The sequence below is a fragment of the Aphelocoma coerulescens genome, chromosome 1A (genome assembly GCF_041296385.1).
Source record: "Aphelocoma coerulescens isolate FSJ_1873_10779 chromosome 1A, UR_Acoe_1.0, whole genome shotgun sequence".
Lineage (NCBI taxonomy): Eukaryota > Metazoa > Chordata > Aves > Passeriformes > Corvidae > Aphelocoma > Aphelocoma coerulescens.
In genome coordinates, this window is record NC_091014.1 from 16,165,604 (window position 1) to 16,309,782 (window position 144,179).

The following is a 144,179-nucleotide window of genomic DNA, read 5'->3' on the forward strand; positions in this document are numbered from 1 at the left end:
CATCCCTAAACAGCAAATGTTTTCTCTGTGGTTTCTTCTTTTTCCCCTCTAGAAAATAGGAGGCTAATTTAGAGAGAGTACGAAATTTATATTCCCTGTAGTTGCTATTATAACTGACACAATTACAATGAGTTTCATGTGTTAGTTCCTATGCAACCAGTGCTTGCATACATTTAACAAGTCAAACCTATTACAGCTCCTTTTCTTAACGTTATTTGTTTTATACCATTTATGACTATAAATTGCTATGGGATTATTGCTACGTGCTCTGCTTTCTTTGGTCTTACTGAACACAGGAAATACAAGAGATGGAGTGAGATTCTTCCTGTTTAAACGTGGTGTCTGCAGCCCAGACTTGGACATGAGCAGGGGTGCCCCTTTCCACCAGTGCAGACAACGGCACCTCCAGAGTGTGTCACCCACACGGAAGCAGGCTCCTACTTCTGGCTGGGTCTATCCCAGCCTGGATTCCACTGCTAGCATTTGCTAGGTCTCCCTGATCACAGCAGGAGCCTACACACCTTTCCCCACATGCACACCTACTCTGTACACTTTAATATCAGATGAGATTATTTCCATCCAAGGAGTTTCAACGATTCTAAATTGCAGCTATTTAGGTCATCAGGCAGCAGATTGGAACTGGATAGAAAATCTCACTGTGAAATTTTTTCCCCTAGATGAATTGCCAAGAAAGTATATGAGGGAAGGCTCCTTCTTGAGATGGTCCTTTGGTTCCCAGGAACTGACACCCAGAAGTCCCCAGGCAAGCCAGTTAGTACAGCAGGTGAGAGGCCCACATTTTCCATATATTGTCCTCTATCATGAAAAGCATCGTGCTGCAGAAAAATAAGGTTAGCTAAAACACTGCAAAATGAATCACAAGGATGAAGTAGTTTATGCTACTCACACTATAACCTATACTCACACTATAACCTATTTTGTCAACAGATAGGAAGGGACACAATAATTGTGCATGAGGATGGACTTACAAGACATGAAAATGGGCTATGGTTTTCCTATTAGCACTGTTCAAAATAGCACAGCTGGTCACAAAGCAGTAGTTTTAGAGCTTTTCCCCTTCCCCATTCTAACTGTGGTTCTTTCAGCCTTGACTGGTTTGGGGAACTTGCCATATAATCCCTTCGACGAGTTTTAGAGCCATCTCTGGTTTTTCAAATCCCTTTGAAATGGAGTTTTTTAAATAAAATTGATCTGAAGAAGAAGTGAAGAACAAGACTAATAGTTTAAGCATTAAATTTGGGAAATATCTGCATCCTGTATGTATGACAGCAATGACCATCTAACTGGTCTGGCTCAGCTAAGTGATCTATAGTAGCACTGCAGGGTGCCATTAAATGTTAGCATGTGGGATAACTGGTTCCTTAATCTTGCTCTGACGACCAGCCAGAAATAGACAAGTGATCAGTCTTACTGATGTTGCCTAACAAGTTTGCTCTTTTCCTATTGCTTCAGTACTGCAGCAAATGCTACAGACAGAAAAAGTTGGATGTTCGAACTGTGTAGCTGAAGCTGTAGGAAAACCACGGAAAGAAAATTTTTTCTTGAAGAGAGAGAGTCTACCAAAAAAAAAAAAAAACAACCTCAAAACCCCACCACAATCTGAAGCATTATTTTACAAGGATGTTTTTGCTGTTTGTTCTGTTACATGCAAGTACAGGGACACATTCTAGGCTTTACTTTTGCTCAGGTAAGCTGCTCAGGGACCAGGAGGCCTTCCTTGCAAGCAGCAGGCTGTGGTGTGGGGTGCACCCACTCTGGGCACCTGTGGAACAGTGGGAACTACTGACTTCAACAGACAACATGTCAGGCTTAACATATTTACATTTCATAGGTATTTTGTAATATTGACAGCATTTCTGTTAAAATCAGCTAAGGTATAGGGATGGGGAAAGCCTGGAGAATCCGAGAAATCTACAGTAGATTGCTGGAGTAGGAAGAATTTACCAAAAAAAAAAAAAATCCCAAGCAGTGACTGAATTTATCTTTAAGTAATAGTATTTGGGGACTCTTCTATCTGTGGCAATGACTTTACCACATTCCTGCACATCACTGAACCTGCCTTAAGAGCTGAAACACTGCTACGTGAAATAATCCGGCAAAACATGGGAGCAGCCTGCAGCTGAGAGTGCCGAGCAGCCGCTCCGCCTGTAGAGGCACGGCGGAGCAGCCTGCCGGCAGCAAACACAGCTGGCGGGGACAGTGTCAGAGAGCACAGCTGGCAGGAGCAGCCCCGCGGCCGGGGGGTGCTGAGCAGCCGAGTGCAGTAGCGAACTTCGGCTCAGAGCGCAGCGGCCTCGCTGGCTTCTCCGTACCAGCACAGAGCGGTGACACGGTAAAGCGATGCAGCACCAGCCAAGCTCTGTCTTTTGGGACGGCAACTCGATTCCTGGCTAGGTGGGTTATATGATGAAAAGGGGGATGATTAAAGGGGAGCGGACTGCTGCCAGTATATTCCAAGGGAGGGTAGTTTTCCTTGCTGTAACATTGTCATGCAGCCAATCCCTTAAAGTTTTTATTATTTAAAAATTTTATTATTGAAACTTGTGTGTACAAAATATTGTTTGTCAATGGGCAAAAATTCTCCTGGCTTACACGCATTGATTTAATTCTCCTGAGACACTCAGACTCCTGTTCTGAATTTCCTAAGGCCCCTTGAAAACAGTATCTGCTGCTTGTGGCCAGTCTGTGCTTAGGGACAGGGCTACAACTCATCTCCTATTCTACAGCACTATGAACTGTTTAAAGCTGCTATCCATCTTGTCTTCAATTCTGTGCTGAATTGAAACATGCTGCTCTCTAAAACAGGGCTTTTTATATTAAGTGAATGATCCATATCTTTGCATTTTATAGGCGTGTGTTTGCATTGAACTACACTGAACCATTATTCCAGGGAACTCAGTTTACCATGAAATTCCAATCACTTGATCGACCTACTTCTTTTCCTTATAATGGTCTCCATTATGTTTTATCTGTGAAGTTTCCCAGTAAAGGATAAATACATTGAATAGAACTGATCCTGCAACATTATAGATGCTCTCTAGAATTATTTTCTGAGTCACATTCTTTTTAGCATGTGCTGTATTCATTTTGTATAGTGCTAATTTTTAATCAACACATCATTTGGTGAGAAATTATATCAAATCCTTTAGTAAAATCTGGATGTATTACATTGCATTGTCTCCATTCACAGATTTTATCAATAGAAGTAATTATCCGGCATTATTTGTTTTCTGTGTGCTCTCTGTTACCCATCCTCTGCTGTTATCTTTAAAATCCACATGTTGAACCTTGGCCTAATTTAATCTCTTTGAGGCAGGAACAATTCCAGTGTTAAGACAGTGCAGAACACAAAGGGAATTCAGAGAACTATTAATAATAACTGTGTGCAAACTATTCTTCAGCTCTCTGCTGTGATCTAGTTGTTTCACATTTATCACATTACTTTAGTCAGGACAGAATTTGAAGTACTGAGTCCAGAAATACCAAAGTCCCTACAAGTTACATCTTGAAGTGTCCAAGTTATCAGATTTTCCCTTTAAGCAGAATTTTAAAGCCTATGTTAGAAGTTCACACTTCTTAAATAGCACATATATACTCACAGACACCTGGAAAAGAGAGATAATTAGAATTTTTCTACAGATAGTAGTAGCCAGTAGTTATTCTGTGTATAATGATGTATTTGTAGCCCTCACAGAACGGTGTAGTGCAGAGGAGCACTGTCACAGTGTAATAGCAGAGACCTTCAAATGGGAGCACAGGGTGCCAAGTGTGAGAGCAGAGGGTGAAAAGAGGGTGCTTGGGATGTCCTCCTACTGGGGAACCCAGTACTTTAAAGAGGTCACCAGTGGTTGGTAAGGAAGTGGAGTTTGGGAGCTGGGCAAAACCAAAAGGGCTGAAAGAGCAACGCAGTGAGGCAGGAGCTCGCAGGACCAGGCTTGAAAGACTGCCCCAGGTGAGGGTTCTCATGGTAGGGAGGAAAAACCATCAACATCATACACCTCCTTCCAGCAAAGAAGGAACTCCATCATGATCACCACACTTGTCCTGGCAAAGGGCATGAGGAGCTGATGGCTTGCTGCAGCCTTCTTCTTCTCAAGCAGTACTGATGCCATCAAACACAGGACCAAACGCGAAAGCCCACAGGAACAAACAGCAGAGGCCAAGAGCAGAGCTAGATACTAGGAAGGTTTTGTACAACAGTTTTGACTCCATTATTAATGTCATTCTGCATTGATCAGATAATTTGTACTGTGGCAGGAAGTATTATTGTGACTAGACTAATCTTAATAACTGTCTGTTGTATTGTAATTAGTATTGAGATTTTCATTAGACTAACAATAAATTCTTGGCTTCCATATAGGGTGTTTTCTTTCCTGCCCATAACATGATTTTGAATGCAACACTGGTCTCAGAATTCACTTTTATGTAATAACTGTGGTATGGAGCAGTGGCAACATAAACAATCATTACATCATCATCTAAACCTATTAATATTTAACTTTATTTTATTCCAAGCAAATAGTTTTTAAAAGATAGAATTTTTTTCTGTAGTTGTAGTCCCATATATTTAGATAAATAAGTTTTGCAATTCTAAAATCTGCAGTAATAATGTTGCTTACACAATTGAAGCTGTCCCTTTTCATTTTAAGACCTTTTTTACATATCTGGTCTATTCCTCAATATGACAAACAGATTATGAAAGTATTTCTTTCTCTGTAACTGAAAATAAAGTATATGCATTCCACTGACATCAAAAATGAAAGAGGACATGAGTAGTTAAAATCTGAACAATTCTGTAGCTCTCAAATGAGATATTTATGTTTCAAAAGCCTTTCTCTGCAAAGAGGAAGGGGCATTTAGAAATGTTTTAAACATCAAAAAATGAGAGTTAAATAAAGCTGTGTATCATCTATTTGTTTGTATATCAACTATTTTTCATTTGCATTGCAGATGCAATTTCTCAGAAAGCATACTGGGAAAAAAGCCTTTGATGAAGAAGCGATATGTGTTAGTATTTGCATTTCTCACCCTATTTATCTCCCTTTACTACAAAAGAAGATTCAATTTAATTAATTGGATTTAGCTAGCAAATGTCTGTAAGAAGCTTATTTTGAAAAGCAACTATAAAAGGAACAGCATATTTTAAGAGAGCTTTACAAAGATAAACTAAAAGGGTAATATTAGAAATTCAGTTTCAGACAATATAATAAATGAGGTAAATGTAAAGTGCAAAGATTCACTGTGTAGTGAAATATATATCTAAGTTTTGGAGAGTAATGCAAAACAGACTCTTGTGCTGTATTTGCTTTTTACGAAAACCAAGGGCTGTGGGGAGGACATAAGTTGATGGTGCAGAAGGTGATTAGGGTTTGGCTTCTGCAACCTGAGAGACTCTTGGTATGTCAAGTTCACAGACTGTTTGAGAAGTTGTGCCAAGGCTGATATTAAGACCAACACTACATTCTACCTATGATTTGGACTTCTGAAAGAAACAAAAATTAATTGTTTATTTAAAAAACCCAAATTGAGCTATTTTTTTTGTAAACTGATATTTATTGTTTTACCACACTTCATTGTGCTGTGAAAAGCTATCATCAGACACAAACAACCCCTGATCAAGTTTGAGAGAATAAGCAATAAAGACTGTTATCACCTTGATTTGCTGTGTTGAGAGAGGCCCCCGTGTCAGGCCAACAGGAGCCTTGTGGGTTTCAATGCAGACCAATGCACAGCCCTGCATGTGGGGTGGGTGTGCCCAGACATGGGTAAAGGAGGGGGTCTGGACAGCAGCTCTGCAGGAAAGCCCTTGGCAGACAACAAACCGAACACGAACGAGCAGAGAGAGGGAGCCGTGAAGGTTAACAACACCTGGGGTTGTGGTAGCAGAGCCAGCAGGGATCTTTTCCCCCAGGTCACAGCTTTGAACTGCATTGGGACCCCTGCTAGTAAGACATTCAACTGCAGAGACATGTCAGTGCAAGATCATTAGGATGGTTAGGGAGCTGATGATTAGATCATAATGAGCAAGAAGAGCAGAGGGAACTCTCCTTGTGTAGCCTGGAGATGAGAAGGACGAGGAGTGTAACTGCTGCTACCTATTACCCGAGTGGAGCTCTCTGATGATACCTGTGAGTGTTGCCTCGAAGGTGCACAAAAAAAAAGAACAAAAGAAAGAAAAAAAGGCAACAGTCACAAGCTGCAGCAAAGGAGAGCTCAATTGGATATAGGGCAAATTTTTATAAGTGTTCTGATGTTGGAAAGGGCCACCTGGCAAAGCTGCAAAATCCCAGCCTTAGGGAGTTTTAAGCCTCAACTGAACAAGAGCCTGAGCAACTTGTCCTAGCTTTGACAATGGCCATGCTCAGAGCAGGAGGACTAGGTGAAACATGGAGATCACTTTCAGCTTCAATTATCCCACCATTCTTTGATAAAAACCAGCAGGTTTCCATGCTTTGGATAATGTGAAACGGTGCTTTCCCTGCTAAGTTAGCTGCCATGCTGAGATGGCCTCATGATGTATTGAGGTTCATGTTAGATTTATAGTTTGACAAACATCTACAGCAATAAGTAAAATTAAAGCTAGTGAGTTTAAAAAGCTGGATAAAAACTATTCTTTAGATAACTAGTTTTAATCATTAAGATTTTCTACCTGGAAGGACTGTTAAGTCTAAATAGAGATGTTAGAATCACAGAATACTAAGTAAAACATGTTTTTAATTTGAAAAGGGATGATAAAGTAGGTTTTGAAGCATAACTCCTAAACTTCCCTTGCCATACCGAGCTTCTGCAGTGTTAGTGGCTTCTAATCCAAGGCAAAGGCTAGTCTTGCAGAAGGTAAACTCAGGATTACTGATGAAGCTGCAAAAAGAAAGCTGAGTTCTCGCTATAGCTGAGAGTGGCCCTTTCGGACATACAGTGCATGATACAGTTCTTGGGATCTAAGTGGGACTGAGGAGAATGCCTGTGTTGGGAGGCTACTTCTACCAGGTGCCAGGTAGCAGAGGATTTGATTGTGTATTGAATTAGGGCTGGTTCTTGGATTTAGGAATGCTGCAAGACTAAAACTGGACTGTTATGATTAGTATTATGTGTAGCAATAATGTAGTGTAGTATTATGTAGAATCAGCAATTATCTACAGGGAATTTATCCTTGTGTTAGGAGCCCAAGTTTGTTCTTTATATAGATTAATACTGAAACATACATAGTATTTTCCCGAAAAGCTTTTAAGAAGTAGAAACTTTTAAAAGTACAAAATTTTTTAGTGCCGTTCCCTTTCAAAAGTTTGTTTATGGTTCTTGGGAAACACAAAAGCTGGACTAAAAATATATCTTGCAATCAAACTTCTTCTAAAATTACTACATATCCCCACATAGCTATGCTAATTATATCACTATGCAAAGATACACCAAAACTGTAAATAATTAAGGACCTGAAGTTAATATTTAAAGTGTAATATTAATTTGTACTGAATTATCTGTTAAATTCAAGAGGGTTAATTAGTTCCTTGATCATTTCAGTTCTGTTGAGTTCCTATAAGGAAGAATTTGGCGTAGGTTGTTTAAAATCCAATATGTTTAAGAATCATTCTAATCTTTCTCATAGTCATGCAAAGCAAGATTAATTTACCATTTTAAAAGCTACTGAAAAGCTACTGAATTTAATTTTTTGTGTGTGTTTATAGTTAAATGATAAATCAAATATATAAATATGAAATGGGGAATCACTATTCAAATAAAATATATTTTTCTTATTTAATGGAGTTTTGTGTTTATCTCTGAAGCACATTCAGAATAACAGTCCATGTGACAGTTTTAAAATCTGCTCTTTACTTTTTCTTTAAATTTATTTTAGAATTCTTTTCTTTTTTACTTTTTTTTTCCCACCAGAAAAAAAAAATGAAGTGTTTATGAAACTACTTTCTCAGCTGGGACAAATGCTGGTTGTGTGGGCAGCAAGCCAGCATCTTTTTTGCAGAATAACTTGAAGACAACTGTGCTATGGTTACCTAAATAGTAGAAAAATTTTCACAGAGTTCTTGCACTGTGGCTTTGGAAAGTATGCTGCTGGTATCTGGCAATTGCTCCAAACTAATTAGGTCTTTAGTTTTGAAGATTAATGTTTATTTCACAGTCAGATAAATAATGTGTATGAAGTCATTTTAGGAAAACAAATACTGTTTTTATCAGGATGCAAAACTTTTCTGAAAAGAAGAGGAAATGAAAGGTTCTCACTTAGCACTGATACAGAATGAGAAAGTCCTAGAAGCCATCAGCACAGCTCAGTCCATGGTGCTGATACAGTTTAATTTTTCATATTCTGTTAAGTAACAGAATCTAATTTACCTCCCATTTGAGAAATATTGGGCAATCCTTAGAGGTATTTAAAAACTGAAGTAATGGATCAGGTCTCATTTGAATAATTTGTGGATATGAGTAAGTACATTGAGAGAGCAGAATGTGACAGGTGAGAAAATGGCAATATTGTACTTGTACTTCACACACAGGCAAAGCAATGGTTCAATAAACCCTCCAAAACCAGCAAATGTTAAGTATGAGCTTTACACCTCAATTAAGAGGCAGACAGCTGCTGCCCAACAACAGAGTTATGAATTCAAGCATATGGTTAAACTCATTCCTGCATTAGTGCCACAGTTGTTCTGGAAGATAGTCAAACTCATTACATTATTTGGGCTGGAAATTTTCAGCCTCATTAAAGTCTTAATTGCTTGAATGTTGCCATGAAATGAGAAAAATCTGATGGACAGTGTTCCCAAAAGACAATCCACATGCTGTTAACTGTTTGTTTAAGGTATTTTAATGGAATGGAAAATGATATAAAATTAAAATTTATGAATGAGGGAATACATGAGGATGAAAAAAGAAGAAATATTCTTACAAAATTCACTTTTCTATCTGTTGTTCTTTCCTGTTTTCATGAAAGGAAAAGAAGCAACTCTCTGAAGTTCTTATTTCTTCTCTAGATATTTTAGTGACTTGCTAAATGTCATTACTATAAGTCACACTGCCTTTTTGATAGTTCATTAATAACGCAAAAATTAACCTATATCATAAATTACTGTTTGGTAACTAGGATGGAAACTGTCATTATAAAATGCAATCAAAATAAATGCTGTAAAGTTGGAAAATTCAATTCATAGTTATAAATGAGAGGTGCGTGATTAAAATCAGCTTCTCTGAGAGTTTGTGTAGTCACTTTGGAGCTTGGTAAATGGGAAGAAAAAGACGTTCATGTCCTGCAGTAATTGTATTCCTTCAAAATATGTTGTGCACAAGGACCTCCCTTTTGCTGCAGAGATATCCCAGCTGTGTAGGCAATAGCCAGGCCCACTGAGGGGCAGAGCAACCCAGGCCACTGCACAGTTCCTTCCCTGAGAGAAACCTCATGTCTGCACACTGGGAGAAAACTATGGGGTCTGCAGAACCCAACCATACTGAGGAGCTCAAAAAATTGCATTTTATCTAAAATGATAAAGTCTGCGTATCTGAACAAAAAGCCCCTACTGCTAGAGGCTTACCCTGGAGGTGAAAGTTAAAGTGATTTCATAGATTAATGTCTGCTTTGTCTTGACCTTGAAGCTCCTATCAAGGACTAATTATTGATAATTATGGGAGTAGAGGTGTTTAATGATATTCCTATTATTTCAGTTATTGCTGCTCGAGTCCTTGTAGGTGGAGGCATAAAATCAATTGTGGAAGTCAAATCAACATCACAGGCAGTACTGGTAAGATCTGTTACCCACTCAGAAAGTCTTTCAGGTGGGAAACAGAACGTTTATATCCTCGCACAATTTCACAAATATTCCCAGACACAATTCCTCCTCTTTCCAGAACCCAGACCATAAGAACCCATCGTGTGGGAGAGGCTTGTGTTTTCTGGTTCTGTGTCTAAGAGTGAGTTATCAAATATGACAGAGAGTCTTGAGACATGAAGTTTTTCATCTCTGAAAATAGAACCGTGTTCTCTTTTTGCCCAAAGGGCATTTGTTGATTTCTTCCACAAAACACGTATAATCTTGGGAAAAAAAAAAATCAAGACATGAATAAAGTAAATCACACGCAGCCTTCAAAATTAATTTGGGACAGAGTTTCACTGTAATCCTGACTGCATAAAAAATAGTACATGGAGGGACCTGGCAACATGCTGGGATTTCACTGATCTTTGAAGGAATACAGAAACACCCACCACTTTTTTTCAAAATGAGGAAGCTATAGAAATGGTATGGGCACATATGGTGACAAGTTTTTTGAAATTCCACTATCTTGTCTTACACTGAGAAATTTGTGAAAGAAACTGTTAAAAAGCAATTGACAGAATAAGTTTGGGTTTGCTTCTTGCTGGCTAATTAGAATATAAAGTGTTACCCTGACTCCACAGGGATCCTTCTGGGAAGATGAAATGATAAGTGAACCTGATATATCATCCAGACTATTTATTTATATGAGTTCAAGTGTGTGACTATTGGCAACCAGTGGATCCAATACTTACCCAGATTAGTCCAGGTCATCACCCTCACCATTTACACATTTGTCTGAATATTTACAGGTAGGTAATAGATCAGCAATTGGTGCTCCCTCATGAAATATGTGTTGGAGTCTACTCTCAAAGATTAAATCTGTCTCTATTCTGGCAGAGTTACTGATTTCTTTCATGCCTGAAGCAGTGTGACCCAATGCCTCCTTAACGTTAACAGGAAATACATGAAGTCGTGTGCATGAGTACCGAAGCCACAACCCGGGTGATGGAGGAGGATGTAGCAGTTTGGGTGTTGCTCCTGTTGGATTCAGAATTGCTGTAATGATTTTTTTCCTAAAAGAACTGAGTTTGACTTTAGTTACCATGAAGAAAATAACTGGATAACATACCTTTAAATTGTAGAAGCTGTGTGCTAATTTCTTCCACATTAGCCAAATTCACAAAGCACCTTTTACATATGAAGACTTGGCCTCCCAAGATGTACTGCTAATGGTGGCATTGATTTTATGAATATTCTGGAAGCACACAGAGGGAAAAGATACGTGTCGTGATTAGGCAGAGAAAGAAACTGTGAAATGTATTATTCCTGAAAAATTGGTAACAGACAAATATTTTCTGCGAATCAGCTGATATTTCTTAGAAATATGGAAGGCCTAGAAGTGAGTGGGCATGGAAGGGAAGAAAAAAAATAATTCAAATCATCAAGAGTAGTCCAAGAACATGGGAAGTAACTGAAGAGCAAGAAGTAGATTCTCCTCTCCCTCTTCTGAGACTAAAATACTTTCCTGAAGTGTTCAGCTGATCTTGTGACAAACATGTTGAGGCTTCATTTTGGGGCTGTCTAATCGTATGTTCACTGAACATTGTTATTTAGAATTTTTGAGATAAACTGTATGCAGACAATCTTCTCGTTACCATCCTTTCTGCCATACTAAACACTTAGTTCAGCAGAACTAAGTGTTTCAGCAGAACCTGGAATTATCTGCTGCCATGAGCCACTCATGAATGGTCTTTCCAGAAAAATTACTTTAAATGCATCCTCACATTTTTCTGGCAGCCTGTCCAGAAATGCAATCTGGATGGCCAATGCTCAGTTTAAGGTGCATGGATAAAACTTTTTCACCCAAAAAGATCTAATCAGTTTGTTTCCTTGTCCTATAAAATAAAACCTGAACTTTAATTTGACTTTGTTAACAGTTAAAAGCCTGTACTAAAAATACTCCCAAGTCACATTTTTAGAATTTGAATTCCACACTACTTGCTTCACTCTGAGAGCCAGAAAAAGTGCTCAGTAGATCTAAAATTCCTCTGTTCATAGATGTAGAGACCTTACTATGCAGTACTAGGTGTAAGATGTGAAATGGATCCCATGACACCTCCTGGATGACTCGAGAATGTTTCAGAGGTCTTTGCCAGTTTGAAGAGCTCTTGAACTAACTGAAAACTGTCTCAGGAACTGATACTACTTAACCTGATTCTATGGAAGAATGTTTGCCTTAGGATGTAGAAGGAAGGAAGGAACCTTATGGTTGTGCTGCTGATCTCTTTCTTCTGGCCTGGATCAAACTGGAAGAAAATTTCAAACAATACAGGAAACCTATCTAGTGCTAAAGGTACTTTGATAAATAAGAGTTCTAGTGTAGATAAATATAGTGAGACAAGAGTATTTGTTGGATAGCTGTCCTTTGTGTGTTTGAAGAGGGGAAGTCATTTTTACACTTTGTGATTTTATTCTGCATGGAAACAGTAGAGAGGTATACAAACAAATGCATTACTAATTTTGTCATGGTACAGAAAAGGTGAAGTTTTTATCTGTCTGTGCACTGACGACTCACTAACCTTCCTCATGCTTATGCCGTGGTGACAAGGAGCGAGGATAGGTTTCAAAGGCTTTTAAACCCAGAAGGCCTAGACACTTTTTACTGAAGAATGTATTCTTCTTGACACCTGTGTGACTGTAGACATTAGCCCTTGAAAAACTAGCGTTTAAAGTGAAAACCTTGAGGGAGTGGAGACTTTCTCTTTACATCTAACCTCTGCGTCTGACACCTCCTTTAGACTTCACTTTCACAAAACCAGAACTTCATCAGTATTTGTGTGTTTTGAAAGCAGATTGCAAAATCATGGAGTTATAGGAGATAATTAATCCTAGAAGAATAAAGGGACTAAATGTATCCATCAGCATGTTCTATTACAGATGGTTTTCAAAGCCTGTGGTCAGTATTCAGCCACAGTTCTTGCTGATGGTTCCAGTAATGATGGTGGCACTGGTGGTTTATCAGGAATTATGGTTTATTTATCAGGAATTTATACTAAATTCCTTGTCTTTGTTCAATGGGATGAAACAATCAGCACTAGCAAAGAAGGAGGAAATTAAGTATATTAATCAAAAGCAAGAAATAAAGATATAACAATTTTCAAACTGTAGTGTGCTTTAGGATACTGGAATTGTTTCAGTGCTATGTTCAGCTGTCAGAAAGGACCAAGTTATGGCTAAGTTCACTCCATTCTTCAGGTTCTTGAAAGAAACAGTTTGGTGGCCACCAGGATAAAAATATGACGTTTGATGGATGTTACTCAAGGGAACTATTGAACGGATACTTGAAGAAGAACAAGGGAATCTGGTATGTTCATCACAAATTCAGACTGAGTAGGAATGTCATTGTCATGAAAATGCTATTGTACTGTAGTCACATTGTTTTGTTCCAATAACGCTGAAGCTCACTTCTATAATCATCCACATATTCTATCTCATCTACAGTAGAATAGATGCCATTTCCAGTTCCTTAGCTTCTTACAGATTAGTCTGTGTTGTTTTTGTGTGTGTTTCATTTTTCCTAGGAGTGCAAAGATTTAATCATAAAACTTCTTTTCTTGAGATGTCTAATAATGAACTACAAGGCAGAAAGCTGAGGGGGTGGAGGGGAGTAATCAATGTTTGCATCCTGTGGCATTCGGCTTCAATTATACTGCAGAAACCTGGAAGCTGTGATGTTTTAAAGCAATCATCCAGTGTTACGCATTACAGCTATTCTGGAATCTCTAGTTTGTTCATAGTTTATGCTATAATTACTGCAACTATATCCCTCATTCCTTAAATTAGATTGCAGATATTGAAACAAGTGATGTAGGTATCTGATAATTAGCAACAGTTAGTAATAATAAAGTAATAATCACAAAAGAAAGCACGGAAAATATGTCCTGCTTTTCATTGCAAAATTTTCAGAGAGTCACTGATGTCATTCAAATGTCAGCTTACCATATACCACACACAGCTCTTATGTTTCTTTTTGCACTATAATCTGATAGGTATTTTGTACATAAATTTCAGATACTAAAACTGCCTCTGTCCTAATACTTGGGCATTGTTCCAGTTCCCACACCTCAGTGCCATTTAAGATTGAGAAAATACAAGGTGCCTCTCTGGAATGATAATAATGTATATTTAGCCCCATTGGTGGACATCTTTCAACTACTCCTTGGTTTCATTTTTAGTTTCTTTTTCCCATACAAATCACTCTCAGTGCATCAGAACTATGTATTTACTCTAAGCCGAAACATTAAAAGACAAAATATCTGTGCCTTTATAAATGTGATGAGGGAAGATGGATATCTCCCCAGCAACACTGAAGACTTGAATTTCCTTAACTCCTCCATTATTTTCATAGGATGCTCTATTTCTGGAATCAGCAATTGCTAACTATTCCCATTTTTCTAAGTAGAATAAAATATTAAGATCAGGTAATATAAAAAAGGATCAAAACAAACCCCCACGTAACCAAAAGTAAAGGGGACTAGTAGGGAATAATATAAGATCGTATCACACCTACATGATATACTTTTAAGTTACTCACACCTATAGCATTGTAACAGTTTTATCATTTATAGTGATGTACTATCCTTACTATAATAACTTCATACATTTCAGGTTATTCATGCCATGCCCTGTGGGATACACTGATCATGTTTAGATCCCTATAGCGGATTATAAAAGAGGGAGGAAATGTATAATAAAGCTGGAAAACAGTTTGTTTTTTTCTTAAAAACTGTTCTTTAGCTTTTAGTTATCTAGCAGCTTATTAGTTCTTGGCATTAGCCTCTCAAGACACCAGTGGTCCTTCACCCATCCCTTCCCACTACAGTATGGACAAAAACAGTAGTGAAGGAAATTTCTTTTTGATTTGTTGTTTGGGTTTTGTGGTTTGGCTTTTTTAAGCAATTTCAGCTGTAGGCTTACTGGTCTGGCTGCCTGCAGACACACCTAGAATACTTGTAAAAGTACGTGGTTTCTTGGCTGTACTGAGAACTTCAGACAGATTGGTTTAAGAGGAAGTACTTTAGAGATATCTGATGAGAAATTGCTCTGTGCTTAACAAATTGCTCTGGACAAGAGAATGAAAATAAAGAAATGAGACTTCAGGTGATAACCTCCTGAAAACAAAGAGCCAGAAGATTAGAACTAGGATGTGGTCAGAAGTTTCTGAATAAAGTATCAGTGATATCTTCCTTGAGTTTCTGCCACTGGAGTTATGTTTCAGATGTTTGCTGTGCACAGAGAGTATATCTCCTGTACATAAGAACATATTACTGTCTTCTGCATTCCCACCACTGTTCCTTCTGCTTGCTATGAGCTAAGCAGGTGTTGACATTCAGGTTCTCTTACCATTATTTTGATGTACTGATACACAGAAAAGACTCCACTACTGAAATAAATAGTAAAGTAGGTATGTTGAGCAAGCTATATGCATTGTTTTTAACAAACAGCTTCTTAGCAAATCATTTAACCTCTGCTCCCCCTCTCCCGCTGATTCAGTACTACCTGACATCATGCATTGAACTTGAATTACAGCAACAAGAATCTAGAAATTAAATTCAAAATGAATGTATTTTGATAATGTTTGTGGCTTTGGAGTTAATTCTTTTACAAATAAACACATTAAACTTCTTTATTGTTACACATAAAGCTATTACCAGACAGAGGAGTAAAGGACTTCAATATATGATTTCAGGTTGATATCTTCGACCTGTCCTACATATTGTGTGGCTACAGACAGGGCATTTAATTTACCTGTGCCTTAACTTCCCACCTGCGACGCAGGAATGGTAGCACTTCCATCTCTCTTCAAACTGCTATGATGAGAAATAAATATTGCGGACTACTTAAGATGCCATAAGAATGGGTACAAATTAAATACATGACACATAAAATGATGGAGCTGTTGTGATTGCTGTGAATTATTATGAACAGATTCAAGGCAACTGGATTGGTGGTCTTGAAAAAAGAAGGAAACGGTCTGTGCACCTGTAAGAGCGTGAAATCCTCCCTTTTCAGTGTGTCAATGCACACAGCAACCAAGGTAAATTCATCTCTTTTCCCTCGACTCTTTTACGATTGTAATGGCTGTTGGTTTTCCGAAGGCAATTACCACCCAGATGTCTCCATATCCCGGCGACGGCCCGGAGGAGCACCCACCGGCCCGTCCCGGAGGAGCACCCACCGGCCCGGCCCGGCCCTGCCTTGCCCTGCCCCGCCCTGCCCCGCCCGGCCGCTCCGCCGCGCCCCCTGGAGGCAACAGCCCAGCCCCGCGCCCCGGCCGTGTCTCGCAATCCCTCGCGCCTTCGCCGCCCGGGGCTTTTGTCGTGGGGCTCCAGAGAATCGCCCCGCGCCGGGCCTTGGAGTTTGGCCCCCGCGGGCTGTCCCCAGGCGACGCTGCGGCTGCTCGGGGCGCGGGGACCCGCTCCGGCACTGACGGGGAAGGAGGGGACTCCCCGGACAGCCTGCGGGACGGAACAGAACGGAGCGGAGTTTCCGTGCAAGAGCCAAGGGGGAAGGCACCGGGGAGGCTCCTCACTCACTAACGCGCAGGGAAGAGATTCCCCTGACAGCCTGCGGGACGGGACGGAGAGGGAATTTCTACGCAGGGGCCAGGAGCAAGAGACCGGGGAGGCGCAGGAGCGAAATCGCTCGGGACCGCACGGTGGGCACGCCCCCACCGGGGCACTTCCCCGCCCCGCACGCTTTGGGGTCGCGACGGCTCCGGTGCCGCTTTCCCCGGCGAGCTCCGGCGCGTCCCCTCGCTCGGGCCGTCGGGCTCCCCGCGCCCGGGGCGGGCACGCGCGGCTCCCGCTCGCGGTGACGTCACGCCCCGCTCCCGCCTCGCCGCTCCAGTCGGAGGGCGCATCCCGCGGGTGCGGAGCGGCGCGGGCCGGGGCTCCGCGTTCACCGCGCTCCGCGCCACGGCCGGCAGCGGCATCGCGAAGGGGAGGCCAATTGGCGCCGCCTCTTCCCTCTCTTCCTCCCGCCTTCCCCGCCCGCGCCGCTCTGTCCCATGTTCGGGCTGGAGAAGCCGGCGGGGCAGCAGAAGCCGGGCAGAAGCGGTGGGCTTCCGAAGATGGCGTCCGTGGGGGATTTTAACGTGCTCAGCTCCAGCATCCCGGCCACCAAGGTGGAGCTCTCCGTGTCCTGCAGGTACGGTGGCGACTCACGGCCGCATCGCCCGCTCGCCCCGCGGCGTCGGATGGGGCGGACGGGCGAGCGGGCAGGTGCCTCTCGCCTCGGGCTTGTCAGCGGAGCGGGGAGGAGAAGGGCAGCGCGGGACGCTCTCCGCATGCCGGGTGCTGTGCGAGGCGCTCTCACTCCTGCCCTCGGAGGGTGCCGAGCGCGGGGAGCTGCCAGTGCAGCCGCGGGCAGAGCCGGGCACAGCCCGGGGCCGGCTGCCAGCTTGCTGCAGCCCGCTGGCCGCGCACCGGGCGTGTCCGCCGCAGGGTGCTGCCGGCGGACCCCGGGGCCGAAGCGCCGGCTTCCGCGGCGGCTGCGGGTCCCGCCGAGACGGGCAGCGGCTGCCGCCGCCCCGCATCCTGCCCGCGCCGCTGCCGGGAGCGGGAGTCGCGTCGCTGAGCGCGCAGGGCGGGTTATCCGGCAGGTTTTTAACTTCTGGAGCTGTCCCAAGAGCCGTGGTGGGGACGGAGACCTCCCGTCCGGAGTAATCCTGTCGTGGGTTATTCAAGGCTCTCTTGCAAAACTTACGGGAACGGGCGTGTTGTGTCGCCTTGTAATGTTTTATCGTAACGCTGCTGCCGCGAAATTGAGGGAATGCCAACCCATAACACCAAATGTGGTGTCTGTGGTTTTGTTCTTTTGACGCTTGTTTATCGGCATTTCAAAAATCCTGAAAAATCCTGCTTTCTCCCGTGACGCAGAGATTTTCTCATGAGAGGTCTAAAAAATACTTCTGTTTGTGCGCTTTTCTATTCATGTCTTCGTTCACATTCCGCAACTTCTTTGAGCATTTCCTAGTAGTTGCAAAGAGGTCACGCCTTTCACCAGCAGAGTTGGCAGCTTCTCGAGGAAAATTTGAACTATCAGTGTGTTTCCTGATGGGAAATGAGCCAGTTCCTTCTACAGTCCGTTGCTTCATTTTATAATGTAGCTTCCCAGAGCTGTTGCCATTACCAGTCCTACTACCAGGACAGAACGGCAGTGCTCTAAACTTAAATTGTCAGACCACTCCCTCTCTTTCCTTAGTAAATAAAGTATGATTTGATGTTTTATCAAGTGTTGGTTTCAAAAGAAGGCTGAAGCAGTGAGGAATAGCGTAAGATTAAATTTGTAATACTGAAATAGTCACCAGGCTGACATACAAACACCCCGTTGTACTTGCTGGCTGTCTTTGCAAAGTTCACAAGCACCGACTGTTGTCCGAGGAAGGGTGTGCTGTAATGTGTAAAAGCAGTCCAGGATCCTTAGTATTACTTTTAAGTTCTTCAAATAGCCTGTCACAGTTACAGATGTCAGAACATTTATGCTGAATTTGACCTAATTCATGGAGTATGGGAGTTCCTTTAATTCCAGGTATCATTTGTATATACCTCCAGTGTTTCACAGTGGTTTAAGAATCTTTCAATAGTTACAAAGAAATGCAGGTATAGAACGTAGTCAGTCGATTCTGACCTTGAAACTAATTTCAGTATATTTCAGTATATAGTTTACAGCGGCAGTTTCTCTGTAGGTGTTGTTAAAAGCCATGTCAGTTTTGTTGAAACTCTTTCGTTTGTCTTGATGTCAAGTGCAGAAGGATGGGAATTTTCATGGAGATTCCTTTCTTCTGTATGTGCTGGATGACAATTCTTGATTACAAAATTATGCTTCAAAGTGGAGTATAAAATGAGTGACACTAGGGCAGAGATTAATGAGTAACACGTTTGTGATTCATCTGTAAACTCACTTATTGGCTAAAGCTTGTGAAATGTGGTGTTAAATGAAATTGTGAAAGACTCCAAGAGCAAACTGCAAAATTCAGAGAATGCTAAAAATTCTTTAATAATTAGCAGTTGTGTATTCTTTAACACCTGGAGAGGAATGCTTTTAACAGCAGTTTGGGTCACGACATTTGTTTTCCTTGATACCTGAAGAGTTGTAGGACCAATTTGATCACTAATTTGCATCAACAATTGTTAGTTGATAACTATTATTTATTCCTGGACTTTTTTCTTAGGTTTTTCTTTTTGCTTGGCTCTGGGTTTTTTTGTTATTGTGGTGGTGTTTTGAGGGGGTTTATTTGTTTGGGGGTTTTTTTTGTGTTTTTTTTTGCTTGTTTTTCTTACAGGAGATGAGGGCAGTTCTTCCAGTTGGTACAGGAGGTGTAACTTGGTGGTCAGTGAAGCAGTGCAAGCTGTTTGTAACACGTTTGTGATTCATCTGTAAACTCACTTATTGGCTAAAGCTTGTGAAATGTGGTGTTAAATGAAATTGTGAAAGACTCCAAGAGCAAACTGCAAAATTCAGAGAATGCTAAAAATTCTTTAATAATTAGCAGTTGTGTATTCTTTAACACCTGGAGAGGAATGCTTTTAACAGCAGTTTGGGTCACGACATTTGTTTTCCTTGATACCTGAAGAGTTGTAGGACCAATTTGATCACTAATTTGCATCAACAATTGTTAGTTGATAACTATTATTTATTCCTGGACTTTTTTCTTAGGTTTTTCTTTTTGCTTGGCTCTGGGTTTTTTTGTTATTGTGGTGGTGTTTTGAGGGGGTTTATTTGTTTGGGGGTTTTTTTTGTGTTTTTTTTTGCTTGTTTTTCTTACAGGAGATGAGGGCAGTTCTTCCAGTTGGTACAGGAGGTGTAACTTGGTGGTCAGTGAAGCAGTGCAAGCTGTTTGCACCACAAAGTAAATTTGTGACTCTGGGCAATATTCTGTCATCTGTTCTGTCTTTCTGTCTGTCTTATTCAATAAGGATACAGTTTCTATTCATTTAGCTTTCAATTCTGTGTGGTTTTTCTGTCAGCATTTGCCAATTTGCCTGCATGCTCATATGGCAAGTATTAATGACTTATCCAGCTTCAGCACTATGCAGATGGCATTGCACTACTTGATATTCTCCAAGCCACCCTGGTTTAGCTCCAGGGTCACATCAGGTAGTCTTTAGTAGAAGTGCATCTCATGAGATGAGAAATTCTGTGAAAATTGTAAAATCCAGGAATGTTTTGGTTATCATGCTCTTTCTGGGATTTCTTTATGGCTAAAAGCTTTTAATATCATTCCCATGGCTTTTGAATGCCAACATTAGTCGTTTTACAAATGCTAGACAAGCAAGAAATTAATTCTAGTTATTGCTACTCAGTGCCTATCGAATAAAAACTTCACAATTCTCTTCTGACTCTGTAAGATGTAGTTTGTCAGTATAAGATGTAGTTTATCAGAAAGCACTAGTCTTTGATCAAAAGCCAGATCTAATATGGCAGAAGAATTTACATGTATTATCCCAGAGGATCCTTTGGTGTTGGTAATTGTCCACTGTTGTCTGGATCAATTGTTCTAGTAGCTATCTCCCTCTGCACCCTGTCTCTCCCTTCATCACATGTCCTGAAGGGCATTCATGGTCTGATGAAAATGTTACTGTCACCTGCCATGCAATCTTTAGTTGTTGCTGCCTGGCATAACTTTGCACAGTTGTCATGTGGTGAAGGACCAAGACCTTGTCCCTGCAGTCAGTGTGAAAGAGTGGAAGTAGTCTGCACTCTATCTTTTTCTTCACTACTGTTTTCCAGCCCAAAGGTTCCTCTTCCTCTAAAGGGGTGTTGGCACTGCATGCTGGTTATAAGCCTGTGTCTAGACATGACTCTTCTCTTACCAGCTGTGTGGGTAGGCTTGTGGTCCTGCACACACAGGTAAGCTTCAGACCATGTACCTGTCATCCTGTTTTCCTTCCATTGATATTCTCTGCTGATTCTAATCTAGTTAAGTTTTGGAAAAACTTCATACTCTGTTCCCATCTTCCCTACTGTTAGTGCAGTTGCTGTGTGTTGACTGAACTAATTTATCTAATGCTGAGAATTGCAAGATTGTGGTTATTACGTATCTTGAAGTTTGTGCTCTGTGTGAACATAAAAAGTTCAGTGTAGTTTAATGGGTTCAAGTTTTTAACTATTTGGTGTGATCTGTATAATGATGATTTCTGTTCATCATGGTTACTGTGTGAACTGACCTAGGTTTTTTCCTGGAGTACCTGATAATTCTGCAGCCATTCTGCAATCTTACGTTAAAAAAAAAGTCGAGTTTTGTTATACCTTATGTTAATGTTTATTTATGGACTTACCAATCAGAATTATCTTCTTGAGAGTGTTTTTTTTAATATCTGTGGGAAAGTGAAGCTGTAGTTTCATCATTTTATGACTTCTAGTAGTGTATCAAAGATGACACGGTTATTGGAAATACAGTAGAATTGTTGTAAAATATTGACGCAGTACAGGGTCACTTTACTAATTCAGAACGTTTGTTATGCTAATACTGCTCTGAAAGGCTCTATGTTCAATCAGGCAGTGTGTCTTTATAGGTCTAGGTTTATGTTGGATAGGCTCTACACTGCCTGTGTTCCCACAACAGGCATAATGTGTGTAAAAGCACCATAAACGCCTTGTCACAGTTAATTCAACAGAAATACAACTGGTTGCCCATGTGTGTTTTGCATCAGTTCTGTGCTGCTTCACAGTTTGTACAGAAGTCTAACAATAAATGAGCTGAATGGAATTAAGCAACCCCTATTCTCAGTAATTAAGATAATTTAATTTCAAGTTTCTTGCACAGAGGAGCAAAACATACTAGTTCAGAATTTTTTCTTTTGTTTGGCAGTCTGAAAGTCTTAACCAGCCACTTCCTAGTGTTTGCAATACCTAAAAGTATCCTTAATTATATCTTTGATTGTCCTAGGCATTGATTTCTGGCAAGATCACATCTCTCCAGCCATCATACTTACCTTCTGGGGTTTTTTTAAATATTAATAATTTTTTAGAAATCCCTGTCACAGAAAGAGACAATGATAAAATACATATTCATAACAAATTATTTGAGCTTGTAACTCTGTATAGTACAAAATACAGAATATGAAATTATTTTGATTGTAAATCTGGTTTTTATTTTCCTGCTTTCTTTGTGTATGTGTTTCCAGGTTGGATTAAAGGTCCATGGAATGGTTATATGTGACTGGCAACAGAAGGTTGATCTTACATGATTTTTTTCTTTGAGATGAAACTACCTAGACAACCAGCTGACTTTGGATGAGAAAAAACATAAATGGGTGACAGTGTCCGACAAAATAGTCATGGAGATGAATTCCTGGTAGAATGCATGGTTTAGTTTTCACCTGTGTGTTTCTCAATTGTTTGAAATTTAAACATGCAGCCCTGTGACTTTTAGAATTTAAGGCAGATTGCATGGGTGAGTGTCTTCAGGAGAAATGAGCATTAATGTCTTTGAAATGAGCTCTACCAACGTCAAGGCACACAGGTTTGTTACAGAACCCAGACGGTTTGACTCCTGAACTTTGGGGTAATAGACAAATGGGTCAGCACAAAGTCTATTGCAGGACTGACATACCCTGAATTTCTAAACTCTGGAGGAGAATGACATGTTCAAGGGGGGAATAGGTGGTAGGCTGTTTGGGAAGGCTGTATGTTCTGAGTACCTCAGCCACTGGGGGAAGGAAGAGGGCATCATGTGGCCAGGAGTTTAGATTAAAGGAGGCTGCGCCCTGTGAAACCTCCAGAGAGAAACCCCACGCGCATATGGCCCAGTGGACTCCCTCCCTTTATTTGAATAAAGCTGTGGGACTGCTCTGCCTCTTTTGTGGACGCTGGCTTTTCATAGCATGATTTTCTGCACACTAGGGACAGGCTGTTACAACCCATCCCTGAGATGGAGTAACTAAAAGTTCTTACTAGATCCCTTGGGGTGGATTAGAGTGAAATGACACTGAATGACCAGTGTGTATACACATGGCAGGTTTATTTCAGAACAGTTTGGTTACAATGGAAAGGAGGTATGTATCTACTTTGGTTATTATCTATAGAAATAGAATTATATAAAAGTATACAAATATCACTTAAGAAAATATACAGGGAAAAGAAAGAAAGGGTAAAAGTACATAAAGGAGAGGAAGGATATCACTACCTGTGGATCCAGCACCGAGACTCGATTGTAGCAATTTCGATGTCCCTTGATCAAAGTGGTGGTCACGGTCTTTATCCATCGATGGTAGAGAAGTCCCCGAATAAAAGATTCAGTGTGTTAATATATGTTCAGGTGGGAAGGCCCAGGTACCTCCCCTGGGAGTGGAGTTTTACACTGATGAAATACTGTGAATCCTGCACAGTCTGGGGGTGCTTGGGGGATCTCTGATGATTTGTGGCCCTTTCTAAGACAGGACCACTGTTTCTCATGACTGCACGGTTGAGCCAGTTGTGACTTATCAGAAGGAATGAATACCTTCAGGTTTATGTGTGAATGTCCCAGTACCTCCCCCAGGGGGTGGTTTTACACCTGAGCCTTATCAGGAGAGGACATTGGCATGATAAAAAGCATTAGCCCACCTTGCAGGATCTGCTTCTTACTGGCCTTTTCCCTTATCTGGCTCACCAAAGAAGGTTGTTGATAAGCAAAGCTCAGTTTCTTGTGGTCATTCTCTGGTGGTGGGTGTGCACCTCCTCTGCACTGTGGCTGTTCTTATGAAGATCAGTGGTTTCACCACACATCCAAAAATTCTTCTCCTCCCCTTTGTTTAGGGGATGCAAATCTGGCCTCAAGAAAGCACCTGCTGCTTTTGCAAATCTGATTGTTTGAGTCATTAACCTTTAACATTTCACAAAGGCTTCAGATTTCATGCAACCTTGCAAGTCTCAGGACTTGTCAGGTTTTGTCTGAACTTGTCTTTGCTTACATGGAGCTTTGTTTGGTTTTACTTAGCTGCAAACCCAAACCCGGTACTGGGTGGCTGCTGCTTAGTTAGTTTCATTTTGGCTTGTCCTTGTATAATTATGTAGTATAACCATATTTCTTTTAGCAGATAGTAGTAGCAAGTGGTTATTATGTGTATAGTGAAGTATTTGTGACCCTCACAGAATGGTGTAGTGCAGAGGAGCACTGTCACCGTGTGATAGCAGAGGCTTTGCAAGTTGGGAGCACAGGATGGGAGTGTGGCAGCAGAGGGTGAAAAGAGGGTGCTCAGGATGTCCCCTTACTGGGGATCCCAGTGGTTTAGAGATCACCAGTGGCTGGTAAGGAAGTGGAGTTTGGGAGCTGGGCAAAACCAAAAGTGGTGAAAGAGTAGGTCTCAAGCAGATGTAATACAGGCTGTACACGGTGTACATAAATGTGGATGTAAAATGGAGTTGCAGATGAATGAAGTCAGAGCTGTTAACTCAGCTGGGGGTCCTCAGAGTGGGGAGGAAGAAGTCATCAACATCATACTCCTCCTCAGACCACCTCTTCAACCCCTGCCACCTCTGTAAACTTCACAGTTCTCCCCAGACAGGACATGGGACACTGATGGGTGGCTCACTGTAACACCCTCCCCCAGGTGAAGCCCACTGTCCTAGGCCTCAGAAAGGTGGCATACAGGGAAGCCTGGCAGCAGGAAAAGATCTAGGTGCTAGGAAATGTGCAATGACTTTGTGTATTTTTATGAAGACCTCCTATGGCAGTATTATTTTCCTCATTTTTTTCTCTGCCCCTCTGAGCAGTGGCTCACCCACTGACAGTGCTGCAATGAGAAAGGATGGATATTACACTGATGGTATATATTTGCTTTTTAAATTACTTCTTTGAGGCGTACCTTTTAAAGAGTTGTTTCAGAAAAACTGTGGGAAACTGATCTGTATGTTTTATATGTTGTTATACATTAATGAAACACTCTATTAACTGTATTATACGTTCCTAAAGAAATCAGATCTCAAGTAGGGCAGCCATATCCATGGATTTGGATGGTCTGGGTGAAAGTAACTGGAAAGGAGTGGTGAGTTGACACTAGACTGAAGATCTCTTTTGAGGCCACCAGCAGTGCCATCTCCCAGGATACATCACCAGGAGCTCAGAGCTAGAGACTGTTTACCTGTCCACCCTTAACAACATAAATGTGGATGGCTTATTCTGTTGGTTTCAAATAGTAATTGGGGTGGTACTGAAGCAGAGTTCCACCATGTTGTGATAGTACTAAATGGGCTTTTTTAAAATTTAAACTGGAATAGTCCAAGATTGTTTTCAGGTCTGTTTCATCTGTGGAAGTGTGTTTTTATAACCCAGTATTTCCTGTCTGTTTCAACAGAACTCCTGTAAAACTATTGCTGTGTTAGAGTAAATAAACTTGGCAATTCCTTTGGGTTTTTAACCCTCAGGAGTAGTCAGCAGTTTTAATAGAGGTTTCATCCTAAAATTGTTTGCATACATTTAGCCAGAGATGGCTTCCTGTGGGTTGTCGTAAAACTCATGGAAGCACTGCTGGTCTTACGCCTTTCATTGCTTCTCCCTTTCTTTTTTCCCTTATGGCTTCTGAATCAATATATTCTTAGCTTCACAATAAAAGTTACTGTGAGGCTGAAAATTATTTCTTTGTTTTCTGGTGAACAAGAAGAGTGAATTACTTCTCCAAAGGTTATGAAGAGATATTGGGAATGTTTTCTTAAGCTTGCACATCAGAGATACGTTTGCTTTCTGTCTGGTTCTTCTAGTGCCCCAGAGAATGGAGATGATTGGAACAGAAAGGAACAGGTCATCCTAATTGCCTGTTAGTCAGTGGAGCCACTGTTGTCTCACCTGTGAGCCTATTCTTAGAGAACCAGTTATTTTGACAAGAATGTAAAATTCTGAGAAATTGTCTGATCTGCACTTAGGTCCAGGGCATTTTGAATCTCGAGAGCTGGAGGCTAACAGCTGGCTTTGTTGTGCTCTGACAGAATACAGGAGAGAGTAAATAGTTGTGGAAGGGTGACTACTTAAACTGCCGCTACAGTTTGTGAAATTACTTTGCAGGTAGGTCAAGTGGGCTCGTCACTCGAGTGGACTCTTTGGATCATACGTCACCTTAGGACTGATCCTTGCAAGTTCAGTGATACCATTAAGGCTGAAGGGCAGTGACTACTAGGTTAACACAGTTATGTTACATTTAGTACTGTAGATGCTATTCTGGCACATTAGAAGGATGCTCCCTTCTTTATCAGCCTCGTCCTTGAAAAAGTGATGTAGGCCCATTGTTAAGTGAGGGAAACAGAAATGCATTTATTTAATGAACTAGGCACAATTCCTTTTTCCATGGATTGATACAAGTGTGACAGAAGTAGTGTATGCTTATAATGTATAATACGAATATGATACACTGAAAATGTACGTTTTCTAAAAATTAAAAGTTATTTGGAATGAGTAACTAACTTCTGTGTTTGCAAACTGCTGAATGCTTTATTTCACAACCAAAGAAGTTTTGCATGCATTTAAATGTAATCTAAAGAGGAAGAGAAACATAAAGCCATAGCACCCAGAGAAATTCTTACAAATTAATCTGAAGTAAACCCCATTTTTATCAGTAAGGATTTCAGAGCTGTTGAAAGCAATATATAAGTGAGTCTTTTTCCAGTCAATACAGATTTATTCCTTTAATTTTGAAACTAGAGAAGCAGATTTTAAACTGTTCAGTTCCGTAGTTACTGTGGTCTGTTCAGGGCCGGAATTCTGTAATTTCTGATGGAGGAATTGGATTTACTTCTGCTTAGCAGTTTTGAGTAACAAAGGGTTAAAAAAAAAATTACAGAGAAGGAAGTTCAGTGATTGATCACTAAAATAAAGTGAAATTTGAAGGAAAGTGTATGTGGACAAGGTGAGTAAATGCTACTATTTAGTGTACATCTGACAACACACATATAATGTATAGTGGACGAGAGATGTAGGAAGCAGCATAGGCTGTGATGGTTTCTGGTTAGCTGCCACTGCTAACCAGATCAGTGAATCTCAGAGCCTCTGATTTATACCTCTGAGTCGTTTTCGATTAAACAGTACCAGACACTCAGCATTAGGAGGAAGCATTTCTTTACTGAGAGGGTCGTCAAATGCTGGAACAGGCTTCCTAGAGAGGTGGCCAATGCCCTGAGCCTGTCAGTGTTCAAGAGGCATTTATTTGGACAATGCCCTTAATAACATGTTTTAACTTTTGGTCAGCCCTGTAGTGGTTGTGCTGTTGGGTGGGATGATCATTGTAGGCTCCTTCCAACTGAAACATTCTATTCTAAAAAACTTTTTGAGCGCTGCACCATTATTTTATAAAACTGTTGCTTTGGTAAGGTTTTATGGAGTTTATGAAACTGTGTGAACAAAGTGATTCTGTAAGGCATAGATAAATATATTTTAACTTTATCTTATTTAGTGATCGCTTTCTTCCTTGCCCTGGGGAAATTGCTCTCGTTATACAGAAAAAAAAAATTATCCCAGCATTTCCAGTGTTATGGATCCTATTAATTTCTTTTTCCTTAGACATCTACGCTGTTGCAACTGTTTTGGAAGGTCCACTCCAGAATGGGCAGGTGCAGAATGAAGTCCTTCAAGATCTGTGCTGGTAGAATAAAGCACAGATATTCTTTCTGCACAGATATTCCTAGACTTCCTTGCTGTAGATGTTTGATATGCATGTTTCTCAAGGAAAAAAGTTTTGGTTTTTTTTTCCCCTCCCTCATAATTGACAGAAATTTCTTTTCCTTTTGCATTCTTTATCTGAAATGCTTAATGGGCATAGAAAAAAAAGATACCATGTTCAGTTAAAATGTAAGTCTGTTTCTTTTGATACTTTGATTAGGAGAAAGAAAAATTTCAGATATTTCTGGTTTCTGAATTTGTGAGCTTTCCTGAGACAAAGCAGTTTACTACCAAAGAGAATGCTTTTCTCAGGAAAAAGGGAAAAAATGACACTCTGTATTGCTCAGTCTGTGCAGAAAGTGCTATTGAAAATTAAGAGTAGGAAGACTACTTAAATTTCTAGAAGGACATGTAGTCTGCTGTACATTTTGTGTTACTATTTCTTGTGGCTGTAGATTGTCGTATGCTTATGTACCATGCAGTTTTCTTATGTTTGAAGGAGCACTTTGTTATCCCCCTGAAATGAAAATGCACAAATGAAATTGAACAGTCTATTGAGTTGTTAGGTGATTTAGTGGTCAAATCAGACTTTTTTTTTCTTTTTTTTGTTTTCCTGTTGGCACTTTTTCTTTAAAGTTCCCATTGAAATTGGCTGCATTGCTTGAACAGCTTGCTAAGTTCTTATGTTACTGTTTTGGTTGGCTATTTATGATTTGGACAATCAGGCATGCTGCAAACTTTGCTGAAGACATTGTTTATTTGTAGGAAAATGTGTGAAGGGTTGAATTGACAGTGTTGTAAGTTGTACTAGTTCAAGAACACGAGTTGATTGCGTTAATGACCTAAATTACAATGTTAAACTTGGGTATCTCTACCCTTGCAATGCTTTCAGGAATACTGTTTATGTAGAAATGTTCTTAACTCTCCAAGTACCCCAGAGCAGCTGATAGCTGGTGAGAAGGAACATTCTTAAAAGAAGTATTATAGATTCTTACCTTCTTTTAATGCTGTTCCCATGGTGGCTGCTTTTGCAGCTGCTGGAATAAAAGTGTCAGGATAGACTGAGCTTACAGTATCAGGCCAGTCTTTATGCTAGTATGTATATAGGAAAATAGAGGGGAACAAGATTTAAAAAGGAACACAAGAAGAGTAGAAAATATCTAAAGAACTTGAAGCACATTAACTTAGTATAAACATGACTAAAATTGCTTAATCCTAGTCTGCAGGGACAAGCACTAACATACCAATTATAAGGTCACTGTATAGTCATCATGCAGAGGAATTAGAATTGCTTGGAATTCTAATGGTGAGTATGATTCAAAATCTAACGTGCTATTTCTTTCATATAACTCTAATTTTGAGGTTTTATTGCAATTCATTTTGGGATAATGCAATTCTAATTACCAGGAATTAATGGTGTATCTAGGTATATATAATTAAAGAGGAATAGGAAGCAATTTTCATTTTGGGTTGGCAATTCTGATATTGCAGAACTTGCTACACTGTCTTTTAAAGCAGTTTGTAGTAAGTGTTGTCAAATACTGACTTGGGTTTGCTGATTTTCCTAGGTTTCTTAATACTTCCAATTGATATTTGCATGATTTTTGTTAAGGTAGGCTACAGTTTCGCTGAGTGTAGTTGTATGCATAAGAATTACACTTCTGAATGGACTAGAGAAATTCTGAAGAATTAGTGTATGCAGAATTCAGGTTCATTCACAAGCACTAATATTAAAGCTAGTGCCTACTTTGGCTGGATTAAATAAAACAGATCTGTCCAATGTTCATTTAAAGCTATTTTTTTTTGTTCATATTGCTTGTTCTGAAAGGTGAACTTAGCAATACCTGAATTTGGAATATAGTATCTTTTCATTGTTGAAGTCTTAAGTGGACCACTTAGAACACCTGTATTGAACAAAATATTCATACACTTTTCAGCACTGTTCAGTAGCACGAAATTATGTGATTTAGATCTGAATGAGAGTAGTAATTGGTGACCCTTGAAGAGGCTCTACTAATTACTAAAAATAATAAGCTGTAAGGGATGTAAACTGGTTATTTAATCCTTTCTTTTGCTCTGGGGTAGGATCAAAGAACTTACTAGAACTTGTAGCTCTCTGACATATTCTTGAAGACAATGGAGATTTCACATCATGTCTGCCCACCTTTAACAGTGAAAGATGGTAAAACAATGGAATAAAGTTCAACTTCTGTGCCTGCAGTGCAGAAGATTCAATTTATAGTTAAACCTGTTCCTACTTGCTCTGTCTATATCAAGGTCAGCTTCAATTTGTAGCAGAGTTTCTTTCCCTCTAGATACAGTCTTTATACTTCCGATTATTTCTGTTTTCACTGAACTCCAGTGGCTCCGTGTCTGTCTTAGATTGCAAGAAATTGGAGTGTCCAAAACATTATTGCTTGAATTGAGTGTTTGCCAGTGTTATGAAGACCAGACAATTAGTCTAACGTGGCATTTTTTTGTTTGTGTATTCCAGTATGCCTTTTTCCCAAAGGTACAAGGCTCCTGACTTGCATTCAGTTTGTGGTCAACTGTGATGTCTAGGGCTATTTTTGACATAACTGCTGTATATCCAGCTATATGTAGCTATGCTGCATTTTTGCTGTTAGTACCTTCCAAAGTTTAATAGCTCTTTGTTGTCCCTGTTCAATGGCATCCTGTTTTCAGAACATTTTTCTAGTCTGTCAAGATAATTTAAAAAATTTATTTAATTTTTTTTTGAACGATGAAATGTTGGTAACTATTCTGAGAATGGTTTCTGGTCAGTCCTGATTCTTCAGAATTGTTAATTTAAGTCCATTCATCTGTGTATGATTCTCAGCTGGCTGAAGTGTGGTTAAGATATTGGGACTGCATTCCATAACAAAATTAGTATTTTTTCCTAGGTATTCCGTGAACAATTAGAAGAATCTTAGTTTTGATGCATGTCCTATGTGTGGATCATTTCTCTTTACCTTACTTGTCCATGACAGATTCTTAGAGATACTTCCTGATGGCTCTGAAATCTCACAGCCATTCTTTTAAGTAAAGTCTAAGGTTTTTGGGTTGAATTGGCAAGTTACTCTCTGGTAGATATTTGCGATTTAAAGGCATTTCTCTTCCCAATGCCTGTGTACTAGTTTGAAAACAAACTAGTGGGAGACACTAAGTCAGAATAACAATTTAATAGGGAAATAAAAAGGAAGGGGGGGGGGGGGGAAGGTGGATAACACTGGGTAAACTGACAGAGTCAGGATACAACCTGGCACCCTGTTAGGCAGGGTGGTGGTAGCAGTCCAGTAGAATGGTGGCTGCAGTCCTCCTGAAGCGGTGATCCTGTAGAAAAAGGGTCTGTTCTTCCTCTGAAGGTCCAGTGGTGGCTGTGTAGCTCCTGTCCTCTGGAAATCCAGTGGGAAGGTTGCCTCTGGTGTTCAGAGTCTCAGATTATATCCACGATGGGATGCTTGGTTCCTCCCTCTGGGTGGAGCATCTCATAATGGGGTAATGAGTCATGAGGCCAAGTGTTGATTAGGCTCATTAACAGAAGATAGTCTGGAGGGAGTTATCTCTGAGTCATGCAGCAGGACAATGATGGGCCATTAACAGGAAGATAGTCTGGGGGGAGGAGGCAAGGAAACACTGCCCCACCTGATTTCCACAGCTCATGAGGATGGTAATAGAATACACTGCAACCCAGGACAGCCCGTTGCATGTACATGTAATGTACATGTGGTTGCTTTTTGATTCATGGTATTGGAGTATATGAGCCACAGTTTGTTCAAATCCAGAAAATGAAATGTAAGCTGACTCCAGTGTTAGTGCTGATTAAGTCTTGTATATTAGGGCAGAAGACTAAGCTGGCTCTTGATTAAAAATGTTAAAAACATATATGCATTGGTATCTGATTTGAATCTTTCACAATTTTTTTATAGCTAAGATTATTTTTATCTTTTTTTTCTTTATAGAAATCTTTTGGACAGAGATACATTTTCTAAATCTGATCCAAGTGAGTATATAGTATTTCATTGTTTATTCTTCTTACCTTTTCTAAATGTGCAAACACTGGAATAAAATTAGGTGGGTGATTTTCTTCAGTGTCAGTTATGTTTACATTGTCTTTGTGACAGCTAATTAGAATAATTAAGTTACACTTGAATAAGTTACAGTTATAATTAATGCTACGTGAACTGGAATTTTAAAGACTGTTTTTAATACTGCTTTCCTGAGCTAAATATTCCCTTACTTAGCATGCAACCCATTCAAAGTTTCCTAAAATTAATAAATTCTGGAAAGTTGGGTTGCTATTTCTTTTTTAGTATATGTTGTTTTAGATCTTTTTCAAAGCTATGAGGCAAAATACTAAATAAACTAGAAACATTTGTTGCTGTTAGTACATACTGTCCACTAATCTTTGAGTCAAATGCTGAAAAATAAAATTGAGTTAATTTATCTCTGGGAAGCACTATCTTTCCTGATCAAAAATGGTATGATGATTTTGGAATTAATCTCTTCAGAATTGTAAGCCAGTGACACTTTTCTCATAAGCTGTATTATGACTGGATCCCCCAAAACTCTCATGTCTGTGAATTTATGATGGAACTTTTGATTTAAAGTTCATTGCTATCTTCTTGTATTGGATGCTTTATAGAAACTTTAATCAAGGAACCAAGATAACAAAAAATTTCCTTTCTTTTCTGATAATGTTTATCAAAGGAGTTCTGTAGTGTTAATAGACCAGTCCTTAGGTTGTGGTGTCATCTTGTCTCCCCTACAACTCTCCATTTGCTTTTATCTGTAAGTTCAATTTCTGTTTTTAAGCCTGGGCTTTTCTTCCTTAGGATACCACATATTGTGCTTACTGGCATTGGAAATAACCCAAGACACATATACTTGTATCATGTGTCTGAACATGCAACCATGTCCTGATATTTGAATACTGAGTCATGTAGCAGTATGAAACATTTGAGTACTTTTGGTAGAGTATATGTTTCCATTCTGCATCAAAAATTTCTTGAGAGAGATTCCAAAATACACTTTTGAAGGGAAAAGCTTCTACTTCCTGGGGAAAAACTAAGAAGTTAGGAGTACCTTTGAGATTTCTAACCTATAAAGCTTTTTTTTTAAAAAAAAAAAAAAACAACAAACTAGGAGACATAGGCAATACCTTGCCTCTGGTGTAGGGAGATCACACAGAAACAAAATGGAGTGTTTTGCATATTAATAAAAATTTTTAGTTGGCTAAAAAAACAGTAAAAATTAGTTGCGGGTTGGATTAGATGATCTTCAGATGTCCCTAACAATTCTGAGAAAGAAGACCCTCAGTTAAACTGTTTTGAAGAGTGCCCAGTGACCTATTGCCCTCTCTTGAATTCAGAGAGATCTCATACTGGCAAAAGTGATAAGGTGTCTACAGTTTTTAAGCTCAGATATTATTAAGGACAAGTGCTTGAAGTTTTTTATCAGCTAGGGAACTCTATTTGGCATAAATTGCAGGGTTTGAGTGTCGGGCCTGTGGTGTGACCTGTGTGGGAGGAAGGCCATGCACCACTCTGTGACAGTCACAGCTGGTTCCAGTCAGCTCTGAAAACCACATGAGTGGCGTTTGCCTGCCAGAACTTCTGCCAGCCAGGGGAGCACACAGTGCCCTGCTCAGATGTAGCCCAGTAAAAAACGTGTCAGCAGTTGCGAGCTAGAGACAGAGCTGCTGAAGTTACTGCCCGAGCTACACGTGTGGTGGAGATGCTTTCTTGGGAGGAGATGCTCCATCCAAAAGGCTCTGTAGCCTGTGCACAGCCCGAGAACGCACAGGTGGGCGAACCAAAGTCATCGTGGCTGGTGGGTGACCCCTTCTGGGGAAAACTTGGAAACAAAGTGGCAGGAAAACCAAAAGAAATCTTAGTATCTATTTTAAAATATTTCTGAGAAGTAAACTGGTGGTATTTTTTAATGGATTCAGAGTATATGGAAATATTTTTAAAGTATCGTGAACTTGCTAATCAATTTGCAACATACTGCTTTTTCAGTTATGGTAAATAGCTTATTTAAAGCACTCGAATTGGTGGTGTGCTTTAAAGATCTGTTCTCCAGCTATGAGTACTCAGTTATGATGCCAGTCAGGCCTGTCTGTCACAGGGTAGCAGTATAGAACCATGATGTACAGTAATACTGTCCTTGGTGAAGAGAGAAGAGGGAAACTGTTCGTTCTGGAAGTGCTCATACTGTATTTTCACTCAAGAAATTACTTGTCAGAGCAGCTTTGCTTTTGGGTACTCTCCAGTGTACATCCAGTTTTAGTACTCTTCAGGATTTTTTACTAGCCAGTTTAGTTTGTTTGCTTGTACTGTTCTTTAGTTGGGCACAGAGATACGGTCCTGCTGTAAAATGGGGGAGTAGTATAAAAGGTTCTTGTTCTTTTGTATCTGGAAGTCTAGCAGAACAGCTTTCCTTAATGTCTGTTCACTTGGACAAAGGCCATTCTTATGCTGGTCTGTATACAGTAACTTTATTCTGTAGCTAAAAAGGTGTCAAAACCAGCGTTCTTCCACGCTCACAAGATCCACTTTTACAGCCACTGAATTTGCAGCCATTAGGTCTCATACACGATAGAACCATGTAGAGTCATTCTGTATGTTGAGGTGTCATTGCATTTGCTTATGGCAGCTCTAATATGCTTTTTATACTCCCAATGCTTTTATCTAAGCATCATACTGATAGTGAAAATCCAATTTTATCTTCTTGGTCTTTCTCTCAGAGGGACACACATGAATGTAGCTGACTTCCATGTGAATATAAACAACCTTCTCCTGAAATTAAAAAGGCATTTGTGATTTCTCTGGTTCTCTTAGGAGATATGCTTGGCCTTTTTTTGATACTGTAATTGCTACTCAGTATTCCAGTTCTGACCGCTTCCCTGCAATCTAGAATATTCATGCCAAGAGGAATCTGTCACTTTGCCTCCCTAGAGGCAAGTGATAGAAATAACTGTAGAGATAGTAGATATAGATGGGACAGGCTTGGATAGCCCTTGTTCATGAAGTATTTTAAACCATACTGAAGCCTCTTACTGACAGTGCTTTTTGCTCAGTGGAATCAAAGCAAGTCATATATACTGATTTACTGTAGCATTTGGACCATTCTGCTCTCCCAGTTTAGAGACCATTTTTTCTAGGAATAATTTTTTTTAAATCTACAGGTTTTGTTGTATTTTTTTATTTTCTTTTAGACAGCTGAGCTAAAGTCATGCTTCCCTGATGAGGCAGGAATAAGCCCTACAGAGGAGATACAGATTAATGATTTTGGCATGTTTCTTCTGTCTAATGACGGGCAGAATTGTTTTCTTCCTGTGCTCTGACAACTCAAGCTGAGCCCTGCAGAGCGGTGCTGGCAGCAGCACAGTTGGGATGGAATGTCCTCTTGTGGAACCCTGTGGCTCCTGAGTATGGATCATCAAAAGAGTCCAGTATGAAAGACTGAAGACATAAAAACTCTTCCCTGGGGAATCTCCCCATGGAGGATAGTAGCAAGAAGAATCTCTTGGCAGTTGGGACAAAGGGACCTTAGGGTAGCTCTGCCTAGAAGGTATAAAAGCTAGTCAGTGAAGAGTATTAGGGAGCCTTGCTAGAACTGGTACCATGAAAAGGTTTAGGTAGCATGGGGAAAAGGTCAGCTTTATTGTGGGTAAGTCTTCCTTGAAATGGAATAGATGTGTTGTTATGTTTGGGAAAACTGGAATGGGCAATGTTGGTGTAAGAGTAGTTGCCAGGCTAAAGGATAAGCATATATGCATTGAAGGGGAAGGGACCAGAGCAGATAAGGGAGGCCCAATCTATCTGGGAAAAGAGGAAGATGCAGGCTGTAACAATCTATAATATTTTGGGAACTGTGTCTACAGTAGAGTAATAACTGTTGACTTTTCCACCCTTTTCTTCATTGCAAGATTTAATTAAATTTACCTTGAATGTGACATTGTGGTATCAGTGTCCAGAGTTAAAAATTACTAAATATTAATATTCCTGACTACAGATGTAGATGTATCTTCTCTTGGAAGAGCTCATATGGCAAAGCCTTCCAAAAGGGTTTCTCAGTTACCCTTTATCAGTGTGCTGCTCTGAACTTTCTCATTGCTCCCTCAGTTTTTGAGATGATGAGAGAAAAACTATTTTTTCAGCTCTACTTTAGGATGATATAATGGCTTTTGAAATATTATTTACCCCACTTTATTCCTTCTTCTCCCACATGACAATGCTGTTAACTGTTTTTACTTAAAAAATTGGTTGCTTCATAAAGCCCTTAATCTCTGGTTTGAGCATTTCAAGTGCTTTAGATCAACTTTACCATATTTATCTGCATTTCTCCATTGGATATGACTTTGACGAAGTTTTTGATCATTGCAATTAGCGTATGAGGATCTTTACAAAACTCTTTCCAAGAGCCTTTAGAGATAGTGAATCTTAACATTGATGGAGACCAGTATCATGGTTAGTTTCCTAAAATTTATGGGGTGAGTTTTAGAAGAAAGGTAGAAGAATTTGAAAAATTATTCTGAATTTACAAAATATTTATCAGACAGACTGGAATATATGTCTTTCCTATAGCTTTCATTAGGTCTGACTTTTTTTGAAATGTCAGTTTGAGATGGATATGTGTATGTGTCCCTGTCAGACAATAAAATATTGCATGAGATGATTGCTTATTAGGCTGTATTTTTGTTATATTTAAAATAGTGGCTACATCTGCAGCCTAGAGGGGAAAACCTTATTGCAGTCGACAGCTTCCTTTGATCTCTTCTCTGTGGTGACCAGTGACAGGACCTGAGGTAGTGGCCTGAAGTTGTGTCGGGGGAGGTTTATATTGGATATTAGAGAAAGGTTCTTCCCCCAGAGGGTGGTTGGGCACTGGAACAGCTCCCCAGGGCAGCGGTCACAGCACCAGCCTGACAGAGTTCAAGAAGGGTTTGGACAATGCTCTCAGGCACATGGGGTGACTCTTGGGGTGTCCTGTGCAGGGCCAGGAGCTGGACTTTGATGATCCTGATGGATCCCTTCTAGCAGGGTCCCTTCCAGCTCAGGATACTCTGTGATTCTGCAATTCTAGATGTAAAGGGTAGTCAGAAGTTCAGTAACCTACATAACTTTCTTTAGCTGATTTCATAGCTTCTATTTCATTCTGTTTTCTCACATTTTCCCATTTCACTTCATTCTTCACGTAATACACTTCAGCAGCCTACTCCAGAGAGTGTTGTAAAAATAGGCTTTTTGGTTTGGATTCAGTCTACTATAAACAGTAACCAAAGGTAGGCACATAATTGCCAAGAGTTTATTTAGCTTAAATGGAGAAAGACATCTCCTGAGAATTATTTTGAATTTTTTTTTGTAAAAGCTTTTTTTCATATACAAGACATCTTATTTAAAAAATAAAAGTGTTAACTTTGAGCTTCTATGTGAGCTAAAATTGTGAAATAGCTTTTTTCTGTTTCTCCTCTTATTTGCTACTGCCTAAGGGGATTTTTTTTTTTTTTTTTGGTGTGGAGAAAATGCATTTAAAGTAAGAAAATGCAGTTAGAAAGTTGACTTCATTTCTGATTTGGTCTGTTGATCATTCTGACTTCACTGAGAACAAAATCAGACCTCTACTTTTGTTGTTTGAGGCTGCAACCTAAAACAGTAATATTTTTAACTTTCTTTTGAAAAATAATGATTGGCACAGGAAAAGAATTTGTTGACGAAAAAAGTGTTCAAGTATCTGTATTTCTATTGTTTAGAAAGGGATTGAAGAGGAGTTTCAGGTAAAAGTTGCTTTATGGTAGTTACCTGCAACTAGTTCCAAACTGTTGAAAATAAGGTTTATAGTGCTGTCAGTGCAAATGATCTGTACTTAAAATAGTGTTTAAAAGACCTGATAATGATCACTGTACCCCTGTCACCAGTCCCTGTGATGAAAGCTGCAGCTTAATGTGTAGTGAATGCTGTACTGGAAATGCAGACCTGAGTGACACCTGGGGGATTGTTCTGCTCAGTCTTTCAGAATCAGGTTAGGTCAACAAATTCAATTAATTCCATTTTTTATCAGGCTTCAGTTTAAAAAAAATAAAGTATGCATATGTGAGATGCTTAAATATATATAAATAATTTGAAGTAAAATTAAAGGAAGAAAACCTGAGAAGTCTTTTTTTTTTACTTTTTCTGGTTCTATTTCCCCTGTTTCTTTTCAGTGGGGTCCTCACTTGTTTTTTTATTTTAATTTTCTTGTCTCTTGAATGAAGTATATTTTAGAGTAGTTGTGCATTAGATTATCTAGATGTCGCGGGTTCGGTTTGTTCCCGGGCGGAAACACCAATTTAGTGTAGTGGTTTGGCCCAAAATACTCATTACTGTTTATCTTCTGTGAGGTAAGAATTAGGAGAAACGCAAAGCAGGCACCAAACTTGAAAGAACATAAATAAGTTTATTAACAGACCTAAAAGAAGGAGGAAAAAAAAAAAATTATACCACCTTCAGAACTCTCCTCCTCCCCCCACCTTCCTCCCTTCTCCCCCTGACAATGTAAAAAGACAACCCTTAAGATGTTCAGTCTGTTTAACACTTCCATAATAACCTTGTTCAGTCCATTTAGAAAGAGAAGTCTCTTCTTGCTTGTGCTATGAAAACAGTATTACAACGAGCCAGCCGCCCACTTCCAAATATTGTTCAGTCCATTTAGGAAGAGGAGTCTCTGCTCGCATGTGAGTCCCTTCCCCTGACTTGCAGCTTTTCCCGCAACTGCTTTCGGGGGTCCACTCTTGAAGTTTTTTGGGGTACAGTTTTAAGGTTGAGCTGTTCAGAAACAAAGAAACAGAGGCCCTTCTCCTTCCCTGGGAGCAAAGGGTCTTCCTCATCTTCATCATTAGGACTATCTCTGGGAGCATCTCTAGGAACTGAGGTTTTCTCCTTTCCCATTTGGAGCAAAAGTCCTCATCGCTTCCATCTCTCCCTGTTCAAACTTCTCATGAAATTACAGCTGTGTCAGCATCTGCCTATCTCAGTGCAGGTGCTTTTGCTTACAAGCTGAACACTCCACCCCCCGTATCTTCATGAAATTACAATGGGATACTCTGATATATCATAGCTTCACAACAGACTTTCAGCTTTAAGCATCTCCTCTCTCTTCCCTCAGGTTTCCAGCTCTTCACAGCAATAAAAGGGTTAATCTTACCTTGGCCTTGCAGCTGGAATTTTTCTTATCGCAGTGGAGCTGGGGGAGACCGAGCCGCTCCGGCTGCCCATGGCAAGGCAGTGGGGGCGGGGGGGGAGGGTTTCCATGGCTGGAACAGGCCCATGGCTCCAGGATGGCCGTGGCCCAGCCCGGCCTGGCCCAAGCAGGGCCTGGCCGGGCCCACTGGCCCCCGCACGGGGCCTGCAGCCACCTGTCCCAGCGCCAGAAACGAGAGAGAGCCTGGGGGGGAGTTTGTCTATTCTTAAGTGTGTATCACAGAGGTGGTCACAACTTTAAGTGGCTTAAAGAATTGTCCATATTCAAACTGGCCAGCTGATAGGTTCTGCCAGGTCCCAGAGGAAGCTGTAAGCACCCCTTAGCAAGGACATCCCTTCTGGGACTGTGCTTGCTAACCTATGACACTAGAATAGCCTGACCATCCACATTTAAAGAAGACCTGCTTTTATCCAGTTTTGACTTTAAAGATTGACAGGTGCTTGCTGGAGGTTAAGTGTAAGCACTGCCTCCCATTTTAAGGTGCTCCATTTATTAGATGATTTCTACAACAACTAGACCATATTGTCACCAGTCTGGTTAGGCTTGCTGACAGTTGAGGGAAAACATTACTGTTTGATTGTCCTAGTTACTAATTTCCACAGCAGAAGAGACTACAAAATTAGTTCACTTAATTTAAGGATATGTTAAAGTTTGAAAATAACCAAACTTTTTTTTCTTTTCACAGTCTGTGTTTTGTACACACAAGCCATTGGAAACAAAGAATGGAGAGAGGTAAGATGCATATTCATAGATGTATAAACCCTTTCGGTATATTTATGGCTGGTCATTTGCTCTAGCAGAGGAGGTCGTGTCATAGCCTCTTGAATGCTATGCTAGGCTTATGGGAGTTCTGTGAACTAGCAAACACTTAGAACATTGCTACACTGATCTCAATTTCCATATCTATATCACACATTTCCATCAAAAGGGGAAAATAATAGAGAAAATACATGAGTTTCCCATTTTATAGTCTTCCTCAGATAAATTAAACCAGACTTAGCTGTTAATTTGGATAAGGTTTGTGGCTCTCAAGAGAGGAGAACACTCAAACAGTACATGATCTGTGGAAGAACTGAGCTGTGGTGATGGTCAGTGTCAGCAAAATTAGTCCGTAATTGTGGTGAAGATCTACCTTTGCTTGTGTAGTGTTTCAGAGAAGTTAGATGCTGCTGAATGGAGTGTACACTAGGCGACAAGGGAGGGAGGATATTATGCATAGGTTGGACTTCTTATCTACGTGTGTAAACACTGGAGAGATACGTCTTAAGAAACTAAATCAAGTACCTCAAAATTGGATACCTGCAGCAGATCAACATTTATAGCCTTGAACTCTGTCCCAGTTCTTAGTCATCTAATTTTTCTCCTCTGTTGTTACTCTTTGAAAGAACTGATGGCATTGGGGAAAAGGGTGGTCATCTTTCTACTGATAAAATACACTATTTACCTGCCTTCAGAGAGAATTGCCGGAACTGTTCTTCACTATAAGTGGATTGCTGTGGGCTTTAATTATGGAGCCAAGAGTGGAATGTACTATCTTACTGATTTTCCCTGTACAAGAGAGGAGGTCTGATACTGTTGTTTTCAGAACTGATATTTTCTGTGATTATACTGTGTAAAATTTCCAGTGGGAGGTGAGCAGGGACACAGAAAACAGACCTCTTCTCTTGTATTTGGTGTCCTTGCCAGTTGGCCAGAGAATTGTATTTTCTGCTTTGCTGAAACATGGTGGATGTGGGTTTCAGTCTTGTCAAGAAGAGAGAATTTAATTTGTCTCATGCTTGGGGAAAAGCTCATATAACTGTGCAATGCATGAAACACTGTACTTATTTAATTTGTAGTTTTCAGCTAAATTGCTGCTCTCTGTTGTTCTTAAGTAGGTACTAGACATTCTCTCAGTATACGTACTGGATCACATTCCTCTGATGATTTGTATGAAGAAATGTCAGTTTAGGGACTCAAAATGGGAATTCACTAATTCATAATTAAATTGTCAGATATAGTGGGCATACACAGGGTTCTAAATGTCTGGACAGCAAACTGTGAAAACAGCAGATTCTTAAGTCATTCAGGTGTCTAGGTGGCTTGGTACAGTTTGGTTGTCAAGCTTAGGTCATCACTCGAGCATTTGGGTCCTCTTCTGGTCCAGGAGAATTTTTTTCAAAATTTTGGCTTTTATTATTGTCTAAGGTTCATATGTAACTTTGTGGAATTTTCATACTTCTCTTGTGTAGCTGTTAAAAATGGTAAGTACTTGTTTTAATATTATAATTGTCCTGATGGTAGGATGCTAATATAATCTTACCTAGAAGTACGTATAAATAAAGGGGAAGTTTAGGAACTACAGGCATTAAAACAGACTTTCGACATTGCAGTTGCTAGAAAATCTGAGTTTTTTACTTTAAATCATAATTATCTCCATCTTGTGTATCAGGAGGTTCAGGTATAAATATTTGCAACTCAGTTTTATGTTTACAGTTAGTGGAAAAAAGTAACATCTGGAGGGCAGTTCACCATACTTAATTTAGATGTCTGCATTAGATCAGATGAATCATTCTATATAAATGCCTCCAAGAGACGATCAAAAGTCAAAACTTTTGACTATGTCAGATGTAAAGTTCCGTGAGTAGAATCTGTTCCTAGTATCTGTTACAACAGTCAAAATTAAGGGGTTGGCATTGTGGAGGGGCTTAGTCAGAATTGTGCTTTGTATGTTGTGGAATATTGTATCTATACCAGCAGTAAAAAAATTAAGGTGTTATAACGCAACCAGGGGCTTGTACCCACAAGGCCCGGGTGCCCTCGGGCAGAGGGGACGCAGCGTTGGCCTCCACAGCGTCCTCGCTGGCCGGCTCAGTGGAATCGGCGTGGGATGGGTGCGGGCGCTGGCTCCTCCTCAGAGGAAGCACCCCGGGCGGCCGATGGATTGGGCTCGCGTTAGCCCGGAGGCAAAGAAGACGGGAGGGGCTTCTGGTGTGGGTTCCAACAGGTTTATCTGCAGGAGGGTCCAGGGACCAGAGCAGCCTCCAGGAGATGCGGGCCAGCCCCTTTGTGGGGGGGTGGAGCAAGGCAGGGAAAGAGAAAAAAACCAATGGGGTACAAGCAGAGGGGAGGATACAATTTTTCAGAACAAATGGGGAAAACAGGGAGGCGGGAGTCATAACAGGGAACCAATTAATAACTAAGAAAGGGAGAACTTTCTGGAACAGGGGGAGATAATTTAGGATTGGGAGCCACCCAGGGGGAGGTAACCTAGACGTCAGTGATCTTGTCTGGTCCACCTTCCAATCCACTGTCCTGGGTGGGGAAATCCACCCAGTGGATGGCCCTGGTTTGAATGACATTTGATGGTTTCAGCCCGAGAGCAGGCTGAGCCACCCCAACAGTGGTAGGTAGAAGATTAGTTCTTTTAAATAGTTGCTTTGATTCTGTTACTCTCCTGAATAGTGTTTCTGAAGGTTTTTGCTTCTTGGCCCTGTTAAGATTTTAGCTTTACACAGTTGTTAGTGGGGAAAGTAGGCCATGTGGAGAAATAATTAATCAGTAGTTATGTTATTAGTCATAAGTGACTGGATTATGGAAATAACCTCTTCTGCTTAAAAAGGCTATAGGTCATTGGGAAAACAGATTTTAAAAGGTGCTTAATTTAGCTGAAAAGTATAGACTAGTGATTTTTAGAGAACAGCATTTTAATGTCATAAGTAAGGTAAATTCTATTAGTAATTTGTCAGTTAAATAATTAGTTATAGTAGTTAAATCATAGAATCATAAAACCATTTTCAGAGACTGAAAATAGTTCATGCCTCAAACATTGATATAAAGTTTTGCTCATTGTAAAGAAGCTACAACCGAAGAAGCTTCCCTGAAGAGTGGGACTTTGAACTGAAAGTCAAACTGTTGAGTAGATAAAGGGAAACACATTGTTCAGTCATCTCAGGCTGAGGGAAAGATTTGCATCCACAAAAGGCCAAAGCCACCTGCTGCAACTATCCCCAGTTGAGTTTGGGGTGGGGGAAGAGCACAGCTCACAGAAGCCAGGTTTACACAGACTCCCCCCAGCCGAGTGGGGAGGAGGAGGTTTTGGGTGCAATGGTGCAAGCTCTGGTGCGAGGCAATAAACACCCATCCTCTGTTACACAAACTGGCCCAGCTGTGGAACCCCCAATCCCACAGGGCACATCCACGGGACTTCCACATGAGAGGCTTGGCCCCACAGGGCTGCACAGAGTCTGCTGTGAGAGACTGCCCCCCACCCCAGGGGGCCATGGCTGGACATGCCCACCCAGCCTGAGCATGTACACCCATGGGACTCTGTGCCTGCTGGGGGGACCTTCACTACTGGGAAGACCAGCTGGAGAGGATCAACAAACATCGTTGGGATCCATGGAGTGGTGATATTTTCCTTATTCTGTCCCCCCCCACCTCCTTCCTTCCTCCCTCCCTCCCTCCCTCCCTCGCAGTCTCTTGAGTTTTATAACAATCTAAGTATAATTGATGAGAGATAAAGGTGACAGTGTAATGGGTATTCAGTTAGGCCTTTTCTGGTCTCAGTGTGACTTGATCATCAGCACATTGCATATTTATCTTTGGTTACTGATACACTCTGTAATACATTGTAAATCAAGTCTGGCAGATTTCCCAAGGGTAACGTGGTTGTAGTGTAAAATGAAATACTGTTTATTGAAAAAAATGCACAATTGAAGATACGAGAAGTACTTACAAATTTATGATGTTTTATTATTTTAAAAAATTAAAAATGATGCTTAGCTGCCATTTTATAACTTCTTTTTCTTTTGAAGTAACTTCTCCTTTGGGTTCATACATAGTTCTATTTCTAACTGAGCTAGAAAATTTAAACCCATGATATATGAAATATGACAATCATGGCATAATTTAAGAGAAAGGAACCCATGTGTTCTCCAGCCTCCTGTTCATCTGCTGTGTCTGGGTCACCGTTCTGATCCATGAAAAGCCATCTCCAAAGTTGGACCAGGTTGCTCTGGGCCTTCCTCAGCTAAGGTTTGAATTTTTTTTAAATCAAAATATTTTCAGCTTGACAAGACCTGAGGCACTTGCTATAAACACCAGGAAAGAAAAGGCATTTTGCCAAAAGCTCAGAGAGGGGAGCAATGAAGAGAGAGCTGAACTGAGGTGAAACAGGAGATGGATAGTGCAAAAATGATACATTTGCAATGGTAGGACTGTGTTCCCTAATATTTAAAGCTATCTGAAGTAGACAATATATGCAAGCTTTTGCTTGCTGTTGTGTCTGGTTGGAGATTTTTTGGTGGGCTTTTTTTCTGGAAACAGTGGATTTTTGTTATTGATTGAAGTTTTTGTGGATTTTTATTGGCTTTGGGAGCTGATGTTGATGCAGTTTAGGTCATACAATACAAGGTTTGTAGCGCTCTATATTGAAATATGAGGTCTTCTGCCACTCCGTCTTCATCCACAGATAACTGATCTATTCATGTGAATGCAGTAATTTTCTTTCATGGTATCTGTTTAAGAGAAGTTTTTACAGGCTCTCATATACCTCACACATTTCTGGTATTGGCAGTTTATTTAATTCTACTTCCTTATAGCATGTAGCTTAAACTTGCACTTTTCTTTTACAGTTTGGAAGAACAGAAGTAATTGATAATACTTTAAATCCAGATTTTGTAAGAAAATTTATAATGGACTACTTCTTTGAAGAAAGAGAGAATCTGCGATTTGATTTGTAAGTTAACAATCTGACTCTAACATTGCGGCCTCTGTAAGCATGTGAATTTTTGCCCAACATAAAATTAACTTGAAGAGAGGTGGTATCTATTGACATGGGATAAATTAATGTAGTAAACATGACTGACTTAGGATTGCTTCCTCAGTAATAAATGTGTAACATTGTAATGACGGAGTTTTAAGAAATTGGCAGGTTAACTAGTCAAAGTACAATTATACTTAAAATTATTACTTTCAGAAAACAGTTAAAGAGAAAAAGATCTCAAAACATTAAAATATTCTTTCAGCATAGCCAGCAAAATAGGTATGAATATACTGTCCAGAAATAAAATACTGTACAAGTAGTACAGAACCAAAAATTTCTTTACTTTGCATCTAAATATACTAAATTTTAAGATTTTAAAACAACAGCAGTTGTTCTAGAAGTAGATAGCTTTTGACATTATTCCTGATGTGCTCATTTCATTCCACTGGTGGAATTGTTTTGACTTTAACTTTATTCTTTGGAAAATAGAGTTGAGAGTCCAGTCACCAGGTCATGTCACCGTTGCATGTCATCTCTTGCCTTTCAGTCCATTCTGGTTGTTTCAGTCTTTGTGATAATCAAGGTTGTCTTGTTTTTTTAATTTTCATCCTCTTTTTTTATTAGCAGTTCTTTCTTAACCTTGCCCTAAGAGAGAGTATGAATAACCCTCATAGATAATTAATTTTTGCTGCAGTTTTGCATCATACTATGCATAGTGGCCGCAAACTTTCTTTACATATCCTTTTTTAGCTGAAGAAGTCTTTTCCCATTTCTTTTTATTTCCTTTGCAAGATGTACTAGACCACCTGTTTCAAGGAATGAAAGGAAATACTTAATGCCAGGAAGATTACAGGGTGCTTTGAGGTGGCTAGGTACAAATTCTTCCACTTTCACAATGGAAGCCTGATGCAGACTTTATTTGTAATTTTAAAAGTTGGGTTTAGTGCCATTCAATCTGTGGAGTTATAACGATTGTGGGTTATTTTAAATAAGTTTTAAGTCACAGCTAATCAGTTTGTGAAAAAAAGGATCCTTCTCCAAACATTGCTGAAATAACTACACAGTGGGGGCTGTGTGGAAATCTGGATTTGTTTGCCTCTTGCTTCTCAGAGAATGCATGTATCTTTTGGGGAGGGGGCAGTGCAATAAAAGAGAAAAGTGAAGGAAATGAACTGAAAAAGAGGAAAGCCAAGCTCAGTCTAGGGAAAGAAAGGGGAGTCTGTAAAGACCTTCTGGATAAGTGCTATCTGGAAAGGACTTGGGTCTGGAAGGGAAAACACAGCCTCCTATTTAATTCTTATGGAGTCAGGGAAATGGACTCCTGTTTGTCTGTTTATGAAAAGCTGTAAATACCATACATTCTCTGCTTATCAGAAAGACCCCGACTGCTTTCTGCTGCTCTTCTGGGTCACCTGGACACAAGCCTGTTCTGAGCTCAAAGCTGAACAGCTGTTGCTGTCTTTGCCTGCAAGTGACCATATAGCCATATTGTGTGAATTTACCATAGAGCCCTATAACAATGATCGATGAGAAATTAAATAGCTTAGAACTCTGAGTTAGGAATGTAAATCTCATATGGCCTCTCGTGGATTAAACCCAATTCTGAAGCTTTAGAAAGTTTCCTATATTAAATTCTGTGACAAAATTTTGTACTACCGTTGGCCAAAGTGTTATTTTTCAAAGGAATTCCTTATATGATTCATATCTTTTGCAGGAAAAGAAAAATGAAGTGGCAAGTATATCTCTGATATTTGGTGCTCCATAAATGAGCATGACCCCCTTCCTAAAATGTACAGCTACCAGTGTCACAGGCCCCTTTCTGTTCACAACTGGTACTTTGTTAGTGATTTTGCCAGTGAAGCAATTCTTTGTTTTACTTCTGTAACTATGCTTCAGGTCAAATTATTAGTTGTGTTTTTCTGTTCAATTTCACCAAACAGTTTGCTTTTAATTGGAGGTTTTAACTAGTATTAATGATATTTATAGGAATTTTTTTTCCTTTATAAATAGGTTTCTAAAGTTTTGACTGTGCTGTACCACATCCAGCAATGTTACAGTATTCCTGTCATCCTGACTTGTGGTCTGGTCCATGTTGCATCCCAGCAACCAGTTGTGGCAGCACAACCAAAGGGATAGCACTCCATGCAGTGGGAACAGGAACATGCAGGGGAGCAAGGGATGGGCAATGACAGATAAAATCATTTTCAGTTTATTGGTATTGAATTGGAATGGATTATTGATAAAAATATTACTTGGATTATCTGATAAAGATGGAAGACAATTAAGGTATAGAGATTAATAATCCCCTATGAATTTCTTACATTATTTTTTTCAATCTCTCTTAAATTCAGAGAGGAATTTTTTTAACTCTTGATTGTGGAAGGGAAATGATGACATTTTCTAACTGAAGCAAGACTAAGATTATGATAAACTCAAAAGAAAAGTCAAACTCTTGCTAAAAGCAGTTTAGTTTATTGTCAGTTATTTCTATTTGCTTATTCAAATGACTGAAAAATTGCATAAGAAAATAATTTACAAGTTAGTTTGTTTTCTAGGGTTAATTTTTAGTTTTTGGTCTGCTATTTGGCATCTTTCATTGTTCAAACAGGAATATCAGAAGAATTTCTCTTTAAAGCATCCACTTTGTTGGAAATGATTTAATTTCGAATAGCTAGTGAACCATAGTCCTGTAATATGTGATGACTCAGTTTGTCTTCCTCACTGGGGAACTTCCATTCACAAATCTATTTGTGTAAATTTCACACATGGAAATAAGTGAAAGAATTCTTAATTTTTGTTTCTTTACATAATTGTCCTCATGTATGTCATCTGGCAACTCTGATACAATTTTTTTTTCCCCCCAAAGCTATGATGTTGACTCAAAGAGTCCTAACCTGTCAAAACATGTAAGTTCTTCCTCACTACTACACTTCCTTGTGCTAAAATGCTTACATTTCTTAAGTATGTTTATTTTATTTTGACTGTAATATCAGATACATAGAGACAAATACAGTGATTGTGCTATGAGTAAAAACACATACAATGCTAATGAGTATAATTTTAATGGGACATTTCTCTTGTAAAGAGTACATTTAAACACACATGTATACCTTTTCAGATATGTGATATGCTGCATTTTGTTGATACTTTTTTGGGTCCTAAAAATTGAAGCATGTTTTGATTGTGTCTCAGTGTTAAAAGAAACCTTTTATGCTCATGTTGTCTTGAAGTGGGAGTGATGAAATAGTAACTTTAAAATTTAGAGATGCAAGAGTAGAATTCAGAGGCTCCTCAGTGACTATTTTTTATAAATAAATACAGGCAGGCTTTGGTAAGAGAACCTTTGAGAACCTGGAGCAAAGGAAACAAGAATAGTAGAAGGAATGCTGTGTGTGTGCTTTGCAGTGAAAAGATAAGACATTTTAGCCCTTGATCTCCAGTTACTTCCTCCCTGAAGTGATTGTGTAGTGCCTTAGAATTACATCTGTAAATGTAACCCACTGTTACTTCAACTAAGTAGTAGTGAGTCTGTTTATGATTCATTGTTGCATAGTTATTACTAAGATGTGGTGTTCAGCAGAATTTGTTCTTCTGTAGGGAACAGCTCAGATAAATAGGAAACCAAATTTCATTGCATGAAATATGAATTCTGGGTTTTTATGTTGTTGCTTTTCAGGATTTTTTGGGACAGATGTTTTGTACACTGGGAGAAATAGTGGGATCACAGGGGAGCAGACTGGAAAAACCAATTGTGTAAGTATTCTGGAATGTTGCATGAATACATACTGCTGCATGAGGCAAGAGTTCTGGCACTTTTTTGCTGTGAGGTATCTTGATATACAGAATTCACAGATACAGCTTTTAAGAGAGCATAAATAATTACATGCAATAGAAGTCTTTCTTTATATAGGCTATGATAATTTAGGTTCCATTTTGGACAATTATCGAAGGAATTGACTAATCCAAAATTTTTTTCAACCCCGTTATATTAGAAATAGCTTGAGTATACTAATCTAAAAAAAGGTTTTGTTTAGTTTGCAAATTAGCATATCATGAAACTTTTATTGCCTTTTGTTCAAGCATTCGAGTTCCTGCAAAAAAACCTGCACAAGAAACAGTCAAGTATCAGCTGACCAAATTATCAAATTTCTAATACAATCATACAAAATTATTAACATCAGCAAATATTGTGGTTATTAGACAATAGTATTTTATGATTCTCCCCTTAATCCTATTATTGATATTAAACTTTTATAACATGTCCAGGAAACAGCCTTGAGGACCAGTACAGTAAGTGGCATAATAGAAAAGTTGTGTTAGGTTATGTGATTAAAAAGGTTGTCTGCAAACAAGAGAGAAGAGTGTCCCAGTGGTAAGTGGGGGAGCCCAAATACCTTGTCTTGCCTGCTTTCAGACCCATCCCAGGAGAGTCATCAGCTCACAGAGTCCCATCTCCACACCCTCAAAGAATCACAGAGGTACAAGGCAGGCAGGGGAACTCCAGTAACATAATTAGGGAAACAGTCCCTGCCTAGCTCCAGGGCTGTCCCAGGAGAACCAGAGCCCCAGCACCGTGGGATGGCAGCATGCAGTCACTACTTGTTCTGAGCGTGGTTTTAGTTCTTGATGCTGAGCAGGTTGGCTGCCCAGTTTGACTTCTACTCGAGCACAGAAATACTGTCTTGTCAGTCGGGACAGGAGGTTGGCCCTGTTTTGTTCACTTCTACTAAAACCAAAGTTCACTGACTTTTCACTATCTAGGCCTAGCTCATACTAGGTGCTACAGTGAATTGTGCTGTCACAACTCCATGGACTGGTTTGACTGGTTCTCAGCTGATTCTACTGGAAGCCTGTGGTTGCTTGGTCAGAGAAAGTGCTGACTTTGAAGACACCTATATTTAGTAAGATGAATCTTACCTGACTTTTTGAAGGTCTTCAGATTTGTTTTTGTCCTCAGTTAGTAAACTATTCAGCGCAGTACCCATTTTTTTCCTGAGAAAATTCCCGACATTTATTTTGAATGTACAGATAAAAAATTGTCCATTCAGCAGTTGTTAAATGAAGTCTGAAGTGAGTAACAGATGAAGTTTAAAGTTTGAAATTATCTATTAGAAAAGAAAAAAATATCAGTGAAAATTCTAGGCAAGAAAGGTCTTATTTCACAGTTGTGGTGGCCTGTGTAATACATTTTCTCTTTGGTAAACAAGCATTTCTCAGGTCTGGCTTCTGATACTCTCTTGTATGGTAGTTACTAGGTGGACCCAACATATGGGTAGATGCATGTTAATGAGAGAGTGTTTGACTTTTTATCAGTTCTTCATAATGTCCCTGTTTTATTTTCTCAGTGGTGCTTTTGACAGTGCTGTGGCTTGACAACTGTGCCTGATTGATTGTTCATTCTGGACTCTGAAGTCTGGATATCCAAGTGTCTAGGAGACATTTCTGTTGTTCATGAAACTACTGCATTGCATTTCAGGATTGTTTGCTTGTAGGTGTGTGTTTAATGTTTCTTAATATTCAAACAACGAAAATTCAGTTGACAACATTGCATGTCTTCCCTTCTTCGGGATATTTACCACTTTGAATTTACTGTTCTCTTTATGATGTCAAGTCTGTGTTCTTATATCATGAATGCTCTTTATGATCTGTGAGTCAAGAGAGCTTTATCTTTTCACCATATTTCTGAAGTTCATTAACATTTTCTCTTTTTGGTTCTCTGCCAATGGATGTACAAAGAAGAGAATGCTTGGTGCTGTTTTAGCCCAAGCAGCTACCATACAGAAGTAGCACTTTTTGTGCTTAAATAGTTTGAGAAGCTTGAATTCCATTCTCTGGCATTCAAGTAAGTTGTGACATTCTTTCAAAATAAAAATTAGACTTGAAGCTTATTCTTCGGATCTATCTACTCTAGGCATTTACAAAAGTCTTAAATAATTCAGTACTCCATGGCTGCCATGAGCTGTCCAATTCCAAGTCAGACTGTGTATCATCAGGAAAAGTTTCCTTAGGAAGTCTACAGTGAAAGGGTAGTCTTGTCCTTCATCAAAATTAAACATCTCAAGCCTAGAGAGTTATCATTGCAGTGGTCAGGCAGACAGGCTGAAACACACCTTGCACTAATCTTCATGGCAAGTACAAAAGTGAAGGTACACGATGCGCATTTTTCTTTGCCTACATGGCATGCATGCCTTGCAGTTTCACTAGTATTCTAAGCACCAGTGGGTTACACCTCTGAGGCATGAACCTGACAGTATTTCTTCTTGGCAGCAGTGGGATTGTCCCCTGAACCTCTCTCTCTGTTTCTGATACCATTAAGGACTTGGAGTTTTATGCAGTGTGTCACAGGAGAGTCTTGCTCCCAGTGTTATTATTATCCCTGTGACTGTGAACATTTTTTGATCAAGAACATACTTTAGTGTTGCACTTTATTTTACAGACTGGCCAGCTACAGAGGTGAATATTTCTTTTGAATAATTTCTACTGGAAAATACTTCTAGTAATTCAAAAAAGGTGAAATTGATAATCTGACATTTTAACAGTAATGTTTGTTCTTTTTGCCTGTTTGGTTACTAGATTCATTAAATACCTTCTCACGACAAGCTCTCTGTATAAGATTTACTCTGACTGGCCTCACATGCTCCAGCTGTATTGGCATGAAAGGATAATGTGCAGATACATCTACTTCCAGAAATTACATGATTTTGTTTTTCTCTCAAGAGAGTGTCACCTGGTCAGACATTATCCAGAATTAGATCTTTGCACGTTCTGTCTTCCTAGAGAGAAGATGCTAGCCACATTTATAACTCTGAGCAATGGTTTTTTTCAGGATCTGCTAAGTGCATTCCTGTAGGGATTCCCTTGAATGAGAAGGTAGCACCATTGCAAAGCTTAGTGAGCATTCTATGCTTGTTATTCACATCTGAGAGCCATTGCCTGCTAATGAGGCTGTTCTGGAGCCAGCTGGCCTATTAGGCGAAGTTCTTTCTCCTATCCTCTTGCTGTGAACATAATTGATAGAAAAACACCTGAACTGACTTCCTATATATATTTCTCCTATCCTTTTATCTGTGGGTGTGATCATCAGAGGGTTGGGCTCTGCAAATTCAGGGATAAGACTAAATTTTTGATTGACCTGAAAAATGTTCCATTCGCTGCCTCATTGCAGTTCCAGCTTGCAAAATTGGAGGCTCTTTTTAACCTCTCAGGTTTGAATTTCCACATAAATTGTCATTTTTCAGAGATTCTGTAAAGGTCCTCCTTTCAGTCCTTGTTAAAGACCACGTACTCTTCAGAGTGTCCTTTCAAACTTCTCTTGGTGCTGCAGATGTGGTGTCTCAATTGTGGAATCATTTGTTCTGAGACAATAATTACTTCTCAAGACTCTATCTTGTCTAGACATGCAGGTATTGTTGAAAACCTTTCATTTGATAATGGTTGTCTGTTCTGTTCCTCTAACAATGAAATTACTTGCTCCTTCAAATCCTGTCCAAAAAGAGGTGATCACTGCAGAGAACCTACAGGTTCTGGACTCTCAAACCAGTAGGACCCCCTGAAATGTAGACTTCCACATTTTACTTGCCTCTATTCAGTTTGCACTCTATTCACACTTAGACTGACACATTTTCTATATCTGAGTTTCAGACAACTAGCACTGAATAGTGGAGTTGACTGCAGTTATGCAATACAGATTACAGATAAAATATCTATATATATATTTATATCTAATACTCATTATTACCTCACAAACCCTGATCTGTAACTCTTTCCAGAGAAACCCTGAGAAACTGGTAGCCTGAACATAAATTTTCTATTGTCATTTCGGTGTGATAGAAACAATTCCAGGGTAGCTCAATACCAGCTATCCCTTAGAGCTAAGGAAGATGGGCAATGGTACTGCATTCTGGATTTAAACAGCTGGAACTCTTATGTGCCTGTCTTCAACACAGTGTTAGTCAGTATTTCTCTGGCAGTTGGAAAGACTGGTCTGTAATGATGAATCTCTAAGTAACTGGTTTTTTTCATACAATGATAAGAACAGCTTGAAAATATGTTAGTATTTTCTTACAGGGCATTATTGCTACTTAAAGTTTGTTCCATTGCCCTGATCTGTGACCACTGAGGTTTTTGTCAGGGTGCTGACTTTACATTTAAGGATTTTTTTTCTTAATGAATGGTTTGTAAGGGAATTCGTAAGAGAACAAACTCTTTAGTGTCTACAAATGGTCCAATACATTTTCAGGCATGTAGACTTTAAGTATACCAAGTTTGTACTTAATAGCATCAAAAACTGTATAAGTCATTTGGTAGAGTTTTTCATTCCTGAACTTTTTGTTCTGTAGAGATACTCTGTGCTAATCTTGATGAAGTATTTCACCTCTTCATCAACCATCATGTTAAGATTGTCCTTCTTTTACAAGGCCCATGGTATCGAGAACTTTGGTGGTAGGTTAAGCCAAAGCCTACCCCAGGTGTTTTCAGATACGACTATACTTGTGTGTACTTTTCATATCTACTCAAAAATTTAGAATTTTTTTTTCTGGCATACCCACCCAAATATCTTCAGGGGATTGCCTTTCCAGTTTTCGGAGTGATAATTCCAGACACCTCTGTGTTATAGGGTTGGGCATCCCTTGTCCTTTATGTTCATTGGATGAAATGAAGCATGTCTTTGCATAAATGTCTTCATATGCAATTCTCAGTTGGAGATGGACGCTTGACTGCCCTGTGTTATAACTGCAGGCAAAGGGGCACAGGGTTCTCCATCAGGTGGCAACTGTTTGGTGATCACTGTCAGAAGTGGGGTTTGCCTATCAACAGTTTATTTCAGTTCCCTAGCTCTTCAGGAGGTGATCAGAGTTACATTTTTCACCATCAAGCATCTGACACAGTAATCTTCTGGAAGTGGGATAAATCTATTTGACTTTCCATACTAAATATGATGTTTGGTATTTTTTCTTCGAAGTGCTGCCACTGCTCATCCAAGGTCTCTTATTTGGCCCTAATGGCACAGTCGACTGGGCTGAAATACTTCAGTTGGAAGAATTTTAGTTCACGTGGTGGTAATGTGATACTGGTGCTTTCTATTTGAATTGGCATAACCTATGCAATTGTGGTGGAGAGAACTTCTGGTTTTTTAGTTACACTTCTGAGATTTCAATTTCTTCTTTTCTTGTCAAAGCCAGGATTGTGGTCATCTGTTCCTGGAAACATTTTGCCATATAAGGTCAATATCACCCTGATAAATAAGTAGTTTATTTCTTTTTCTGTTTCTTCAAAATTTCAGAATTTTTTAAAGTCTCAAGAAGTACTGTTCAAAAGAAAAAGTGGAGCTTTTTCTTCTTTAGAAAATCTGAGATCTCAATTTCAATATCCTGTTGCTACAGAAGCTAAAATGGGTAATTTTCAGTGTTGAGCTGTTGAAGGGTGACATATTTAAAACCACATGATTTGATAGAACTGTGAATTGTCCTGTGTAACATTTGGAATGATCAGATTATTGTTTTCTGTTATTTGAAGAAAATTACCCTGTTTTGTCTAAAAGTATTGTATGTTATGAGTCATGTGTTAAATGGAAGAAGACCATAAGCTTAGTATGTATTTAAATTGTCACTTAAAATTTCCCGACAAAAACTTGAATAGTTTCCTTTTCTGCTCTTTTTTTTTTTTTGTGAAACTCAGACTTGCCATGTAGTCCTGAGGAGATCCTGGAGAGCAGCCATGTACCTCTCTTGATTACTGGCAAATGACTGCAGGGGTATAGGGGGAGCATTCCCAGATCTATTCCTCATAGACTGAGCGTCAACATTTGAACAAGAGTTTCAGTGAGCCTGCATAAATTTGTATCAATATTTGCTCCTATATTCATAATTTCTAAACTTTTTCTGTTATTTTCCCTCCAGTTCTTTTTTATACCACAATCTTGCTAAATTTATTTCAAGTTGTAGAGCATTATAGAATTCAAAAGGATGAAAGAAACTAATAAACAAAGAACAACAGTAAATATTTACATGAATGTTTTTTCATAACAGAAGTTTGGGAGTGCCCTCTAGTTCTCTTAGAAAAACCTAAAAAATACAATAAATTTGAAAACACTCTTACCATAATGTGATCTTGGAAAGTAATTTTATTCAAATAATAAATTATTTTCAAGAAAGATTTAAAGAAATAAAAACCTAGAAATAAAATGATCATAAGGAAGAGCATTAGTTTTGAAAAAAAGCTGTAAGTAGCTGCCAAGGTGTGTGCTAATGGACATACAAGTAGGCACTAGGATATTACAGAACTTCTCATTTATAGTATAGCATTATGCAAAAAGTTGCATCAATATTGTACTTCCCTCTGCCTTCTGTGTTGAGTGTGTCCCCCTTCAAAAGGCTGCTGGCACTGAATACTATCAGATTATGTGTGGGTTTTCTGTTCCTCTGTTGCTTTTTATGCTGAGGAACTGTTTTGGGCTTTCTGGTGTTGCAGCATATGTTTTTAATTGCTGTCTGGGTGAATTATAATTTATTTTGCAACTCCTGTATCAGATACGGTGGTGAGATTATTATATGTCTTCACAGATATTTCAGAATAAATGTAAAATAACACTGGTGTATACTTTTAACTATATTTTAGGTATTTTGTTTAAGTAAAATTTGCAAAAGGATGTTTTTCACAAATCAGTTGTAGAGTCATCTCTAAAGGAAACATCAGTGGGAGAGTGGACAGTAGAATTCTGGTGTTATTTTGACCTATTTAAACTTCTAATGCTGTTTCCTTTAAAATCAAAACTGGGTTGTTTCTTGCTAGTTTGAATAAATATGCAACTCATTTACCAATTCACTTAGGATAAACCAACGTTTTTACACAGGACAAGTGGAAGAAAAGGGAAACTGTATTGCCTGCCATCAGCTTTTGACTTGAAAACTTACCTTGGGCTCTCTGTGTCAGGTGTAACTTTCATACATGATATTAAGGAACTAAGGTGATGTGGTTGTGTTTTCTCACAGAGGAATTCCTGGGAAGAAATGTGGAACTGTCATAGTAACAGCAGAGGAACTAGGGTGCTGCCGAGTAAGTGTGCTCATTGCTTTTCAAAAATACAATGAAAATTGTTTTGTGATTTACACTGCATTAGATTGTTAACGGTATCATTTATAAATTTGCATTTTGTGATTTGTGTAAGAAGCTAGAATACTTCTTTCCTATAAATTGCTCTTAGTTTTAGAGAGAAGAAGCAGAAAGAAGCAGAGGCCAATGCTCAATCTCTCTTGCATTCTCTCTGATGTTCCTTCATGTGCTCACTCTCTCACAGTCTCTTGCAATATCTCACCAGCTGTCACATATTTGATTTTCTGGATTTTTGTTCTTTATCCAGACTTTTATGGCTCATATTCAGAATGGCAAAGAATTTTGGAATCACTGAATTGCTGAGGTTGGAAAAGACCTTGGAAGATTGTCTAGTCCAATCCTCCTGTCCTTCTTAGAGCAGGTTACTCAGGGCTCTGTGCAGCTGGGTTTTGAGTCCAAGCAATCTCCACAGTCTCTCTGTTTCAGCATTTCAGCGCACTCAGAGTAAAAGGGTTTTTCCTTATATTTAGGTGGAATTTCTCGCATTTCAAGTATGTACTTCCACTGGATACCACTATCCAGATGTTGGAGAATGGTTAGAGGATCAGGGACATGGATCATTGATAAAGAAAATCAATTAAAGAACTGTACAAAGCAAAGGCCTGCAAGAGAAAAAACCTCCATGAGAAAATACCTGAGTGAGAAACAGGCCTGAGAACCAAAAGGGAGTTTTAAGGAGGTACAGTCCTGTGCTGATAAGATGTACTGACCATGAGAAGGGAGGAAGATCTTTGATCTCTCAAGACAAAACATAAATAATAGAAGCTTGCCAAATGTAGTCTTTTATCTAACCCAATTATGTAGAAGTAAGAATGCTCTTTTGTAAGCTTAAACCAATCAAGAACTGACAAGCGTATATACTGATACTATATAAGTGCCTCTGTATTGCCAATAAACGAAGCTTGCATTATCAGTCACATTGATTGTCTGCATGTCTTGCCCCGCCAAAAGTCAGCATCCAGAGGCTGTTTATTCCCCATCATCAGGTACTTACACAAACTGATAGGCCTTCTGTTTTCCAGGCTAAATAATTTCAGCTCTCTCAGCCTCTCCTCAGATGAGAGATGATCCAATCCCTAAATCATTTTAGTGATGCTTTTGGTGGAATTGCTTCAGCATGTTTGTGTCTTCCTTGTATAGGGGAGCCTAGAACAGTGCTCTGGGAATGAACAGTATTCCAGGAGTGGCCTCACCAGAGCTGAGTCATTTCCTTCAACTTTCTGTCAGCACTCTTCCTAATGGAGCCCAGGAGACTGTTGGCCTTTGCTGCCAAGGGCACATAGATCAACTTGATGTCCACCAAGCCCCCCCAGTCCTTTTCTGCAGAACTGCTTTCCAGGTGTTTGGCCTGCAGCCTGTACTGGTGCACAGGGCTGTTCCCCTCCAAGTGCAGTACCTGGCATTTCCCTCTGTTGAACCCAATGAGGTTCATGATGGGTAGTTTTTCCAGCCTGTACAGATTCCTCTGAACAGCAGCACAACCATCTGTTGTATAAATGGCTAGTTCTAGTTTTGTATTGTTTGCAAACTTGCAGAGGGTCTGCTCTGTCCCATCATCCAGGTTGTCAATGAAGATGTTCAACGTTCTTGGCCCATTTTTGATACCTCAGGTTCACTGCTAGTGACTGGTCTCCAGGTGGGCTTTGTGCCACTCAATGACCCTTTGAAGCCCAGCAGTTCAGCCAGTTTTCAGTCTCCCTCACTGTTCAGTTATCTAGTCTATAATTCATTAGTTTGTGAACCAGGATTTATAGGAGACAGTGTATAAGGCCATTCTAAGGTGGAGTATAAACAACATCCACCCAGTCAGCCACTCATTTTGTGAGGAAAGGCTTCCAGTTGATCAGGTGTGAATTCCCCCTTTGTAAATCCATGCTGATGTCTCTTAGCCACCTTCTTCTTTTTCATGTGTTTGCAAACGTTTTCCAAGATTATTTGCTCTATCATCATCTCAGGGACTGAGGTAAAACTGGCTTGGATCCTCTTGCCCTTTCTCAGAGACAGGAGAATTTCCCCTGAACATCCTAACTTTACAAAGATAGCTGAAAGTGGCCGCACAGTGACAGTAGCCCTCTCCATCAGCACTCTCAAGTGCATCCTGCCAAGTCCCATGGACTTCTGTATGTCTGATCTGTTTGTATGTTCCCTTTCCTGGTCCTCTTCTACCAAGGGAAGTTATACTTATTCCAGGCTTTCTCAGGTTCCCAAGAGTATTGAAGGCAAATCTTATCAGTAAAGACCAAGGCATAGAAAGCTATGAGAAACATGGACCTTGCAATGTCCTTTGTCACCTGTCCTTTGTCACCCTGCCCCACTCAGCGGTGAGCCCACATTTTCTGTCATCATCCTCTCACTGCTGTTGCACCTGTAGACCTGTTTATGAGGCACAGTCTGGCAGCAGGCCCTGCCCCAGTTAGCTGCAGGTTTATCTTTGCATTTATAATCCTTTTCTCATTCTTGACTTTGCCCAAAGAGGTGACTTGTGTGACTTTCAGTTTGCCTGATCACAGCGAAGAAACTTGTCACCTTATTTGGTGTCAGATTGGATGCCCTTGGTACCTTTCAGGCTCATTTACTTGAAGGTTCCAGGCTCTTAAGAGTTGGCTGCTCAGCCATTTGCTTGATGGGCAGTAGGAGCAAACAACAACAGGTCTAAGTCACTGAAGGAACGAGGCTGAGTTGTGTCTCACTAGAGTTTTTAAAATTAATTCTAATATACTTTCCTTGCCTGTGTATCTGCTTCTTTCAGAATGCAGTTTTGGATGTCAAGAAATCCTTGAAAAATCCTGAGGCATTTTACCATAGAAAAATTTTCTTCCTCTGGTGTCCCCTACAAAGGAATTCTTGGTTCCAGCCATTCAGACTGCACTTATTAAGACATTGCACAAATGTGAATATGTAGAGGGCATTTAGAAGACAGATACCCCCATTTATTTTATTTCCATAGTTTAGTCAGTTTTGTTTTTTTTTTTGGTGCAGTAAACTGCATGCTGTCTGTAATTTTTCTTTATTACCCATTTCAGGATTCAGTTTTAATGCAATTTTGTGCAAACAAGCTAGACAAGAAGGACTTCTTTGGGAAATCTGATCCTTTCCTTGTATTTCATCGAAGCAATGAAGATGGCAGGTAGGAGCTTGTTAAGTATTTTTGCTGCTAATCACTAGGCAACTTAATTATTTACAGATGGTAATATAGTTTTCATTTTTTTTTACATTTTTCAGATTAAGCTGTATTAGTTAATAATGTTTGTTGGATTTCAGTTTGTCATGTTACGCAGTATAGAAATAAAACTATTGCAACAAATTGATCAAATACTGCAGTTCAGGGTTTTAAGAGGTAAATGTCTTATAAGTATAGAGCATTATGAAAATTGATTGTAATAAAATAGCTAAATAGTGTTACTTTTGCTAAGATATAGTATGCATTTAAAGAGAATTCTCAAAGAAAAGTGTAGCTGCAAAATATGCTAATGCTTAGAAATTGTGTTAGATAAAAACATTTTATACTGAAAATTTAAATTTGGAAATATCTTTTATCTTTTTGACAGAGTTCTAGGAAATTGAATTCAAAAATACCCTGAATAGAATTTATATTTTTTACAAATGGCTATTTGCTACGTTTGTGCTTTAATTTGCTGAAGTAGAATAATCTCTTCTGTTGCACTGCTAAGACTTGACATGCACTGGTCAACTCAGCACTGCCTTTGTGGGGCTCTACTGGCAGTTTAAGATTTCCTGGAAACTGCAAGTCCTCACATCTAACATTATCAAACCAAAGGCTAGACATGTATCCTACTACTTTTTTCTGTAGCCTAACTGGAATAGTTGTTAACATAAATCTATGTATGGGTGTGTGTGTCTGTTCCCTGCTGTTTTCCTCTTGGAGGCAGATTCTAGGAACAGTTTCCTGAGTAAACACTGTCTATCTAAAACTGCAAGCCTGGAGGAGTTATGGCTCCTTTGTGAGTGGCATTAAGGTCACTGGTGGAATTTTTTTGGGCATTACTGGGAGTGCTGGTATGTGCAGCCTCTCTTGGCCTTGAGTGCAATTCTTCCCCACTTCCTTCCGAGGGGTGAGTGTTGAGCCAGTGATTCTTTATTGGTCTCCTGAATCCAGCAGGATGCTGGGGCAGTACTTCTGCACCTGTGGCAGAAGGATACTTCTTTTTTTGTTTCTTAGCTTCAGGCATGTCTTCTGAATCATAGCCAGGATAAAAGTATAGGCCTTTAGGATGCAAGGAGGGCATTCCCTCAAAGAATAACTAGTATAACTGTATGAGGAATTTCAGTAATGATCTCACCAGTGACTTTGTCTCTTGTTTTCTTTTGAACAATTCAGTCCCCAAGATGATGGTTCAGAAGAGGTGTTTTAATTTTGCATCGTTTAGGGAAAGGAGAATGCATTAATACAATTCATGAGAGAAGGTCATCACGGAATCTCAGAGAGGCTTACATGTTTTACCTAAGACAGCCCTGGTTAAAAAATCATGGACATAAAATGGGGAATAAGAATCTGAAAGCCATCACTCCTTTGGCTCAGTTTCTTAATCTCTAAGCAAGAATCAGATCCTCACAAGATCTGTTTCTTTCTGGATCTGTGACTGATTCCTTGATGTAAAAGGTCTGTTTAAACTAGTGGGATTGCTCTTCCCTGAGATACTCACTGAATGGTTATAGTTCCTGTTGAAGTTTTGGGCAAAAACATTTTAAATTTAGAGTTGTTTAGCAATCTAGTCTGTAATCTCTCTCAAGTGGGTCTCTTCAGTCTTCCCTTCCTTCTGATTTCATCATATTTCTTTTTTTCCTACCTTAAATTTTATATGGACATTGTATGTATGAATGATTACAGTTCTTTTGATTCCATCTTCGATGACACAGAAAAATAAGTAAATTAATACAAAATATATATTTCTCCTTTTTTTGTTTGTTTGTTTAATTACAGTTTTACAATCTGCCACAAAACAGAAGTTGTAAAAAATACATTAAATCCGGTGTGGCAGGCATTCAAGATTTCTGTCAGAGCACTGTGTAATGGAGACTATGATCGGTAAGCTGTGGCTTAAACTTTTCTTAGCATATACAATTTTTTTCTTCCTAACTTGTGTGTTCTTTTGTGTGTAACTTTTTCTATGCAGTCCAGCCCCTGGTGTTATTTAATCAACGTTTTGAAAGGATAATATGTGTTCAAAACCATTCATCACATTAAAGAATTTAGAAAAATAAAGTAAGTAGGCTAAATCTGTAGGAAGTGCTAGTGGTATTTTTTGGAAAAAATACTTTGCTTCCTATGGTGAATTAAAAACAGAAAGTAAAGACTAATTTAAAGCATGGCCTCTGTGACAAGTGTACACAAGCATTTTTTAATGTTTGAATGAAAAACAATGATGATCTGTTTTCTGTGGGTGACCACGCAATGTCAGAGGATGCTGATAAATGAAAGCCTTTTAAATACATAGGTCAGTAGATGAGAAACACAGAAGGTAGTCATCTTCAGGTTTGAAGTTTTCAGTGATGCCATGCAAAAGGATCTATCTTTAGGTGGTAATAATACCATGTTTTTAATCAACATTTTACCACTAATAACAAGCAAATTAGTTGAGTAGAAATGGGTATTTTTAGACTCCTTAAAAATGGCCATGTTGGTTACTCTTTCAATTAGATGCTATAAAAACGAAGCAATTTTGTAATGAGCATATTCAAATGGAATTTTTTACTTATATTTGGGTTAACGTGCAGAATGCATAAGCAAAATAATATTCATGAAGCTAGTCTCTGGACACTGCACTGTTTATCATATTAAAGAGAAACAGTTTTCATAATAATTAGAAAAGATGTTTTGGTGCAGGCATATTGAAATAAGTCCAGCCTTCCAAATTGAGGGAGCTAAAAAGTGTAATAGGACTCCTGAAATTATTGTGTGTTTACTGTTGACCTGCTTTCAACATGACACACTCAGTGAATAAAGGCTCCATGAAATTTCACAGTTTCATGCACCCTGCATACAACAATCATGCTTCAAATTAAGAAATAGTCATTAGCTGTCAGGTTAATTCAAATTAGTATCTGCTGATACTCCAGAAAAAACTTCGGAGATTTGTTTTTTTTTTAATTAGAAAACTCACTCATTCTAAAGGTAAGGATTAACTTCCTAACCTCCATGTGATAATACATAAAAACACAAGCCCCAAAGGTCTCTTTCAGATAATGGTAGTTTCACTGATAAAATTTTGGTGCTCTGGGTTCTGTGATAAATGTGAAAGGTGGGAATAATGTCACTAGTAAAAATGTATCACAGTAAATGTTTATTCTGGTGTAGGGGAGACTAAATCTTCAGCTAGTGCATGCTTCTGAGTGAACTCTATCCACTTTTTCATTATGGAATGACCAGGATTTGCTTAATTTTTCTCAAACTGTGTGATTATACAGTGTTTTCAGTCATCACAGGAATGGCATTTCAGTACTACAGTAGTACTTAATGTCTAATATCTTTGTTCTTTCTTTCTCTTAGTATGAGCTCTCAAAAAGCACTTACAGTTATTTTCTGCATAAAAGTTTTAAAACAGAGATACCCATCTCTAACCTTGATTATTTTTAAAAGAAAGGGTTTTTTTAAATATTAAAGTAGGAAACCCATCCTCTAAACTGTGTCCTTTAAGGTAAAGGTTAAGTATCAGTATATGAAGATTGGAAAGGCCTTTAATATCTTGCATGTCATGGAAAATAGATAAAAGTCAAGACCTGTAATTAATCCTTTAATATGAAATAAATTTCAGTAGAGAGAAGCTTTATTCAAAGATGAATTGCTCTTACTGCAGTTCTCAGTAATTTATCTTGATATTCTTAATAATTTATTTTAATAATCAGAGTTTTCTCAGGGAGATGATTTTGCTGTTTGAACACAGATTTGTAAGACAATTCAAAACTTAAATCCCCCTAAACCTTACATAAATCTTAACTTAGTGTGTTCTGTCTGTCGTAACAGGTTTTGAAACGTAAGTAAAATAATGGTTGTCTAGGGAAAAAACCTTTGTGGTATTGCCTTTTTTTGCTGAATTCCTTTGAAGATGAAAATAGTTTCCTTTGAAGGGTGAAATACTGGGTGGGATAAAAGAAGTTTGGAATTGTTTTTCACTTTATTCTACAGAACAACTTTCACTTTATTCAGTTTTTATTCTAAGGTAACTTAAACCCAACCTGAATTACGCCAGAGGTATAAAATGTAACAAATGGTGTGGTTAGGAGCCTTTAAACTTGATTTGAAAAGAGATACATCCAGACAAAGCAACTCCTTTACCTGTTTTGGAATATCGTAAGAAATGTGAAAAACATCCAGGTGTGAATTTCTTGATATTATATTGTATATAATATCAGCTGTTGCTCAGTTTTATCCCCAGAGTCCCTTCCTAGTAAATGAAATTAGTCAATATCTATTTGACTGTATGTAATTGGAAAAATGAGGAGCAGCTCCCATGGAAGTAAATTATAAAGTAATTGCTTAGATTCTTGTCCTCTCTGTTAATAAGACAGACCTGATGACTTCACTTCATGTGAAACTGTTCTGAAGAATAAAAGTAAATTAAGTTGTTGCTTAAAATACAGGAGGTCTGGAGGTGTTATTTTTCTACCCCATGTTCAGTTTATTTTAGGCCAAATGGAATTCACTGTTAGTGGTAGTTGAATTTGCTTGCATATATCCTCTTTCTGTAGTAAAAGGAGATGAATAACGCTATATATTATCTCTATCTTCATGTATCTTTCTTGTTTCATCAAGGATGTTGATGATAATATGCTCTGTAGTATTTGCATTTTAAGAAATACACTCTTAAAGTAAGTATGTAAAATATGAGTGGTCTTGGGAAATGTTTGCTTTCTACACCTGATCTGCTTCCCAGTCAAGCAAGGTTAGAGCTGTCCTCAAGAGTTCACTTTACTTACTCATAAGGAAACAGACAAAATGTGTTCTTGGAAACTTTGATAATACTTTAAGGTTTAAAGAATCATTTATGAAAAAAAAAACCTCAGCAAGTAAAAATATATTGGTTAAACTTCCAATGTGTTTTATTGTTTTCTTAGTTTCCAAGTATTTAGCTATTGATTTATGGAGATGTGTTGTGTAACCTGACAGGCTATTTGCTGCCCCATGAGAAATGACTGAAAAATCCCGCTTTTTGGATTTGGCACAATTGATGCACTCATATGCTATTAGTCTTAAAGGTAATCTGGGTACATATTTAACATTTTAATAGAGCTGTGTTCTTGTTTTTTTTTGTTTTTTTGGTTTTTTTTTTATTTTATTTTAGGACAATTAAAGTAGAAGTGTATGACTGGGATAGAGATGGAAGGTAAGACATTTTTTCTGTTAAACTTAAGGGTTATCCATGCATGTTTATACACATTTTAAACCATATAAATATTTAGTGTCCAGTATAATATTAGAGAAAGTTAGTTATCAATATTTAGATGTACAGGTACTGGAAAAAGTTCTGCTGTGATACAGCTCTGTGTTTTGCACTTGTGGTAAATACTGATGCATTGGCCTATTTAAAACATGCTGTGTGTATATTCATCCATGGATCATGATAAAATGCACGTGCCTGCAGTGGCTACTCATGGTGGCCTAAATATAGTGATGTAGAAGCCACCTATTAATTGTCTTAATTTCAGATTGGGTCTGAATGTGCATTTCCATGTCTGTCTTCATCAGAACATTATTGTAAACTCTGGAGTTGGAAAATCTGAGTTTTGTATAACTCCCCTTGAAAGAGGACAGTGAAATATATGTGGACTTTCTGTTGCTAAATTCAGGAGGGATATCTGTTATTCTTAAGAGCTGTGAACTCCAGTGTACTGGCTGTACATTTTTGTCTGAAGGAATGAGCCTTTCAAATTGCCTTTATTTTGACAAACAAGACAGAATTATTTTTTAACACACTGGATCAATACCTCTTGTTCTTTTAAAAATGCTTGAGCTTCTGTCTTAATACTTTGATTAAAAACTGTACTCATAAATCTTGGTACTAGAACTGAAATGTAATACAGTAATATGTTGATTTCTATTTATCTTTAAGTTGGTCTGTCTTAATTATTTCATATTAATCTTAATTTATATTTTAAAATATATGGATATGCACTTGCATTTTGATTTTTAAAATTATGTTATTTATTCTACAGTAATGTCTTTAATACTACCAATACAATTTGCTTCTAGTGTTATAGATAATGATAGTTGGCTTCTGTGGCAACATATCTTGTAATCATAATAGGCAAATTTATCCTGTGCTACTGTTCATTTCCTTGCTGACAAGATCTAAAAGCCTATTCACTTTTCTCAGGTTGTAATTCTGTCTTTTTGGTTCCATCATGAAGCCTGTTGATTTATAAGCATTCTTATATCATGTTTACCCTCTGTGAATACCTCCTAGTGTAAATTCATCCTTCTTGATCAGATATTCCCTGGAGAGACAAAATAGCATATTCTAGCAATTAAAATAAGTGTTTTTAAATTTAAAAAGCCATAGTAGCAAAAAATCATTGCATCCATGTTAGAATTTCTATTAACATTCTTTTCTCAATGAGATTTGGCAAATCCTTAAAAATCTTATATATTGGTGCTTTTGTGTATAAACCACATTTTTTAAAAGTAAGCTAGCAATGAAAAGTTAAATCATATTGCCAAGTTAATAAAAAAATACGGGTTATATTTTATCAAGCTCTCAAACTCCATGTGCAGTCTCACTTTGTCCAAAATCTCTAAGATTAAAAAGAAAAGGAAGAAATCTGACAACACTAAGTAACTGCAAGTCTGAGTGAAATCTTGAACATACTGTAGATTTTAGGCATTCATTAGCCTCTTCACTCTCAAGTAGTTTCAGTTATTATCTGTGTTTGCTCACATCACAGTCTGAATACCTATAAAATTAATATCTAAAAAACAAAAAGTGAAGGATACCATTTACATGTTCTCCTTTTTATTCTAATGGTATGATTTTTTTTTTTTTTGCTTTTTGCTTTCTGTCTTTTTTTGAATTTAGAAGCAGACCTAGCACTGACACCTTACATGTTAAATTTCTCTGAAAGATTGGACAGCGCTCATCTCATGTGACTTCAGACAATGCAAAAATCAGACAAGTAGATTGAACTAACCATTTAAGCTACTTCAGTGGCTTACAAGGGAAAATAGCCTGATTGAATCCATCCTGGAATAAATTGCCAGTTGGTGGTGCCTATAAACTTGCTTAGTGACCATAGCAAGAATCTAAGTGCCTGATTTAACTTCGACATTGCCAAGTATGTCTGAAATGAATCCCTTTCAAGAGTTACTCTAACAATTTTTTGTCCAACTCTGCTGTGCCTCAGTTTATATTAATTCCCATTTGTGATGGACAGTTTTTATAAGCTGTTTTTACATCTGGATGCCTCACCATGCTGAATCTGTTTGCTCCAGAGATATGCAGCCTAGGCAGGACCAGTCTTTGAAAGATTGCCTGCTCTCAGATAGCAAAGCAAGTTTTACTGAATATTACAGGCTGTTCTGCAATCAGGAAGACAAAATTACTGTGCATATACTTGATTTCTGAATCATGTCTTGACTTGATTTTGACTTCCTGAGTGTTGACTAAGAAGTTTTTTTTTCCCTTTTCCCCATTCTGTGTTACCTGTGCTTTGAAAAAATAGCACCATGGTGCCTTGGGTTGAACTTCTTACTTCATGTTCCCAAATTACATTGTTAGGAGTAATTGTAATGTAGTATCATGATCATATTTTCATCAAATAGTTCTTACTTATTTTCAAACATCATATCACATTCTTGACGGGAGGTAATGCCTGCCCTTTGTAAAATTAACACAATTAATATGAAACATCTCTTCATCTCAAACCAGTTTTTGCACAAAACTTGTCAAAATGTGGACAGCTTGTTCTGATACCTTTTATTGCTTCTAGGAGCTGTGACAAACCCTAAAATATCTGATGCTGTAAGAAGTCACAAAAGTTGGTTTTGTTACTTGGGGCAAGCCCAGTTGTTTGACACAGTCACATTTTTAGGGTTTTTTTTATTGAGTATCCTTATGTATGAAGCACTTGCAGACAGGTCTAACAGAAGGAAAAAAATGAGGTAGTGCACTTCACATCAGCAATACTATGATGTTCTCTCTGAAAGCTTTTTCATTGAATTTCAGAAAAAATGTCTCTCAGCATACATGTTGCCAAAGTCATTTTGCAGTCTTGATGCTTCTGATCTCTTACATAGAAAAAGTGTGTTTGGAGGGGTTGTTGAGTTATAAAGCTGTAAATATTGTCATGCTAACCATGGGGCCACAGAAGAGCATATCAGCACTGCAGGAGAGATTTTAAATTTCAGATTCTAAGCTCTTTCACTTTATTCTTTTCTAGCTTAATTTTTTTTTCATCTAGCTTCCTTCTCTAGCTAGATAGTTGATTTCTAAGTTCTTGCATTTTCTCCTTACTCACTGACATACTCCTGATTATGATTGTCCTTTCCTCTATTGTTTCCTTTTCCTTTAGATAGTAAAAAAAAAAATCAAAGTTAATACAATTTTGTAAGCGATTTGAAGGCTAAAAGTGGAAAACTTAGGGAGATGGGCTTCAAGTGATAATTTTGTGTGCTAAGACTGTCTGGTTCAGTGTTCTGATATGCCACTCATGGACAAAAGTCTCTAAGTCTAGGAATATTTGGTGTTAGGAAGGCAAAGAGAATAAGTACTTTGGATTCTCAATCCGTAGACTAATAAGGAGATCCATTTGCTGAAGTGTGATCATTAATATTAAGATATTTTCTTAATGAGGTATACATCTGGCAAAGGCATATTTTGACCAACAGGCACTCAGCCTTCATAGCCAGCCTAGTGGAGGGACGTACATCCACCTGAATACCGAGTGTAAAGATCCAAGGTGATGATCTTTTAGGTGCAGAGGGCTCTGAAACTGGTTATGTATGCCCATACCTTTTTAACGTGATTCATCAGAGGAATCTTACCTTTCTAGCTCAGGTTTTGTCAGTGTTTGTGTATAGCCATAGGGAAAGGAGGCTTTTCAGTGTCTTGTAGAATTAAAGGAGCAATTACTTTTAAGCATTGCAGATTATTTTGCTCCCCAGAGACAGTCCTGTCTGAAATGGCTTATGTTTCCTGTTTGCTGCAACAGGTTTGTAGGCAGTCATTGAACTATTGCTTGAATTTCTGCCTTTGAAATATACTATCTGATTTGAAAGTATAAGGTTAGAACTGTTATGAGAGGGGTAGGTTCCAGTTTAAGCAATATACATTTTTCTCCAGTGCCATGGTTACCCAAGGTTAATACACCTCGTGTGCTACAGCCCCAATAGAACCCAAGTTCCATAGCCTGTATGGATGGCTTCCTCTGTTCCCTGCTTAAATAGTCCTTGCAGTCTAGAGAGTATTTAAGCAGGAATACACCTCCAAAATATGTTTCTTAAGAAAAGTCTTTATTTTGGAAGCAATTTCCTGATCTCCCAGCTGAAAGGGGAGTGCTTCATGGGAGGTGGTCCCTTCTGAATCTTGGTAATGAGGAATATCTTTTCCCCATAGTTTTCTCAAGTTTTCTTACAGAATGCTTTGCTTATTTTGTATTAGCATGATGACTGACCCCTGAACCTTTTAGTTGTTTGATTTACATTTTACATTACATTTGATTACATGATTTTTTTGAATTCATGCTGGTTTCAGAAAATGAGATTTATATTTGAGGTGATTTTTAAAAATTTCCTTATGAATAAAGCAAGAAAGAAATTCGATGTTGCTATGGATTGTTTCCATTTTTCATCTTCTTGCAACATTCAGATTTATTTAAATTTAATATGTATAACTTAATTAGAACTGTGCTGTATTTCTTAAAAACAAGTTTTGCAAGTCACAAAGTCATGAAACTTTGACTTTCTATTGTAGTTTACCATTGGAGGGAAGGTAAAACAGTTAGCTTCATAGCTTGCCAGATGTGGAGACAGCGTAGAAGAAATACAGCTCCTTCTTAGGGCACAGGTGGGAAAACCTGGACCATCAGTAGGGAGAGTTCAGCTGGGCAGAGCAGAGAATGGGAACAGATCTTGTGACTGCTGGGAGTTGTGTAGCTGAGAGTTGGGGCACCCACCCCTGTAGTCCCTCCATTCCAGGTCCCTGTCTGAGATACAAACCTGCAGCTTGGTCACTTCTGGCAGCCCTGTGGTTTCTGTGCCCTAGTTCCCAGACCCTGGGCACCTTTCTCAGTGATGCTTCACCTGCTACAACTCCCTCTGGCCACTGTGCTCACAGTGGCTCCTGGGCAATGTGCCAGCCCCTGTTCATGCAGTTTCTAAAATGTGGATGACAGCAGGGGAGTGCCAAATGTATTCTTGGAGCAGGAATAGAATTTATAAAGGAGAAGCTTGGTGACCACTGCTTTACTGTTAAGTTAAGATCTGCTTTCCAATAATACCATAAGCTGAGTAGCCTCAGTGGGTTGCTTTTCTCTTCCCAGGTGGGAAGGCAGAAGCTGAAATAAGCTTTGGGCCTTCCCCTTAAAAGTTCAATGTTGTGTTACACAAATTGGTAGGGCTGGTCTTCTCTGGTTTAAGTTCTCCTTTCATGCTTACAGTGACTCCCTTTCTCTCACACAGCTTCATACACAGTTCATAGCCTGTAGTTCCAGTGGTCATTCACTGAGGAAGTAGTGATAGTCTTTGGTAGCCTGCTTTGTTTATTCAGATTCTATAACTTACATTGGAGTCAATTACTGATTTATAATACAGTCCTCATTGTGCAGCTGAGTTAAGCAAAAGCCATCAAAAAGATTTAAGCTAATACTTTTGAACTCTAAATTTGTATTACTAATAGGGTGAACGGAAACAGAGGGAGTAATAAAGATTTTTAAGCAAATTATATCTGTTGCCATTACTTGTTTCTTGGGTGTCAGTTCATATTGGTTGTGTGTCTCTTTTGCATAAATAGATAAAATACATGTTTAAATTCCTAAATGTTGTGCATTTGATTTGAAAATCTTATTTTTCAAACAGCCATGATTTCATTGGAGAATTCACAACAAGTTACAGAGAGTTGTCGAGAGGACAATCTCAGTTCAATGTTTATGAGGTAAGTGTTATGAGTATTTACTCACTCTCAGGAAATAAATGAGAAAACAACAGTGGAAAACACTGAAAACAACAGAAACCTATTCTTGCCACTAAAGAGAAGATGAGCCTATGTGGCTATAACTTTTTTTTTTTGCTTCTGTATGTTGTGCAGATCTTTGTTATTCCTTAAGGTATCTTTTAATTGGTCTCAGACTACTGCCATTAAACTTCAGTATTTTCATAGCCCTAATATAGGTGGCAACAAATATAATGGTTTAGATAAGCAGTAAAGAAGGCAGGGAAGGAGGTTGCTCCAATTATGTGCTGCAGTTTTATTTTGATGATGAACAAAGGTGCTGCTGTGGAGAGCAGGACAAAGATACGTGAAAGCCATGGGGTTTTTTCTTACTTAGATCCAAGATCAACCCCAGAGTTACAGTAATTTACAATAGTTTCCTGTGAATAGTGTCATAACCAGATTACTGTGTGCAGTGAAAATGTCCTCTCCTGTTGTATCACTGATGTGAATCCTACCCTACCAGGAATAGTCTGTCATAACATCTTAAGTAATTTTTCAATTTCCTAAATATAGTATCAGTATCGTACTCCCAGCGACTTTGTACATTTCCTGAGCCTCTCATGTTTGCCTCCCCACACTGCAGTCCTCCATACTTGGGTACTACTTCTGCTTGATTAGTCTGTACAGTATCAGAACAAAAGGTACTGGACAAATCCTTTTCTAAATGTTTTGCTTTTACAAACCAACCCAAGGCAGGTGAGTGAGTGTCCCATATTTAAAGATAAGAAACATTGCTAGAACCACCTCTTTGCAATTGAGCTTTTTTTAACAGGTTAGAGTTCATGTAGCTTTCTAGGTTCCTGCAGGGGTGTAAATATTTCAGAGGCTAAAAACTGTTGTTTAATTTCTAAAGTTACCTGAGATTTGAAAAGGCACACACAAAAATAATAATAATTATAGTATCTTGAATTATAGGCGAGAAACAAGCTGTTGTTTAATTCATCTTTGCTCCCAAGTAGATGCCTTGTTTCCCATGATATTTCACTCCAAGCTTTAGTGCAGTTCCTTGCAATTCCTAAGAAGCCAATTGTCAAGTTACCCGAAGCAGAAAGTTCAAATGAATCTCCTCTTTGGCATTTAATGACTGCTGGCAAGCAATATGCTGCTAATTCAGGCCTGACCATTGAATTCTGGAGAGCAGTGAATGAACTGCTGCAGGGCAGACAGGCAGCCTGTTACCTTCATCTTCATCTTCTGGGCAAATGTCAGCAGGAGTCACTTTCTGGCTAAGATTTTGGTTCAGCAAGAATTACTGCATTGTTTAATTGCTGCCATTACACAGGCTTAATCTATTGCTCATCAGTTGCTGTTAAATGGAGGAGGAGTTACTTGGGATTTTTTAAGTGTTAATGGCCTTACACATGTGTAAAGGAGTAAAAGCTTTTCAGAATATTTACTGTATTACAACAGGCTGGCATACAGGGTGGGGGGGGGAAGAGTGAGTCACTTATTTAGCCTGTTTGGGAAGATCTCAAATCATAGTTATCTCTTCCTGTCTTACATTTCATAGCTGTTCTGTGTTGTGCAAGGAATAGGATCTTTAAATGTAATTTCTTTTTGGTTAGGGAGAGAAAAGTTTTGGAAGACAAGTATTATTAATATGCCCATTTTCAGGCAAAATTCCTTAAATATTTTATACCAGATAAGCGACTAAGATTTCAGTTGGGAATGTTTTCATTCCTTATCATTTGCAGAACATCTGTGAGTAGTTTACAGTAAAACTTGGCAGTAAGCCACAAGGCTTTGAAAGTCCTAGTTATATAGGAGATAGTTAAATGACCTAATTAACAAAATAATGTTTTGCTTCCAATTCCATGTGCATTTCTGGAAAAGGAGGAGTACATTTTCATGTGTGTGTAACAAAATAAACTGAGACTTGCCTTTGGTAGGTATTCAGAAGGGAAACAATTTGTATTGGTGGCTACAGTGAGAAATTGTATAGGTGTGGGTTCCAGATGTTCAAGAAAACTGTTCAATGCTTTGTAGTCCAGTTCCATGAAGATTCTTGGGTATGGGGAGTGTACTGAGACCACCCCCTCCCCCCTCCCCAAACTCCTGTATGCCAGTCAGGTGGTGGTCTTCAACATTTTCATGAAATTACTTATTTCATGAAATTTGATCTTCCTGTCAGCCAGATCCTGTCATTGAACCAAGTACAGAAACTGGGAGTAGAACAGCTCTCATGTTTCTCAGGTGATGTGAGGAGCAGATGGAAACAGATTAAATGGATTGTGAAGAGATGCATTGTGAGATGATGAAGTAGTGACACCATACACTGGAATCAGGAATGCAGAAAAATGCAGAATCTTGTGAAAATTCAAAGAGTGTTTCCCCAAGCACTCAGATATAATGAATGTTCTCATCTCTGTTGCCCCCATCCGTTATTTGTCCAATATGAGTATCAGCACTGGCTCACCTGACAGGTGCCATGAAGATAAATTCGCTGGTTTTCAACATGTGCATATCCCAGCATTGAGATGTATCAGTAAACAGGATGCTGAATACATTCAGAATCCACTGAAAATAGAATGCTTTCAGCATTGAAAATACCTTACACTTATCTTTATATTAGTTCATAACTGCTTTAATATTTGTATCTGTGTTTCTAGGTAATAAATCCAAAGAAAAAAGGAAAAAAGAAAAAGTATGTTAATTCTGGAACAGTAAGTAAATACATTTTATGTTACTGAATGTTTTTCTTTTTGCTTGAAACAGTGCAGTTGACTTGTAGTTTAACAGGATTAGAACAGAGCCTTCTGTCAAAGCCACAATAAACTACCAACTACACCATTTATTTTCAGATTTTTTTTTTATTTGGAGAGTTTGATATAAAAGGCATCCAAGTGTACTGTTAATTTGCCAATGGTTTTCAAAATGAGCTCTACCAAAATTTCAGTCCAATAATTGAAACTGTTGGACTGACAGTGTTAATTTTTATCTGAAACATATCTGCACTTCCAAAAGTAAATTTTATTTTAAATTTATCTGCTGAGCTAGCATTATTAAAAGCTAGTGTGCTTATCATGGTTGAACCAAAAAGAGTCAGCAATTTTTATTACCCACAGGTTTTTGTAAATTTATGTTGAAAGATCTGTTAGTATTGTTTGAGATGAGAGTTTGTCTTTTTTGCTTTGCATTCATGTTCCGCTCTCATGTTTATGAACCAGTTGCTAGCAATGCAAGTATTTCCCTTCAGCACTTACTCAGTTTCCATGTGCTGGCATCCATGATGTTCAGAACATCATTTACAAAAAAGTGAAGATAAATGTTGAGGATTTGTGTATTGGAAAACCTAATTAGTTAAGAGATGTTTTTGGAAAACACATCCACCATGTGGGTTTTTTCCACATGAGCAGTTCCACTGAAGTCAGTAGTGCTTCTTTCATGCTGAAAAGTAGCCTTGAAGGAATGTTTCAGCATTCTCACATTCTTGTCTAAGTCTGTTTATCAGTCAGAAAATAAACTCTTACTTTTCTACCTCTGGTTTAAATTATAAAAAATTGGCAGAAGCAGCTTGCCTATTAAAATTTACCGTACAATATCTAATTCATTAGATAATTTATTCTTTGCTAACATATTCCTTTCATTAAAATCTGTCATGTTAAAATAAAGTTACATTGAATTAGTGAGTCAAAAACTTACAGAGTGGTTATTTTCAACCAGTGCTAAAAGTGTACTCAAAATTATAGGTATGAAATCTGACTTAGGGTACAGAAGGGCAAAAAATGTATTTTCACATTCAATTTTCATGTTGATTTTGGTTTAAAATATTTTAACATCTTCACAGGTATCTGTCTGCATTTGAAAAAACATATTTTACTCCTGTTTGAACAGGCAAAATCAACTGTGTCTTGTTGTTCTTTACTCCAGTTACCTCAAAATTTCCAATAAACAGTTGTTAGCAATTTTCTTTCTTTTTTCCTGCTTTACTAGTGTCTCTTCTGTTGGTTTTGTAAATTCTTTTCAATATCAAGTCATTCTCTGTCCCCATTTGCCCTTACTTCTAGTAGTCCTTCAGGCTTCCCTTATGCTTCTCCACATGATCACTTTCTTACATGTTTGCCTGGAGTTTTGTTTTTCTTCTCCTCGTCATTTACCCGAGATATTCTTTATCCCACATATTTTTAAATTTTCAAGCCAGGCACCGAGACCATAATTTTCATTAATAGGAGGTAGAATTCTGGAGAACTTAAAGTGGATATAAATCACTGACTGCTATCTCACTGCTTCATTTAAGGACTATGTACATACAGTGCACATCTCAATTTATTATTACTTAAGGGGTCATTTTAAATTCACACAGTCAAGGTACGTACTAGGCAGAAGTGTTTCAGAATACATGGTTACTTTTAAACAAAGCCTAGTCGTGAAATGACAAATTCACTGCATAAAACTTGAAGCATTGGTAGTCATTGTCTATATGTAAGTAAACACTTGGGCCACTTTGGGAGTTGTTTGTTTCCATTTTCTGACTTTTAAACTTCAGATGCAATGAAAATATGTGCTTAAATTAATTAGGAACAAGATGACCAGCTGTTAGAATAGATGAACCATTAATATGACTGTGTCCACTGGGAAAATGCATAGAAATTTTGGGCTTTTTTGCAAGACTGTGCTACTGATAACCTAGTAGAACATTGTTATGGTCTTCTGTTCTCAACTAAAAGGGTAATTTGGTGGTTTTAAGATTAGCTAATCACTCAATCAGAGAGCTGTGACAAAGGAAGTAGGATAGAAGACTACCTAAAAGGTTACTACCTGTAATCTTATTCTGAGTACATAGGAGTATTTTCAATTTTTATATTTTGCTGCAGGTGGAGGCAAAATTTTGTGATAGACTTCCATTCCATTTTTATTCTTTGTTATCATTATCAGTGGATTTGCTTTGAGTAGTTACTTAAGCAGTTTTCACTGACTGCTTGCTGCACTTATATTGTGAGAGAGTTTATGTAAATAAAATTAAAATAATTTTAATTCTTTACTTCATAAATACTGCACAGTGTGTGAAGATCTTAAGTGCTGTATCTTTTCCACTTGAGTTCATACTTCTGTGACTTGATCGCTGAAAATGCCAGTAACACCTTAAGATTACTCTGTCTTTTGGAGCTATTATCATTTCTGAATGATAAAATCTGGGACTGCAGAAATTTCTTATCTTTGTATTTATGTATATGTATATATGTATATATTTAAAATTTTTTTATATGTTTCATATATCTGTATACTTTACTAGATTTTTGGATTCTGGACTGGCATCAATACTCAATACTGCCTTTAATGTGAGATGAGTAATTACATAAATAATTGTAATTGAGTTCTTTAAACAGTGTTGACGTGCTCATAGGATAGATGCATTATCATGTACCCTGTAATATTCAGTTGTGGGTGTGGTACACAGAGTTTAGGAAACATGCATGTGGTAACCTGCTCTGGATACAATCTTCTGCCCCTTACCTTTTCCTTAAATAAAAAAAAAGGCAATTATAGACTTCTCAATTTGTCTGTTCCCTTTCAAGAACTGCCTACTAAAATTATTTAATATCTTTTTTAATCTTCTTTTTTCCCTTAATACTGTAGGAAATTACGTCCTAAGGACGGAGCTTGAAAAACATTGTGCTTATGTCTCTACTTGTTCAACTGGGAAACACACAATTCATTGTCTGACTCTCTTTTATTTGCTTTCAGGTAACATTGCTTTCCTTCCTAATTGAAACAGAAGTTTCATTCCTTGACTATATTAAAGGCGGGTATGTGATTAGCAACAAACCTTTCTTGTTTTCACAATCTCATTATAGTTTTTGTTTATGTACTATTTGGTTATGATTCTAAGCAGCATCTGTAAGGAGCTGTATTATTTCCTCATTTTAGGGGCTGTTCTTTCCTACATAAAGCATGCAGATAGTTACTAAGTTAAGTTATGGAACTTTGTTTATACTGTGGGAATTGGTGTTGATACTAAAACACTGAGAAAGAGTAATGACCTCTGATCAGCCAGAGGAAATTTAATTAAACAAAAAGGAATTATCTATATATTATTAAATTATTAAAATGCTGTCTGTTTCTTCTGTCTATACTGAGCTTTGGGGTATTTAATATTAGCATTTATTTAGAGCTTTTCCCCTTCAAAAGCATTTTTTCAGTACTAATTAAAGTTTTTAACGTTCAATTTCTCATTTATTGTCATTTTCTCTAAAGTAGAGACAGAAGTGTCAAATGTCTTAGGCTAGAACATGCCTGGAAATGGGACCAAATCTGAAAAATTCCTGGCTCTTAACATCCCTGCCAGAACACTGTACGTCTCTAAAACAATGGAAATTTGTTTTACATTCCTAGGCACTTAATAGGGATTTTTGGGGCATAAAGTCTGCATATAGATTCCACATGTTTTTTTAGAACATTGATTACCTGTAAAGAAACAATTTGCATTTTTTGTTCCAGTCTTCAACCAGAGTTCAGCTGAAATAAAAAAGAAGTCTGTGCTGTGTTTTCACAGTAGCAATACAGGCCGTTGCCTTTGTTCCCAACAGTGGCAATCCTACATTGCTGTTGTGGACTTTGACAGAAGTTGGAAATGGCCATCCATCCATGTTTACCAGAACTTTTTATTGATTGAAGTCTGTGTATGCACAAATGCATGAAGAAACAGTCCTGCCTTTAGTGCATCTGTTTCCTTCAAAACGTGTTGTACATCTATGCCATGACCATCCTATTCCCCATTCATTCAAAATTCATCTCTACAGGAAGAGCATGTGTAAGGAACTGAGGAATTGAGGTTTATGTCTAAATTTGGAAAGAAAAGAATATAGGGGCTGCTAATGTAATCTTTTCAGGGTGTAATCTTTTCACAGTCCTCACGGAGATGTTACAATACAAGTTAATAAACTTAATTATCTGCATTCTTCAGAAAAATCATGTAAATTTTGAATACAATAATATTGTGTTGTTCTTATTGATATTTTGTATATATCTCATTAATTGCAAGTCAAAGAAGACTTGTGATATTAATAAATTCCACTTAAGCTTTTTTCTGCTAGTTTTACAAAAAAGTAACATCATTCAGTAGAATGCTCCATATTTAAAAGTATGACCAGTAATACTTATAATTTAATTATTTTATACAGAATATTTTTCAGTGATTCATACAATTATTTCTAGATACATGCTAGTGAAAACAAGAAGTACTTGTATAAAATCTTACCTTTCTTTCTGCAACATATGCAGTTATGTAAACATGACAAGAAGGCTCAGACTCAGAGTTATTTTCCTGGCTTCTCCCTTCCTTTGTTTGTCTCATTTAATATTATTACGTATCAGTTACAGTTCCATTGGCAAATTTTTGAAGGAAGGGGAAAGAGAAGATTTTGTCATTAATCAGCCTGTTTTCCCATCATGTCCTCCAAAATTGTTTTTCTTTAGTTCCCTGTTTTTCTTCCATTTACATAGGCAAAAGGTAGAAAACACTGATTTTGCAATAGGCACAATATTTGCTCTTCCATAAATGGATGCTTATAAAATACTTCATATTCAGAACTTCCACTGTAATTCATTTGAGGTGTCTGGAATTAATGCAAATGTCATGGAAATCTTGACAGCTTTAACAAATTAGGATTGCAATATTGATTTCATTTATGTTTTGAGTCTGCATCTGTTTAATTGGGATATTTCGTTACCAGTATCATCAATATGACTGTTGTTTTCTTAAAGAGCTTTGGAGAATGAAATAGAGGTTTGTCCATAAATTCAAATTTCATTTTACTATATAAAACAGGATTTTATAACAGTATGGCAGAAAAGAGGAGGATGTCTCTTTTGCATCTGAATATTAAATCAAATGGTGCCATCTTAATAGCTGGCTTTTCCTTACATCTTAATACTTAATCACATATTTTGCCACACTGACCTTCCCACATTTAAAGTAAGTACGTTGTGCTAAAATTCATCTATATTTCAAAATCATATTTCTCCTGCCACTTAATACAGTCTCAGTTAATAGCATGTTCCTATCAAAACACCTCCAAATATATGAACAGGTTCAGGAGTGTAAGGGATACACTCTTGAAGAGGAATGTGATTGAATTTGCAGGAATGACTACTAAACCTATTTTAGCATCTACTCTTTTTTTGTCTGGAAGACCAGAGGCCACAAAGCTCCAAGACTTAGTGGACAGAAAAGATATTTCTGTGCAGAAGTTTCTATCTTGTTTGACGTATTAGAAAAGGTAGTGAGCTAGTTATTTGTAAATCAGTAAAATTCAGGAGCTGAATCCTTTTGCAGCTGAAGTATCTTGTGATCTCCTGTCCCAGATTAGTGCAGGGTAAGAGGAAATGTTTTCCTCCCATCATGTTAAAAGCCTTACCTTTATCCAGGTCTGTAGAAATGAGCACCTGTACGTTCAAAAGGATTTGGACACACATTTTTAACTGAACTGTATTGAATGACTGGTGGTCAAAAGGGAAGTTCAGAACTCCTTTCATGACAGCTATCTTAATCCAGGAAGCACACCATCCACTCTAATGGGAGGCATATTTGCTGTTCAGAGGAGACCTGGCATGAGAAAGCTACAAAATAAGGGCTGCCGTTGCTATGTATTTTGGAAGCTTTGCCATGTGTTTCTTGTATCCTTAGAGAGTATCAAGGAGTAATAAAAGTATGTAAGAGGAAGAGCTTGTAGAGACTTTATCTGAAAAGTCTTCTGTATGTTGTTACAGCATTTGGCTCAACAAGCATCTGGAAAGGGGAAATTCTAAGTGACACTGGGTGTGCAGATGCCATGGAAAGAATGTAGCCTCTTGGTAGAATTAGTTACTCTGTCAACTCTGTTGTAGAGTTCTGTGCAGTAAGTGGTTCTCCAACCTTCAACTGCTCCCCCCTGCTGACAGACCAGCTGGTTGTCATTCTGAAGCCACGGGGGGAAATCCATGGTTCCTTCTAGTGTACTGTTTAAAAAACCGTAATCATTACAAATGTTATCAAATCTAGTAAAAAACTACATTCAGGCTTAATTTGTTCCCATGTGTATATCAGTACTGATGGAGCTCTTATTAAAAGATGACAGGTTTCACTTAGCTCTCTCTGTGGCTGTGAGGTGAGGATTATTGTTCCTTTCAAGACACTTCCTTCATTTCTCATGGTATATAGGATAAAATCACCTGTCCACTGTCAAATAAATAATGTATTTCTATAACAACTAAACTCTAGCAAAATAGCAGTGATCTAAGCAGCATTGAATCCGTAAGGCACTCTGCTGTGCTTGGACATTCCACCTGAGTTGTGAGAGGACATTCAGCAGCTCAGCCTGCCTAGCCAGGTGTCATTATTTTAATGACTTTCATGGAAAGCCTTGTGACCTCGCTGCATCACTGATCTAGGGGATGTTGTGAGCCTTTGTAGCTCCCTGGAAAACTATATAGTTGGAAAAACAGGTACAGAACTGTAGCCAATGAATTTCCTTTCAGAAAACACTAGGTTTTGTTGTCTGTGTTTTAAAATTTGCATTGTTTCATCAGTCACCTCAATTTGAGGAACCACCAGCACCACCATTTTGAGGAATATTCCAGAAACTGATGCTGTCAGTCATTATCTGAAGTCACATGGAAATTGACTTTGTTCCTTTTGCTGTTAGCTGTAGTTTTAATATTCTTTGTCTTACTTTTGTTATAAATCTTTTATAGTGCTTTTCTCTTGATTCTGTCTTGAATTCAGATTCCATGAAGCTGTTATATCTTCTTACCAATTGGATCAGAGTAGCTCATTCAGGAAATTAGTTTACAAATAAGTTTTGCTGTTCTTATGCAGAAGAAAACCTGTTTAGGGGTCTTTTTTTCACAGTGACACATCCTTCAGCATGCAGAAGGATTTCTGTATTTGATGTATCTGACATGTAGTGCATGGAGGAGTCTTGCTACTCTTCAAACATTGCACCATACAGAAACCCTTAAAATTTAATTACAGTTTTGTTTAGAAATGCCAATAGTGACTCCAAGCATAAATTTAGGAACAGTTGTTGTCATTATAGTTATGGTGATAATATTGATAGTTATACTAATAATCATAGTTTTGAGACATAATTTGTGATGCTGTTGGTGTTCCAAAGACTCTTGCAGGATTTTACTTGATTTTGGAGAGAGAGTCTGTGCATAGTCTGTCCAGCTTAATTTCTGTTAGCCTTGATCAGTATGATAAGGTGATACGTCCAAGAAAAAAATCAGTATTACTGTTGAAAGTGAATTAATAATATTTATGGAAGTTACATTCTTATTAATGATTTATTTAGGATTTTTAATAAACAATGAAAAAAAGGAATGGTGGAGTCAAGTAACTGTTTTCAGCGTGTTAATAAGTTAGTGTTGTGTAGCCCTTGGCTTGAACCTTACATAAGAGTATTTTCAGTGTTTATTTACTTCATTAGAAAGTCAGTGTCCTACAGTTTGTCCACAAATGATGTTACCATCTCTGTTTATTTTTCTACATAGCAGTACAACTACTAATAAGATTTGTGTTTGCTTTTTCTGCAGAACCCAAATCAATTTCACAGTTGCTATTGATTTCACAGCTTCCAATGGTAAGAATAAAAATAAACATCTTGTGTGGGTTTGTGCTGTGTTCAGTTTTAAGCACACATATGTGTGTGTTCGTATCAGTATTCAGCTGGCACCACCTGGACTCAGGATTCCATTTTGCTTAGCAACAGATGAGAGGCCAATTCCTGTCTAGGAAAGCAGGACAAACAGAACAAATAAAAGCTGAAAAAGCTACATATAAAATTGAATAATCAGAAACAGTTTGCAGATATCTGTGTAGTTTCTGATTATTATTATTTTTTGGTTTTTTATAACTGCTGGGAGAAAACTTAGAAGAACCCATTGAGAGGGGCCAAATAGTTCCAGGTAGAGTGAGGCTGAAGTGGGGTGAAGCAGAGATAAGCTGTGATACTCCTCCAAAGCCGCTTTCAAAATGTCATAATACTTTTGTAAATTTTGTATTAAAGTGTATAAATTGCACAAATCTACAAGTTTCTTGCTGCCCTTTCAATGCTGAAATACAGTTACTATTGTTATAATGTATTAGGAACTACTAAAAAACTACTAGTAATAAAATATGTTCAGAACACTGAATTTTTACCTGATACAACTTATCATATTTGAGAGAGAAAATTCTGAGGTGTTCAGTTTTAAAGTAAATCTCATCCTTGCTTCAACAGGTAACCCTTCACAGCCAACTTCACTGCACTACATGAATCCCTATCAGCTGAATGCTTATGGCATGGCACTGAGAGCTGTTGGTGAAATAATTCAGGACTATGATAGTGATAAAATGTTCCCAGCTCTAGGTTTTGGAGCTAGACTGCCTCCAGATGGAAGAGTATCACATGAATTTGCACTGGTAAGTAAATAAATGTTTATATATTACTTGAATTTCTTTACTACAACAAAATTTTGGGAGTTAAGGTTGTAGTCTTAAGCAGTTACTGGACAAGTAAAGAACAGAGCATGTGCTGAGTCTTCTGTGCTAACTCCAAACAGTTGTTTCAAAACTTTTCATCATAGTGAAGTTATTTCACTTGAAGTTACAGAGAGAAATCCAGAGTCAAGAAGTCCCTGTAGGCCAAAAATTGTAATAAAGAAAAGTAATAATCTTTAACTTCAGCTGTAGCATCTTGAGAAACAGATGCTTCAAAGACTTCAGACTGAAGCTAATCTCTCTAAAGAAGCAAATGAATCATGATCCGAGATAGTATTTCATTATTATTCTTATTGTTCTGTCTTGTTTTCTGGGATCTCTTTATCTTTTACAGGCTGCTAGTTCAGAGACATAGGGATATCTAAGTGGACTAAAAGATGAGTTGATAAGAACAAATTTGAGATTGGTCCATGGGTCAGTTAAATTGCAAGCCTAAAATCTACCAAGATTTGCCAGAAAGGTTGATCTGGTATAACTGATGCTTGTGATTAGTGTTGATGTTTATATTTTTGTTCTTCTCAGAGTAGGATAAAGTTGTCAGAATTACAGCAGTGTAGGTATATCAGGAGAGTTCTAATCAGATAGTATCAAAGACATGGCAGAAGACAGGTGACTGTAGATGTGTATTTCTTCTGTCAGCCTGTGCTAGGAAACAACGCCACATGTCTTACTTCAGGGAAAGGTTTTCCACATAGACAGTAATTTAAAACAGGTGCAATTACAAATACTCATTTAAATTGCAGACTTTCTTTGGACTTTGTGTAGCAAGTTTAAATGTATTGATACATCTTTCAGTTTTAAGGATGTTTCTAAAATGAATTCACTTAATTTATGAACCATTGCGATGCTTTTACGGAAGAAAAAGCACCATATACATTGCATATATATATATGTGTGTGTGTGTGTGTGTGTATTTCCTTCCTCCATATATAAACATAGATCAGTGTCTCCCATGTAATGCTAAGCAGTGTTTTCAGCTCTTTTTTTTAATGTTCTAGACAAATTCTGTGAAAAATCCCCTTTGGTTTTCTAGATACTCAGGCAGGTATACTTCACCTCAGAATGAAATACTGGCACAGTAAGTCAGTGAGGTTTTGGCATATGAAGGAGAGTAGGATGATTTGAAAGGTTTTGAAGTCTTACTTAGATCGTTTGCCTGGCCTGACATGGTTCTGGAATTCAGCTTATATACTTGTATTGCTATCTGTAAGGACGTATCCTCATTAGAGAGTCATTATGGAGATAGGTAGTAAAATGCCTGCCCTAAGAATTTACAGTACCAGCCATTTTGTTGCCTCCCAAAGAGTAAATTCCTTTCTTCATCTGTTTTTACCAGGTCAAAATTAATTTTTTGAATGCGGAAATGTTGGACCAAAACAATGAGAAGTTTGTAATTTACCTTACACTCTCATAAGTGTATAAACATTGGGATCTGGTTACCATTTCTTTGTTTCACATTTTTAAAAGAATAAATAATTGAGCCTGAACTGTGCTCGTAAACATGGTTCCGGTTTTACATCTGACCTGTAATTCATACCTTAAATCCATGCAGGGAGATGCCTGTTACTGTTGTCTGTATGAAGGAGAGTATAATTACACTAAAGATGCTATTCATGTCTAGGAGCCAGTCCCAGTGATTCAGACTGCATGGAACATGAGGCTGGTAGAACCTCCTTACCTCAGCAGTTAACACTCACAAGCGGACATGACACTTACACTGGGCATTTGTAGTTAACTCTCTTAATAGATCCTAGAATCCTTAGGTCTTTGCCTTTTAAAAATGTACACTGGGTAGTGTTCATTAACCTACATAATTTTTACTTCATAATTACTTTCAGTGATTAATAATCTCTTGTTTTCATTAGAATGGAAACCCTCAAAATCCATACTGCCATGGAATTGATGGTGTAATGGAGGCATATTACAGGAGCCTAAAATCTGTACAGCTTTATGGACCAACAAACTTTGCTCCTGTAATTAATCATGTAGCCAGGTAAGCATCACAACAGGTACTGGGCAGAAACTTCTTAGTGTCAGAACAAGTGTTGCATACAAGAGGCTGCCAGTTACAGAGAAAGGTATTTATTTACAGTGGTTTTGTTTATTCAGTCTCATGATTACCTTGTGATTTTGAGTAGGTTTGAAGACCATTTGCTGGTATTATACAGAATTTCACTGCTGATTAAAAGGTAATAAAAGTGATCCAGTTGACCAGCCTGTGTTAAAATCTTAGCAGAAATCATAATGAAGGAAAATTTTTGTCATGTCATGTTCCTTTTTCATCCTTTAGAACAAAGAATTATTGCTTCACAGAAAATACATACATCTATCAAAAATTTGTATAAAATCTTAGGTTTTTTAGGTATATGTAGTTTCTCTAACCTCTAAATATCCAAAATGTCGACAAAACTTGCCAGCTCTCTCTGTGCCAACAATTGCCAGCTGGTAGTGGTACTTTTAAGACAGTAGTACAGCTGTCGTCGTTGGAGAGCTGTGGTGCAGTTATGCAACACCTCATCCGACTTCTCAAAATAAAAACCTTCCTGTGTTTATAGAATTTCCTTAAGGATAATGTTGCCTTATTTTGACAGACAAGATCTTGACTTATAATCTTGAGCTCAAGATTTTGGCAGTATAATATCTCCATGAGTTTATATAGGAAAGTGATATGGCTTAGGTGATTTGTTGAACAGATTATATTTTATTTATAGACACAGAGAAAGAACTACTGGTTACAAAATAAAGAAGTAGGGATGTGTAAATAATTGTACTGGTAATGTTTTATTTATGACCTTGCAAAAAACCTAATTTTAATAGCAAGAAATACTTACTTATCATCTGGTTTGGCTGTTGTTAGTTCTACAGACCAGCAAAAAATAATTTGCAAATTTCTGTGGTACAAAGAATTTTCTGTGCCCCCTAGCATGGCTAGATAGCTGATTTCATCTATTTATCCTTAGGGTTAGTTGTTTCTTCTTCAGATCATACAATTAAAATTCTGTACATGTATATTACATTGCTTGTCATCTGAGAGTAGCTGTTGCCTTTAAGCTTTCCTTTGACATGATCTCTTCAGTAACAGTTTTCCATTTGTGTGGCACCCAGTGTCTGCATTATCCACATTATTTGGAAATCTAACCCATCAACTTTCCTGGCTCTTTCTTTTTCTTCAGAACTGGTCATAGCAGCTTAGATGCCTGGCTCAGAACTTGGCAGTTTACCTCAAGCTTGCTGTTCATTGCAAAAATGGAAAATTTTGATCCAATGTTATCAAACCATTGGCATAAAATCAGTTCTTTTTCTCACCAGTTGTTTCTCAGGAATATCTATCTGTCAACTTTCGCAGAATAACAGAAGACTGTCCACCAGTATTAGTCCTTCCACTGAACTTTTGTCTTTTTTATCAAGTTGTTGCAAACCTTGGGAGCTCCTCCTGGTGGCAAATCTTGCTACATTATAGTGGGTGAGCTAAGTGTCTTCACAAGGATTTCTATTGCATGATCATCCCTAAAGCAATCTGTGTATCAGTCCAGTTCTCAGTAACACCATTTTCCTTCAGTGTTCAATTTCTTGATTATTCTCTTGATTGTCAGGGACATGGTACTGACCTGCATTTACTCTTTGAACCTACCTTCATTCTTAAAGAAATTTATTCTTTCCACATCCCTCCTACTTAAAAGTATGCCTCTGATGAAATTTCTGTAAACAATGTCAGCAAGCAAATAAGCAAATAGGATTTTATTATCCTTTCCCCAGTTAGGGAGTTATCTAAACTACACCAAATTCAACTTAGTGTCTTCTCTCATCTCCCCTCCTCATAAAAGATCTTCCTTGCAAAAGGCTTTGGAACATTTTCATCTGTAAAAAATTTGAAATAATCAAATTTCTGTTCCATTTCTTCAGTGTAGGTATGTAGACAGTATTAAGTGCTCAGAAAGGTTAATAATGTTTATTTTACTCATCATACCTTGTAAATGCAATCATCATTGAAAAGATTATAAGCATTGTGGAAAAATGAGATAAAAAGTCTCTGCATGGTAGTGAAAATGTGTTCCGTGGTAGCTTTTGTTAATCTCGATATTTAACTATCAGTCTCTACTGCCAGCATGCAAGTAGGTGATATCCAACAGGTTCACTGCTCATATGGCTTCTTTACCCATCTGTATCCTGGGGAGAGGGTGGAAGATGGTGGCTTTCTGTAAGTTAATTATGGCTTTCTCCAAACTCTTATAAATGTTGTGGCTGCAGCCTTGTATTTATCAGCAGTACTTGCTTGCCAGTGCATTGTGTTGTCATCAGAGTTAGAATTTTCTGAGCATATGCAACCATCATTGAACATACTCTGTTCAGTGAACCAGGTCTTTCATATTCAGTGACTAAAAAAATAGTGAGTTCTTTGACAGTCATATTATGTATTAGGGCTTGTATTCAAAAGTATTCCTGTGGCAACTCATTTTTCTCTTTTACTGCTCTCTATACAACTCACTGCACAAAGTTCTACTTTTTGACTCCTAAGCAGCACCAAGAGCCTTCATGGAAGTAGGAATTGTAGTGGCTGTGAAGCAGCAAACAGCTTCCCACAAAAAAAGTTCTTCTGTTCAGGCCACAGGATTTAGTGGGGCTGCTATGGACTCACTCTCTTTCAGGACTTTGCAAACCTTCAAAAGCTGCTCGTTTTCAAAGAGCAGTTGCTTCTTGGGTCCTTTGACTGAGGTGGGAATGGCACTGGGTGTATTTTATCTTGCATTCCTGTACAGCACAGGGAGAAGCTTGAGTCTTGAAGGAAAGGACATCTGTGGGTGGTGCAAAGAAATGAATATCTAAACCAGGGCTGCAGGGTGCGTGTTCAGCCATTTTACAAATGTACACATAAATGTGAACTGTCAATCTGAATCATGGTCAACAGTAAGTAACCTGGTTTTGTAAGACAAAAAAAAAAACAGAAGAGAAAAATATGCAACATATGAATTCCTGATAAATTTTATTTGTGATACAAACCCAACCATTCAGTATAAATGTATACCCTTCATAGGAAGCAATGTACCCCATAGGTAATACCTGTTAAACAACTTGGACTTTCTAACAACTCATGATTCTGTAAAGGGCATTCTATCCATGCTCCTTTTGGTAGTGGTGCAGTTCCCATTTTTCACTGATAAAGCACATGCAGACCATCAATATCAATATTGTATTAGTTCTGTTTTTTCAATGTTCTCATTTAAAAGTAGAATGTCCAGCTTAGATATGAACGTCTTTAATTTTTAAATTCCCTGTGTTATGTTTGTTAGTCCTTGGTAGTCAGATTTTACAAATACAGCTTGTTTTCATATTAATTCCTTTTATAAAGTTTTTATTTTTTACTATTATAATGTTCATTTTCTTCCCTTAGATATGCTGCTTCAGTAAAAGACGGCTCCCAGTATTTTGTTCTTCTCATTATTACAGATGGAGTTATATCTGATATGGCTCAGACAAAAGAATCCATAGTGAATGTAAGTTTTGCTGAAAGTGTTGAAATTTAAAAGAATTGTTTCCAGGAATTAATATTTTAGGCAATAAAGTGAACGGGTTAATAGTTCAGGCACTAGATTTGTTCCATAAGTACCCATTTTTACCAACTAGGAAAAGTTTATTATGCATGAAGATGAAAAGAAAACAGAAGCTGAACTCAACCTTAGATAGTGTTCTGTGGTAAATGATACTCTTCTAACACTTGTTTTCATGATTTTCCTCATCTGCTTCTTGCTTCCTCCTTCCTCGTGCACATCCCACCGTGCAGTTTTGCATAATAAACTGTTCTCTGTCTTTCTCATCATTGTAGACAGCTTTGATCCACACACTTTTTAAAAACTGCCCCCAACTTTCTGATCCTGAGTGGCAAGCATACCAGTCGTCTGATTTCCCTTAAAACAGTCCCCTAGAATTCTGAAAATTCCTTATTATTTGTTAGTTTCTGCATTATTCTGAGTATTTTTCTCTTCAAAACTGCCATGTGTTTAAGTAATATTCTGTATTATGAGCAGGTTCCATTGTGCGTTTGCCCCTGGGAAATTTCAGATTAAAGTACACACAGAAACACTCCTAGGCATGGTTGGAAAAGATCTCTACCAATAGTTTTTAGCATAGCACAGTGGATCTAGTTAACAGCCAAGTGGTGAGTTGAAAAGCCTACATTGAAGTAATTTAGCATCACATCCAAGTGAATAGTGTAGAATTAGGTGGCAGAGTTTTGAAGACCCACTTTCACTACCTCCTGTAGAGATTTGATACCATTGCAGTTTGTAGGGTGCACATGAAAATACTGCCCAAGTGCTCTGCCTTTCACTGAGGGGTTAGCAAGATGCCCTTGTCCCAGCCTGCAGCACACAGACAGAATCTGTGTGGTGATAAGCTTGGAAGTTCATTCTCTAGCCTATACAAAGTTTGAAACATAATTTCTTTCAGATGAGCTGCTTCTGGGTGACAAAAAGGCTCAGTGGAGAAAAAAAGAGCAGCTTTTAATTCTAATTCACCCTTCCATGTGAAGTCTGTGCAGAAGAGACCAGCAAGTGCAGTTGTCTGATACCTTGCAAGATTAATTCATTTGTCACTAAGACGTACAGAAGAACCTTGTTTTCAGTAATAGTTCATTTCAAAGAATAATGGCTGTTAGTCTACAAATGTCTGGAAGCACAGCAGATGTGTTGTTAGCTTGGAATAAGTGGAAGCTTGGGAATATTTGCTGTCTTGTTTTTCTATGAAGATGCCTTCCTTTTTCTGCATATTTCTTGAAGTGTGAGCACAGTATATTGACAGAACTAATTAAATGCTATTTGATAGCAGTTTTTTCAGTCTTAATAATACCCATAATACTAGAAAGGGTAATGATGTTCAATGCAACTTGATGTGTATAAAACTCAGAGTATATTTCAATTTTTAACATTAATTGTGCTTTTAGGCATCTTTCTCATTACAGCATATATGTCAGCTGCATTCTGTTTTACCAGACTGTTTAAAGGTTATGCTGTCATTCAGGAAATGCCAACACTTAAGTTTATGTGCAAAAGCTTAGTAACTCTTTGTCTTTATGAAACAGCAAGTGGCAAGGACAGCATATTTCATTGTATCACATAATTCTGTGTCTGAGTAGGGATCTCGTTCTGTTCTGAGATCAGAAGGTGTACATCTATGATTTTTTTGTCCAGTTTAATGTTTAAAACGGCTGTAGACATTTTACGGTTTATCAGAATATCTCAATAAGCAACAGAATTATCAGAATTATCTCAGTAAGTTGTCAGCCCTGACATTTGCTGAATGTTCTTTGGTTTTAGTTGTTACCTTCTTCATCAGAGGCAGATTCACATTATTTCTACGAACTGGTGCTACTATCAGGGCAGGAGAGTCCAATATTTAGGATAGTGTCTTTGTAATTTTAAAGATTTTACAGAGTTTATTCAAGGAAGGCCAGATATCATCTTTGAATGAAAAATATAAAGTAAAATTAAAAATCTTACCACAGGCCAATTCTATATCTTGGTTGTCTGTGACATGGATGATTGACTAGAGTAAAATTTCATTAATTGAATAAATATAATATATGTATTGCTCAAATAGATTATTTATTTTCTTTTAAAAATTGGCATAAGATCAATGTACAAAATAGTGTCCCATAGTTCCAAGCAGCTGTGTAATATCAAAAAACAGCAAAGCACATTTAAATAAATATCAGCCTGTTATTAGGTACATATTTGCAATTACTGTCAGTTTACAAAAGTTTCCAAGAGAAATTTGTCCTCTTAGTTGTCCTGTTAGTATTAAATCCTAACATAGTTTTTTGTGTTTAATTAGCATCCTATATGATTCAAAGACTTGGTAACGAAAAAACAAAATAATCATGTGCCTTTCTATCTTCATCCAAGATGTTTTGTACCATTTAAGCAGATAGTTTACACCACTCAACTATTTAAGGGAAAAAAATTGTTCTTTAAAACATAATATCTGTGTGTTTTGTTCACCTCGTTCTCAGATCTCATAGTATTGGCAGAGGTTATGTAATGCATTAAACCTCTTCTTCTTCTTCTTTTGAAGGCTTCAAAGCTTCCCATGTCCATAATTATAGTGGGGGTAGGACCAGCAGAGTTCGATGGTAAGTATTCTAGTGTTTTTTCTAATTTTTTTTTTCTATTTGCTTACATTTTAGTAATATGTGGCTTTTCAAACAAATACTGCTCTTCAAAAGAACATTATATGAAGTGAGGAGTGAGTGCTGTTGACGTTTCCAGCTGGATTGATTGATTGATAACTCAGTGTGATTACAAGCTACCATGTGGAGCTGTGTAGCCCCTCAGGCTCCCTGTTCAAGTCAGAACCATATGGGGGCTCAGCATTTACAGTAAAGTAAATATACTTAAGAAATGTTAAATTTCTTCAACACAAATATTTAGATGCCTTGTGAAGTGTCAGTTGATTGGAAATACTGATCTTACTGCAGTAATAAAATCTTGAGAAAAATAAATATATTTGAGGTGGTCTGGGTTAAACAGGGTTTCACTTGGTAACTGTGCAGCAGCATTGAGAGAATATTACAGCAGGAGAGAAATTACCAGGTTATTTACATATTCTTTCTATGATATTCTGGAACACCATTCTCTATTGCAATAACTAAGTTGGCTTCCATTATTTGTATTAATTTATTAAGTATATATCACTGCACTATGAAGTGTAGACATTCTCTGTGTGTCTGTTCCTCAAAGTCCTAAATCCTTTCTTCTTCATTCTAGTACATCTGGTTAGACAGTATGCCCTCTGTTGCACTGAAATATACTTAGTAGTACTACTACAGATGTTTAATGTTGACTAATGACTGCGTGTCCTAAGTGTATGAAAAAAGAGGAAAAAAAATAAGACAAAAAAAATTATTTTATTTTACATTTATTTTATTTTATTACAAGCATTATTCTTGTGCTGTTTGGCAAGTGGTATATTAGTGATAATTTTAAGTATCTTATTCTGTGAAGAAATTGTCCAGGTGAACACTTACACTTCAGATGATTGTATGCCCCAATGAACGAGAAAAGTTTATATTCATAAATGCATATGATGGAAATTTGTAAACTTCATTTTTACTCCTGAGAATTCCAACATGGTCCGGTGTTACTCACCGTTCTCTCACCCCTCCATTGCATTTTCCCTTTCTCCCTGTTTGTCTAGTCCTTGGATTTGCCCAGGCTCCCTCTCTCAGTCAGGACATGTTCTTGGGGTGTCATCCCTTCCCTTTTCTGAAGTTAGGGTTCTGTTTGTACTGCAGAATACAGTTTCCATCTTTAGAGCCACAATCTTGGAGTGCTCTGCCTTAGTGAGATTCACCTATTAGGTGTATGCCAAGTCTGTAGTCCCTCAGTGCCCAAGAGGGCAGAGAGAAATTACCTCCATCTACAGAAATTGCTTCTGAACAGACTCCATGTCTGCTGTGGATGCTGAGGAAGTGTGTGTGCAGGGGCGTGTGGTTTAGGCACTGTCCTGACATTTCAAGTGCCTCTGAAGCTTCAGTTCTGCCACAGAGAGACCAAGCTTCTCCTCTTCAGATACCACTGTTCCCTAAATGTCCCAGCCCCTGGGGACTACCAGAGGGGTTCTTAAAAGTCTGAAGCTTGGGCAGAAGACACATACATTTGGCAGAGCTTTACTTAAAGGATGTGAGGATGACTGTAACAGATCACAAAATGTTGGGGTCCCTCCCCTGCCATGTAGCCCTGAGGGGAGGCACGGGGTTTCCCTGCCCCTGCTCAGCCTCGTTCCCCATTGGTTGGTTTGTGTTCCCCTGCGCGGGCAAAGCAGCTCGGGCCCCGACTGTAAGGGTCCCTGAGCAGAGCCCGGCCATGCGGCTGGGGAAATAAACATCTCTGAAACATCTAGCAAGAATCCGTCCGTATATATTTGTTTCTTTTCCACGGGACTCCTGGTTTCATATAGGCGTGTTGCAGTATCCCCACTGCAACATATGGTGGAGAATGTGAGCAGAACGATCCCCGTGACTGATTTGTGTGAGTAAACCCTGGAAACTTTGGATTCCTCTTCTTGGTTTTGTTTTGCTATTGCATATCTGGACTATGGAAGAATCGTGGGAAATGGGGCTCTCTGAGCCACAGAAAAAAATGTATCTAGAAGTAAAAGGGATCCTTGAACAACAAAACAAAAAAGTATTGGAACCGGGAGATCTTGAACACTTTTTTATCTGGCTTTTCAAAGAGTTCCCCTATATTTCTCGAGACTTACTTTTTGATATCAAACCTCCTGGATATTCTCAGGAGTGTTTCTGGAACGAGATCTGTGATAAGCTAAGGGATGGACTAGCGATAGAAGCTCTCCGTGGATCCTTTATAATCAGTGACGCTCTTCAGGAGCATCTGTATGATCCCATTACCCCTAAAGCAGAAGATCATACTTCTCCCGTGGCCGAGACCGCGTGGCGGCCACCCCAGGAGTGTATGACTGCAGCTGTGCCAGCGGAGGTGCCTGCGCTGGATGCGCCCGGCCCCCTCGGGAGCGCGCGCCTTACTGCGGACCCCATCCCTGTCTCGGGGTCCCCGGCTACGCGGCCGCGAGTGAGGGAGCGATGCCGCAGGCGCCATGGGTGCCGTGGGCCACGAGCAGCCAGGAAGCGGAGGTCAGCGTGGAAGCCCGCTCTGTGCATACGGCTCAGAGAGCCCTATGCAGGGAGAAGCGGCGGTTTCCACAGCGACACGAGAAGCTGTGCAGTGCAGCGCCGAGCCGAAACGGGGCCGCTCTCAAAGCAGCGTGGAGTTTGCGGAGCGGAGCCATGCAGAGCCCAGACAGGCGCTGGAGCGGGGCCGTGCAGAGAGCGCAGAGCGGCCGCGGCGCGGGGGCCTGACCGAGACGTCGGAGTCGGCGAGGCGGCGGCCACGCGGGACCGGCAGCCACGACAGACACGCAAGCACGTGATAGGAGACGTTCTAGCAACGAAAGTCACAGGAACTGTGAAATGGTACAATGTGAAAAACAGCTATGGATTTATAACACGAGATGATACAGGGGAAGATTTATTCATCCATAGAACTGCCATTAAAAGGAATAACCCTAAAAATTACCTGCAAAGTGTAGGAGATGGGGAAGTTGTTCAATTTGATATAGTGCAAGGAAAGAAGGGTTTACAAGCAGCGAATGTTACTGGGCCTGGAGGTATTCCCGTCAAAGGCAGCCGTTATGCACAAAATTATAAACAATATCCATTCCAGCAATTTCCCTACCCACAGCCTAATTTCCCCTTTTACCCTATACCCAATATGAACCCTTTCCTAAGTTTACCCTATCCCCAGTTTATTCCCAATCCGTTTTTTCATCCATGGTTTCCCTCACAAACCCCTGCCTTTGCCAATTGTTTCCCCAAAAATCCCTTTCCGATGCCGATGGGGGGATGAAAAGGGGGAGGAAAGAAATTAAACCCTCTCCTGCCTCAGTTTCCCCACAGGCATGTCCAGAGAGTTCTGTCTCCCTTCTGTCAGCCCTGAGATGTTCCACAGAATTTGTTTGGACATTTAAAGACTCAGGAGGGTGGCTTGTTTTGTTTTTGAAACTGTTCTTGTTATGTTTATCCAATTGTCTTCATTCTCCTTTTATTAAAATAAAACGGGTGAGATGTTGGGGTCCCTCCCCTGCCATGTAGCCCTGAGGGGAGGCACGGGGTTTCCCTGCCCCTGCTCAGCCTCGTTCCCCATTGGTTGGTTTGTGTTCCCCTGCGCGGGCAAAGCAGCTCGGGCCCCGACTGTAAGGGTCCCTGAGCAGAGCCCGGCCATGCGGCTGGGGAAATAAACATCTCTGAAACATCTAGCAAGAATCCGTCCGTATATATTTGTTTCTTTTCCACGGGACTCCTGGTTTCATATAGGCGTGTTGCAGTATCCCCACTGCAACAACAAAAGGGGCAGTTTTGCCCAGTATTCTATGTCTGACATGGCCATGGGTAGTTTCCTAGAGAATGTTAAGAACAGACTAAGCAAATATGATACTTCCCTGAATACTGTTTTTAGATTGGAGTTTCCAGAGCAGGATGTGCTTTATGGCTATTTTGGAAATTTTTTAGTGAAACTCCTTCAAATACTTGTTCAGTATCCTGGTTTGAACACATGGACATTTTTGCAACAGCATCATCGGGCAACATGCTCTGCAAGTCTGGTTTTTTTCTTTGAACAAATATGCTCTGTTCAGCTTGGCTCCTGATAGTGTCATTTATACTTTGTAGTTCTTGCTTCAGAAGAACTAGGTTTTGAAGTGCTGGTTTCAGTGAATTCAGCCCAGTTTGTAAACCCCTGAGAAGCTCAGTGGTGCAGGGCTTTGATTTTCATAGCATACACTGAAAGAAAGTTTGTAGAATTGCAGATCCAACATCTGAGCAATAATCTGAGATCCCAAATCTATCAATTTCAACACTGGCAAGACAGCAGGTGCATCTTTCTGCATGGAATAGCTTCCAGGTATCTGGACAACAGAGCTTTCCTGTATGAGCTTCCTGCTCAGAAGATACAAGAAGAATTACACAATAAATTTATTAATTTTTTTAAGCACTCCTCATTCCTGTACATCAGAAGATACTGCTTTTTCAGTATGAATGTGAGTTATTACCTCTTTATGCTGTATCCTGTATCTTCTGTAACAATAGCTGCTGAAGATGAATTCTTCTCCACCTCTGAAAGTATATATATTGCCTTACAAAACAAAGATATACTTGCTGTTTTGAGAGATGAAAGCATAAAAACTTTGTCATAGTCTGTTCTTTTCTGAAGGTGACAATAAAGATAAAAGTGTGTATTGTCACCATGAAAAAGTGCAAAACAGGTACAAAACATGATGTATTTTCTGATGCAAATGATCTTAAAAGAGTTACCTTAAAGAGAATTTTTGGTTTTGTTGCTCTAAAGTATAAGTTGTCCGAACTTTTTCTCAGTAAGATGATTTTGTTGTGTACCAGAACTTACAGGGGTTTTTTTGTTTGTTTTCTTTTAAGCTATGGAAGAACTGGATGGGGATGTAGTGAGGATTTCTTCAAGAGGAAGGTTTGCAGAAAGAGACATTGTGCAGGTGGGAGAGAAAATATATTCTCATAGATAGATTTTACTGTTCCTCTTTTTTTTGAATTCTTGTTTCTATCTATATTCCTACCCTTCATCTTACCTTAGAACTGAGATACTTTATGTTGAAGTGTTTATAACAAGCTCAGAAACTCTCTGTGGTACCTCTGAGCCGTTTTGTAACACACAGTAGTGGATCTGCATTTGTTAGGAAATGACCCCAAACTGGCAGGACACTATTATAAAGTCTTAGTATTATACAGCCATGGGAGAAGAGTTAGCTGCTGAAAATTTGGAGAAACATAAAGTTTCTCGAAAAAATGGTATCTGTCTAAAAGCAAATCTTTTATGGAAGACGTGTTTTCCTGGTAGTGGCTGAATACATTTCTACAATAGAGTATTTAAGTTGGAAGGGACCTGCAACAGAGATCTAGTGCAACTGCCTGGCCACTGCAGGGCTGAGAAAAAGTTAAAGCATGTTAATAAGGGCATTGTCCAAATGCCTCTTAAACACTAACAGGCATCCTTAGATTTAAGCCTCGCCTTAGATCTACCATTTCTTCTTCTCCCTTTGTTCCTCCTATTTGTCAAGCTTCATAGTGTTCACTTATTTTTCCTCTTACTTATTTTCACTTATTTCTCTTCAAGATAGGTTGGATTTTTCTATTGTTGTTTAGTAGAATATATATAGAGAGAGAATAACTGAGCTGCATGAATAGCTCATACTGCATGATAATTCAGGTCAGATTGCAGATGACAAACTTTGGGATATATATATTTGTTTCCATTTATATCTGGAGGAACTGAAACTTTGCAAAATGTTTAACGTTACAAGTACTTATACGTGAATGTTTAAGGATTGATTGATAACTGCTAGTGGATGCAGTATTTCAATCCAAGGAAGTGTTCAAAACATGTATTTGACACCTGCTTTTATAGTTTGGTTTTATTAGAATACAAAAATAAAGAAAGCTACATAAATATATGGAAATGAAAATGATCAGATTTTTTTTTTCAGTCTTCTTGCATACTACATTAAAATTTTGTCTCCATTTTTTTTCTAAATGGGGATCAGAAATGAGCATAAGATGACAGAAGTTAAATTACCCTCGTACTCTTTATGGACATACATTAAAGACAGTCATGGAGTCTTGAATTCTAATAGTTGAAAAAGATACTTTTTTCATTTTTGCAACATACAAAGATAACAACTGAGGGGAAAGTGAGATACCAAAACTCTTAGAAGAGTAAAACATACTGGCTTCTTTAGTCACTGTTGTCAGAAAGATAATTATAAAAGTAGGGATGATGTAGGACAGCTGAACAGGGGATAAATTGTTTCTCATTTTGTCAAAGCCTTTGCAGTGTTCCTTGGTGTCCATACTGGGCTGCAGAGGGGCTATCTGTAATCTGTTATGCTGTAGATGTCAGTGCTTTCAACAGAGCAGTATGTGGGGTGGACTCCAAGCTAGTATTTCTGCAAAGCCCTGTGTGCCATGTCAGATTTTTTAAAGCTAATTCAAGTATCTCTGGCATATATTACACTTATGTTTAAATGCATCTAAATATAAGCAACATAATTTCTCTAAAAAACAGCAGCCCTAAAAGCTTCAAAGAGCGTAAATGGATGGAGTTCTAACATGTTATGAACTACTTGTGAAAATGCTTTGCATCAGAGAAATACTAACCTATGCTGAAAAATAAAAAAGCAATATGCAATGAATACCCTTTTGTATTTCTTTGGAATTCATTGCATATCAGAATTGTAATAAAACATTTATTTATTATTAATATATTTTGATCAGAATATTGCCCCATGACATATTGAATTAACTGAAGGCAGTATTATTTTGTGCTCTTTTTCAGTCTAAATGCTAACAAATATTTACTTTATAGCCTGACTAACTAAGTAAATAAAAAGGGATTCTGTCAAACCCTCTTAAGTTGGGTTTGACCTTTATTTTGTATCTGGCAGGCTAAAACTGATTTGCCTTTATAAAACTAACTACTCAAATACAAAAAATGTGGTTTTGGGGTGTATTAGCTAAATTGAAATTAACTAGCAAAATTACCTATTAATTCTGACAGTATTGTCAAATATTTTGCTTAAACTAGTCCAGGAAAAGTTTGTCTGTTAAGTGAGTCACTGTATGTGTTGTATTTACTACTGACTGCAGTTAATGTAAAGGCATGTTCTTCACTGCTTCCTCCTCACTAGTACCTATACATATTGTAGGGACTCTGTGTTACTTATGTACCATTTCTTCCTCATTTTTGTTTTATTTCTACTCCTTTGTTATCCTTTTGCTGTTGAAGATGTTTTAGGAGAATACTTACCTGTAGTGTTTGCACCTGTTGTTTCTCTTGAGAATTTTGCCTATTAGCCTTTTTAATTAAACTCTTAAATTATAGAAAAAGCACTTGACATTCCACCAGTCTCCCTTTGATTTCTCTTATTCTCTTTCATTCTACTCCTCTGCCATCTCTACTTCTCCATGTTAGCTGTCCTTGTACATCTCTAGGTTTGCTTACCTGTCCAAAGTTCCTCCAGTTCCTCTGACATCTGCAGTGTGAGGAGAGGCAAGGAAGAGCTAAATCAGGCCATCACTGTTGTAAAATTGCATTTCAACAATTACACTGTTGAAATAGCCCCACTTTGCTACAGAGCAGTGGTCTGAGATTTCATGTCTGCAGACTAATGGGTAAGGTGATCTCTTAGGATGGGACACATTTTGTTCTTTAACTCAGACTGCATGTATTTTTTACATAAGGAAGAAAATCAAGGAGACTGGATTGTGACTTTTTTCTATGCCAGTAGCACAAGCATCTCATTAAGTTTTACAAAATTGAAGCCAGGGCTAAGCAGGTAGCTGGTTTAGGTGTTGAACATCTGGGTATCACATAACAAGTTCTTCTTTGATCCAATCCTTTTTGCTTAGCTTCTTTATGCATGTTAGTATCATATTAAAAGTGTTCAGATGGTTCATAGTTCTACTAGGTATAATGCAAAATGGTCAAAAACCTGAAGTCATCCTTTCTGTTTTGTTCAGTTCAGGGATCGAAAAAATCTATTCACCAAGTGCCAGAGTGGAGGCAGTCTGTTGGGTGGCCCCAGGAGCAGGGAATGAATAGCTTTCTGAGACAAAATTACCTTCTTGTATGGAAAGGGTTGAGGGATAACCTGAATGTATCAATGAAGAATATCATCAGCAATCTGAGCTAGCCATGGCTTATGTGAAAGGGTTCACCCAAGTGAAAGCATGACACTATTTCTGTTAGAAGACCGATCTATAAAAATTGAGATACAATGTGTATTTATAAAATACATAATATAAAACACAATGTATGTATATGTATGTTAAAAATGTGTAAGGTAACATATTAATCTACTCTAACTCCCTAGGTTAAGTTTTCTTATTTTTATGTGGTAAGATATATTCTGTGTCTGCTTAATGACCTGAGTGAACATCTCTTTTGTTTTGTAGTTTGTGCCATTCCGAGATTACATTGACAGAAGTGGAAACCACGTGCTAAGCATGGCAAGACTTGCTAAAGATGTTTTAGCTGAAATCCCAGAGCAGTTTCTGTCCTACATGAGAGTCAGAGGAATAAAGCCATCACCTGCACCACCGCCCTACACACCCCCGATTCACGTGCTGCAGACTCAGATATGACTGCTCCGAAGTGCTTAGCATTTATCACAAATCTCTGGATGCAGCAGTAGCTTCTGATAACTTTCTGAAGCTAGGAAAGTTCTCTTCACATACCAAAATTCTCCTATAGTTGCATAAGCAACTGGAAAGCTTTTAAATGCTAGGAGCAAAATGTTGATGTTCTGGGACTTTTTTTTTTTATCCAAACACCCTACTTTTTGATGTATTTATTGAAGGGGGAAAGCACAAGTCAGGTTTTCAACTCAAGATTGGGTCCTCTCTGAATACTGTGTGTATATAAATGTATAGGAATGCTATTACTCTGTATCAATGTTTACATGTTACTATTTTTAAATTTGAGTACTTTTATAACTATTCTTAAGAATAAAAGTTTGGAATATTGACTCACATGTCTTCTAGCTTGCAATAGTTTGTCACAAGATAACAAGAGAAGCAATATCTCTTTGAATGTTTTTCCAGACAAATACAAATGAAAGCTAAGAAAAGGACAAATACATCTTTGTGTTTTCAAGCAACTGAAGTGCTTCAGTCAGTGCTCAGTAATCCATTCATCTCATGTATTGAGAATTTCGACTCCTAAATGTGAATAGCATAATTGCATATGACTTATAACTAACTCCAGACTCAGAGGGGGAGGTATGTGTATTTTTTCAGAGATTCTCCAATTTCTGAGTTTATCTAAGTTTACAGTTTTTAAAACTAACTACTGAAACAAATTAGAATAGTTATTTGCTATATTTAATTAAAGAAAATTACCTCAATCCAGAACTATCAGAGTATTATAGTTGACTCACTGAGCTCATTAAATCATATCATGCATTCCTTAAAGCACTGGAAATTTTGCGTCAGAAATGTCTTTTGAAGTGATTACAGCAGATGTTTTATAATGGACCATTTTAAACTTTAAAAATTTAAAATCTTTTTTTTTCTTCTAGATTGCCCATTCAAAGGGATGCTGACTCTTAATATTGTCATTTAATCGCATTTCCATTCAGGGTGCATGAATAATAAAGTTAATTAACTGGTTTAAAAATTGCACAACTATGTTGCTTTGTGCACAGTTTTGTGTACGGAACTACCCAAAAAATTTTATTATATGCCTGTTCGTATATAATTATAAAATGGTTTTGCATGTATATTTTGTACAAAATACACAGTTTTGTGAGTTTGTGTCAGATACATTTTATTTAGAACTAATGGCCTTAAATTTCACAAAACTCCTGAAATGATTGTGAATTGCCTTCAGATACTGTTTAAACTGAACATTTTAATTTTTTGTGTCAAAGTTGTAACTGTCTTGAATACGTAACTTTTTTCTTTGCATATAACCTGTTTACTAATTCTGTTTCTTACTACTGTATGTTGTAATGTACAGTATAAAACTAAGGTGCATTTTTTAAGCATGAGAAGTTTCTTGCCAGAAAGCGTATCTTCAATATTAATGGCATATAACTATGAAATGCAGAATCTTCCATTTTTAAATATATATAACTTCCTTTAACTCTTTCATGTGGGAAATTGTTTTCCAAATAATGATTCTGTTAGCAAAAAAGAAAAATAATTTTTTTGTAAAAGAAAAATCTTGTTTTATTTTTATTTCAAAACAGTTTTTACATAAATAGGGACTTTAATTTTCTCACCAAACTATGTATTTCTCAGTGCATTGATGTTGCATGAGTGAAATTTGATACTTGGCAACTACAAATTTTGATGAAAGTGCATCATAAAGAGTAAGTTTAAATCTGCTGAATGCTGGTGGTGTTCTCCTTTCATCTTCTGTTTTTATTTTTTTGCACCGACACTGTTGGCACTTTTGAAAAATACTGAAGTAAAACTATTTTTCTGTTGTTTCATTTGATTAGACAAATCTTTATGCTGATACTTGTATTGGTTCCCAGTGGGCCATGTATTTAACATATCACTAGAAGGCCAGAAAACAAACTTACTCAGTTGAGAGTAATTTATGAGCTCTCATTTAGCCAGCACCTTCTATTAGCTCAAAGATTAGTCTCAAAACTAATTTAGCAGTTCATTTAACAAGTGAAAGAACTTTTAAAGATAGGTATTACTTCATCAAAGTTATTTTGTCTATCCAGCCTAAGTACCAGCATATTCTATTCCACACTGTTGGGGTTTTTTCATCTGTTTGCTGTTGGGTTCTAAATATAACATATTTAATGGAAAGAAATAGTTGTGATTAGTGGACTGAGAATTCTAGTGGAAGAAAAGCTTTTTCCAGACCTGTGAGATTCCCTGTCTATATGCTTGACATCTTGATTCTGTAATGTGTGAGAATTATTATGTAGACTCACATCAGCTCTCATTCCAGTTTTGGGATGAGAGTTAATGCTCAGAGCTTGAATTTCTCCAAAAGATCACCTACAGCCATTTTTACTCCTGGCTTTATTCTCGAGAATAATGGAACACGAAATTCTTAGTCCTTCCCAAGCAATGCTAGCTGCTGTCAAACCTTACTAATTTGCCAAGCCTGAAGAGTAGCAGAGTATTTATGTTTATGAAAGGTAAAATGTGACATGCTATGTGACAAATGAGTTGTCCTGAGAGAAACTGTTGGCCTTGACAAAAGCTCTCCTACTGGTATCCATCTTGGAATAGGTATTTTCTTCGTAATAGATGCAGAAATTTTTCTGGTGGGGCAAACTGCACGAGTGTTCCTGCAAATGAGAGGGGACACTGGCTCATGGAGTCTGATTCAAGCGTGACTCTTAGGTTTGATTCAGACTGGTGAGGAATTGTTTGCTAATCTGGAAGAAGAAACCGGTTTGATTTTGGTTACAAAATAGAATTTTGTAATTGTAGGCAAAGATGAAAAGCTATACATTAGAATTTACATCTACTTCAAAGCAGCTCAGTTGTCTACAAAAAAAAAGTTTGTTGTGCCGCAGAGAGGTGTCTGAAGGAGATGAAGAGGATTCAAGAAGGTGGTATTCTCAGAAAAGTTGCATTTGGAAAGCTGGAGATTCTCACCTAAGTAGGAACAGATGAAATTCACTCCAGGATACTTTATAAAATGGCTGAAACAAACAGAATGATAAATTATTTATCATCTTTGAGAACTAATAAAAGGCCACATGATGACAAATTATACCAACACAATGGGAAACCTGGGAGTGTAGTAAGAGGCCATTATAACTGAGAATTTTTTTTAAAAGAAAAATCAACAAGAAAGAATTTGTAGCTATGTATAAATGTAAAAGCAAGATATGTGTGAAAAAGTACAGAAAAACACAAAAAAAATTATGACTTCTAAAGCCTAATGAAACCTCTACTAGAAAGGGAAGGAAATTTAAATCAATTATTTAACAAAAGGACGAGCTTTTAGCCCTTTAGGGACAACATAAATACCCAATGCTTTTTTCCTTCAAGCTTCACAGAAGAGGGATAATCATTGAATTAAATAGTAAATTAAAAATAAATAAATCTAGACTAAGGTTTACCTCTACCAATAAAAATTTGCTACTAATACACAGTTTTGAAACAATTTTCTTAAAAAGAAATATAATGATCTTCAGAATAAAAAAGAGAAACAGCTGCTTTAACACAACATTTTAAAAGCAAAGCAGAAGATATCAGCCTCGTTTGAAGTGTTGTGAAGTACTATAGGGCTGATTAGATTGTTCAGAAAAATGCTATCAGTCTTCCATCATCAAACTTGAGAAACAGAACAATTGCTGTTCCATAGGGACCTGTCTTGCTTTTGGTAGTATTCAGTCATTTCCATTGATGAAGCAATATATACAATTTTGTTATTAAATTACTGGATTATATCAACTGCAGATAGTTTAATCACTTCAAAAAATGGTATTAAAACTTGAAATTATTTTTATGAATTAGAAAAATTACCTGAAAGAGGAGCAAATGCAATCACGGCAAGTAGGTAAGGAATAGCAAAAACCTACTACACAGTTACAGCACTTTTTGGCTGGGCAGCAATTCTTTAAAACTATCTGAGATTAAAGTGGATCACAAAACCGATACTGAGAGGAAGAAGTCATAAGTTAAAGCGTTGAATAATGGCCACCTGAGGTAATCCATCCACTTGTCCACAAAATAATTAAGGCCTTGGCTCATGTACCAAGTCCAGTTTTGAGACTTCAGATATCATGTGGCTCAACTGGAAAGACTCAGGACTGACTGTGGGGGCAATGAGGCCTGTCAGAACAATTTGGCCAAATGATAGGGAAGATTTCAGCGGGGTTGGCCTCCCTACCAGAGGTTGTCTCTGAGTGGAGTACCAAGGGTCATGCATGAGACCAGGACATGCCCTACTGAATGAATGTGTGTGTGGAAGAAGGTGGATGTCATTGCAGCAGAAATATTTTCAGGAGAGACTGTGTCCCTTCCCTTTGTTGGGTTGCTGTTTCATTCTGCTCCTCTCTTTCATGCGAAACGTCCTCCACTTTTAAACTGGCTTACAGCACTTGTACACATTTTCTGCAGCTCTCCATGGTGGCTTTTTTCTTCTTTGCCACTGAGTTGGTAGGGGATGGTTTCCAGTTTTCTTTCCAGCCAGCATTCTGCATTGCCATGAGAGTGCCAGTGACTGTAGATGACTGGTATTTTTGAGTTGGCCATCTAAAGGAAGGGTATAGAGTACTTCAGTTTGGAGCATATGCCTACAGCCAAACACTTGACAATAATAAATTTCATCATTGGAATTTTTATTCGATGATTTTATTTTGCAAACCACTGAAGGCCTTGAAGTGACTGAGTGTTCTTACAGATACCCCATCCTGCAGAAGGTGTACAAGTGCTGTGAGACACTTGTTCAGCAATCATGCAGCGTAGATCCTAGGGCAGTGTGTGCCACAGGTGGTGAGAGAACTTTCCCAAGCCACAGTGGGCCATGGCTGTGCACTGAGCAATTCCACTCCTCTGCATTGCTCTGATTCCCAGGGAGCAAAAATTCTGCCCATCCTTGAGAGGAACAAGATTGCCATAATGACTGAGTGGCCTGTGTGTCCCTGTGTCACAGGCTGCTCTGTGGTTTGCTTTGCTTCAGGCTGATCATGAAATCAAGGCAATTGACTGGATGTGCAAAGTGATTAGCACTGAACTCTGTGTTTTAAATTGAGTGGGCCATCAGGACACAATCACTAGCCAGAGGGAATTCAAGGAGAAGCAAATTGTCTCTGTTCCATGAGCAAAGGGCTACTGCAGACTGTGAAGAAGATTAAATACTTCCACTGGTGCAGGCAGAAAGGCCCTGAAAGTACAGGAGTGACCAGACAGCCTTGGTGGATGTCTTTCTGTGAGCAGGAGGGGATGGAAAATATCAATAGGTAATCAAACCTGGAGGAAAGGAGGAGAGTCCAGCACAAGTCTCTCATGACTGTTTCTGGCAAATACTGTTATTAATGCAGTAAACAAAGGAGTTAGAGGCTACATTTATAAAGTGAATATAAGTATCTGCTCACCAGGATTGTAGGCTGGAAGGCCTGAATAAATTTTAAAATGGTTTTGATGAATTTGTGGGGGGAAAAAAGTGGAAAATACTACATTCAGGAGGGAATTAAATAAACACAAGGGGAATGAAGATAAAAAATACCTTTATAAGTTTGGGACTTAATAATCTGCAGAATATAGCTGGGCTGCAAACAGAATATGAATCAAATTATGATACTGTTGCATAAAATGCAAAGATCATCCTGGAAGATGCTGACAGCAGTTGTGTTCGTATGGCAAGGTAGGTAATCATTGCTCCAGGCTAAGCTGTGCTGAAGCCTGAGCTTGGCACTGTGTCTGGTCAACGGGGCCACACTTTAGGGGCAACACAGACAATTTTGAAAGAGTCCAGGAGAGAAAAAACCAGATGGTTTTTAACCTGTGAGGAAAAAATTCAAGCATTTGGGTATGTTTTGCATGCAGATTACCAGAAGGAGTGTGGTAAGGAAGGAGTCTGTGCAAGGGCTGCTGCAAGGAGCTGTTCTCAAAGGCCGGCAGTGATGGGTGGTGTTGCTTCTTTGGCAGCAAGAGTGGCTTACATGGGCAGACAGACAAACCTCCCAAAGTGTCTGGAGGCCCCTTCTAGTGCATCTCAGGGAAATTACATCATCTTTGTCTTAGAAATTTGTTTAGAGCACTCTGGACAGTTGCTAGGGATGCCCTAATTGTGAAGCCTCCCTCTGAGCAGGGAAATAATATATTAAAGAGTTAAATATCCTCTGAAGCCCCCTTTGTCAGTCATGCAGAAGTAAGTGACCTAATTAAGATAGAAGCAAGGATAATACAGAGGGAGAGGAGGACTGGAGTGGGTGGGTGATTAGGAAAGCACCAGGAGGGCTGAAGAAGGCCCTGGTGAGATCTTGTCTGAAATACATGTGTGCTTCCAGTCACCTGTTTCCAAAGTAATGGACTCAAGGAGCCGGTGAAGAGAAAGACTCTTAGGACACTTGCATCCACTTGATGACCAGCCCCTGTGTGTGACCAAAGGCTATGAGGAGGGAAAAGTCTCATGGCGGTCACATCAAGATGGTGAAGGTCAGGTGAGGAGCAGGATATGCCAAGCAAATTGGTGTGAGTGGACAGCAAGATGGCAGTCCCCATCTGTACACCTGAGGTTTTGCAACAAGGTGTTGAAGCAGCAGTAAAACTGTCCCACTGATAAATAACTAGTCAGTTCTACAGTCATGACACCTCGGTTTGATGTACTCGCTCAGCTGTTGTTACTAACCAAAACCCAGCAAAACCCAGAAATACTCCCTGTAATTCCTTTAAAAACAGAATATTCTGTCGGGTCCTTGAGATTCATAGCACTAGGCTATACTGAAACATGCAGTTTCTCCAGTAACAAGAACTGGTATTTGCCTCATATCTCTGATTCACTCACTCAGACAATTACATCTCTGGATAGAAGAACTGAAGAATCTTTAAGGGATGTTGGAATAAAGCTGTCAATAGATTAACATCATCGGATGCCCTTAAATCTGTGCTTTGCATGTTCATCGTGTTAAAATTCAGAAATAAATGCCTCCTTGGTGTGGAGAGGAAATCACTTTACGATGTAAGCTGTAAATGCTCTCCCCCACTGACCTTCTGTTGAGCTCATGGTTTGCTCCTCCTGATTTACCAAAATCTGAATTATCGATCTAATATCGATATCCAATTGAGATGGACAAAAACTCTCTGACAGTTTAGAGTTAGAAAGTGCATGTTTTATTTGGCACCAGGCACTGGGTGGGATAGCTCCCCAAGATGCAGGGCCCCCGATACAAGCAAACATTGTGAGGAATGAGACAACTCTTAGTAAAAATTAAAATAATTTATTAAAAATGGAAAAATTGAAAAATTACAAAATTTAGCAAAATATAAAAATTTGGGATCCTAGTGGCTCAGGAGGTATGCCCCAGGAGCGCAGGGATTAGAGATCTTCAGGCTTAGACAGCACTGGACCTCTGGTGGAAGAACTTGCAGTGCTGGGCTGACTTTTAGCTAATCCAAAAGTCAAACATAAAATTATTAAAGGCTCCTTAATAGGAGTAAGGCTTAAGTACCCAGCACCGGAGTCCACGACACCTGATCTGCACTGGTCCCTTGCTCTGAGGGGGGGGGGGGGGGGGGGGGGGTGCATCGTTATTTTATAGTGCCTTTGCTCCACCCCAGTCCACCCACAGCCTGCCCACAGCCCGCCCACAGCCCGCCCACAGCCCGCCCCTTTGGTCTAAAGTGATTGGTGCTTTCCTTTTGACAGATCATCTCTGTCTACCAATAGCTCGTCGTTGTCGGGGGGTGGTAACAGCTGAAGTAAGGGTGGTAACATGCCCTCATTAAGATTCAGGTTGCTATGGAGCTTGCCTGCAGAATAATGGCTATGGGCTAAAAATAGCTGCTGGCTGTTAGAAACTGGGGTTTTGAAGTTGGTCCTGAGTCTAAAGTGCAAAGTAGAACCTTAAAAAAAATATTAAAATACATCTAATACCTCTTAAAACACTTATAAAAGTAGACAATGAACATAGGATAAACAACTCTTACAGTGTACAAGTGGGTTTAAAGTTTGAAAAGGGATTTTTTAACTGGGGAACTTTTAACTGGGGGATTTTAGCTGGGGCTGGTGCAAATAAACTGCTTTGAACAAGTGAAAACCATAATAATAAAACTTGATTTGTGTACCTGGGCTGATGGGTTAATTTCAACATTCAATTTAAAAAATTGTTTAACTCAAAATTAACTAATTAAAGCAGTTAACATGCAAAGACCAAGCTAATTAGGGATTTCATGTATGACAAACATGTGAAAGATTGTATTGTTTATTAAAAAGGATGCCTTTAAAACAATATATGTAATCAAATATACTTATATGTATTGCCAATCAAATATACTCATGATATGTATTGCCAAGTATTGCTTCCTTTAAAACAATATATATATATATATAATCAAATATACTCAAGATATGTATTGCTAAGTATCGCTTCTGCAACTACTGTATTGCTGTACAGATGCTTGCATAACAGGAGAGTGTGGCATGCCAAACACTGTGTGTTCAGCTCTTTTTCCATATAAGAACAAAAAAGAGATGATATGCCAAATATTGTGTCTTCTTCTTCTAAAAATGGACAAGGAACAAAAGGTCGAACAGAGGACAAAAGAGGAAGACTACTTCCTTCATCCTCAACGACCACCGGAAGGCAAAAGAAGACCCCCTAGCAACAAGTGGCACATGCGCAGAGTGGTTAAAAGCAATCCACGAAGACGGAAGTAAAATCATATAAATAGGGGGGCCAGCTAGAATACTGACGTGACAGAGGTGGAGCGCAGACTCCCCCTGTCACCCAGCGCTGTAAATTTGCTCACTTTCTACTTGCTACAATTAATAAACCATAAATTGTTGCTAATTGGCGTAGTCTTAATTTATGACAATTTTGGTGCCGTGACTCGGATAAGGAGCAGTGGGCTGCGGTCTCCCAGGGAGGCGCCCCGAGGTTTTCCTCGGCCTTGAGAACAGCTGCCCACCTTCACCTTTACCGACGAACCTAAATTCTAGAAAGTGGAGCAAATGAAAACCGGTATAATCCCATAAAAATTTAGTGCACTGAAGTCCGGACGAAGACGCAGGACGCGTAAGTATATTGTGAAGATAATTCACAGGGATACCGTTCGGGCGGGATTGGGTTTCCTGGAATATAGCAATTGAGAGGCTCGACATACTGAGCCAAGCGAGTGTGGACCCTTAAGTACTACGTTTCCCATCTCCCGCGAGGGACTGGGCTAGGAACAAGGGGAAGCGAGTGAGTGTGTGTGTGAAGGTATTCCAGAAGATGGGGGCGAAGGGCAGCAAGCCTTCGACCCCCATGAGGGAGGTACCCATAGTGCCTCAGAATACCCCTCTCTCATTCATGTTAAATAATTAGAAACAGTTTCCCGGATGAATAGGGAAAAGTAAGAAGAAAATGATTCATTACTGTACTGAAATATGGGGAGGGAAGAAAATACAGAAAAATGTTATTTGGCTCATTTTTTGGTCAGATGAAAAATGGGTGAGGCAACAGTTAAACTTCTAGGTTAATGATAAAAGACCTTTTAACCCAGAGGAGAGCTTATATGCTCAGATGTAGCTAGAGAAACCCCAGACAACTCTATTCCCATTGAACAAATTAAATGAAAAGAGATAAAGAAAGGGAACAGGATGATACCTTGTTAATTCCCCCTCCATATGTCCCTCCACCTCCAGCACCGGTGATTCCACCAGTTGCTCCCATAACACCGGGAGACACTAGTTCCGAACAAGGGTCACCTGCATCTGTTAGGAGACGAACTAAAAGTAAAAAGGAACAACCCCAAATATATCCCCTAAAAGAAGTACCCATGGGAGGACCCCAGCCTGGGGTCGGGTACGTTTCTGTCCCCCTGAACTCCGGAGATTTGCGGGAGTTTAAGAGGACAGAAATGGGAAGATTACTAGACGACCCGTTAGGGGTAGCAGAAAGAGTAGACCAATTCTTAAGACCAAGTCTTTATACTCGAGAAGAAATGCAGTCAATTTTGGGGCAGTTATTTACAACAGAAGAAAAAGATAAGATTAGGCGGGCAGGCATGAGAGTCTAAGATGCCCAACATGCACAAGGTCCCCAAGCAGATACAAAATGGCCACTTCAGAAACCAAACTGGAACAACCAAAATCCATTACATAGAGCTCATATGGAGGACTTAAGGAATATAGTGATTCAAGGAATTAGAGAATCAGTACCTCGTGGCCAGAATATTAGTAAAGCCTTTAACAAAAGGCAAAAGAAAGATGAGAGCCCCACAGAATGGTTGGAGCGACTGAGGAAAGCCCTCCAGCTATACTCAGGGGCTAACCCCGATAGTCCTCTGGGGCAAGCAGTCTTAAAAACACATTTTGTGGCAAAATCTTGGGATGACATCAGACGTAAACTTGAGAAACTAGAGGACTGGCAAGATAGAGGATTAGATGAGCTGTTGAGGGAAGCACAGAAAGTGTATGTAAGACGAGAAGAAGAAGATAGTAAGAAACAAGTAAGAATGATGGTGGCTGCGCTTAGAGAAGAGAGAAAGGGGCAACTTAGAGGTCCTAAAACCCCCAGAAAGTCGCCGAAAACAATAGTGGAAAGAAGGGAACAAGGAAGTTGTTTCTATTGTGGGAAAAAGGGACATGTGAAAAAAAAAAAGATTGCAGAGAATGCTCTCAAGTGGTCCATACCCGGAGACCAATCCTTCATAATTGGTGGTGTAGTAAATGTGAATAAACAGCTCAAAGATATAGATATACTAGTTTTAGAAAGTTAGAAAAAAAAAAAAGAGGGGTTGTTCAAGTCATCTGAACAATCTGTTAGCAATATTGCATGGGGAATTTCATTGCTAAGTCACAGCTTTAAAAGCTCAATTAAAGTCCCATATTATAAGAATACATTGTAAAAAAAAAAAAAAAAATAAATCTTTTCGGATGCCTGGGATATCAGGAAAAAGAGTGAAAAATAAACTAAGCAGCCAAGTTATAGCTCCCAGAAGGGTGTAATAGGCTTACAGTGACCCCTGCTGCCGAGAAGATAATCACCCCCGTGGCTGGCTGCAACCCAGTCGACGGGCGAGGCAGAGGAGGACCCACAAAAGGCCTGAGAGACCCACTACTGGAGCTACTACTGGAACTGAGTCGCCATGAGAGTAATTCAAAAGGAACGCTCTTTTTCCTGTACACCCTATGCTTGCTTAGTTTACCAATATGGGCAAGAAATCCACACGAGCCAATGCAATAGAAATTAATCAATTTGCAAGAAAGTATTGTAGTACAAACACGACACAACCCTGGGCGATAGAATTTCTCAGTAGAACAAATAAATAGATCATACCAATGCAAGGGGCTAAGTGGGTCTGTTCGGACATTGAAATAACCCCGTGTTTATCCTTAAATGTTTTCAATCAATCCCAATTTTGTGTACAAGTAATCATTGTTCCACGACTAATGTATCATACTTCTGAAGAGATACTACATCATTTTGAAAAAGGTCTAAGCAGACAAAAGAGGGAACCATTTACAGCCATCACTTTAGCTACATTATTAATAACAGGTGGAGTAGGAGCAGGCACAAGAATAGCCTCAATAATAAAAAGTAAAGAAATACAAACCTTGCAGACAGCTGTGGATGAAGATCTAGGGCGAGTAGAGCAATCCATCCAAAACTTAGCTGCTTCTGTAAAATCCCTATCTGAGGTCGTATTACAGAACAGAAGGGGATTAGATTTGGTATTCTTAAAAGAAGGAGGACTATGCGTCGCTTTAAATGAAGAATGTTGCTCTTTCGCTGATCACACAGGAGTAGTACAAGATTCTATGGCCGAACTTAAGAAAAGACTAGATCAAAGAAAAAAGGATCGCGAAACAGGAAAATCTTGGTATGAAGGATGGTTCGATGTTTCACCATGGCTGACCACCTTGTTGTCTGCTCTGGCCAAGCCTTTAATTTTGTTAATTTTAGGCCTTATATTTAGACCTTGTATCATAAAATATGTTTTACACTTTATTAAAAAGCGATTTGATGTAGCAAAATTGCTTATTTTAACTACTACTGCTGAGTATGAAGCTGCGCGTAATGAAAGAAATAAAAGTGAAAATGATTACTGTGAATGCGATATAGAACGCGAAAATTATGAGTGTTTTTGCAAAAAGGGTATAATGCATTGTGATTGTTATAATAGGTGCAGAAATTGCTGGAAGAAAATCAAGACTTTTGAAGATGAGATTGTTTAATAAACAATAGAGTATAAAGAGAAAAAGGGGGGATTGTGAAAGATTGTATTGTTTATTAAAAAGGATGCCTTTAAAACAATATATGTAATCAAATATACTTATATGTATTGCCAATCAAATATACTCATGATATGTATTGCCAAGTATTGCTTCCTTTAAAACAATATATATATATATATAATCAAATATACTCAAGATATGTATTGCTAAGTATCGCTTCTGCAACTACTGTATTGCTGTACAGATGCTTGCATAACAGGAGAGTGTGGCATGCCAAACACTGTGTGTTCAGCTCTTTTTCCATATAAGAACAAAAAAGAGATGATATGCCAAATATTGTGTCTTCTTCTTCTAAAAATGGACAAGGAACAAAAGGTCGAACAGAGGACAAAAGAGGAAGACTACTTCCTTCATCCTCAACGACCACCGGAAGGCAAAAGAAGACCCCCTAGCAACAAGTGGCACATGCGCAGAGTGGTTAAAAGCAATCCACGAAGACGGAAGTAAAATCATATAAATAGGGGGGCCAGCTAGAATACTGACGTGACAGAGGTGGAGCGCAGACTCCCCGGTCACCCAGCGCTGTAATTTGCTCACTTTCTACTTGCTACAATTAATAAACCATAAATTGTTGCTAATTGGCGTAGTCTTAATTTATGACAAACATGACACCTTTTCTTTCCAAATTATGACTATCCAAAATACAAATGCATATTCATAACATTAACCCCTCCCATTCTCTGCTTCATATGGAAATGAGCTTAAATGTCATTAAGCATGCGTAGTGTGTGTCCTGAATTGAGTCAGTGGTCTTGAATTGGGTCAGTGGTCCCAAAAAAGATGAAGTAACTCATCTTCCTCATTTTGACCTTTTTGCCTTTCTGAACTTTAACAATCCTAATTACTTTAGTGACCTCTAAGTTTCCTCTTGTGTGACTTTTGGACGAGTTCCAACAAAGGGAGGAAATTGGTGATTGTCCTTGTTCCCTACACCAGCTTATCAATGTTTCTGTTCCTTGTTCTAAGCACGGCTAAGCAAATGTACAAATGACAGATCATCAGTTACTTGGTAATCAGTTACTAGCATCTTAAAACCCATTTCAGGTCCAGCTCTCCTAACTATTTTAATTAACTCTCACTGGGCCCAAATTCCTATTCCCACTAATCTCAACACAGCTAGCCTATAACTGAAATCTTTATGTTTCTTCTTAATCTATGTTCACTCCAGCTGGAGCTGCAGACACTCACTCTTTTGTTGTAACCATGACAAGTATTTGATAACAAAAACCCTGCTGGTTTTAAATGAGTCATCCTCATTTTCTTCTATCTAGAACTCCTCAGAACTTGTCTCCTTTCTATAACTCAGACCTGTACAAATCTCAGCAAATGCCACTGTGGTAGCCCTACAAAAAGCCTAAAATAAAACTGCTTTTTAGCATTTTATTCAGCGATTCAGTCAGTAGAACTGACACTATGGAAAAATCACATCTGCTAATGAAATTGGCTATTTACCTGTTGCTACGTGCCCTCCAGCATAGGAAGAGGTTTTACAGTATATAAAACCCCAAACCCACATCTCAGCTGCAGACACACCACAGTTGCTTCTGAAGTAGCTTTTCTCATCTTGCTAAGCCTCTTGGAGGAACACAGAAAGGAAGAATGTGATGCCACTGTGAGTGTGAAAAACCACTGAGTCGCAACATTTCATTATTAGAGATGCTGTCAGCTGCACTGCAACATTTCCCACTGCCCTAGAAAAATTAACAAGAAAATAAATGTGTTTGAGCACACACCCACGTATTAGTGAGGTTTTTTTCTGGTACTGTTAGGTATTTCATGGTACAGAAGGATTCTAAATGCTCATTCACGTGTGCGCTGTGTCATTATCACTAGATCTGTCATTGCAATACCTGTCATTGCAAGGAAGTACCAGACTTCCAAAACCTCTTTTTTTGCAATGGCAAAACCAACCAAAATGTTGCTTCACTTAAAACCAGTGAGACTGAAATAGGAAAAAGAGGATGTTTAAAGTATTGCTGTACTTTGTAGGTAGGTGCTGCCCTCCTCTTCCTCCTTTCCCTGCATTCTCTCCCATCCTCAAGCCAGTGCCATAGAGAGGAGCTCCTTCCCTACATCTCCGTGTGGGCATTTACCCTCACCCCAGGCCAGGCGGAGAGACCCCGCAGGCACTCCCTCACATCAGCTGTCTGGAGCCGACGGAAAGGGACCACACGAAATGAATGTTGAGTTCTTGGTGCCACAGAAGTCCCTGAGCACGGGGCAGAAGTCACTTTGCCCGTGGTCTCCCCGCAGTGATGGCAGCATTTGCAGAGCCAGATGCTGCTCAGGCAGGGATAGATCCCGAGGTGCTAAACGAGCTCGGACGCTGGCCAGCACAGCGCTGCATCCGGCAGAGCCAGTGTGTCCCAGATGTTGGGTGGCTGCTGAGGAGCAGCGTTTCCCTGCCATGCCCGCGGGGCTCCGCAGCCGGGGCCCCGGGCAGCGCACACAGTCCCAGAAACAGCTGAGGCAGGTCTGTGTTTAAAATACACAAGCACGTACACCAAGCTCTGTGGAAGGTCTCTGGGTAAGGTTTCTGAGCCGAGGGCAGCGCTCTGCTGTTCCAGCTGGGATTCCCCAAGGGCAGATGTGCCTCTGTGCTCTGGCTGCACTGGGCACATTTTTGGGTGACCAAAGGCCCAGCTGAGATAGTAGGAGCTGAAATATGTGCTTTTGTCTCCAGAAGCTACTGGGTTTTGCTGTGTGCTGGACTACTGCATGCTGTAAGAGGTGCAGCAGGGCCAGGACACCAGGCTGCAGGGCAGTTGTGCCTTGGGCTATTATGCTCAACCCCCAAGGACGGTGGCAGACAGATTTTATTGCAAGATAGGGCAGCAAAGCTGTATGGCTTACAGGGCAGGACGGGGCCCACTGTGCTGCAGCTCATCAGGCCTGAGAAGCCAGCAAGCTCTTCTGGTTGCTGTTCCCTTCTCACTCTTATTACATTATGGACCATCTAAATTGTGATTACTGTAAAGAAAACTAAATGATCTTGTCCTCCAGGTGCCTCATTATGGCATCTGTTAGAAATAAGCCAGTGACAGGTGGAGGAAGCTCCAGACATCTCAGTTGCTTTCTAAAGTTTGCATGAATTTCATTAGGAATTGGAGTGCAGGGGTTTGGTCATGCACTGCTTTGCCTTCCCTGCTGGCTTGTACCAGTGCCCAGGCAGATGTCACAAGAGTTGAGAAGGAGTGAAAAGTCCCTGCATGATTTGAAAACTCTCCCACCTAATTGTTTTAAGTTTGTGTGCTGTGTTTAACCTCAAATCCGAGCTTTAACAGAGACTCGGAACAGGAGCACCTCCCTCTGTTCCCTTTCTTCCTACTGCCATGCTTTCCATCCCTCCACCCTCTTGGCTTGTCCAGCACCTTCTGCTGCATGCAGGGCTGGAGTGTGAGAACACTGCAGTGACAACTACCCGTGTTTCATCATGGCCACCCACCTGAACCCCACAGGCAGGTGCCTGAGGGAGCAAGCCCCAGTGGGGTTTTGGTGGGCCCTGGATGAGGGGAGCAGGGCTGGCAGTGACCTCCTCCAGGACTGCCATCTGGTGCCTTTTGCTGCCTCTGCCCTGGCCTCGAGGGTTGGTTCAATAGCCCTTCTCCTGGGGTTTAGGCCTTCTAAAAAGATTAAATCATTGTGTATGTCCATCATCTGGACACTCTGTTCTGGGAAGAAGTAATAGCCCTCTTTACCCAGAGCAGCCAGCTGTACCTAAAGTCAGACTCAGCAGGAGTGTGAGTGACACACGGCTGCTCAAAGCCACAAAGGGAGGCACTATTTTTGGGAACACATTTGTTTCCTCCAATATTTCCATCTGGCAGAGGCAGAAGAGTTGATGTCTGAAGACCCATGGTCCAGGTGGCAGGAGAGCCCCCTCAGCCAGGGAGACAGGGCAGGTCTTGCTCTGGCAGTGGGCACAGGTAGCCTGGGAAATAAAAGGGCATAAGCTGTGACCTCACAGATTTTTGTTTTGAGCCCACTCCTGAGAGGAGTCGCTGATCTCCCAGTCCCCTCCTGAGAGCGATAAGTCCATGCTGCAGCAGCTGAACAGGAGCTCTTGCCAGGTGGGATATGTGGTGGAGTAGTGGATGAGTCAGGGATGAAGCTATTTCTCATTGTACTAGTTTGAAAACAAACCAGTGGGAGGCACCAAGTCAGAATAACAATTTAATGGGGAAATTAAAGAAAAGGAAATAAAAAGAAAATACTGGTTCAAACTGACAGAGTCAAGATACAACCTGATACCCTGTTAGTCAGGATGGTGGTAACAGTCCTCCAATAAGATGGTGGCTGCAGTCCTACTGAAGTGGTGGATGTGGTTCTGTTGAAGCAGTGATCCTGTAGAAAGGGTCTGCTCTTCCTCAGAAAGTCCAACGGTGGCTGTGTAGCTCCTGTCCTCTGGAAACCCAGTGGAAAGGGGGTCTCTGGTGTTCAGAGTCTCAGATTATATCCACGATGGGATGCTTGGTTCCTCCCTCTGTGTGGAGCATCTCACAATGGGGTAATGAGTCATGAGGCCAAGTGTTGATTAGGCTCGTTAACAGAAGATAGTCTGGAGGGAGTTATCTCTGAGTCATGCAGCAGGACAATGATGGGCCATTAACAGCAAGATAGTCTGGGGGGAGGAGGCAAAGAAACACTGCCCTAACCTGATTTCAACAGCTCATGAGGATGGTAATAGAATACACTTCAACCCAGGACACTCATTTATACCAGTGTAGCTGCTGGCAAACCTTCAGTTAAACCTAAGCAACACCTGAGAAAAATGTAGGCAGAATCACAGCTTTGATGGTCTTTGGAAGCACTTTTATTGCAAGGAAATCACCATTTTCCCAGATACTGATAGGAGTTGACAGGAAAAGCAAGAATAACCCCCTGTCCTGTTGCATCAAAGAGTGAGAAGCAAATTTCACAAAGATCAAAGATGTGAAATGGGTAAAATTCAAAAAGGTAGATCTTACCTGCTGTCAGAAATCACCAGGCTGGCATTTGCCTTCACAAGGAACTGAGCAAAGAACCAAGAAAACCAACACAAAATGAAGGCATTTGCCAAATAGGTGCTTTCAATTAAGAGATCATATAGTAATGATAACCATGAGAAACTGCCTTGTGGTGAGCCTCCTTCCTTGGGTTCTCTGCTGGAAGTCTGTCCTTGTATAGGCTGTCCTAGGATGCAGCTCTCTGCAGAGCTGGCAGCCTCGACTGATGACCAATTATCTCTGGAGGATCCAGGAGTGATTGCACAGAGTGCCCTAGTCTGTAACGAGTCTCTCCAGGGAAGTCTCCAGGTTTAAATTCAAGCACTTGGCACTTGAAGTAATGCCATGATAGTGCTCTGTGAAGCTGATGAAAGTCTCTTTCAAGTTAAGTGTTGGCTGTGATGCAAGAAAAGGTTGTCTTGGAGGGTTTCATCTATTGTCATGGGCTCTAGTGGAAGAAGGACAGAGCAGAGGTGCTGGCACCTGTGTGTGCATGAGCATTCATTTTGAGCTTAGAGAGGACAAGGGAATTTGCAAACACAGTCATGCTGCCAAAGGGACCCAATTACTCCTGTCATGTCTTTCCCAGAACAGAAGGCAGCCCCACAGCCAGTGGATCGGCTGCTGGAGCAGTGCTGGGCTGGTGGCTGGGGGTGTGTGGTCAGAGAGTGGTGGCAGTGGGCACCATGGCAGGGATGTGGGAAATGGGTAGAGGAACAAGCACAGCACAGGAGGAGTGTGCAGCCCTGCCACCACTGGGCACAACAACACTAGTGACACCACTGGACAACACTGGAGATGCCATTGCCCAGGAACCCCAGCCTGTGGAAGAGCAAGTGACCACAAGGAACTCCCTGAAGGAGATCCCATGGAAATATTAGTGTCAAATTCTTTGCAGTGGCAAGGGAAGGAACTGAGCACAGCACTGGTTCCCAAAAGGAACAGCAAAGCTGTGAAGAGAATATTAATGAGATAAAACTGATGAGTTGTCACTGACCTAAAACCAGTAGTAGGGAAGCTGCTGTAACACAGGGTCCTTCTCCTGCAGCCTGGTTTCCAGCCAGCTATGTGTTCCTCCTTGTATTAGTTTGAAAGCAAACGAGTGAGAGACTCCAAGTCAGAATTACAATTTAATAGGGACATTAAGATAAAGGCAATAATACAGAAACACTGGCTTAAACTGACAGAGTCAGGATACAACCTGACACCCTGTCAGGCAGAATGGTGGTAGCAGTCTGATTAAATGGTGCCTGCAGTACTCCTGAAGTGGTGGATGTGGTTCTGTTGAAGTGGTGATCCTGTAGAAGGGTCTTCTCTTCCTCTGAAGCTCCAGTGGTGGTTATGTAGCTCCTGTCCTCTGGGAATCCAGTAGGTAAGGGCTGCCTGTGGTGTTCCAAACCTCAGATTATATCCAGGTAGGAATGCTTGGTTCCTCTCCCTGGGTGAAGCATCTCACAATGGGACGATGTAATTTTATGAGTCATGAAGCAAGGCTGGATGGCTCCTTAACAGAAAAATCTCTCTCTGGAGGGAGTTACCAGGGATGTGTCATGGAAGAGGCAAAGAACACTGCCCCACCTGGTTTTAACAGATGGTGATAGAATACATACTTTCAGTTACATCTTACATTGTACCCTAAGACACTCCTGCAAGGGCAGGAGACACCTGGCTGGGAAGCAGATGGCTTGGGAAGAGCAGAGAACTGTTCTAGGGGATTTAAAATTTAATATATTTTATTCTTCTATCTTTCATCATAATCGTGCTTTGCTGGAGTCAATACTAACCTCAAAGAAAAGAAGTGTTCATGTATTGATTACATATGTTAGTCTATATATTTAAACTTTATCTATAAAAATAAATAGGGATAAGCTATTCTAGTAAGTGCATTTTCAGTTGTCCAAGGTTGGCGGAGGGTTCAGTAAGTCAGCAGTTGGTTTTTATCAAATTGATCACGTCAGTGCCACTACTTTTTTATAACCAGATCTGAAAGGAAGATTGTGTACAAAATATTTCCCTGGCAGCATTGCTTGCTCCTGCCGAGGAAGTACAAGGCAACATTGCTCTTATGGAACAAGTCTCAGTATTTTCTTAATTAAGAATAAATAAAAAAAAGACAAAAGAACCTTCTTTCATCTGATTAAGTAGATAATAAAAACACAGGCTACCCTTAAGCACAATTGCTGATTAAACCCTTGTGTCTCAGTTTGAGACAGTCACCCCAGGACACCTTGGATGTGGAATAAACAGGCTGAAGAAAATTTTAATACATAAACGTGGGTCTGATCTACTAAACAGCCAAAAAACTATCCCTAATTGGGAAAATTCTGCACAAGGAAAAACAGAGACTTAAGGGGAAGGTACATCATTTCTGTAAACAGCAATTTGCATCAGGGCCATGAGGCTGGGGGCAGATGGCTCGGGCTGAGAATGTGTCTTCAGTGCCGTGGTGGGGAGGCACCCCCAGGCACCAGCAGCAAGCCTGGAGGAGCCTGGCACAGCCAGGGCAGCTGGTGTGGGCAGGGGGCTGGGGCTACCAGGCTTGCAGGCCAGTGGTTTGGGCAGCAGGAGAGGGGAAACGACAGCTTAGCATTTTCACTGCCCAGCAGTGGGGCTGCCAGCAGCATCCTTTTACTCTTTGCCCACAGGGATGACTTGCTAGGGTCAAGACTGGTTTTGTAATATTTGGAGGAGCTCAGATGGCAACATGAAAGTCATTTGGATTTCAGTCAGAAAAGAGACCTCCTTCACTAATTTGTCCCTTAGTGGAAGCATTTCTCTGTGGCAAGTGCGACGCGACTAAACCTCACAAGCCAAAGATCTCAGCAGTGCTTATCTGCTTGCAGCACACTGCATTGCTGCTTGCCCAGAAGTGTTAAATAGGCACCAGCAAGTTCTTTGCCCTATTCCTGATAGTGCTGTTTCATTCCCAAGCTCCAGTACTCAACCCTGCCCTGCTTTCAGGTCCTGCTGCTCCATTTTTAAGCACAAGTGGTGGCAGATGTCACTGGCACCAGCAGTTGCCGTCCTGATACAGCTGTCAGCAATTGCAGCACCAAGAGACTTGTGAGTGAGGGGCTGAGTCCTGGTCTGCACCAGTAATGCCACAAATCACATTGGACAGAGATGAATTTGAAGGCAGTCTTGGCCTCCTGGCCAGAGGGGTGCAGAACAAAACCTCCTACAACTACAGTTACAAGACAAGACTTAGCTCTCACCTAGCTGAATGCAAGGCAGCCTCCCATGTTTCCAAGCACTGGGAAAACAGCATTAGATTTTGTTTCTATTACTAAACGTATTTTTTTACTTATTCTTTTAATGAATGAACTTCAATAGCAAAAGTCTTAGAGGATGTGGGATAACTGATCAGCTACAAACCCTAACCAATGACTTTGCATAATTTATTCCAAAGCCTATCTGCAAGGACATTATCCAGGACATAGCAGCTGGGAAAACTTTATTTTTCACCCAGGCAACAGCTAATGTCCCCCAAAGAAAATACTGTCTTGTTCTTCTCTGGATATTGCATCTCCTAATTAATGTAATCTATTTAGTCTGCTTTATTTGATTTTTCACCCACAGAGGCTGCGAAGCTTCTGCTCTTAAACCTGGACTTGCAGTTACCTCCTTTGGGTAGCATGAGGCCCCTGTGCCACACAGACTCCTCTTTGTAGGAACTGGGAACAGCAAGGGGAGCACTGTAACTCACTGCCTGCCCCCTGCTTATCTCCTTGTCAGGAGAAAAGGGTGATGGGGCAATCCCCACTGAGAGCAGATGGATGCTAAAGCAGAACAGGGCACAGACATGGGACATGGCTCTAAATATGTAACTTAAAATGACCACATTCCTTACATGTCTTGGCTACTCTGTGCCTTGAAGTTTCCACTTTGCCCTCAGTGAAGAACTGGAGGAAGCCCTGCTGCCATTTCCATTTGGGTCTGTGCCTTCATGGCATGTCCTCCCTGGTGTGGGAGGCAGAGCCCTTTCCATTTGGAGGTACAAGGACAAAGCTCAGGTGATGCTGCAAGAGCTTTCTGTATGAGAGAAGTTTGTCTTTTCCATATGACTTCCATTCCTAGTAAGATAGTTGTTAAAAGAAGCTGTCCTTTGAATGTTCTCTTCCTTTACTCTTCATGTTGCCTTCACTACGTGTCCCTCTTGTGCATCATCTTATAGTCATGTCCTATTCTTAGCTCACAGCTCTTCCATCTCTTTATTCCTCTCTCCTTTATCAGTTCATCCACAGTAAAAATAAAAATCTTTTTCTGAGGCAGGATCTCACCTTTTAGGTCTGTTCAGGTGGGTTAAAAATATTTCAACCAGAAGAAAAAATCTGAATGGTTTCAGAGGCTCACAGGCTGCATGGGGAAGTGAGCTGGCAATGCAGGGAGGTTCAAGTGTTGCTGGCATGACTCAGAGCTCAGTTCTAGATCAGCACTGCCCTGACCACAACTATCCAAGCCAGGAACCTCCTGGCCAACTCAAACCCTGCAGGTTTTGCATAGAGGAGAGTAGATCTCCTCTGAACAGTCAGCCTCTCTCAGCAACTTTCTCAGTTGGGTATTACCTGGAGAAATCAGATGTAACTTGAACTGGCCTTTTGAGTGGCTGTCATCCAGGGGCCCCTTCCACCACAAAGCCCTTTGTGAAAACATGATCTTGAGGAAATGGAGCCTGTGGAGGTGAGTGCCAGGAAGGGAGTGGCTTGATATATATTCTCAGAAGTAATCTCCTGTTGCTTTCAACTCTGTGTTCCCTGCTGACTACACAGGAATATGCTGCTTTAGAAAAAGCAGAGAAAGTATGATAGGAGAGTATTTGCTTCAGCACAATGATGGAGTCCCACCAAGAGTGGCCTCTGGATTTACTCCCAAGAAAAAACTGGGATATTTCATAGTTTCAGCGTCACCCTGGCAGTCACCAATGCATGTGGAGATGCATATCTCTGTGGGCACCACGGCTGCTCACACAGCTTCTCACCTGTGTGGGCTGCATGGCAGCCAGAGCTGCTGAGGTTCCATCTGTGCCACAACCCTTCTGATGCCTTGTTCTCCTGCTGCAGGAGGCAGATTTAGGGCGGAGCAGTGGTGTCTGGTACAACAGGACCACATACCCTGCATGTACCATAGCAGCAGCATTCCCATTTTCCAGGCTGGGGAAGGGATCTGCTCCCAAACTCTCTTCTGTGTACTTGAGAAAATCTGCTTGACAGCATCTAAGAGGCAGGGAGAAGCACTGAACAGGGTAATACATGGAGATTGCTCTATGCATATCAGCCAAATATAAGAATGCACCTAATGGGGTACATTCTCCGAATTTCCTCTCCTGGAAGCTCTTCACAGGGTAGCTGAGCCTGCCAAATGTGGCTCTGACACCACCATGGATATGCACAAGGCCTGGGCTGGGCATTTTGAGATAACAATGTCACGGCTCTCTGGAGCAATCTTTAGAGATGGATGTGATCTTTAGTGACGGCTGCAGCTGGGAAAGCCACGTGGTTCCAGGGTGTACCTGTCACACCTGGAGATCATGGACCTCTGGTGACTCCTGGGATCTTGCAGTCCTTGTCATAGGCCATACACTAAGCACTGGGTAACCTGAGCACTGGAGTGGGACCAGCTTGCCATCTTCAAAGACCACATTCAAATATCATGCCCATCTTCTCTACTATACTAAAATTGTGCATTTCATCCACTGAATGCCACAGGAGGAAATTCAGTATTACCTTTTGCATCATATATGGGAAAACTCACATATATTATCCTGTGTGATTTGGAGTTTTAATGGGGACCAGAAGCATGTCAAGACAGCAAGCCTGGGGTGCACAGATGTTGAAAAGTATAAGTCCTTGTATACTGACGAGATGAGATACAGCAGATCTGTCAGAGCCAGTTGTACTTTACTGCCTTGCTCATTTGGTTTCTCAGGGAATCCTCAATCCCTAGAATGGGCTAGATTATTTTTAACTGTTTTGAGAATGAATTTCAGGTACACAACTCCTCTTTCCTTCTAAATCCCTAATACTTGCAAACAAGCAGCTAAATGTTTTTGACATGGTTACAAAGGTAATGCTTGCATTAGTTATTTAGAAGGTGACTTTAGAAAAATACTGAGACAAAACTGCTCTAGCAGCAATATTTTAAACATTTCAGCTGCCTTACTTCAGTTTTATTATTCCTTTTTTTTAAAAAAAAAAGGCTATTAAAAATGGCCTTTTGTTCTTTGTATTTTCTGTTCCCTCCTTGTCAAGTTTGCTCAGATTAAAAGTCAAAACATAGCTTTTTCTTCTGTTCTCTGGTGTAGATTTACTGTCAGAGGAAAATTTGCCTTCCTTTTGTTATAAATGCCATAATAGACAACAGGCAGATGGTAATAAACGATGTTGAATTTCCCATGTCTTGCTGGTGGTGCAAGACCCACAGCTCTCTGCAAAGTCAGGAGTCACCCAAGAGTGGAAAGGATTCAGGTGAGACACTGCACTTTGTTGTGCTGGGTTTGGCCATCACCATATATTTCAGGTTGACAGCTGGTTCTTGGCTCATTTGCTGAGCCTTGTGGGCTGGGCCAGGTTTAATCTCACTGTCAACTAAGAAGGACTTAGGAATTATCTTTTCTTCACCAGTGATATTAGACACTGAAAGGATACACTGCTGTGCCTGGCTGCCTTGAAGAGCAGTGTCTGTGGCAGCAGGAAATCTTCCCAGCTCCTGGCTGCAGAGATGATGATGACTCTACCAACAGTGGCTCCTGGAGGATGTTTGCCAAGCTCCAGCTGGAGCAGGGGGCCTTTTCTCGTCTTCTTTCCACTCCCAGAACTGTCTGTCAGGAGTTCCTGTGAGAGACATTACTGTTGCAGTAAAAAGACTTAATGATCTGCATTTAACATAGGTCAGAGAAATTCTCATAACAACACCTAAGAAAACCTCAGAAGGTGAAGGCTGAAGTGTCCTGTATTTTTCAGAAGACGGATTAAAAATCTTTACACAAGGTGCTCTATCACTCTTCCCAAGTACAGCCATGGCCTCCTGAAATCCTGACACCCGATATTGGTTTCAGCTCAGGGCTGGAGCTTTCCAAATGCTGGTCAATCTCCCTCTGACAGTGAGTGCAGGCATTTGCTGTTCTGCTTTCTGATGCCTCACACAGGGCAGAATTATTTTTAAGGAAGAGTCCTTTATTGGAGCACATGAGGAACGTCCATCAGCTGGACCTGCGATAAGTTCATGTGACTTCTCCTCCAAATCACCTTCCCTACCAGAGACACTGCCAAGAAACAGAGAACAGAAGAATGTTTGGGAGCAGATCCTTTCCCCAGTCTGGAAAAGGGCAATACTGCTGCCCTAGCACATGTGGGGGATGTGGCAGAATGTGTTACCAGATCCCACTGCTCCACCTCCCTGCTTCTCCAACACGAGCATGTCAAGCTCTCCAGGTGATGCTGACAAACACATATCCTCTGAGCAGATGAGGCACAACACACTGCAATTCAGGGCTTTTATCTGCTTCTCTGCCCAAGCAGTTGGGTCGCTCCTGCATGAGCACCAGCTGAAGCTTGGCAGCACATGGGGAAGCAGGCTCACATATCTTTTAGCATCTGGGCATGAAGATGGACCTCCAACAGCAGCTGTTTGTTCCATTTTTGTCTACAACAGCCCTTGCTGCTGCTGAAACACAACACACCAGCTCTAGCTTACCCAGGCCGGGAAGTAGTGAACTTATTTGCAACACTCAGAGGTTAAAATGCAAACAGAGCAATAGGGTAGTTGCAGACAAGAGCATAAACTCAAAAGCAGCCCTACAAGTCTGTGAGGGAGATACCAACTATCTGGTCTTCCCTTCAGCATGGCCAAAACCATAGTACTTCCCTGTGATAATTGATTTTTCAACTAGATGAAATAATTTCCAAAGTATGCAAGCCTGGGAAAAAAAGAAAAAAGCAAGCCAGTAAAAGAGAATTCCCACATAGATTTAAAGACCAGAAAAGAAATTCAAGCAATTCACCCCTCCAGAAGGGGACACCTCATCTTCAATTACACAGAGTATTCCATCATCCCAGCCCAGCTATTTCACTGATGAATTACTCTGCTGAAAGTCTTTGTTCTCTTTCTAGCTTAAATTTATCCAGGATCAGCTTCCAGTCATTAGAGTCCCATTTTAATGTCATTGCACAAATTGATAGTACATATCTTCTAGATCCTTGTACCTTAGGCCTCCCCCTGGATCTCAAAAACTTTAATGCCAAAATATAATTTGTTCTCATTAGCAACATCTTGGGACTGCTGTGTGAAGGGACCAAAAAGATTGGATGTATTAGGCTTTAGCTAAGATACAGGAGAGGATGCAGTAGTAAGCACAAAGCAAAAAGTAGAGGGAAGATAAATCAGGTACTTCTGTGAGCCTTCTCCCCCAAGAACGGGGTGATAGAGTGAAAGAGCATAGTGCAAGCCCTGTACAAACTAAAACTGATAACATAAAATAAGCCTTACAGGCTAGATAATAAATCTTTGTAGCTCATGGCTCCCAAAGTGCTGTCAAGACTTTGCCTGCAGCCTGAGCCCCACTGTCCCCAGCAGGGTGATGCCTGCTTGGCCCCCTCACCAAAGCACATGACCGCCCATGCAGGAAGAGGGAGTGGTCCTCAGACTCAGGTGTGTGGTGGTACAACCACCCCCACTCCCTTGAGCTGCACTGTGATCTCAGAAATGCTCGTTAGGCCTTGGCCTCGATGAACAGCACCTGCATTTGCCAATACCTTTGCTGGTGATTCTTTGAGCAACCTAAGACTGTTGTAACAGGGTCCCACTGACTGACAAGCATGGGGTTTTTTTTTGTGAGGACTCCATTAACCTTAAACCTTTTCTTTCAGGCCGTAATTTTTGGTTCTGGATCTTGCCAAGTGTTGCACTAAACGATCTATTCCTGTCCTACCTTTGTGCCACCAGTCAACTGTGAACACAATTTTCATGTTTGTGGTTAGCCATGGACTGCCTGGCTTTTCCTTCCTCTCTCAAGCTTGCCTTTAAATTCCTGATTGAATCTGTTTTCATCTTTCTTCTGGGATCCCAAAGCCCTGTAAGCTGTCCTTACCAATGTAATGGACCAAGGAGCACAGACCACTTCTAAGTAAAATAACTGTGAAGGTGCTAGCTAAAGACCTTGGATCACACACCACAGATTTTGTGTTCTGTGTCAGTATTCAGTCCCATAGTGTCAAACTGGTCTCACCAGCAGTCCGACATGAAGGGATAAAAGAGCTCAGGGCTGATGGAGAACCACCAAAACAAATGTCCTTCTGGGCAAAGAAGAAAGCCAACAAACAGTGGAAGAAAATTAAATACAGGAGAGTGCTTGTATGATAGGATATTCTGCTGTATTGGGTTACTGCCTACCTCTTTGAAGAGAAATTGTTGGCTGGCATATTTGAAGCATGACCACTTTTACAAGATCATTAATATCAGCCTGAGTGTTCATTCAGCTCAAACCACCAGCGAAAGGGAGCTCCTGGGAGAGCTCCAAACACTGTGACTGGGACAGACTGGGGACAGACTGGGGCCTGCCTTGTCTTTTACATGAGTGGCCTCAGTTTTCAGGGCAGTCAACAGGTTTTCTGGACCCTGCACCCCTCCAAAGATCAATTTCTTTGGCAAAGAAATTTGCATGTTTGTAGCATGGTAGAAATCAATGACTGCTAATAACAGCATCAAGGGGCCACTTCTGGATTCTACAGCAGCAGACAGGCTGCAAATTAGCACAACTGTGCCAAAATTATCATTTACAAGGCCTTCAAATATTGACAGGTTTTTATCTTGTCTCATTTCATCCAATTCTATTTGCTGTATCAAGAGGGCATAGTTCATTTTTGATCAATTTTGTTTGTTCTTTCTCAAAGAAGCTTGTCTTATAAGTCACATAATATTTCTAAAGACAGGAAAAAATACACATAGAGCCAGGAGGTGTTGGAAATGAAGCCAGCTATGAAGGAATCAAAGGATTCATCTGCCTTAATGTTAGAAGTCTGTGGTGCAAATATCTATAGATGAGCCCATCACCCTGAGCTCCCATTCTTGTGAAGAGTGAGAAACGGGCTATTATGGGGTGTGACTCAGCTGGACTATTTCCAGCAGCTTCATTAGAATGAAGTGAGTTTTCACAGGAGTTGTGCCAGTTTCTCTCTGGTGACTATAAAGGAAGGCCAGCTCAGATGTGGGCATTTTCACATGGAGACCATGGTTGCCCTCTGACACCTCTGGGTCTTTCATCCCTATTGAGACAGACTCTGTCATTCTCCTTCATCTCCAATTCTACTTTAAAAATAGTGACTCTTAAATTGACCATCCCAATAATGTAAGAGGATTGAACCTTTCCTGCAGGTGCATGAAGATGTGGGCTAAGCTGCAGGATGAAGGGCCCAGGGCAAAGTGAGATGCTGTGCTTCCTTACAATGCTGGATCTTTCCACAGTGCAGCTCAGTGGGCTCTCTACCTCTGCCTGCAGGCAGCAATATTATAGAATCAAAGAATTGTTGATGGGAAAAGATCTTTAAGATTGTCAAGTCCAACTGTTAACCCAGCCCTGCCAAATCCACCACTAAACCATGTCCCTAAGTGCCACATCTACACATCTCTTAAATGCCCCCACGTATGGTGACCCCACTACTTCCCTGGGCAGCCTGTTCCAGTGCTTGGTAATCTTTTCAGTGAAGAAATTTCTCCTAGTATTGAATTTAACTTCCCATTTTCTCCGGTCCTGTCATTTGTTCCCTGGGAGAAGACACTTGGCCACAGCCTCCTTTCAGGCAGCTGTAGAGAACAACAAGGTCTTCCCTGATGCTCCTTTTCTCCAGGCTGAACACCCCCAGCTCCCTCAGCTGGTCTGCACAGGACTTGTGCTCCAGACCCTTCCCCAGCTCCATTGCCCTTCTCTGGACCTGCTCCAGCACCTCAATGTCTGTCTTGTAGTGATGTGCTCAAAACTGATCTCAAGAGTCAAGGTGCAGCCTCACCGGTGCCACGTGCAGGGGAATGATGTCCTGGTGGCCACAGTTTTGTTGATACAAACAGCACTGCAGGAAGCTGGAGGTTGTAAACCCTGACAACAAAGTCAAACCTTTTAAAATAGTTTGACTAAAAACTTCCACGTCTCTCAGTTGTTAAAATGTCATTCTCTTTGTATTATCAACATATTCAGTCTCCAGTCTTGCAGAAAAATTACTTGTATGACCTGATTATATATGCACACAGCAAGAGGTACACAAATGCCTCGTGAAAATCAATTAGAAATTCCCAAAGCACAATGAAAAACTAAAAATATTAAAGATGCCAGGAAGTACTACACCCTTGGTTTGTGACATTAAGAAAAAGATGCTTACTTGGTAATGGAGCAGAAGTGCTTCTTTCCCTTTCAGGTCATCTTTAAAGATGTTCTTAACTGATTTAGTTGTGCTTAATCAATTGAAATTGAGAGAGGTCACAAATCTAAGCAAGAAAAATTTGCTGTGTTGAAGATCTTAATAGAAGATAATTGTTTAGTACAGGAGGCAGCAATTTGCAATATTCCTGCAACATATTTCCTTTTAGTCCTCACTGCCTCAATGCATCTAGAATATTTACACTTTATCTTACTATCTTTGTTTTCCTCATATGACTTTATTCTTTCACACAATTTCTCCACACCTGTACTTCCCTATTTTGCTATGCTTCAGTGTAATTTTTCAGCACCCAAAAGCTCTGCTTTTTGATTGGTACATCTCTGGAGAAAATATTTTCTTTCTCTGCAGCAGACGGGCCCCAGGGATTTAGCATTGCTCAGGGACATTCACATTTCTTGGGCAGGAGAATTTTACTCCTCCTTTCTCTTCTATATCCACCAAACAAAACCACTGATCTCCAGCCTTGATCATGTAAGCACAGAACTCATGTCATTACAAAACACAAAGCCCAAAATCTGCTGGGAAGATTGTATAGCTCAACTCCAATACATCTGTAAGAAAGGTACCTATGAAAATGTTAATAGACTTAAAAGCACTGGGAGGCAATTTGACATACTTCCAGGAGAAAACAGCAGCGTTACCACATAAGCATCAGAGAAGATAAGATAGTTTGCCATGGTTACAAATACAAGGACAATAAATATGTCTGATCCTTTTCCAAGAAAATGGGAGAAAAATAACTGGCAAGGTGCCTGCTTCTAAAACCAATTTCAATATATAAAGAAGCCTGTGAAAAGGATTCTGACTAATACACTTCCAGGCAGTGAGAAGGAACAGCCATTTCTAAATATAAGAGGCATTGAAAGTGTAACCAGAAATAAAATTCAAGTTCCTTTTGAGCTTTTTAGGAGTGAGACCAACCCAATAAAATTGATAATGCCCACTGATCTCAAATCTGCATTTTTGTATCACTGAACAAACTCACTTGACACCATCCAGGAGCAACTTCACTGCCAATGTGACCCAGAAATTGTAACTTTGGCCACCTAATTGTCTCCTGCCTGGGAGCTGGACATTCAGCTGGAGGCAGCACAGGCATTGCAGGGAGGTCATCTCTCCTTCTGAAGAGCCAGCAGGCATTTTCATCTGAAGAGTCTGGACTCAATTCCTGTAAAGAGATGTTTATAACAAGGTTATCTTAGAGGCAGATTTCCTTCACAGTTTCTCTTGGTACATGCAGAGGAGATTGCTGTAACTGTGTGTGTCAAGCTGGCACACTTACTAGTATAGAGCTACCTGCGGGTAGTGTTCATACCTATAGATAAACCCTGGCTCACAAGCTGTTTTCAGTTATTTGCACTCAGTTTAAGTCAAAACTAGAGGCCAGGAGTCCCTCTTTCCTTGTCTGCTCCCTGATTCCTGGAGTGTGATAGGCTGTAATTCTCCCCAGGGCCTTCAGTCTTGTCTGCCCCAGCACATTAGGGACAGTTTAACACTCTTATCTCTGAGTAAAAAACAGCACACACTCACCAGTCCTCTCAGCTCAGCTCTTTGTGGCATGGCCAGACCTGACACTTAGTGTTCCATTCAGGTAAAGGTGGTAGTCACTATCCCAGGCTGGTTCTTCTGGGTCTCGGAAGATTCAGCTGGAAAATGGTACATTTTTCAGAGTACTCCATGCTTGCCTTGCAGAAAAAAGGGTCTAGAAACACCATTTGTCTTATTCAAAAGGTGTGGGAAGAAACCCCCTATGCCACTTAAGGCAGCAGGGTGCCTGACACCAATATTTATAATGGGGAAAAAGGCTTTTCATCCCCAGATTCCCCAGCTGAGCATCATGGGCCAGGCACAGCTAACAGGTATTTTAGGCCCTCTTGTTGAACTAGTTACAATGGTTAAATTGATTTAAAGTAGCATGTGTGATGGTGATAGCTCATAACAACCTCTAGATAGAGATCTGAGTTGCTGCATCTTTCCAACAGCCATGTGGTGCTGGACTGTCCTGAGCTGCCTCCAGCCCCTTGACGCTGTTGTCTGGTGTGTCAGCAACAGCTCCAGCTGAGTGGGCAAACCAGAGCCATGCCTGCCCTTACACACTCGGGGTGCATGGAGCAGTTGCACGAGCACTGGCTCCCTCAGCTTGCTGCAGCTGGCAGGCAGCAGGGATGCAGCCATGAGCCCAGAGGATGCAGTGTCTGAGCATCATCAAGAGCCATCCTGCCAGCGGGATTGAAATAAAATAAATGTGATGGTACTTCCCCACTTTCCAGTGCAAAAACAGAGAGAGGGTAGGTTGCTAAGAAGTCCTGCTACCTGCTTTCATTTTAACTCAACTGGATGATTTCCATCAGAGGTGCAGGGTAGCCCTTCTCCAACAGCACAGGACAGTTTAAAGAATCCTGAATCCAGAATCCTAATTCAGCAGCTGATTGCCATAGATACTAATCCAGTCATACGGGAAAAGGTGGGATGAAACTTTTGTTGTTGTTCTAATACATCTCCCACTGGAAATCTGTAGCTTTCACAGCAAATCCGGGGTGAGGTTCATCATCTGACACAAAGGCAATTGCCAGGATTTTTTTTTTACTAAGTGCCAGGTACCGTTGTAGGAGCTAATGTGAGCCTCAGTTGCTCCTGGGCACTCATTTGCAGTTGTAAATAGTGCAGTGTTTGGAAGCAGTTCGGAGTACAGCTGCAATCAGACACCGTCAATATTGGCTGTTCAGTGCCAGAGACACAGGGATTGTGTGAGTGCTTGGAGCAGCAGGGGTGAGAGATGCTGGGAGCCCAGCCTCTGCATGATTCCTCTACAAGTAAAAACACATCTGTAGCCTCTGATCGCTCTACTTTCCTGTTATCCATCGATCTTAAATGTCTCACATATTTGACCCCATTTACACAGGCATCTATCCCAGGAATAACTCCCTTACAATGAGTGCAGGATTGCGTGTTCTGAGGTCAAGAGCAGCAAGATAGCAATTACAGAGATAATTGTTTTTAATGCAGTTTTCACCTACAGAGTCCCATTAAAATGTTCTTTGCAGAAGAACAGAAAGGAACAATGTTTTAATATTAGGTTTACATGAAACACTTTATTCCTCCTTTATTATATCGAAGTTCCTTGACAGCAGCCATGAATTAATCTTCACATTGTGCAGTCTGATTTTTTTTGTGGAGCAGGTTTTGCTCCTGCATCTGAGTACTGAAACTTGAAAAACACTGACAGTGTCTGTGATAATTAAAATCAGTTGAAGGACACTTTTCAGTACTCTCTAGATAAGATTAAAATTCCTTGTGTGTCTCTTAAAAATCAGCTAGAAAGGAAAGGCCAAAATGTTAAGACCTGTTGGAACAGGATGCATATAAACAATTTTTTCCTCCATCCTGTTACCGATGGTGCTTGACAATTACCTGAACTAATTCCTATATGTCCTGCAACAGCTTTTGTCTCAGTGTCACCTACCTCCACACTGAACTGGTTATATTTTGTTTAATTTTTTAGTGTCACCAGGAACAACACTGGTCAGGCCATGTGCAACCATGATCCTGCTCGTTCCCACACCAGAGAGGAGAAGCAGCTCCTCCCGTGCTTGACACCTGGTGGTACCTGGGGACCTGGTGAGTACCTGCCACGGCTGAGATTGGGGCAGGGGGATTCCCCCCTGGAGTACCCACGGATACACATGCTGGAGCAGGGAAACGGCCATGGCCCCTCCAAAGTCACTCCCACATCAGCTGTTGAAGAAGTCAAAGAGCCGCCACTACCCCTTGTGGGTATCTTGGTAACTTCCACTCTGCAGGGCAGGAGAGGTGCCTGGAGCAGCTTGTCACAGGCTCATTACCAGAGGAGCACCTTTCCCACACTCCCTAGGGACAGGCTGGGCCATGCATCAGGGTGGGATGTTGGTCTGACCCACTCCCATTGTCCTTTTCCAGGCGATGGCCCCACTTCCCCCCAGCCTATTGACCTAGAGGGTAACAGCCCCTTCTCATTTCCCCCGCCTGTTATTCCTAAAGACCCTGTTTCCTTCCATTCTGACACTCTGGTCCCAGGAGCCATCCCACGACATCTGCAAGATGCCAATCAGATCACAGCCCAAAGGCATCAGAACACACTATTGGCGCATGACAATTCTACAGGGGCTATTTCTTGTATATTTGATAGATTAGAAGCACTTAAAAGTAGGCTGGTTTTTGTTTCAACACCTCTTCTGAGATTCAGAAATAAACCAAATGAAGTGCATTTACCAGAGCCTTCTTCTGCCTCTTCTTAGCAAGAGATACAATTTTCTTTTATGGAATTTCTTGGTTCTTCACTTCTACTCTGAAATTTTACATGTACTTCTCGAAGTATCCTTGGAAAGCACCCAAATTTCAAATTCCATCAGGCTCCAACAATTTGAAAATATTTTATGTATTGCTGTACTTTCTAACATCTTTCACTTTTCTGTTCTTTTAGTCTGAATTTGAGCCATTTCCCCTCTGTTAGAGTAGCTGTTCAATCACTACCAAAGCATCTTGTGACAACTGACTCAAAAGAGGCATTCTGTCTCCTTGGTATTGCTTGCCATTAGCTTTCCTTCTGCAGTGAGTAGTGAACCAATGTGTCCTCTGATATTTCTCTTTCTAATAATGCCTCCACAGATTGTGGAGTCTGCTATTCTTTATTTCTTTTTCTCTTTAATTTGATTTTCTCCCTTCTAGCACATACTGTCCTTTAATAGTCATCCTTGTTCCCCTGACCTCATGCCCATTTGTTCTGTACTTCTTTCTTGTATGAGTTTACTGAAGAGCTGAAATGGTCCAAACTGGTCTCCTGCTGCAATTCCCAGTGTGACTACATGCTGGTAGAATTGTATCTCAACATCATTTTGTACAAGGAACTGCCAATTCTCCTGAACTATTTACTTTTAGATCGTTTTTCTACAAACTATTGTTTATTATCTTTCTTTGGTTACTGAAATTGGTTTCTTGAAGCCAATTGACTCAGTTCTGTTTGGTTTGGTTCTCCCACATTCTTTGTCTAAGAGCTGTTACACTTAATAATCTGTCCCTTAGCAGTTAACATCAGCCTATCAGCTGCACACTGATGATCCTTAAAGCACTCTAGGAAGGAAGCAACAGCATAATCAAAGCAGCCATGAAAATGGCCATATTAATTTGAGTTGTGTAAAGGAAACCTAAAAGATTTCAAAAGGACCTGAACTATTAACTGACCTCCCATATCTACCTTGGCTCTTTGTGGTACTTTATGGTACACGTTCACTTCTTGACATTTCACTGACACAGCAGGAGGTAAATTAAAACTTAACCTACCTGCACTAGAGATATTCATGTCCTTATTGGTCACAACTGCAGCTTTACTTTCCACTAACATCCAGTGGAAATAAAAGCAATTATCTCTACAAAACCTCCAAGAGTGCTGCCTCCAAGAGTGCTGCCTCCCAGTAGTGATGCAGAGCAGCTTTAGCAGTCAAACTCAACTGCTTGTATTCAACGCAGAGGAGAAAAATCCCTCCATGGAGTAATCCCTGCCTCCATCCTGGCAGTGTCACAAACTCCTGGCTGCTGGGAGAGGACACGCCAGGCCTCACTGCGTGGCACATCAGCCATGGTGAGAACATGGTTCTCCATCAGAACATGAGACAGAGGCTGCCCAAAAAAGTTGTGGAAGCCTCATCTGTGGGGATCCTCAAGATTCAGGTAGACATAAGAGTTGCCAGGCCTGACTGTGTTTTTTCCCACATTTTCTCAAGGATGGGCTGGATGCCCCCACAAGGGCTTTCCAACCATCATGCTTGTGAAGCTTCTAAACCAGTTTCCCACCCTCCCTGAGGCAGACTGGGATTAAAGCAGAGAGAGGGGCTAGAGTCTGCCTACCTCCAGAAACACCAGCAGCTATCTACGAGTCATGGGTTTGCCACTGGGCAAAATCTGTGTGTGGCTGTGGTTCTTCTTTCTCCTCTCTGCACAGTCCTGCTTGTTTAAACCTTTCTTGAAAATTTATTGTCACTGATTATATGTGATTTTGTGGCTGAAGTTTACACAGGTCAAGTCAGCAGTATGTTTTTGAGAAGCTGCCTTGGAAATGGGACATGGTCCAGGCTGCCATAGATCAAGACTTAGCAGAAAGGTGACATATGCAGGTAAGGTGGTCCTGGAAGGTGCAGGATTGTACCCAGTCACTGAGACACATCTTTGGGATGTCACATACAGGTAAGGCAAAGGCAGGCTCTAGGCCCCTCCCTTGCTGCTGCAGGGTACAGGAGATGCATCCCTGCTAGGCTGTCCCCCCCAGAGTCTCTGAAAGCAAGGCAAAGTTTGGCCCTTCTCCTTTCCTTGTCTTTATATTCACCATCCAAAGATACTTCTCAGCTACTGCAGATGATTGGACCCAGCCCTTCCCCAGTTAAACCAATTCCCACTGCAAATGGCATCACAAAAATGCAGAGACAGAAATGCTGCTAGGAAGAGCTCTGCCAGTAACTCACTGAATATTAAAAGGCATCAAAGCACTGCAGATAAAGTTATTTCAAAGGCTAATTATGATGCCAGTCCTTCTGGCTTTAATTCTAGACTTGAAATATTGCCGTGCTAAGAAAATAGGATTCATAGTACATGAGAGACATGGGGGAAGATTCAATCTGTAATGATAATTTGAAGCACTTTAATAGGGTTTCACCAGCAATATGAAGATTGGCAGTTTAATAATTTGTGGAAATTAAGAAGTAAAGCTCAGGCCCCATATTTAAAGCCTTCCTAAAACATCCGGAACACAGTGCAGGATAAGCCAAATATCTGGCAAATTCCTGATTCTCTTTTCAGAGCAAGACCTATTCCAACTGCAGCACTGTGGCTCTCACTGCAGGAGTTGAGTGCCTGAAGCTGATAGAGGAGAGGAATTTTAGGCTTAAACTCTCCAAAGCCTTCCTACCAAAGCACCCAGTATTCTGCCACCTTTGCAGCAGACATTTTAGGATGGTGTTTGGAGAAGCTGCTTGGGTGCTGAGCCAAAAACTTTACAGAAGATGGGAAGTAATTCTCTATAAGGACATCCTCAACAGAAGAGCAGCAGAAATTATCACATCAACAACCTGAACTTGCAAAAGCAGTGTCTTGAAAAGCCTTTACTTTAAGGAGAAACTTTAAAAATTGCATGAAAGAAATAAGCTGTGCCTGGCCAATATTTCCTATCCTGTACAAGAGTGCTGTGTGCCACAGAGCCCAGGCTGGTGCTGTGGTCTGCTCACAGAGTGCCCTTATCCTCAAGTGGGATCCATCTCCACCTGCTGCCACTTAGCAGACAGAAGGAGGGAGGGAGTTTTCTCCTCCATTTAGCCAGCTCAGGACATCTGCCTGCTGCCTTGCAAGAGATGTGGGTGCCAGCTTTGACTGAAAAGCTGGTCTCTTGGGTTAGGCAGTTGTGGACAGTGGCACCCTACAGATCACCAGTGACAGGAACAGCATATGCATGGTCTTAGGCACTGGCAGTTAGTCCTGTTTAGTATTTTCTGATCTCAACCTACCCATCTGTTCCATGGACTAAAGAGAGGCAACGAGAGAGTTCAAGGCTGTTCTGTGCCATACCTACCAATAAAGGCACTTAGTAGCTTTATTTTATCTGTAGTGCATTAAAAGACACCAGTGAAAAATGCAGTCAGTATCTGCCACAGGTGCAGGAAAAGTACACAGAACATCTTCGCTGCTGGAAAAGGATAATATTTTGTCAGTGTGCTGGCTTTGGCTGTGGTAGAGCTAATTTTCTTCATAGTAGCTGGTATGGGGCTATGTTGTGCATTTGTGCTGGAAACAGTGCTGACAATCCAGGGATGTTTTAGTCGCTGCTGAGCTTACACAGAGTCAGGGCCTTTTCTGTCCCTCACCCCACCCCACCAGTGAGGAGGCTGGGGGTGCACAAGGAGCTGGGAGGGGACACAGCCAGGACAGGTGACCCCAACTGGATTTTCCAGACTATGTGGCATTATGCTCAGCATATAGAGCTAGGGGAAGAAGAAGGAAGAGGTGGAAGAAGAAAGAAGAGGCCAAGGCAGTCAGAATGATGGTGTTCATCTTCCCAAGTCATTGTAATTCATGATGGAGCCCTGCTTCCCTGGGGATAGCTGAACACCTGCCTGCCCATGAGAAGGGATGAATGAATTGCTTGTCTTGCTCTGCTTGTGTGCACAGATTTTCCTTTACCTATTAAACTGTCTTTATCTCAACCCACAGGTTTTCTTGCTTTTACCCTTCTGATTTTCTCCTCCATCCCACAATGGAGGAGTGAGTGAATGGCTTTGTGGGGCTAAGTTGTTGGCTGGGGTTAAACCATGACAGAGAGGAAAACAGGCATTTAACGAAATTCCCTAACTCCATGGACTTTGTCAAGTTATGGGAAAGCAATATGGTCTGAGGGAGACTGTAGCTTAGTTGGTGAGGAAAGAAAAGGAAATAGAAATATAATTATTAAGTTAACACAAAAATTTTGATAAGAAGCAATGCTACATGCTGCTCAATTGTTAGCAATGGGTTTGGTGAATTTTCTGAGGGGAAGGTTTCATATCTGTATTTTGACATTTTCTAGAAGTGACTGTAAAAAAATTACAGCCTTGTTGTAATACATCCACCACCTTTCAATTCTAGCTTTTGAAACTACACAACACAAGAGACAACTGGCTTAATTTACACAAAATGCCCTATGTGAAGCTGTATTTTGGTACACAGAAGTTAGAAAATAACCTTACCTAAGAAATCGTATTTTCTGATTAGATTCTGTGGGTGCTAATTAAGAGTCTATTCCTTGCAGCTGGAAGATAAGGAATGCCTGAAAACCTCTTCCATTTGTGAGAAGCAGGAGGAGAGAGTGGATCTGGCTGAGCTGGGGTTTGCCAGGGTTGCTTATGCTTGGTACACATTTGCAGCCCATCAGTTCTGAGATCGAGTTAGGAGCTTAGTGTCTGCAGCCAGGAATAGTTCAGCAGTGGGTGCGTGACAGGCCACCACCTCCTACAGATGCCCAAACACATCCCTTATGCTGGAGAATGGATAGAAAGCCCACAGGTACCCCACAGCAGGCTGCTGGGACTTGGCATTCACACCAAAGCCTCTGCAAAAGATGGGACCGTGATTTCATTTGTAAGCCTAATCAGATAGTAAAATAAAACCAGAGAATCAGCATAATTAATTCAAATCTATGTCTGGCAAACAGGTTCTCTGTATGAGCCATCTTTTAAGTCAGCATAAATTGAAGGTTAAGCTGGCCTGCCCTGTTGTAATCAAAGCAACCCATGGGCAGCTTAATTTTAATTACAGCTCCTGAGGACCATTTAGGTGCTACTCTGGATGCTGCCGAGGCATCATAAAGATGATTATTAAAGTTGTCAGTCACAGATCATAGAAGTTCACAAGCGCAGAAAGAATTGATTGGTACCAGCTTGTCCCTATCCAGAGCACAAGGAGGACTAAAAAAAAGTGATGTAAAGAGCCATCTTGGATCTCTAAAGCATTTTAGAGTTCTGCCTAAAAGTTGCTGCATAAATGCAAGTGATTATTCCTGATTTGGCTGAATGAAGAGGAAGAATGCTTGAAAATGAGGCACTAAAAATATTGCCTTTCAGATGTGGAGGTTAACAGACGAGAGTAAGCTTCATTCCCCAGCCTTGCCCCGATATCTGGGCTCAGGGACAGCAAGGGACCTTCTGTAAAATTGAAGGGTCTGCCCTAGGGGTATGAGGAATGCCCTCCTCCTCACAGCCTAAACTTTGTGCTGGATCACTTATAAACCTGAAAAGAAGTTAAACATCTCTCATGAGCTGATCAGTAGGATCTCCTTGCTATCACTGGGAAATGTGGGAGAGCAGCTCAGCCATCTGTTTATTGCCTCTTTGGCCACCTCTGTGTGGGGCAGCAGGCCCCCAGGAAGGATGAAAGAGGGACCTAGGTAACCAGATTAAGAAGATGCCTAAACTGTAGGTATCTAAACTTTCCATGATGAACCTTGCCCTGTAGTCCAAGCTACCCACAAGCCAACACAGAAATCCACTACTGAGGATGGGAATGCAGCTGGTCACACAGCAGTGGGGCAAAGGAGCCATTCAGCCCTTCCCCATCCCCATTCCCAGCCCTGTGCAGCTGAAAGGGTACTTTATTTTTCCTCAGACCCCTCAGATCCTGTTCAAACGAAGCCCCAAGGCTGCTGTACTGTTGCTAGAGGGCAATATTTTCATAGAAGCAAGGGCTGTAAAGCACAACAGAAGGCTGCAGGACCTGCCTTTCTGTGCAATCTAAAATCAATTATTAATGGCAAATAGGAATCTGATAATGTACATGTTATGCAATATATATTAAGAGCTGTACACATCTGAGATGGAAAATGGATAATGTTTGTGATTCTTTAAAAGGCAATTGCTGTCACTTTTGTTTGACATTTCCATGCACAGCCCTCCAAAGGGAGGAGGCTGTTTATTCTCTGTGCTTCAAGGAAAAAGGAGAGGAACATTTTTCTCATACTTTCTGCTCACTGGGTTTCCTCACAGATTTCAGACACTCAATATTTTCAGGTTAATAGGAAGTGATAACTCAGAGCCCAAGTCATTCCTCTTGCAAATGCTAATGTTAATCTATAAATAAAACATGTGTTGTAAAGAAACAACTCCCTCATGATGGGGGGGTAGCAGCCAACCTGCTCTTAAATGTTCAAAGCTGGAATTTGGTGTACTGTGAAACACTTTGGGATGACGGCACGAGAAGCATGGTTCTCCCCATGCCAGTGGGGGGACAGGGCTCTGCTGCCCCATACCACTGTTCCATCAAGGGACAGGGAGAGATTCCATCCTTCCTCACTGACTTTCTGGGTGTTCACTGCTGCCCCCATGGTATCTGGAAGCTGGTTAACCATAGTGGGTGAAGTAGGGTGGCTGAGGAGCTTCTTCTGGCCAGGGTCCAGTCAGGTTTTTGCAGATGACCCAGACTCTGAGCCCAGAGCCAGAGGAGCAGCTCATGGTACTTGCCAAAGATCCCAACCCCCTGTCCAGGCAGGAGGTGCCACTGCTGCAGTTGTTCACCACAGCCCTGCAGCCAGGTGCTGGCTGGCTCCAATCCTTATGGGCCTGGGCTGCCCAGGGCCTGGCTGCCAAGGTGGGTGGAGGAGGCAGAGATACCAAAAGCTGTTTTCCTCCACATTCCTGTGGTCTTATTTCAGTGCCTTTTCTGTGGTTGGGTGTCTTGGTGGAGAGGGAGGGGGCTGGCAGTGGGACGCTGGCATCAGAAGAGAGGGATTGGGGTTTTCAGACAAAATTTTCCCAACCCTGAGCAGCAGAATAATTCAGACACACAGCCACCAACATGCAGAGTGGCTCATGGTTGGTGCTGTAACTTTTCAGGTTGCCTTTAAAAGATTTACCAAGAGTAAGAAAATGTAGGTAGTGAAATGTAAGGCACATGATAAATTGATGAGATCTAGTTCTGAGAAAGGGCAAAGTGATAAATGTTTAAATAATATGTGGGTATTACTAAATGAAGCTTTCTTCAGATTATACAAAACAAAAAATGCAAACCAGAAATCTGCATTACTGCCTTTTCCCTACTGGCCACAGAGAAGCTGAGGATGCAATAAGCCGTTTCAACTCCAAAACCAGAACCTGACTCACATGTACTGGTATTGAGGAGAAAATAGCACCTGAGAGCTTTAGCTGCTTAGGGTATTACTTACTCACCCTTACATAAGTGTTGCTGAGGGTATGGGGAGGCTAAGAGCTGGCTTCATTACACTGCATGTGGCCATTGTCCCCTTAATAAAATATTTGGAGTAATTCTAACACATGACTTTGCAGAGAATGCAGGAAAGTTATTTTTGTTGAGTATTGAACAGCCCCTGGAAGGAGTTTCCCTGCAGGAGGCTGCAGAGAATGCACAGGATTGAAGAGGTGTGTAGTGGAGGTTTCCCACTCCAAAGGTTTTCTTGTCCCAAGGCTTTCCCTCATTGGCTTCAAGAAATTGCTCACAGAGAAGAATGGCTGCTAGTCAGGGGGATGGAGCAGGACATGGAAAACTTCCCAGTGAAGCAGCAGTCAAGCATCCAAAGGGAAATTATTGTCTTCCATGCAAGACTGCTCTTCTCCCTGCTTGTTTTATTGCTTTATGGAAACATCTGTCAGGCAGTAATCTTTGATTTTCATGTTTTCACTGTTGCAGAAGGAAATAAGAGCTTTATGACACTGAGACCTAGTCTCTTCTCTCATAATCTTTTTGTTTAATATTTGTGCTGCTTGGGGCAGGGATTGCCTTTCCCTTGCATCTGCAGAGTGCTTTCCCCAGCAGGGACCTGTTCTGTGCCTCCACTGCTAGAAGCTACCATAGTGAAAATAATTAATAACAATAATAAAATGTCATTTCTTCCTCTCCATTACTTGCTCTGTAGGTTTGCTATTAACCTGTCTGAAACTGAGCAACAGCCAGATAACAGATAACAGCAGCCAGAGACAAGGTGAACCAAACAGGGTGGACACATGACCACCGTCATGCTCCCACTGCGATTGAGGTTTATTTTAGGAGTCCCACCACATCCTTGGTGGAGCACTATGAGGATTTCACTTTGAAAAGAAAATCATCACCTCTTGCTTCCATGGCTAGAAAGAGGGACCTCAGGACTTAGATTAACAAAACTTAATAACAGCATGAATATGAGTGAATTCTTAGTGCATTAATTGAGGTGGGACACATTCAAAGACCTTGATTCCAAAATCATTTGGGCAATACCTCTATGATACAAGCATGATGCATGGGCCAAGCTCTGGAGCTTTGTACCAGCAATGATGTTTCTAAAACAATTGATGTTGCTTGCCTGCTCATGTTGTGGAAATGTTCCACTTCATGGCACAGCTCCTCCTTCCCTGCCGGTGCCCCTGCAGTGCTGTCAGTCACCCTCAGTAAGTCACAGGAGGGCATTGGAGAACCAACAATAAAGCAAATAGCTTTCTAGTGAGCACAGAGGCTCAGGGATGAATGTCTGGAGGAACTGTAGCCTGGTACACCTAAATTAAGAAACATTCTCTGACATGGGAGGCTGACTCATTCGTGTGGCGCTGAATCTGCCTCCGTCCCAAATCCCCACCTGGGGAGACATGTCGTGTGGTGATTTCATCACCTCTTGCTGAGGTCTGGAGGGACAGGCCCGGTGACCACTGATGTCAGAAAGCCCCAGGCAGAAGCAGAGACGCAGGCAGTGTCAGAGCTGGCAGCTACCCCAGGTCTTGGTGGACTTTGCAGCTTTGGAGCATGCATATCCTGCATCAGTTTCTGCTCTCCACCCTGGCAGAGATGTGTTCTGAGACAGGCACAGCGACTTCCCCAGCACAGAGAGAGATGTGCACATGCAGATACAGCACCTGCTCTGCTCACTTGGTAATTGAAACATAACCCTGACCATACAAAACCCTCAAAAGCTACCAGCTTCTCTCTGCAGCTTGAAGCACAGTTCACGGCCTCCCAGGTGAATACTGCCTAGGCTAGGGCGATTCAATATCTATATCAGTAACTTGGAAAATGGAAAAATATGTACAATATGTGTTCCTGGGAAAGTGTGTAGTTAGCCCCAGTCTGGTGAGCCACAGGGTAATCATACAGAGCTCATTACATCTTCTGACAGCCCAAATTCACTTGGTATATTACCATCACATATGTTTAGTTGAATCTCAGGTTCAGCATTTCTGAAAGCTACTGGAAAACCACAAATATGTTTCCAATGATAACTGAAAAATACCCCTAAAAAAATCCCTCAAACCCCCAAACTATATTAATGAGAGCTTAAAGAAGTTCAGTTCTAAAATTCTTGTGCTGTAAGGTTAAGGAAGAACATGGTCTTTTTCTATGTAGACTTGGAGTCTTTTTTTCCTCGGCTGCTTTACACTATCCTTGAGCAAAATCTATTGGAGCACCTGCTGAAATTGATGGGAGGAAAAATACAGAGTTTCTGCCTAGAGTTGTGATCTGTGTAGAGGGGGAAGATTGGCTTTGGTCAAATCTCTGGAGGAGACAAGGTACCCTCTGAGGGGATGGCACAGTCACCTGCTCCCAGGGAAGACGTTCAAACAGAGGGTGTTGGGACACTGGAGGAATTTTCCCCAGCTCAGCAATAATTTTCAGAGTAAAAGGGCCAAGGACCAGTGACTCCCCTAGAGCAATGTGATCAGTCACCTTGTTCTCAGCACCAAAAATTTCCTCTTAAAGCATTGTGATGTCCTCAGGCAAGACACCTTGTGTAAATCTTTCTGTGAAAATAATTAGCCATTGGAAGCATGGACCTAGAAATACAGGAACATCCCTGTCAGCAGAGAGCATTAAATCAAAGGTGAGTATCTGTCTAGATAACTTCTAGTGCTATGAAGGACACAGAGCAGGTTCAGGAACTCTTTATTGAAACCCCAAGGCTGTGTGTAAAGAGCATTACACATGGTAAAGATGGTCCCTTGTGGCCTTGAAGGATGAGATTTTCCTGTGACCAAGTGCTAAAAATTGAGCAGAGCAACATGGATAGTGCTTGAGGGAAGGAATGAAGTTCAATGTCCAATGAGCTCATTGTGTGTCACTTCTCCTCCATACTCTGGAGTCAGGTTGGCCTTCAGATAAAAAGGGAGTAATGAGGTGCCCTGAACTGCTCAGTCCAAAGCCACAGGCAGAGCAAATGAGATGACTGAGCTTTCAAAGCTTCTGAGGGGGACAGGACAGAAACTTAGATGATTAAAAACCTTGTGTGTGCAATAACTACATTCTCAAAATAATTTCAGTGAGAAGAGCTAATGTCAGAGGACAGATTTCAAAAGTTATTTAAACATCTGAAGAGGCAGTGAGGTTCCTCACGTAAATTTTTAACAACCCCATTTATGTCCCTGCACTCCCATAGTTTCCCCAGCACACCTGCTCCTGGGGAGCCAAAGCAAGCAAGGTACTGTGGCTGAGCTTGATACTAAGGGATGCACAAAGTTTGAGCCATGTTACCATATGGACTAATTAGAACTGAGAGAACTGTGGGTGTTACAGATCAGCAAAGTGCTATCAGAAAAATACTTGTCTTGAGTCATTGCAGAAGGAAAGCTATGATGTGATTCCCAAACACAAAGGACAACAGACAGCAGCAGTGCTGATGTGCATCTAAGGAGAAACAAGGACAGAGTCGAGGGTGAACATACATCTTGGTCCAGAAGCCATAAACAAGATAACAACAGTCACAAGAAGATCCAAATGGATTCAGCGCAAGGGTCAAATTCTTCTATTTGCAATCAAAGCACTTTACTTTATGAAAGGTTCACACTTCTAACCTTAAAAAAATAGCACAAAGAAAACAGCAGGACAAAGCTCTCAAGAGAAGCATTATGTCAATACACTTGCAAAGCAATGTTCACTGTGAGATTGGTTTGTGACACAGGAAATAAATGGTCTAATATTGTGTTTCAAAGCAGATACTGCAAATGAAGACAAAAAAAGAAATGTCATCATAGCAAACACATATAAAACCAATTAGTGACAGTCTGATTCTAAGGCAGAGAATTCTGCTTGTTCTTTACACTGGGCACATCACAAGCTGATCTACCAGAAAGATATTAGCATGGAGGTATGAGGTGGTTTTTTTGCCTGGGTTTTTAAATAGCAGGGGAATTCTCCCATGCTCTGGAGTCAAGAACAGCCTACAAATGGTGATACACAAATGAGTACATCTGAACAGAAGACAAAAGACATTAATACAAATGGAAGTCCAAAAGTACTCAATGACCTGAGATACATTAGGGATACAGAATATCATCTTGATATTAACCCCATGAAAACACACATCATGGGAAATCCCAGAGTGTTGAGAAATAGAAAAAAAGAAAACATAGGTGTATGGGAAAGTTAGTTGTTAACGAGCAACTTTTGCTACATTATATGCTCACCAAAATAAAATATATACCTACCTAAGTGAAAGGTTTAAATGTGAGCAGTGCTCCAGAAGGACAACCATGGCTGGCTTAAAAAAAAAAAAAAAAAAAAAAGGAAGTTAAGTAATTCTGACCCTAAGGCAGAGGTTATGCAAAGTGGAGCATCTTCAGTTCCCTGCTTACAAGGCAGATGTCTGGAACTGCCCCAGCACTCAGCCCGGCTGCCTCAGCTGCCATCTATGAAGTCCTAGAGGGAAAGTGTGAGTCAGGAGCTGATCTGCTGATATACATACTGGAAAAACACTGGCACCTTTCAGGAAAAGCACTTTCAGCCTAGAAGCATAATTTTACATATATAAGCAAAACAGAAAATAGGCAGATACACATAAATATGAGAGTGTATTTCACAGGCTCACCTTCATCTGGAGGTTGGTAAGAAGAAATCACAGTTTAAATAAGACAGAGAATTAAGGTTTCAAAAAATTGAAAGTTCATTAAATGCTGGAAACAGATTAGCATGGCATTTTTAAGCAGCCTTACTCCCAAAGATTCCCTTCGGTTCAGCTGGTCAGTGATCTGATGGTGATCAGTTAGAGCAAGAGGAGTATTTTTATGCATTTCTGATACTGAGTGAAATTGTGTCAATTAGCAATTACATCAGCTAACATCCCAGTGGTCCCTCCTGTCCCTAAATTCAGTTTTATTGCATCCAGTTCTCAAATTCATTAAATCCCTCTTCCCTAGACAACGGCTGGAAGAGGTGGGATGTATTGGTGTTTTGGAATTTAAAGCCCAGTGATCCCACAGGTTACTCAGCAGCACACAATAGACCACTGCAGACAGTGCTTCAGGACAAGGAACACGAAGTCCATGGCTTGTGTGGCTTATCTCTTAGGCACATGTCAAGGCTTCCCAGCACATTGCCAAACAGGTTTGCAGAAATATTAACACAATGCATAGCTTGATTTAGAGAAGTCCACATGATGGTTCATTGCATTTCATTATTCTGACTCATGTCTTGTGTCAGGATCCAGAGAGAAAAGCCACTCCGGGCTTCATGTCGTGTCACAGAAGAAAAGGAGCCAGTCTTGTAAAAGGCACATTCAGCTGTGTCTGACAAACCTGGGCTCTGCTCTTGGCTCACAGGGTGAGCCAGAGACAGCCACTCATCATCCTCAGCTTTACGTCCCTTGCCTGTAACACTGGTATCAGCCTCCCTTTGTGAAGTTTTTTCAATGCATTAATGAGGAAACTACATATAAGTTCATCAAAGATCACCTCCACTGCATTGTCTGTGATTCTTCTTCAGCAGCTTTTTGGTGCCTCTTTTTTTTTCTATAATCTTGACATCTTGTTCAGCCTCTGAATCTTATTTTTCTCTCTTTTCATCAGAACAGTGTATTAAGGCATTTCTCCGTTCTGTGTGATGAAATGCCTTGCTAGGCAAACTATATAATAAAGGGATTCTAAGTGGTGCTCTGTAGTAGAAGATTAGTAATTTGAAATCCCTTATTAAAATTAATATCTGTATAAATATTTTGCTGTGAAGATGTTTGAATTAAAATGTGTGAGTTACTGCTCAGAAAAAGAAATTAAACACTAATCATTTGAAAAAATGACAAAACAATTGTCCTAATATTTTTGTATTTTCCTGTAATTTTGACACTTTTTTTTCATCCTATTCAAATTAGAACTGAGGAATC

The 144,179-nt window shown here is 39.9% G+C and overlaps 1 protein-coding gene across 5 annotated transcripts; it reads left to right on the forward strand.

Moving 5' to 3' along the window:
- Positions 1 to 16,761: 16,761 nt before the first annotated feature.
- CPNE8 (copine 8) lies at positions 16,762 to 99,724 on the forward strand. 5 transcript variants are annotated; one of them, XM_068995184.1, is made up of 20 exons: positions 16,762 to 16,985; positions 31,371 to 31,411; positions 39,338 to 39,384; positions 44,268 to 44,371; positions 47,265 to 47,304; positions 48,075 to 48,151; positions 55,390 to 55,453; positions 58,534 to 58,637; positions 60,453 to 60,557; positions 63,811 to 63,852; positions 69,537 to 69,612; positions 72,282 to 72,335; positions 75,358 to 75,419; positions 80,188 to 80,234; positions 80,874 to 81,055; positions 82,999 to 83,126; positions 86,523 to 86,625; positions 89,201 to 89,258; positions 94,134 to 94,207; positions 97,683 to 99,724. In XM_068995184.1, the coding sequence occupies exons 1-20, from the start codon at positions 16,846 to 16,848 to the stop codon at positions 97,869 to 97,871; spliced, it is 1,737 nt and encodes a 578-aa protein (XP_068851285.1). In that variant the 5' UTR covers positions 16,762 to 16,845; the 3' UTR covers positions 97,872 to 99,724. The 5 variants fall into 5 exon arrangements, 4 of the variants coding, with proteins under 4 accessions (XP_068851285.1, XP_068851295.1, XP_068851303.1 ...); XR_011146628.1 differs by lacking the exons at positions 80,874 to 81,055; positions 82,999 to 83,126; positions 86,523 to 86,625; ... (1 more) ...; positions 94,134 to 94,207; positions 97,683 to 99,724 and having other exon boundaries at positions 72,282 to 72,316; positions 80,188 to 80,205; XM_068995194.1 differs by lacking the exons at positions 80,188 to 80,234; positions 80,874 to 81,055; positions 82,999 to 83,126; ... (2 more) ...; positions 94,134 to 94,207; positions 97,683 to 99,724 and adding an exon at positions 76,111 to 76,524.
- The last annotated feature ends 44,455 nt before the right edge of the window (positions 99,725 to 144,179 follow it).

What these genes read in the sequence shown, in the direction of transcription:
- CPNE8 (XM_068995184.1), top strand. Translation starts at nt 16,846, where the DNA reads ATGTTCGGGCTGGAGAAGCCGGCGGGGCAGCAGAAGCCGGGCAGAAGC. An exon ending in TGTAATGGAGACTATGATCG is followed by an intron (nt 60,558 to 63,810) that starts GTAAGCTGTGGC and finishes ATTTTATTTTAG; the next exon opens with GACAATTAAAGTAGAAGTGT. An exon ending in CTCAGTTCAATGTTTATGAG is followed by an intron (nt 69,613 to 72,281) that starts GTAAGTGTTATG and finishes CTGTGTTTCTAG; the next exon opens with GTAATAAATCCAAAGAAAAA.